Source organism: Polyodon spathula, chromosome 10 (genome assembly GCF_017654505.1).
Source record: "Polyodon spathula isolate WHYD16114869_AA chromosome 10, ASM1765450v1, whole genome shotgun sequence".
NCBI lineage: Eukaryota > Metazoa > Chordata > Actinopteri > Acipenseriformes > Polyodontidae > Polyodon > Polyodon spathula.
This window is the reverse complement of record NC_054543.1, coordinates 12,604,038-12,748,216: the sequence shown is the minus strand read 5'-3', so window position 1 is coordinate 12,748,216 and position 144,179 is coordinate 12,604,038. Positions and strand designations below refer to the sequence as shown.

Below are 144,179 nucleotides of genomic sequence, written 5' to 3'. Positions count from 1 at the left end.
ACTAATTATTCAATAGACACTTGTTATTTTCATAAAAAAAAAAAAATATTCAAGTTGCCGTTCCCTTTTTAACTGCTTTAAAATGTTGTCCATTATGTGATATTTTTTAAAACAACCAGAAGATATTTTACAAACATATGTTTAATAAAATACTATATTACTATATTTGTCATTCTCAATATTCATGAATGTGAGAAGTTGGGATTGGGGTGTGACTAAATTAATTCAGAGGCCAAAGGAAGCAACAGTTTTGAAATGCAGCAAGAAACCGAACTGGAATGCATGCCTCTATGACTGGATCATGTTATGCATCCATTAACCAAATGGATTAACCATAACAGAATTTTTTCAACCTACTTTACATAATCCTTATTATGAATGAGAAGACGGTAATTGCAATGTTATTTATTTCTGAGGTTATAGATATCAAATACATTAACATATTATTTCAGGGGTATGCAAGGATAGTTAATCCATTAAAAATAAATTATCCGCTAATGCACTCATAATACTAGTACTATACCTTTCATATTTTGTATTATCCTACTTCATTTAATCAGTTGGTTGCATAACAACACTGATGTGTACAAACAATTTGTGTAAAAAGAAAAACAGCCTTGAGCATTTTTACATTACATTTTAAAACCAGTAACAAAAGCACTGTTGAACCAAAATAAAATGACTCAAATAATGAGACCATATGCACTTCTAGTAAAATACCAGTAATACTTCACTCACATACAGCACAATACCTATAATATAAGTTTTATATTATTGGCGGTACATCATTTACATCATGATTGCCAGCATGTAATATTAAGAAGCTCGTTTTTCATCACAGCATTAATATAGTTTGTATGTTTGGTGGCCAATTAGGTTAACTTTAATCTATTAGTCGATAATAGTGTAATATATTTTTCTCCTAAAGTCTGCAATTGAGAAATACTTTAATTACCAGCTAATCTTAAGATTAAATGCATGTTGGTCCTTTTTTAACTTCCTCTGGCTAAACATAGCTTTGACCAGCTAGGATGATCCAATGTTCCATTGGTAACATCATTCAAACGTTTCATTACTTTGTGTTCTTCATCAAATGGTACCCTAAGCGCTTAATAACAGAGCCTGAAACTGTTTTACCTGATCAGAGTCATTGACGGTTATTTTTAACCCCCTCAGTATCTCTCCCTCAGGTGGATGTTCATACATGGTAAGTTCAAACTTGCTCTGAGGGCCATTTTCTCCATAGAATGTTGGGGGGTGGTTGTTCAAGTCCACAACTCGAATGGTTACGGTTGAAAATGCATGCGCAACCACATCGCCTTCTGGGCTTATTTCTGAAGCCTTTGAGAACCAAAAGAAAACACACACACACACACACATATATATTATCAATAAACAGCTCTTAATATTGATTTGTCATACTATAATTCTATACATCAACCTGCAACTGACTCCACAGGATATTTTAGTAACTATGTCTCTTTCAAATTAATATTATAAGAACTGTTGTTTTCTTTGCATGTTATTTAAATCAACGAAAAGTTGAATTATGCAGTGACTTAATCCCCAGTGATGCTATAATTACAGCATACTTTATGCATTGTATTATGTAAGTGTAAAAGCTTAAAACTGCATAGTATATCTCAGTTCATTACTTAATTGGACCTACCTGAATTTTAAGTTCATACAACACCTTCTTAAGATGGATTGGATAATCAAGAACCATTATTGATCCACTTGTGTTATTTATAATGAATGAACCATCACTTCCTGTTAAAGACAAACGTCAGAAAATAACATTGGATTTATAATTGGTTTATCATCATTATTACTCTATTGTAAATCTTTCTTATTTTTCCAATTAATACTATATCCCTTCTAGTCTGCATAAAGAGGGGACACACATCAAAGCCATGAAAGAAGTACTGATTATTAAACAGATGCATAAATATGCCATTATACTGTAAAGTTACTGATTTATTTCCATACCACTGACGATGGAATAATGGATAGCATTAGGGTTTCCACTGTCTCCATCATTGGCTACTACTGTAAAGACTTCCGATCCCTATGAAAAAGAAAGGATCTTGTCATTTTAAAGCCATGCACTATATAGAATAAACAATGCCAGGGAGTGTCTAAGTCCATTATACTTACTGATAATGTGTCCTCGTATACATATCCATAATAAGGCAAGCCTACAAAGGAAGGTGGAGTGTCCTGAACATCTACCACATTGATTGTTACAGTAGCTGAAGAAGACAGCACCTGATGTTTTCCCTTGAATTTTCCACCACCATCCTAAGGTATAATAAATATGTATTAGGTCAGAACTCACACAGCATTCAGACTAGTAAGTGTACAGTACAATATAGAGAGTGGAATCATCCTCCTAAAGTAAGTGTATAGACACTCGAGGAAATTTTACAACAAGTCATGAACCCCATTTACAAATGTATAAATAATTAAAAGGTGATATTTTTGTGCAGTTATATATTCGACCAAATTTACTATGGAATTTCATATGTTCCTGTTGGGTCTGTGGACCCCAGAACCCCACATTAGAAATATCCCTGGTTGCTATTACTGAACTATCTAGGTTTAGGATTGCTGAGAGCCTGCTCTTCTTTTGTAGTTGGTATAGACTTCCATTGAAAGGCATGTTTCCAGAATATTTGGTTTACCTTGGCTACTACTGTAACAAAATGCATTCTTGATTTTTCATAATCTAGTGCTGCTCCTGGTTTAATGCGAAGCACTCCACTGTGTCTGTCAATGGCAAATTTGGTATTATGGGTATTCTGAAAGAAACAAACAAAAGTGTTAAATACAGTTACATGCCCTGATTGAGGTGTTCATAAATATATACAGCTTATACATGCATGGTTTTTGAAAATGAAGTATAAGAACACTGTTTGAAATAAAGCATTTTGATGTATTAAATTATTAACAGGCATAATTGTATTAAGGAATTTGTATGTTCAAACTTAAGTGTTAGCAAGTCAAATAATAAGTCCCCATACCTGTAGATAATATGTGACACTTCCTCCAGAACCATTGTCTCGATCCACTGCCTGAGTTTGAAATATACTTCTTCCTGACGGTGTATCCTTGCAATCAGATAGAGCAATATTAAAGTTACGTTTTAAGGGAACTACTGTTTCTGTCTTTAAACACAATAGTGCAATTATTATTTTCACATACCAATGTTGGTATTAAACAAGGTCATATTCTAACCTATTTTGACCAGTTCTGCTTGAAGCAACATACAACATTATTGATACACTTGTACGATAATTATGAGCTTTGTTAATATAACTATAGTGTACTCATTCAGCCAGACTTTCATCTGAATTGTGCCTAATTAATTGTGCCTTTCACACAATACAACTTACCTCAGGGACATTGACAATAAAGGGCATGTTGCCAAACTCTGGTCTTTCATCATTGGCATCTGTCACTAATATTCTTACTTTTTCAACCACCTGAAATAAAATAGTCTTGAATAAGTTACTTTTGTTTGGCCCTGTGGTTCTGAATGTGCGTTACCATGACCTGACAATAGAACTATACTGTATCAGAGAATTCAAAAGTGTACTGTCTCTAAATTGTTAAAACACTTATATAAAGGCCCTAAACTTATATAATGTATATTATGTTTAACACAGATTAATGGATGGATTAATCTGTGAAAAAATCTACTTTTTGGGAACACTTTACATTGTGTGTCTAACTAAACAGTAATTACACTGCAGTAACACAGTGAGTGCACATATGGTTGTGTAGTTACAATGTAACATGTTTAATTACAAAATGAAAAACATTGGCAATGCTAGTGGGTTTTTTTTTGTATTTATATGGCATTGATAGTGTAGGGAGGATTGCAAAACTCCTAAAAACATTTGTGACTAAACACTAAGTAGTCCTAAAAATATTATTTGTTGGCTTAAAGCACAGCACACATTTTGGTACACGGAAACAGTGTGAAGAAAACTTTCACATGTCATGTTAAAAAGACCCCTCACAGTTGTATAGTATAAAACAGCTTGGATTTAGCAACAAGGCTTCAGTAATTATATATTCCATTATCGCTTGAGTAATAAATTTATATTCAAATTCCCAATCCTCTGTTTTAATTTATCCCAAGAAGACAATGATTTCTCTCCTGGCTTTGCCACCTGGGATGAATCATCCATTCATTTTTTGAACATGTTAAACGTAAATACTAAAAATGAGGACTAATTGTGTAATTGGATACAGCATGTCTCCGTCATCTGTGATTTGCGTTTTCTGATACATGGTCTAATATTTTCATCAACACCATTAGCTTCTATTATAATGATACCAAATGTCCAAATAAAACTGTAGGTACCTAGTGCTAGACTACTGGACCTAAGATTAGGGGTGTGCTGAATTGAAATGTGGGGAAAACGTCTTAAAAACACTTACCTTATTCTGACCATCTGAAATACTGATGAGAGCCTCCACTTCATCCAGCTCCTACCAGAGGAAACAAAAAACTCCTGTTGTAATGTTAGACAAGGACGTGTTTGGAAACATGCTAACTGTATCTTTCCATTTCCCGCTTAGTATGAATACCAGATCTAGACAATGTTGAATAATGCAATCATTTCTATATTGCATCAATCTGTAAATTAGAGAACGCACATTCTATGTTGTATAGTCTTCCAGTAAATGTGGCATTTTCTCGTTTCCTAAATATCCTCTGTAGAGATAGGCAAGTCTCAAATTTATATGGTCTGCAGCACTATAGAACAGAGTGTATCTGCAGTTTTTTGCAAACTTTAGTCGATAATTTTTATGTTGTTATTTGTTATTTATATCTCATTGTCCATGGTTTTATTGAAATGATTGCGCGTTCACTTCACGTGGATAACAGGTAACTGTGATCTAGAAATGTAACCGTGTTATAATGGTTAATTGGAGTAGTGGATGTTGGGGGAGTGGAAAAGCGTTCACAAATATTCAAGTTGATTTACTTACTTCTCTGTCGAGTTCTTCTATTAAAGTTACAATTCCAGTTTGAGAATCCACTTTAAAGTAATTTTTGAACCCTGGTTCAAAGGCTATGCCAAAAGTCACTGGATCCCCTTCTGGATCAGTTCCATTTAGAACATACACTTGCATGCCTGTGAAATACAAGCATACAGCAAGCATTAAGTATTATAAAGTAAAATCTTTGCAACAGAGTACAGCTGGTTCAATGTACAGTACATTTAAGAGCATGATGCTATTGTCTTTATTGTCACAGAATAAAATGGGTTTACTGTATATTCATTTATTTTAATGTTAAAAATGTTATTTTAAAGCTTTTTTCCTACAAAGCAATGGCTACTTAAGAACTACTTAACATAAACAATTTTTCTTTACATGGTGGAATTAGTCCTGCTAAGATCTGGTATTCTAAATCATTTTGTTTTTCAAATATGTTTCAAAGTTGGTTATTATTACAATTATTATTTTTTTTTTAATGAAAAAAATTGAATTATTTTTTATGAAAAAAAAGAAAAAAGAATTACATTTTAATTGAACTGGTCATTATGTTAATTAAGTATGATTGTATACCAGTACTAAAAAACTCAGATGATGTTTTTATTTCTGCACATACTGTATTACAAAGCAAACATGCTGTACATTTTTGTTGACATCTACATGACTGGTGTTTATGCCATTCCCTGTACTGTGACTGCCAGTGATGGTCAGGTGACGTTTACGTAAGCTGCTTTGTGTATATTTTCCTCAGAATATGCATTGCATTACTTAAATAGGAGGCTGTGTGGTCCAGTGGTTAAAGTCCAGGGCTTGTAACCAAAACTTCACTGGTCAAATCCCACCTCTGCCACTGACTGACTCACTGTGACCCTGAGCAAGTCACTTAATCTCCTTGTGCTCCATTCTGTGGATGAGATGTTAAATCAATGTCCTATTGTAAGTGACTCTGCATATAATACACAGTTCACAGCCTACCTCTGTAAAAGTGCTTTGTGATGGTGGTCCACTAGGAAAGGTGCTATATATAGATATTATTATAAAAGGCACACTGCTGTGAATTCTTACCAATTTCTGTGTCTTCTGAAAGGCTGAATAATGCCATATTCCCATTCTTACTAGTGGGTCCATTATTGAAAAAATAAGGGGCATAGTCTGCTTGAGCTAAAAAACAAACAAAAAAAAACACATATATATATATATATATATATATATATATATATATATATATATATATATATATATATATATATATGGTGTTAGCAACTATAAGAATTTATTATATAAAAAATCAAATATCTTTTTTTTTTTAGTAACGGGTATAATGATTATTTCAATAACGTCAAATGATTAAAGTAATAATATGTTAGGTGCAGTTTACTAATTGAATTTAGACTTCCAATCAAGTTAAAATGATAAACAAGCCATATTTTACTATTAATATATACATAACATGAATTATTTAAACATCATATGTATATATATAGCTATATATAATAGTATTATCGATATATATATATATATATATCTAATACACACACACACACAACACACACACACATCAAACTGTTCAAGTGTCTGATATCTTTAATCTATCCAATCCATATTAGCAAAATACAGACACAAATCTTTATGTATAAAACTGAAATTACTCACTTGCTAAGTACAGAAAGGTAGGCAGTGGTTTAACAAAAAAGAACATTAAACATTTAACATATCCCCTTGTATAGTAGTCGTATTGAACAGAGGATTAGCATACGGTATTTCTCTTTACATGGAATAATCATTTTAAAACGTACTTACCCAGACATACGTGCATTAAAGTGAGGAAGAGTGAAATATCAAAATTGCTTAGCTGCTTCATGCTAAAGAAATGCAATGAATAAGCTCTAAACGTAGGGCTGTTTCTAAGAGGGAGGGATTGAGGTACCTTTCTGGAGTGTGCTCGGCTGACTATAAGACGCGGTAGCAGATGTTGAGATGCTAATCCAATGACACGTCTTTATTCTGTTGGAATTGATAGCCACTTCAGCTACACACTAATTATAGCAATTAATTTCTGCGAAGCAGGGGACCTTTCTCTGAGACACCAGTGCTGGCAGAATGCATGCAACTTTAGGAATTCTAACATTATATTACTGTTAGGTACAATAATAATAATAATAATAATAATAATAATAATAATAATAATAATAATACATACATATACATACATACATACATACACACATACATAAATACATTATTATTATTATTATTATTATTATGATTTATTATTATTATTATTATTATTATTATTATTATTATTATTATTATGCAGAACAAAATAAATGAACAACAAGAAAGAAAATACATTCTGAGAGATAAGTACATTTAAAACCCTCAACTTACTGCAAATAATTATTCATTGTCAACATAATTAAGAAGAAGAAGAAGAAGAAGAAAAAAAAGAAAGAGAAAGAAGAAGAAGAAGAAGAAGAAGAAGAAGAAGAAGAAGAAGAAGAAGAAGCAGCAGCTATATACTTTAAAGAATGTGTATATCAATTTTTGTAATGTGCAGTTAATACACAGAGGCAAGAGATTATGTTGCATGATTAATTTAGAATTAATGAAGAAAACGAATTTGACAGTTAGATTTCTAAACAGCACCATAAGACAAAACAAAAATATATTCAACACCTCTCATGGCATGGATAAATAGGTGTGAAATCAGGCTTCTGAGAATTATTCTTCACACATTCACTTTTTTATAATAAAAGGTTGACAGTTTGGCATATCTGTGGATACATTATAATACAGTGTTATAACAAAATATTATTTTTATCATTAACAGTTAAACAGTGTAATAATTCATCTTCAAATATCACTTGAGCGGGAATTCATTCTTTATAATGTCAAATCTACCTTTTGCAATTTCAATACCTTTTATAAATAGCAAACATTTATAATTCATATTAACAAGAGCAGTAGGGCACATTGTTTTAAACATGTCTTTGTTTTTAAGAAAATGAAACATGATGGTTTAATACCACATTAGTTATTTGGTTGTGCAAAGAGATAGGTACAAATAAATAAGCTTACATTTATGTGGACATAGTCTATATCAGGGGTCTCCAACCCTGGTCATGCAGAGTCCCAAATCTTCAGGTTTTATAGGTGTCTATGTCTCCATGGCTAAAGATCTGGGGCCTGTTTCTATATACACATACAGATGCGTATCTGGCACGTATGATATCGTAAGCTTAAACTAGGAAAATAGTTGTGTTTCCATATACCAAAATTCACACCACTCGTTAGTCATCGTTTAAGTACGAATGATCAGTCTCACCCAGTTTTCTCGCGTTTCTTGGGTACAGTTGCTAAACAAATGGCGTCTCTGATGCATGCTGTACGACACAGAGCGAGAGAATTACAGACTTGGAACATCAGCACACACAAATTACAGTAACAGACAGGCAGGTAAAATCATTGAGAAGCTATCTAATGAGAAAATACTTGCAAAGTACCATTTAAAGAGGGAGGACACCCAAAAACTTTTTACCTTGCTTGAGCCGCATGTTAGCAGACAAACAAAGAGACATCATGCCATGTCTACAGAAGTGTAAGTGTTGGTAACACAACGTTTTCTTGCCAGCGGTTCCTTCCATAATGTATTGGGCGATACGCTGGCACTGAGCAAGGCATCCGTATGTTGTTCCATTACGTTACTGCTCTGACAAATTACACTTCTGACTACATTAGTTGGCCCACTGTACGGGAATTACAGTCAACCAAGGACAGTTTTCATTCCTTCTGTAGTTTCCCGGGACCTCTCGCACATAGCGCCAATACCGCTGTACAAAAGAGCCAGCTCCTTTGCAAGGGACATATATCGGGTTTATGTCTTTATATGTGATTACATCACCTACCAGCACTGCTGCTGCCTTCCCCAGTGCACGTTACACACACACATATTCAAATAAAAGTACCAAGTTTGGATGAATTTATATAGACAAACTGTGCTGCTAAAACCATTGGAGAGGAGGTGGTGCCTCCACCTGTTCTGTCGCTCTCACGTCACCACTGTATGTATTTTCTTCTCATGCAGCTGCTATAATCAGCCAATTTTTAGCCTGTTCTCAGGATATGGCCCCCCAGTCACTCATAGCACACATTTTAGAAGCAATTTCAGTCCATTGAACCGTCTTTGCAGCAGACTTTACACGGCTGCCAAGTTTTGCAAAAAGTAGATCCTTGTGGTGTTCCACTTCTTTGAGTAAAGCAAATAAACTTGTTTGCCATAGTGCTTTCTCTTAGACAACGCTTTAGCCATTGTTCACCAACAGTTAGAACCACCGATTCTCCTACTTCAACCCACAATGGCCCTTAATTATTGGCATCCTCATATAATGTCTTACAAAATGTGTTGGGGGTGTCCAGGTTGTTGTCCATTCATTGATAGTTTAATTAATAAATAGTATTAAGTTTAGCAATCTATAAAAAGAAACACTCTACTCAAGTAATCGACCTTTACTATACCTTTGGCAAAACTCTACTATGTGAATTATAAATGATTTGTATTCAAAATGCAATTCAAATTGTTCAAATGGTTTTGTTGCTGTTAAGTGCAATTATAATAATGAAAAGGTAATTAAGCAATTTCCTATACAATGCCTTTTACAGTATTTTCTCACAATTTTGCCCATTCAGTTTCACGTATAGAATAAGCGAAGTATCCGAGGCTACCTTTCTTATTTCAATTTGAAAGCAAATTTGATTCGTATGGAATATAACAATGCGTGATAACTTGTCGTGAGACCTTTCCTATTTCCACTTACGCATTCGGGATATAGAAACAGGCAGCAGGAACACCTGTTAATCTTGACTAGTTAACTGAAACAAAAACCAGAAGACCCAGTAGCGCTCCAGGACCAGGGTTGGAAACCCCTGGTCTGTATTGTTGTCTTCTCAAACACATAGCATGTCAAGTATAGAGGATATGCTGGAAACATTCCATTTATTTGACGAGTTATCCTTGGCCTTCACAAGTGAGTACATCTTAAACTGACATACAGTAAAATGAGATTTTCCAAAGCAGTAAAATAGATTTCTATCATGAGGAGCCCACTAATGGGCACAACTTGGAAATAACCAGTTATACTGAAGTTGAACGTGACAGAAGCACCTGTTGATCATCAGACCTGTTGATAGGTACGTAGGCTGCGGCAGTGAAGTGACCTTCACAATTTGTTTTAGCAGAGACATTTGTTCGGTATTTATAGTTTGCCTTTTGGAGGAGGACACCCCAGGCATCCTAAATTATAAACAATAAGGGATTTTAAGATGACATTTTGCACATTATTGTTCTAATCACATATTTAATTAAAACAACATCTTCTGTGGTTGTACACAGAGCACAGATTGATTTGACACAGAATGACCCATGTATATTTCACTTTAAATGATTCACATGCATCATATAAGTACATTTCACCATTCAATGAAATATTCTATGGTTAAAGTAAAATACATACTTTTGACTCTCTTCATATAACACAACAGATATGTAGCACACACTCTATGTAAATTACATACTTGATATGTAACCAGTGATATATAAAAGCTGCATCTCTCTGTTGCAAGTCAGAGTGAGTCAAGATGAGCAAGACATCAGAATTGCATCAATGTATTCTTTGTCATTTCAAAAACAAAACAAAAAAAATGAAATCACTACCCTCCACTCAATGTTGTAAATCACATTAAATGAATTAGAGATCACATTATATTGATCTTAATGATATGTCAACATACATTTAAATTGATGCATATCTGAGTGACAATGAATGTAGGCGGACAATAGTCTCCCTGGAATCATATTGGTTCTAATTGGCAAGTTGGAGGAAGCCAATGAAATGGCAGATTAGCTACTCACTTGCGTTTGCATTCAAGTTATTTTAAGCAACAGATGAAGCTAAGCTGCTTGCCAGAAAATCCTATTTGATTTTATTGGTTGCCCTTAGGTATGCCATTAACTCATATTGAACAGCAATATACAATGGCCCCAACCATTATTCAGTTACCGTAAGTTTCAATAGTTACAGTCAAAAGTGTGACAGATAATAGCAACATTATTGAGTAAGGTTATTTAATTCCAATTTCATTTGACAATTAAACCTACCTGTAATTTATATCAAAATTTGTATTAATAGCTACTGTCTGAATAATTGTTGGTGTCGCTGTACCCAAGCAAGAACCTTTTAAGTTATACAATAAAAAGGTCCCAGATATAAATTCGGTAAGGATAGGGTTCTCAAAACAATGTACTTTAAATAAATAAAATAAAATAAAAAAACACACAAAATGACCAAGAAGAAACAACTTTCTAAATTAAAAGTATAAGCAATTTAATTTTCAGTTCAGGGTTTCCTACTAAAAATAACATTTATTATGGTGATTTGGAGTAAAGATTTTTGAGAGTCTAACCGCATGTCCTTTTTCAGTTTGGAATGGTGTTACATAAGTTATATGAGGCCGGAATTCAATCTAGGTTGATTTCAATCTGTACTGCTTGCATTGTTTACAGGGCTGTGTGAATCCTTCCCTTTAATGATTGTGTTATTTCCCTGTTCTATGGCAACACACAATGTAACTTTCTAGATTTGTGGTAAATATGCTTGTGTGTGTTTTAAGTGTTTAGCATGTTAAAGTACCCTTTTGCTGTGTTACAGTGGAAACAAGGAAACAGGCCTTACCAAGCATTGTCTCGGATTGTCTAAATTTACTTTGTTATGGACCATTCAGATTGGCTTTACAATCTTTAATATACATGTGAATGTTTAAACAATATGCATTGTTTTATGGAGGATTGCATAATATATATTGCTCGCATGACAGATTTACAGCCTGGAAATTATTATTAATGCATTCCTTCACACAACATGCACAAATGAGATTCTGCATCTAACTGATTATGGAGACTTGCTTGTTTCCAGTTTTACAATATGCAGGTTGCACAGTCAAATAATTTGCTCAGGGTCATGCATTAAACCTGTGTCTTGGATTAGACCCATCTTCTAGTCCAGTGGTACTCAACTCTAGCCCTCGAGATCCAATCAAGTCCAGGTTTTTACTCCAAGCAGGTTCTAATGTAGTTAATTGAAGCTGTTAAGAGGCAATTAACTAATTTAGGCACTGGAAATTGAGGGCCAGAGTTGAGTATCACTGCTCTAGTCCTTAACTACAACCACAATGTGATATATGTGATCCATGGTATGGACAGTCATTGCATTAAATTGAGGTGCTTCCTTGGCAGCAAAAAGGCAGTAACAGCACAAAGCATTTCTTCCCTTGAAGTAACAGAGTGTGGAAGTCATTGCTACTAGGAAAATTGTTAACAAAACTAAGGTATATCTCAGCTGTTGAGTAAGTTACAAAATAAAAAACAAAGAAATTAAAAACAGTAAAAAGTCAGCAGGTCCTTCCTTATCAGGGAAATTACTCCATTTGATCATTATAAAGTAAAACTTGAAAATGGAATAATGTATGGATCACAAGCTGTTGTTATACAATACAATACAGTATAAGTTTGTTTAAGACAGGGTAAGGCTTTTTTTTCATATTTGCTTGTACTGATTATCGAAATGGCTGTTGTTTGTTCTAAGTTTGACCATATAACCATGGTAACAGAGATAGATGGTAAACGTTTTCGGTTTGTGCTATCATTTGTGTAATCAAGGCAAAGCATTATTTGAAAGGGAATTTGGTAATCAGTAAGCTGGCTGTAGAGAAACATCAGCCTTTTTAAATGTGAAAATGAGTGCTGCCGTGCCTTGACGATTCAAACAAGGACCATTTGGAAATGCATGTGTTCACCAGACACTGAAGGGTCCTCCTGACCTTGGCTAGCTGAAAAGATGCAGACAGCCTCTGCAATGAGTGATCCTTGTGTTTCGAAAGCTCTCTGCAGTTTTCTCTTCACATGCTGAGTGCTGTTGACTGCTCCAGCTGATGCTGCAGAGACAGAAGTTGATTAGTGTAATGTAGTCACCTCAACATAAGGGGCAGTGCTTTGTTCAACACTAGCATATCACAATGTCCTTTTTTATTATAAAACAATATACTCATATTTAGAATATACATATATACAGTAGAATATAATATAAGGGTTCTGTAAAATACAAGCTTTCAGGTTCCTCTGATCTTGAATGAGGTGAAAATCACCAGGTATCTTACTATATTGTTAAAAATATATAGTTACATAAGAATAATTAAACAGCTGTAGCTAAATTTATTTTTGTATTCTTTAATTATTTCTTTTATAAATATTTTATTAAATGTAGAGTGTTGATGAGTAGACCAAACTTGTTTGGTTCAGTGTTTTGTGTTTGTCTATTTTGGCCACTGTGCCATTGTGTTTTGTAAAAGTCTTTTGTTTTGTTCAGTCTTTTTATTTATTATTGAAACGCGCAACTGCACTTCATCCTTCCCAGTACTTTGTGTGTCTCCTTCCTGGTCTTACATCACCCACAACATCCATGACAGGTACTTAAAATACTCATTTATCTGGCTTTTTACATATCCTCCCTGTCACAGATGGTTCTGGCACGTCCTTTTGTGCTATAAGTCATTAGATCCTTTTGCATGGAAGGCCTCGGTTGCAAGGGTGTGCGATTCTTTGATGGACCCAGATTCAGTAAAATGTGTTTGCCCACTGATGATGGGAATGAGAACGTAAAGACGGGAAACCAGCTAACAAGATTTAAGTTTGTGCAGGCTTTTAAGACTGTCACCGGCACCTGTGAGCAGAATCTGACTCACTGAGAGCAGAAACTGACCCAAGACTGTCACAGCTACTGGAAGCAGGCTGTTTTCTAAGAACACCCAGTTTAAATTGTGACCCGTCTTAACTGTAGGTGTTATTATTAATAATACAAGTATATCACCTAAAACAACACATGATACAACTTGTCTCACTCACAAATTTGACCATGCTTTAGTGTCCAGGAAATCAGCTTAGTATCATTTTATTCAAAGGAAAAACACATTTAGTCCTCGAATATCTAAGAGTAAAACAGCCATTGCTTGTATGCCCAACATGTGTGTATGTGTTCAGTGCTGCCCACAGAGGGGGACAACTGGGAATTTTGTCCCAGGTCCAGGCATTCCAGGGGGGCACAGCTGTGGGGACCGAAAATGAACGTGGACGGAACTGTATGAATTCTTCGATAGCGTTGTTCTGGATTCTAGCTGGACAGCTCATGACTACCTCCTCACATAGCAGTTCAAGCACACTTGGAGACTTTTTTGAGAGGCTAATGTCATCTCACAGGCCAAAAATTATTTAAAAAAAAAACAAAACAAGCTGAATCCTTCACAACAATGTCAGTCACCTCTCAGGGGACAATGGCAAATTGTTCTACTGTGACTGACTCAATAGGCAGTTTGCTATCACACCTATCAACACACATTTCTCTTGAGGTTATTAAAAGAGATCTTGTTCCTGAATGGATTTTCATCAAAGCATGTGAATAATAGACATTCCACACATCAAACCAGAGCAAACTTTGAGCAGGTAGGCGAGAATAGACCTGTGGCTAAAATGTCCACCAATGGGATGCAATGGTTGCTTTTTGTATGCGCACCTTAACCCTTTCAGTCCTGAATTATTTTTGACATCCCTTTTTAACTGTCAATCCAGCCTTGCTGCTCTTTGTAATACTGTTTTTCAGGCACCTCATTTCTTATTTGTTTTCTTTTTTAACACTTCCCCTGTTATTGTTGTTGTTTTTTTTTTCATTTTAGGGGGATAATAACACACTCTCCCCACTTGATTCACCAACATGAAGAGTGCTTAACTTACCTGTTATCACCAACCTTTATACCACACTAACTATTGTAACTCTAACCCTTCCCTAAAGCAACAACTAATTATGAAGACCAATACAATGAATGCTGGTAGCAGCTGTAGAAACCAAACTTCAATATCTTCGTTCTGGGACGAGCATATAAGACATTTACAGCTTTCACTGCATTTTATATTAAAAATGTTTATGCTGATTTCAAATGTAAGTATCAAACACATAAAACAAATACTAGACAAGGCATTTTAAATATTGTACAGATGATCAGTACTCCGAAAAAAACAAAAAACAAACAAAAAAAAACAACAACTGGTTTGTATTAGCAAGAGCCAACTGTACATGAGGTAGGGTTGATAAGAATACCCCTCTCAACGGTAAAGAGATGATGCCAAATCATTGCAGAAAATTGTACTTTGATACCCTGGCACCATTAAATTAAGGTAGAAAGCAATCCTATTTGTAATAACTGAAGTCCATATTTGAATAGAGATGGGGGACAGAACTGAATTTGGCACCAAGTATTTTTGTTATTAAAATACATACATTTCCAAAAATAAGAATAATCCCTGAGATAGGCATGGGTTTGACTACTATATAAAATAATTCAATAAATAGCAGTTTCAGAGTAGTACGTCATATCTTTAATTGGATTAGAGCAGTAATGAAGAGCAAGAAGTTAATTACAAGACAAAAAAAAAAAAAAAAAAAAAAAAAAAAGATACATATATTATGAGTAGTAGGATATATTTCTTTTAAAAAAGCATTTTTTTTTTTTATGCTAGTGGTTCCTATTAGTATTGCAGCATTTCATCACGAAAACAAATCATTAAGAGAAAATACAGGAGACAAGTCGTTGATGGAAACAATGTACTATTTGATATAGTTTATTAGGTTTTATAATTGAAACGGTAACATAATAAAATGATTTCCAGTGTGTATTCTTAGGACAGAATGAATCCTGTTTCTACCACTGAATGTAAATACCACTTTGTAAGCACAGGTTGTTTTTTTTTTTTTTTTCTTTCAATGATTTGGTACTTTGTATGAACCTGGTTGTTTCTGAGCTCTTTTCCTTGGTTAGGTGAATGCCCATTCTTTATTTTGAAAGCATTTCTCGGCTGTAGTTCTTGTACTGAGAAAAATAAAACATCACTCAGGATACAAGGATATATTACATTTTAATTATAGTGTTCCCTTTCCAAGATTCCATCTCAACTTAGATTTTTACTTTTTAAACACACAAAATGAAAGCAAATTAAGCTGTATAATGTTTAATGTATATGATTTATGGCAATGCATGTGATATGCGCTCATTATATGCTATAAAAAATATTATATTGCATGTTTTTAGCCAGTTAGGCTGCATGCAAAACACACAAACTAGCTAGGTGCTTTTGGTTATTCCATTATAAAAAAGAAAAAGTGTATCTATTTGCAAAATAGTAGATTTTCAAGTTAAAAGATATAAAGTGTGCTTTATTTTAGCCATTAGTGAGGGAGCGGTAAGTCCGGCCGCTGGACTCGACACATCCTGCAACGCTGCTGTTTCAAATTCTTGGATTTGTCAACCTCTGTGGAAAGGAAACAAGTATGTTTTGAGTTTGTCTTTAGTGGCATCAGCTGTTTAGTATCATGAACTAGTATTTTCAGACATATGCTAATTAACTTACTACAGGAATCTAATAAACTATCTAGAAGACCATCCAGCGTTAATCACATGAGAGAGAGAGAGCGACAGAGAGAGAGAGAGAGAGAGAGAGGACAGATATATTTATATATGCTCAGTAAATTTCTAATATACAATACTGTATATTAATGTTCCTTTAATGGTGTACTCAATTATTCTTAGGAACAATGCCAGTTAAAAGAAAAGGGTGTGCACTTAAACTGGCACTCATATAATAAGTTATACTGGATACACTTTTCTTTATATGTAGAATATAAAATTTCCATCATGGGGAAAATCCAGAGTGTGTTTTACTTCACATGCTTTTGTATTTAACAATGAATGCAAGAAATGTGAATACATTCAAAAGCCTGGGAAAAGCAAACAAACATTTCAGTATTTGGTTTAGACTAATACATTACATTCTACAGTACTACATATTGTGGAGATTGCTGTAAGCATGCTGTTTATTTTCACCTACATCTTGTTGGTTTGGTATTATTGAGCTCTTGGCTGGCTTACAAAAGGGAGTTGCGTGACGGCAGCAGTCATCAATCTGATAAACTATTCCTGAGCCATTTATATTAATTAATTAAATTAAGAAATATATCACAATATAGCTTTGTGTGCATGTGGCATTATGGGTGCAAAAGCACCTACTTTAAAAATGTAGAGACCTGAAACTGGTCCAGATTTTCCAGTCATAAAACCTGTGGCACTGCTCTTAATTTGTAACTGCCTGTCATTTTATATATATATATATATATATATATATATATATATATATATATATATATATATATATATACACACACACACACACACACACACACACACACGTACACACAGTAGGCTAGATCTGCCAGTGTTTTTTCTATGACAAATAGGCAGATCTGCCACTTTGGATGAATTTTCCTTTTCTACTTACCTGCGTTTTTGTTTGAAGAATTCCTCAGGGTGTATACACCTGAAAAATAAAAGGGTACAGTGCTAATCTGTGACATAATAGTGAATGAGTGCAGACATTAATTCAATATAAAAGGAGATAAACGTACCACTGTAAAAGGATAATGCTTTTGTTTGTGTGTGTTGCAGGGGGTGGCTAAAATTGCATTGAACATGTTGAAATCACTTACTCTTAAACTACTAGTGCATTGTTGGCTGAAATTATATTTGCTGTACATGAATGTCACTTTGAATTGTGTTAATTATTAACTGGAAGGTTTAATTTGAAAACTGGAAACATTTCAAGGAAATGGACTTGGACAAACATCCAAATTAATGTAATTGTATGTAGTTTTGTTGTCTGAATACCACGCAATGTGACAAATTTGAGAAAGCGACAGGGTTTTGTTTCAATGTCTGTGAAGATGCCAGTATAAATAAAAAGCAGGACAACCAATACAAATAAAAAATAGTGAGAATGTCAAAGAAAAATAAATTTATATCATACCTTTGTTAAGTTGTTGATTATGTTTGTATTTTATACAGCATCTTCTGTGTTTTCTTATCTTTCCTTAAAAATAGAAACATGTTTATTGCATACCAAGTGTCTTTAATTGATTAATTAAATAATTACAATGTAGTTAGACAGAGCTCAATGTTAAGTGTTAGCCACTTACTCTGTACATAAAGTTTAATTTCTAGAGTTCATGTGGAGTCTATTGTATATCACAATAAAGTAATTTTACTGTTGGTCTTTCATCATAGTATTGATATCTAATTGTGATTTTTCATAAGTTGTGCAGTGTTAACAGTATTGAAACTTTATGTCATCTGTAAAACAAAACAAAAAAAAGTTACATTTTTAGTTCTATAAACATCAATAATTACTGATCATCTGCCATGAATGAAGTGCAAAGCTAATAGTCTAACCTTAACATGGAAAATTATTCAGAAGCACGCCTGTACAAGACACCAAAATAATGTTCACTCAACTGCAGTGGCACTGCACTTTGTGTGTCTGTGTGTGTATCGTACCAACACACAATTGTAACATTTAGTTGAGGAATCTGCCATTAGTGTTTATACCCATGTATGAATTGTGTCTTAGTATATGTTATTGTGAAAAAACATATCTGACATTTATTGTCATTCAGTGTTATTGTTTCTAATATACATATATATATATATATATATATATATATATATATATATATATATATATATATAATATATATAACTGTTAATAACATGCTTCTAAATCATCAGCAGTATATCAAGTCTACACTGTAAAATTCAGAGAGGACCACATTAAATTAAGAAAATGTATATGAAGACATGTCGGGTATCTTAAATATTGACGACCAATCTGCTGGTGAGAAAGATTATATCTTATATATATATACTATATATATATATATATATATATATATATATATATATATATATATATATATATATAAAAGAACATAAGAAAGTTTACAAACGAGAGGAGGCCATTCGGCCCATCTTGCTCGTTTGGTTGTTAGTAGCTTATTGATCCCAAAATCTCATCAAGCAGCTTCTTGAAGGATCCCAGGGTGTCAGCTTCAACAACATTACTGGGGAGTTGATTCCAGACCCTCACAATTCTCTGTGTAAAAAAGTGTCTCCTATTTTCTGTTCTGAATGCCCCTTTGTCTAAACTCCATTTGTGACCCCTGGTCCTTGTTTCTTTTTTCAGGCTGAAAAAGTCCCTTGGGTCGACACTGTCAATACCTTTTAGAATTTTGAATGCTTGAATTAGGTCGCCACGTAGTCTTCTTTGTTCAAGACTGAACAGATTCAATTCTTTTAGCCTGTCTGCATATGACATGCCTTTTAAGCCCGGAATAATTCTGGTCGCTCTTCTTTGCACTCTTTCTAGAGCAGCAATATCTTTTTTATAGCGAGGTGACCAGAACTGCACACAATATTCAAGATGAGGTCTTACTAGTGCATTGTACAGTTTTAACATTACTTCCCTTGATTTAAATTCAACACTTTTCACAATGTATCCGAGCATCTTGTTAGCCTTTTTTATAGCTTCCCCACATTGTCTAGATGAAGACATTTCTGAGTCAACAAAAACTCCTAGGTCTTTTTCATAGATTCCTTCTTCAATTTCAGTATCTCCCATATGATATTTATAATGTACATTTTTATTTCCTGCGTGCAGTACCTTACACTTTTCTCTATTAAATGTCATTTACCATGTGTCTGCCCAGTTCTGAATCTTGTCTAGATCATTTTGAATGACCTTTGCTGCTGCAACAGTGTTTGCCACTCCTCCTACTTTTGTGTCGTCTGCAAATTTAACAAGTTTGCTTACTATACCAGAATCTAAATCATTAATGTAGATTAGGAATAGCAGAGGACCTAATACTGATCCCTGTGGTACACCGCTGGTTACCACACTCCATTCTGAGGTTTTTCCTCTAATCAGTACTTTCTGTTTTCTACATGTTAACCACTCCCTAATCCATGTACATGTGTTTCCTTGAATCCCAACTGCGTTCAGTTTGAGAATTAATCTTTTGTGCGGGACTTTGTCAAAAGCTTTCTGGAAATCTAAATAAACCATGTCATATGCTTTGCAATTATCCATTATCGATGTTGCATCCTCAAAAAAATCAAGCAAGTTAGTTAGACACGATCTCCCTTTCCTAAAACCATGTTGACTGTCTCCCAGGACCCTGTTACCATATAGGTAATTTTCCATTTTGGATCTTTGGATTATATATATATATATATATATATATATATATATATATATATATATATATATATATATATATACACACACACTAACCACAATAAGATAAATTGAGATTAAACATATAATTTGAAATGTCATTATGCAATTTGTCATTGCATTTGATACAGTTCAGAACAGGTCCTACTTAGGTAGAAAACATACTTGTCTCATTTGTAACGAAAGAACATCACAATACATTTTATTGTGTATTGACAAATCTCACTTGACTCATTTGACCTTGGCATCTCATTGGCAGGTTATTACTAAATCTGTTATTAGCCGCAGATATATTTTCAAGGCTTTGGAAGACCGCATTGATATAACATTATGAAATGCTGCTATTTTGTTGTGAAACATACAGTACATTTATTTTCAAATCAATACAACAACCAGCTCAAGAGTCTTTCATTAAAAAGTGAAACATTCATACAAGAACATGCATAAAAACCTGTGTGCTTGCATACCAATGTATTACTACAATGTGGTTATCCCAATACAGTCCTTAGTTGTAATATATACTGTAACATGCAACACTTTACTATGAGAAAGATGTTTTTGGACAAGGGCAATCGTTTAGTGTAACCCCCCCAAAAAAAAAAAAAAAAGTGGAAAAAGTGCCTTTTCTCTTAAATAGACCTGTGGTTCAACATACACGCATAATTGTCTAATTGTGAAGCTAAATGTATAATTAAAGGCTTGTCACTTATATACAATATACTGCCAATATATGAATTTATAGTCTCAGTACTTTTGATTTTATCATAATGTTGTAGGTTATATCTTAATTTAAAAAAAAAAAAAGGTAAATCAATTCTAATGTTCTTACCTTCAGTGGAAAGTACAGAGAAACAAAGCATTAACACAAGCACCAAGCCCACAATAGTCAACTTCCTCATATCGCAACTGGTATGTTTGATACTGAAAAATAGAACCTGTGTGCCACCTTTTACTTAAGCTATATAAAGGTTTCTTAAGACCCAACCCTCTTGTACCCTTCACTGATGACTCACAATACATACAGTGCAGATTGCCAGCTTACACTGTTACCGAAGACACTTCCCTGATAATATTAATTTTAAAAGAACCAGTGAGTTTCTTAGTTTCCTGAACTTGTATTTTAGATAACAATGGTGCAGACTGTGCTCTGGAACTAGTTTACTAAATGTCACCATTAAATGGACTTCACAAGAGCAACTGTTAAATGTGTATCTTGTTATACTGCTTCTGTAATGTTTGTATTGCTGTTCTGTCAACTTGCCCTATCTTATATTCACTACTTTCCCTCCCTAGGTCAACAATCAAATATCCAAATGCCAAGGACTAATGTATTTAATTTGGCTTTACTCTGTACTGTATGTATTCCAGTTTAACCATGTGGACTGGACTAAAGTTGGGGATTGGCTGATTGAGAACTTGTCCCTGTATTCTTTCATTAGAACTGGTAAAGATATTAGTTGATTAAATAAGGTGTTGCAAATGACCAATAATGACTAACACACTTTAAGCTTTACAAGCGCTTTAATAGAAGGTCAGAGTTGTTCATTTTTTGTTTGCTAACTTCATTGGGTGCTTTTTCGATTAAGGATTTGGATTAAATAAGGGCTTTGCAAATCTAGTCTGATGGGCCACTTTGGTGAACACACTTCTCTGAAGATGACCCTCTTTTTTTCCTGAATGTATTAAAGGTAGCAAATGAGGAAGCCTATCTTGTACAATGTAAATCACTTGCAGACTTGTCACAAACAATCAGTGCCTTCCAGGCTGTGTGTTCAGTGGACCTTAAATCTGTTATAATTAGGCTGTAAATGCAGTGATAAAGACACTAGCTGAAACATTTGTCTACTTAACTGTTCTAGTTTCTGATAAGTTTCACCTTGGGATCTGTGTTTTGTTACGAAGTCATGGGTGCTGTAAGTATCGAGCTATGACAATCAAGTTGCACAGATGTCACTTCAATAATAAGTGTTTACAAGTACCCAAACCTGTTTTAGGCAATTACTGGTTTACCTGTGCAGTGGATTTCTTTTAAAGGGCTTTTTTTTTTTTTTTTTTTTTTTAAATGCCAAATCAGATCTTATAGTCCAACAACAAATGTTAATTACATAGTTTTGAGCTGTTTTCCAGCAGTTACAATACTAATGTAATGGGAAATATGTAAAAATGGCCTGGCAAAACACACAACAGCACACTGGTAATTATATTGTACTAATTTGTAAATGGGTTTAACACAGATTCTATTGGTTTGTCAATATTACCCATGTGCTGCCATTGTCCCTGAGCACAGAACCAACGCATTGCTGCTGAAGATCATTTGGTTTTTATTAAGATGTGGTTTTTGCAGGAACAAGTTTAGGGGCTAGGCAACAGATTAGTAAAAGAAAGAAAAAATTCCAACAACTGGACCTGGTTTCTCAGAAGAAAAAAAATCAAACACGTTTAGGCATGTGAACATGGTTTATTCTAACACCATGTCTCTCATCCATTCCATCACACTCTGCATGCATTCTGTGTCTTATTTGTGCCCTGAAGTATTTCTCCAGTGGGAAGTGAATTTTGGACCTGCACCTCAAGCATGGGGCCAAAACTGTTAGAGCATTTCACACATAACAAAGTGTTCATTTGGAGATATGACGTAAAAAAAATGTGAGTAATCTTGTAGGGGAATAACTGCATAGAACCATTCCTGTACATGTTTGCTGCTACTCTGTACTACCATTATTCAGAGTTATATGCTTTAAAACAATTTGAGTTTATGAAATGTAAATTGCAGGTACATGTCACTGAAAACCAAACTGTGGATGGTGTGACAACTGAGCTGGCTCCAGCTTATCTATTAATTACCCCGAGCTGCTGGTTCCAGCTTATCGGTTGATCTTTATTTACCTCGTAAATACCTGTCCCCCCTGTTGTTGTTCCCCCAACTGAGCTGGCTCCAGCTTAATGGTTGAAAGGGAAACTACCCTGTCTCTCTGTAAAGGTATAATTACTGTATGCTACCTCTGTATGGCAGAACACTGCTCGGGCTTCCTAACACTGATGTGTTGAGCTGTTCTCGTTTGCGCAAACTAATAAAGCTTTATATCTCCGAACACCTGGTGCAGTTGGCTCCTTAAAGTTGCGGACCTGAAAAGTTCCACGACAATCTTCAACAACATTATATACAAATTAACCAGAAGGCTAAATATTAGATTTACAGACAATGTAGGTCAAATACAAAGACCTAACATGGTGCACTCTTGATAATTTATTTAGACTTTTCATCAAAATGGAAACCACCAGTAGCTTATAACTATTGTTCATCATATCGTTGAGTTTACACAACCCCACTGTAGTACCAAAACCCACAACACCCCTTCCTTCTTGGTATTTACCTTGTTGTTACTGGCAACTGTCCACTTCAACAAGGTCAGGAGCAGGAAAAGGGGATTTACATTAAATTCTGAAACAAAAGGGCCAGATTTGTAAAGCATTTGAGAGGGTATGGAACATCCCTTTCCCTTTGAAAAACAAAAACTAGCCAGTTATTCAGTGGAAATGTGATTTTTCCAATGACCTAATCTTGAGATTGAAGGCATCCTATCAAGAACATGAGAAAACACAGATAGCAATACCAGGAAGGGTATATTATATTACATTAAATCAACAACAGTAACAAAAAACAACATGAATCTTTTTGATTGATGTTGGTTCTTGGCCTGCTAACAAATTAGAAAACTAAACTTCGGCAAGAAAAAAAAAAATATATATATATACATATATTTATATTTGATTACAGTCATCTGAAGTTTTAGGGCAGTCATTTTAAAACATCTGCTATAATCCTGCTCAGCAATGCAAAGCCCAATAAAAATCAGTAACTATTAAAAAATAAATAAATAAAAAACAAACAACATTTTAAGATTTAGGAACTTTAGGTTCTCCCACTATTAACTGAAGTAAAAAAACAAACAAAAAAAAAAAAAAAAAAAAAAAAAAGGAGCATACTAGGCTTGCCATGGAATTTGAACATTGTGCCACAACACTGAAAACCCCCTTCAATTCTAAACACATTTTTAATATTAGTAAAAGCATACAAGATTGATAGGCCAGTAATCAAAATTTGCTCTACTAACTCACTGTCACAATTGTCATGCTTAAACATTTGCAAAACAAAAACATATTGTACACACTTCCTGGGCTAAAACGCAAAACTCAAAGGTTTCACCAAGAAAGTAATGACAATGTGTTTATAGTTTAATAACTGCAATTAACAAGAATTAATTCTAGTTTGAATTACAAGACCTAATCATCAGGTTGCATCAACAGGTTGCGTCGTACTAAAGACTTTGCTTTAGTGCATGCTTCCCATTAGGGGCGGCATCCTAGTGATAAACCAGAAACGGGAGTTTATACAAACAGTTAACAGCAGATGAAGATATACTTAAAACAGCAAAAGGGAGGATAATACATATTTTATTACCCTGTATTTCTAAGAAAAAGTTACAAAGCTAAAAATCTGTCTTCCAACTGCATGCGATCATTCCAGTAAGATGTTACAGCACACTTTCCATGAATTAGCCACCCCCCCCAAAAAAAGTCACATGGTTTTATTTCCGTTTGCTGCCACCACCATTTGCAAGAATGGTGACCACTCTGATGAAGATGTTCAGTGTGTCAGTGTATATTCCCAGACATCTATTTAAATAAAAAAAAAAAAAACCACTTATGAAATAACAATCACAAAAGTGCATAATATAGCTCTAATTCTGTTATCTACAAAATAGAACCAGTGCATGCGTTTTGTGTAGGGTGTCTCGTATTGTATACAAGACGAAGTGAAGCAGGGCTCTGGCTTCAAGCAATGCAAAATGATGTACTATATACAAGCCCCTTTTAAAATCCCTTTTTTTGATGATTTAAACCAAGTATGCATTTTATGAAACCCTTTTCATCTGTTTCAGGTGGTAAAAACTTTTCTGTTTTAAACAGTTTTTAAGGTGTAATTTGTCTCTGTCATTAGCAGTTTGAGACATTTTTAACTGAGCCAGAAGCTATGCTCTTATACTTACGAATTGATGGGATCGTATTTCTGTACTCCGTAGACAGGATAAGATTCGGCACGTTTGATTACTTTCTGTGTGTCGTACAACAGAAACATGCCAAACAGGATCAGACCACCATAAATAGCAACAGAGTAGAGACCTGCTCCAAAAGCTGAAGTAGGAGGCAGGAACATTGATCCTAAGGAAACAGTCAAACAAAGATTTTTATAAGATGACTATTTTATTTGAAATCAATTTTTACAATAAACGTCTTGGTTCTTTTTCTGGACATTCTATAACTTGTTTCAGCATCCTGCATTCCTCCAGATGGCAATGTCAAACTGACGTTAGAATGAAATACGTTCTTTTTAAGCTTTAAGTTTCACTTAAAGAAAAAAGGAGATGGGCATGACTGAAAGCTTAAACTGCCAAATCATTTTAGCCCTTTGTGACATTTTAATAATAGAAAGTTTCTCTTACGCAGCAAAAACAGAATGTCGACAGAGAAATGTTCCAAAGAAAAAAAAAAATTCTAAATTACATGAAGTGTGTGGACTGGAAACCAATCATAATTTGAAATCTGATTTAAATTAATTTGTAACCAATGGTGACCAACTCATTTCTGGCTCTGGGTCAACTATACTGCAATTTTTCTAATGCTATCTATGCTAACTACTAGTTTTGTAGTATCTGCTGGCAAAATAACCTCTTCCTCATAGCTGCAAACACTGCTTTGCCATTTTCATTAGGAATTCTCCAACAGTTTACTGCTTTGTCAAGAAAACTGGGTGGTAGGAAAAAACAAGTTCCAAACCATCATTCATAAAGCATTTTCCACTTGAAATCTGAAATACCATTGTATACTAATAAAGAAAATAATCTACTCACCAATTGATGAAGCAAAAACCAGCCCCAAGCCCACAGCCAATGGACCTCCCATGTTCAGGAACTTCTCACTAGGGGCACACATTGCCACAGTTGAAAGACCTCCCACAATACCAGCGGTGTACCAGGCAGCACGGATCAGCAGAGGACCTCCAAGAAGAGTCACTGGAGCCACCACGGCACCCATTACACCTTCATTTAAAAAAAAAAAAAAAAAAAAAAAAAAAAAATACAAAATGATCTCATATTTCCCCCGTGCACTTAATTAGAACACCTACTGGTGGATTACTTTATCTAAGGTACCATTTGGACAACTAAAATGACATTTTCAGTAATGCAATTGTTTTTATTTATTTTTTTGTTTAAACCAAACTATCCTTCCACAAGTACAACCAAGGTATGCAACAAAACACTGAGAATTTATTTAAACAATTTTAGCTTTCCATTTATCTTCCCTTACTTAATGGTTGGTGTGGCTGCCCTCTTGTGGTACAGTAAGAAGGTACAACTGGTATTCAAGACATGAACAATAAAATAATAACTGGTTTACAAAATGTAGTCAGAATAGATTTTTTTTTTTTCTTTTAACAAACATGGAACATGTTAGGTTGTATGTTGCCTATCATTCTTTTTGTGGGTAGAGCTCTTATTTGTACATTCATTATTTTAACTGCTTCATACAAAGACAAATTACCTGAGAAATGAAACTTTGTACGCATAAAAAAAAAAAAAAAAAAATGAGAGCAGACTTTTCAATTCGGTGTAATACACCTAAACTTTATTACAGGATTCAGGAAGCTCAGACACAGTATTAACACTTCTTTTTTTTTTTTAAATTAAGGACCACTTTTGCAAAAGCCTTTTCTGGGGGTCAGTGGTTACACTTCTGATTAGCAGAATACAATACACTCCTTGAGTCTAAGGCACATACCTGGGATGGCTTTAATTAATTTTGACTAATGCGAGGCAAAAGCTGAGGGATCCCACACAATCAGAACTAATTAATAATTAATAAGCAGAAATGAAAGTGAAGAGAAGTAAAATAAAAAAAAAATACAAAGCTGAAAAAAGTGGCAGGAATCTTGGATCCACTGCCATGTTGGATTTTTTGCTCACAAACCCAAACTGAATGAAGTTAAGATTCAGATTACACCTGAAATTAGAATGTATATCAAATAATAAGTGAATTTTAACTGCTGGTTACAGAAACCCATTGATGCCAAAACTTGAGTGAACAAAACAGCATGTCTTTTCTTTAATGTTCTTGTTCATTTGGATCTCAAATGCAGCTTGTCTACATCAGAAAGTCATTCCCTTTTAATTGTTAAAGGTCAAAAAAGAACTATGTACACTTTCAATTGTTCTTGTTAATTTCTATTTTCGTGGCACCTTCCTTTGCATCCTCTTTTTTGAGCTTTAATAATAATAATAATAATAATAATAATAATAATAATAATAATATTGTTGTTATTATTAACACCTAAACATTGAACCTACAAAAGAAGCCACACAAAATACTTTCAGTGCGGGCACACAAGGCAAGAGCTCTTGAACTTGAGCTAATCATCCACTAGTTTGCGCTTATTTGCAATACTAAGCATTTAATATTGTAAATGTTTATTTTAAAAGCACAAAGTTGACATTTTATGTTACCATGGAAAAAAAGTAAGAAAATAGTGCTTATAAAAACACACACTAATTGCTTATCATGTAAGTTTAATAAAAATAATGTTTAAACTTTAAAAAGGGTCCTTGCACAACTAAGTATTTATTATGTCAACATGTTTTCTGCAGAGAATATGGCTTTCCAACACCTTGTACCCTCTTGATCCATAATCAGGGGTTCACATACAGTGCCTACAGAAAGTCTACACCCCCTTTCAAAAGTTTCACCTTTTGTTGCCTTATAACCTGGAATTAAAATGCATTAAAATAATTGTTGTTTTCATTTATCTACACATTCTACTCCACAACTTCCAAGTGAAAAAAATATTCTAGAAATTTGTAAAAAAACAAAAACTGAAATAGCTTGGTTGGATAAGTGCCCACCCCCTTTGTAATAGCAATCCTAAATTAGCTTAGTTGTAACCAATCGCCTTCAAAGAAAAGTTGTAACCAATCGCCTACAAGAAGGAAGACATTACTCAAGAAAGCCCACCTTGAATCCTGTTTGAAGTATGCAAAAAAAAAAAAAAAAAAAAAAACCTCAGGAGATTCTGTAGCCACCTGGCAAAAAGTTTTGAGGTTTGACGAAACTAAAATAGAACTTTTTGGCCTAAATGCAAAGCATTTAGTGTTTGGTGCAAACCGAACGCAGCCATCACCCAAACAACACCATCCCTACTGTGAAGCATGGTGGTGGCAGCATCATGTTATATTAATGTTTCTCATCAGCAGGGACTGGGACACTTGTCAGGCTAGAAGGGAAAATGAATGGAGCAAAGTACAGAAAAGTCCTTTAGGAAAACCTGCTGCATTCTGCAAGAAAGCTGAAACTGGGACGGAAGTTCACCTTTCAGCATGACAACGACCCAAAGCACACAGCCAAAGCTACACTGGAGTGGCTAAGGAACAAAAAGGTTAATGTCCTCGAGTGGCCCAGTCATAGGCCCGACCTAAATCCAATCGAAAATTTGTGGCATGACTTGAAGATTACTGTCCATCAACGCTCCCCAAGGAACTTGACAGAGCTTGAACAGTTTTGTAATGAAGAATGGTCAAATATTGCCATATCTACGTGTGCAAAGTTGGTAGCCGTCTGCAAGCACTAATGGGGTTCGTAATGTAAAAACAACTGTTAATGAAACTGGGCCTTTTTTAAAAAAAAAAAACAAACAAAAAAACCCCATAAAAATACAAACCTCACCAACTGTCACACGTGTTAGCCTAACTGCTTAAAAAAATGAAAAAAAAAAGACACACACCACCACACATTGGGAACATTCCCCTTCCCCCAGATCTGCAATGATCACATCAACAGCCAATCAGCAGAGATTCTCTGAATAAGAGAAACTCTGATGTGCTCAGTTAGATGAATGCTCAAGTTTTATGGGACTAAGACATAAAAGGGGCTTATGTAAGGATATGCATAGTACAGACAATTGCGGCTACAAAATCCAAATTGCCTAGCGGTCAGGCAATTATTTTTCACTGAGGCCTATGTATGCTTAAGAACAATGTAAAATTACCCAATAGGCACAAATAATGAGCTCTTAATTACTCCCTTCTACAATGGTCTGCACCTTGTAAGAGGAGATGCAATGTTCTGGAGGGTCAGCAATTGCCAAAGTGCAAGGCAAAATCCTCCTTGCATATCAGTATGCTTGCGCCCACTTAGTATTCCAGATCCCCGCCCAATTTCCTGCTCTTTTCTTCAACTGAATACATTTCAATCTAACTTAAATTGATTAATGATGGCAAAGTGCTAATTTGATAGCTGGTGCAGAATGCTTGGTGAAAACCATTCTTTACATACGCTGCTAAAGTCCCACTGATTCTGGCCGCAACATGGGTGTTTTGCACCTGCAAATCACTTTGCACGTATCCTTACATCAGCCCCAAAGATTTTAATAATCTAAAAATATACCTGCATACAACATCCAGGCAAGGTGTTTGGGAACTGGGCTCTGGTCATAGGATATTGACCTGACTAACATTCCTGCTCCTATCATGGCTGCAAATGTTGCACCTATAGCCTAGAAAAAGAAAAAAAAATGAAAAAGAAGAGTTTACATTCTGGCACAGACATGCAATACATAATTATATGACATGTTATTCCTCAGGAACACTGAACTACCACAACAGCGGACATTTTAAAGCATTTAATAAATATTGAAGTCCAAGAAACACACATTTAGATTAAGATATTAACACTTGCAAATAGTAAGAAAAAGCTAACAGATTTGAATTCTAAGCCCAACTCACAGTTCAAATGTTCTATATGGTTTGAACATGTAATGTCAAAAATCAGTGAATTGCACTACTAATATTTCAATTTACATTGAATATAATCATTCAATCCCCTGCAACTAAAACAGCAGATTTACTGTTTTATTGTTATTTTGATTAACTATTTGGTATAGTCAAATGTGCATACAAGATAAAACACAATTCCTAAATGTGCAGTACAAATTAAGATGAAACCGACAGTAAATCATGTATTCAGTAGATGGCATGATCTACTCCAGAAGTAGAATGGCTATTACAGTTTTAAGTTCCGGCAATCTGGTCTTATCTCCATTTCAGAACACTTGCATGTTTTATTTAAACTGTAGAAAGTGCAGAGGTGTTTTAAAAAGCACCTTTTTGTGGCAAAAAATCTGAACTGCTTAATCAAATTGTCAATGTTCCCAATAAGACTTTCATTTAGTTAGCTACTGTGGCTAAAGTAACTTAACATTTTTTAGCCACACTGAAAAAACTTAGGCCACTTAACAATACTACAAACAAGTGATAAACATACTGCTTCAGCAAGGCAAAAAGATGTGTACTTTATTTGAAAACACATAGATATTTAAATGTAAAACACTAACATTTACTATACACATAAATATTATATTTAATTTGCACTATAACTGATTCCCATTTAATAAATGCCAAACTTAGTCCCACGTGAAAAATGTCATTACAGATTTCCTAAATTCTGAATAATTTATTTATTTCTTTAGTTATTTAGTTCTTTCACCTGGGGCTACTGACAGTAATATTGCACCGATTATGACATTAAAAGTCAATAAATCATAATGAGACGAATCTTCCTTTTTAAAATAATAAATGTGTTTATTATTTTATTAAATTGTTCCCCTTTCAAATCTACTCTGCTACTATTTCCAAAATATATTTCTGCACATTTTGAAGAGACAGCAAAAAAAAAAAAAAAAAAAAAAAAAATAGCTGTGATCGATATTGAGCAAACACATTTTAACTGAATCTGCGTCCATCAAAGAACTACACACCCTTGCAACCTAGGCCTTCCATGTAAAAGGATCTAATGACTTCTAGCACAAAAGGGGCGTGCCAGAACCATGTGCGAGTTTGTTTATTATTTAAAGCAGAAGATTAGTTCAGAGACTGTAGACCCCACCAAACATTTCGTATGTGTTGTATGTGATCCATGTGCAACCACTGCTGGCAGTGTCATGTGAGCTGTTCAGTGTGTTGATATCTAAATAAATCTTGTTTGCCTGCGGGGCGTATCAACTTCAACCTCCGTCTTGATCTCTTGCCTGTTACTCAGCAGCGAATACACACACCCAGACTGCGACCTTGTCACATGCATTAATACCCTGTATCTCTCTAAACAAGGGATTAAGGGGAGCTCCCTAATAAAAGCTGAATCTTAAAACAATAATTTTGTGAATATAGCAATTGTTGCAGCTGTATATCATGGTATTTAAAACAGAATTCAATTTATCTGACTTTTCACATATCTGCACTTACTTTGGTCGCACCATTCGGATACGCCACGGACTGCTGTATCTGAAGAAATCAATTTATTTCTATTTATTTTTTACAGAATGAATGCAACGAATAGCCTTGCCTCATTCATATGGGTAAAAGATTACACTGTGTGGCAGAATGTTCTTACCAGCCAAGAGCCCCTCATCATCAGGTTCATAAGCATTGGCGATCTGCTGACTGCTACAGCAGACAATGCTGTCATCCCTACACTTCCTGCAAAGTACATGTATGTAGAGTGGATTCTGTCTTTCACATACTGAGGCCAGATACTATTTGGGGGGGAAAAAAAGGAGAAAATTAACTAATGAAACAGTGAACTACCTATAACAAGTTATCATGCAAGTCATGTTTGTAGTACTTGCTAAACCATTTACATTCTGATCAAACACCACAAATGTTCCCTGATGCATTGTTTTTTCTTTCTTTCTAATATTTCAGGTATTTAGTTAGGAGCACATGCAGCCTCTTTATCTGCAGCTTATCCGCAATCAAAATACCTTCTGTTTTGTAGTGGTTGCTGTGGTTCAAAGACAATTTGGTCTCCGTTAATGGGATTATATTTACTTTACTTACACAGCTTTTTCAATGGCACCAATTTCATTTGACATCCCCAATCCATAGTAACATAAAGCACCAAGACCAATTACAGCTCCTCCAGCAAGGGCCATTCTTCCCATATTATCAACTAAAAGAAAGAAAAAAAAAAAAAGATGTGTTTGAAATATATTACATGTACCTTAATATTATTGAAACGACCAGAGGTTAAAATAATGTGGAATTGAACTGGTTAATTTTTACAAAACAACAAATAAAGTTTTTGTGAGAGTCAGACACCAACTAAAAGCATACATCTGTATCACTGATATAGGCAGAGTTTTAAAATATGGAATACAAATAGTGTACCAAATATGAAAAAAAGACTAAAGAATGTGGTCTGTATCATCTGTATGGCAGAACCTGAAACACTGCTATTGGAATTTAACTGAGCAATTCATAAAATATAGCTGTGTACCAAATGTGAAGACAATAACTCAAAGTGCACTTTCAATGTCATGTCAAGGTGACATTTGACACACAAATTACATTAATATATAACCTTTTCTTTTGTAAAATGGCTGCCACAAGAGTACAGTTTCTTGTATGAGGCCCACTGGACTCACGGATCACAGTTGTGTATAGGATTATGAAACCAATATGTTAGTGTTAAACTAGGTCTTAATCTGGAAACCAAAAAGTAACAAAAACCACAATATAGCAGCCAAATTAAGTCACACATCAAAATGAACGGCACTGAGCAAAACACACAATAAGTAAAGTAAAATAAACAAACATACATACATATAACAATCATTGAAAACTAGGGGAAAAAAGAAGCAAACACTAGCGCATTTACATTAAACCAGGATAAATACTAAATGGGACACACACATACAGAGTGATATTATGCAAACCAAAGATCTTACATTTAATTGCAGTTTCCATTGCTGGCTTAAAAGCTGCCTCTTTGATTCCTTCTTTAGCTGTTTTACCATGCCGGAAACCAAATCGAGCTTTGGTGGCATATCCCTGGAAGAGAAACCTCTTAGACATAAATCCTAGGGAAGTTTTTTGCCTGGTAGCTTCTCATTAAGTTTGGTATGGTGATTCAAATTTAACATATTGAGATGTAGTGATGGCTTGCATACTGCAGAATTGCAAAGCATTTGCCTATTTGGGCTGTCCAGCCAAGTTATTTTATCCTTGTGTATTGTGCCGTATGTTTTTTAATCCAATGTGATGGTTAAAAAAAGAAAAAAAAAAAGAAGTGTCAATGCTCTGAACTTAGTTTGTCACTGATTTCTAAGTATTAAATCTGTGTTTAAAAAAAAAAAAAAAAGCCTTAAAAAGCCTTAGTGAATTAAAATAAGCATTTACACACCTGGTTGAACTGCTGTAATGGCTGACTGGTCTTCAAGCCGAAATTTCTTAGAGCTGAGGATTCCTGGATGAATGCAGAGCGCAGACCAAGGGCTGGTAGACTGCGCAAACATGACAGCCTTGTCACCAACATTATGGCAAAACTAATTAAAAATGACGCTCTCTGTAAAAGAAGCAAAAGTAAAAACGAGTCAAACTGACGAAGCTTCTTTTTTAGATAGCATGAAATCACAAACCATCTCCTGAACTCCATCTCCAACTATAACTTTATAAAACTAGTGACGCACAAAGTGATCAGTTGCAAATTCTGATACAGTTACCAACAAGAGCTGGGGTATTTACATATTACTAAACATCCAGCATGTAAAGGTGCACAGCTTTATAGTAATTCGTCTTATTTAGGACTGAAGAAAACAATTAAGTTTTTTTTTATTTTTTTTTTTATATATAATCTAATTTATACCAGTGTACAAGTTTCACTTTCCACGGTTTCTCAAAGTCTTTTTTTAAGTTGGGGGGTGGGGTGTATTTTGTTGCCTGAACGTCTTAGATTGTGCTAGATAAATTCAGCTGGGAGTTTTTGGGCCTGCTCAGTTAAGAAATACTAATCACTTTTTTATTTTTCCCCCCCTCTTTGAGCTGTGGCCTGGCAAAGGTCAACCTAAAGTATAAAAGTGACCCCGAGCAGAAAAATCCCCCGGGGCTCAACTTAGATGCTACCGTTATGTGTAGCACCTCATTCGACTCCTAATGAATAGAGCTTTCGAGAAAAAAATACCAGCAGCACCTAACTCACGTTTGGCAAGCTGCCAGACGGAGGGCAAGTGACGAGTTTTATTCAAAATTTAGCCCAACCCTTTACTCTGTAGGGGATCCTTAGGGACCACTCTTCCAAATGTTGTTAAACACTTTTGGTTTCAAGTCCCTTCATTGCTCATTAACCCCCTCTGCAATTAGAATTTTTGGTATTTCTATCAAGTTTAGGCTAAAATATCTCGCATGGGGGGGGGGGGGTTCCTCCAACAATCACCCAAATATATTTTTGGATAGATGTTGATGAAATCTACAAGAATCAAGCAAAACATTTTGGTATCTGTGGACTTTGGATTTTTGAAGTTGCATTTGTCATGCATTCGAGCACTGCTTATGGACACTTTTGTGAGGTTAAAGTACTACATAGTCCTAACCGAACTGGTGTTATTCTACAATTTTGCATTGTCTGGGGTTAGATCTAGAGTAAAAAGTGACATGGTGTGCTTCCAATGGCATTAGCTTGGTTCTGAGGGGATATGAACTTGCATGTGGAACTTATAGATTTATTTGTTACAGTGACACATTTGAAACTGATAGAAAACACAAAAAATAGAGTAAAAGTTGCATGCAGAACGTGGTTGGTTAAGAACTGCTATAGAAACCACACATCACAAAGTTCAGCTAGTGCCACTGGAAGCACACCATGTCACTTTTTAGTCCAGATTTAACCCCAGACAATGCAAAATTGAAGAATAACACCAGTTCGGTTAGGACTATGTGGTACTTTAGCCTCACCAAAGTGGCCATAGGCAATGCTCAAATGCAACTTCAAAAATCTGCCATAAATAAAACTCGTCACTTACCCCTTGTCGGTAACTTGCCAAAAGTGAGTTTTGTGCTTCTGGTATTTGTTTCTCGAAAGCCCTATTGATTTCGAGTCAAACGAGGGGCTACACATGAAGTTGAGCCCTGGGTAGTTTCTCTGGTCAGGGTTAGTTTTTCACTTTGGGTTGACGTTTCCCAGGTCACAGCTCGATGGAGAAAGAAAATTAATAAATAAATAAAAATAATGATTAGCTTTTCTGAACTCAGCGAAAACCCTCAGGTGAATTATTCTAGCAAAATCTGAGACGGTCAGGCAGAGGCTCTGGTTCAGCTGGTATGGAATGACCCGGATACCGTGATTTTTTAAATTCTAAATATGCGTTGAATCACAAGTGTCGGTAAATACAGCCATATTTACAAATCAATATTTTGTAAAACACCGTCGAATGAGTTTTAACGCAGATTAATTAATTACGCATATTGCATATGTAACGATTTAACGCAGCCATGTTATATGGGGCCGACACTGTGAATCTCACAGAAAATGTGGCCATTTTCTGTCTAACCAATTTCATGGTTTATGTTCCTTGAGGTTTCGTTGAGAACTCTAAACAAAACTAGTACAATACAAAACAAGTAGCTACCCCTCAGAAATGCAAGGTATACACAGTACTTTTGCTTTGCTGATATCTGTTTATTCCAATAACACATATGTAATGCATTTAGTAAATAACAACCCATACCTTTTAGCTAATGTGCGTGTTGTTTTGTCGTTTTGACAAAAAAAATCACCTTTCTTGCGCACTCTGGTGTAACTGACAGCAACCTTCCTGAAACTTCTGGGCTATTACGTCAGAGAGAACGCGCCACCGTATTGAATTGTGGGATTTGAAGTTTTCTTTTTCCGTTAAGATTTCTATAGCTTCCAAAATCTTTAAAGCAAGAGTCTCATTTATACCATCCTCTGATTTATTTTATTATTGCCCTTAAGTGGCATTACTTAGTTCCCATCAGATCCAATTCAATTTATCACTATATAAACCATTATTTATGAATAGTCCAGTTATCATTTGAAAATTAGAAACTGAAATTCATTTTTTGGATCTTATTATTATTATAAAATATAAGCGCCTACACGAATGCTATATATATAGGAGTATATATATATATTATATTATATATTCCATATATTACTTAAGTTCCCATCAAGATCTTATATAAACTATATATAGAAACTGAAAAATTCAATTTTTTGGGATTTTTATTATTATAAATATAAGCGGGCCTATATAATATATATTATTTATTATATACTAATAATATATCATAAAATACTTCTCACTGATAGTTTTTATGCACACGTATGCACATGCGCTAATACTCGCATAGGCGATTGTATATTTTATTGTTAGGGCCAAAGCTCTTCTGTATACACAAAATGGTCAACTCCATCGATTTAGCATTGCAATTTCCGTCCCAGCCGAAGCGGTGCAGATGGCGAGTTTTCGCCTACCTCTATAATGTAAAGTCTGCCTTACTTAGAGACTTTACATTCTAGATATACAGATTAACATTCATGAGAGCAGACAATTTCTGACAGCACTGTAGCGATAAAAAGCTCTTCTCAGGCAAATTGAAAACATCGATCGTAGAAATAATAACACATATGTGTTAAGGTGGGTATCTCTAAATAAATCCAGATGAATCTTGCTAAAAAATGCAATCGTTTTCAAAATAGAGAGCTTGGAATAGGTAATGATGCAGGCTTTACATTATAGAGATAGGAGAAAACTCGCAACTAGAACTCTATGGATTCCCAGGATGCACCGCTTCGTCTGGGACGGGAGTTGACCATCGTGTGTATATAGAAGATCTTTGATAGGGCCCAACCAAATTCACAATTCAACATTTTGTGTACTTTTATCCTATACTAAAATCCAATCCAGTTATATGTACCGTTACAGTTTCCTGATGCGATTGTTAGCTTGCTTCAATTTAAAAAATAAAGTTTATGTTGCACAGGACAGGATTTATTGGTTGACATTTTGCTCCACTCACTGATTGGAAGACACGGCATCCGGGGCGGGTTTAGTATGAACTACAGTCAGCTCTGTCGGTTAAACTAAATTGTCCTGTCAGGACACTATTCTCTGATTGGCTATCATATTATTGTTAACTAAACAATGAGTGATCCTCTCCCTACACCAAAACCCTAACCTTGAGATCAGTGTCCTATACTGCAGTCATTATACATCTAAAGTGGTTCATGTTTGGCAATGAATAATAGTTTTTGTTACTTTAAAATAAAGTGACTGGAGGTGCTGACTTCCACAGTTGTCATGGCAGGAACATTTCGTGGTACCTTTGTAAGCACTGCTACGGATCTCAACTGGTACCGCCAGTCGAGTCAAATCAGACGTAAATTTTTAAATGAGTGCCCAAAACAAATCAAGAAGGGCTACAATCATTACAGCAGCGGATCATGTAAGTAATTTGTATCAAATATATACCAAGTAGTAGTATGAGCAGAAAAATACATAAAAAAAAAACACAGGACAAAATAAATAAATAAAACAAATAGGTTTTGTAATTTCAGAGACGTAACCTTTATATATTTTTATTTTTTTTTCTGGATATATTGTCTAGCTAGACCCCTCCGTAGCTCGGCGCTGTCTGTCCAACAAACTCAGGATGCCGATTGAGCTGTGTCTAGGTACAGGTATTTACACCGCAGACAGAAATGAAGAAAAACAACGTTTCAGAATAGTTTTTGAGTTACTGTTGCATACAATGTAAAAACAGTTTTAAAATAATAACAACAGAAACGGAACAATCACAGAGCGATCCACTGGATTTCAGTTTTCTTTTGGCGTTTCTACGTGCTTTTGTTAACTTCAAGATTTTAAATGTTTGTATTTTGCCGTTTTGAACTGCATGGTCACACTATACACCAACGTGAAATTTAAGATTCAAAATGCTGAAACCGTGACATGTAAGATTTTTAAATTGCTATAACCGTTACATTTACGAAAATGTACAGTGGATTTTAAGGCCTGTTTATTGGTAATGTTGTATTTAATGCTACACGATTTTTGCTTTGAGGTGTTCTGATTTTACAGCCCCTCACACACGCATTCAAAGGCTAATAAAATCGCTTCTTGTAAACTGATTACACTGTGTAACAAAAAAAAAAAAAAAAAAAAAAAAAAAAAAAAAAAAAATGTTCCTGGGTAGTAAGTGTTATTTCCTAATTGCTTATGCCTCAAAAGTATAGAACATGGTAGTTTTTCGAGATTTACGATTATACTGTAAATTTAGAAGTGAGTAGTTTTTCGAGATTTACGATTATACTGTAAATACAGTATAATTGTAAATCTCGAAAAACTACTCACTTCTAAATCTTTTGTGGTCATCTTTGTATTACTTTAGTATAAATACATGTTAATTTGGATTCATATGTTGTTTTTTTCTGACTTTATGTGAACGAAAAGACACACATTTGCCCATTTTCCCATTGGAAATAGTGATATTTTGAAATATCACTGTCCTGGTCACAAAAGCAAAGTCTGTGGGGAATAATAGCCATTTGCTATACATTTGAGGCATAAGCAATTAGGAAATAACACTTACTACCCAGGAACAAAAATTGTGTTACATAGTGTTATTCCACTAGTGAGTTTCAGTTGCACGTTAGTTATGTATGTGTTTTACCTGGTGATATTCATGCCCAGGACGTGTTAGCATGGAGTTTATTTTCCCTCTCTGGGGATTCAAATCCCAATGGAGGAATTTAGTCAAGGAATATGTCTGTATGTACTGTGTCACACTTCAGTCTTTCATATATACAGAACTGCTTGTCAAATTGTACAAATCATAAATTCAACTATCTGTCTGTCTCTGATAATAAAATACAATTCTGAATTTAAAGACTGGGTCATATTTTTTCTTGTAAAACACAAACATGCAAACTATTGTCCCACAGCTTCATACTACAGTACAATCTACTGCTCTATACAGCAACCAACAGATGGCGATATCATAACACCTTTTTTATTTTATTTTTCTAGAAGAAAATTCTAGAAGACCTCCACATGAGCAGAATACCCTTAATGTGCGTCCTGCTAAACAAAGCAACATGGACCAACAAGAGGTTATTTTTATAACAATAGTGGACAGACCAGTTTTTGTGAGACAGCAGCCCTCATTTTTGCAATAAGCCAATGCCTACCTCTGGTAGAGATGTAAAATAAACGTTTCAGTAAGGCTATTGTAAAGTAAGAAGACTGCAGTGTGTCCTCTGGGTAATTCATGCCTATTGTAGGGACTAAATTTTAAATAAAGATTCTCTGAGAGCCAATGAGAAGCAACACGTTTTATTAAGCAGAATTCTGGAGAGAATTAAAGCAGGCGGTCTACAGTTAGTTCTCTGACACGTAATCACAAGTAACAACCTTTTATACAAGTGCACAGAGAAGATAATGACCAGTGCACAGACAAGATGATGATCAAAAAAGCAGACTTGTTTTGTGTACGTAAAAGATAACAATCAACAGAGAAGAATGATCAAAGAAGCAGGCCTGTTGTCTTGATCATGCAGTAGAACATTTACTCGTGTTCAAAGGGAACTATAAATCACAAGCTGATTTGTGGGGGTAGATATGGTATTGTCTCTGTTACATTTATTGAGACAGATGTTACATTAAACAAAATGCTGATTCACCTATCCTAGTTCAACTCTATGTTAAACGCACATATTCTTAGAGAAAGACTACATTATAATTCATTCAACCCCTTCAGTCCCCACTTTTGGCCCATGGCCAAGAGATGCCCACGAGGCCAACCAGGAAATCTTCTGTGCCCGAGAGACAGAGGTTACTAGCACTAATCATTTGGGTGTCTAGAACTTTCATAATCTTCTGTATTTCGTTCAGGAGGGACGAATGGTTCATGGTCTCTAAGAATCCAGAGGGCCCATCCTGTCCAATCTTAACATATAACCGGGGCAGAGCATGAACAGTCTTAGAACCTGAAGTGTTGTATGAAAAGGTGAGTGCGATTAGAAGTAATCCACCAATGAGTATCGTTCTGCTGCATGATCTGCTCAAAGCCTTTAAGCATCCTAACAATAGCATGCAGTTGTAAATTCCAAGTATTAATTTTCCCATAACATGTATATACAATTTAATTAATTTGAACACAACAATCAACAGAGTACATAGTTTCATTGCTTACCAAACCTACAGTAGCTAATGTATATACATGATCACTAACGGAGGGACGGACAGCCGGCAGTCAACACCTTTGGTTGTATAGGATCCCCAGAGGGGATCAGGATTTGATAAGAAATATTAGGAATATCATGGGGTCCTCGGAATGGGCGGGTGAGTATGGCATCCCATACCTCAGCAGCCCATTCTACCCCCAACCCGCCAGCTATATTAGCCCATAATTGAGATCTATGTCGTCCAGACAACAAATCAGTAATATCCCTTTCTAATTGGTACCACATAACAGTTTCCATCCTGTAACATCTTTCTTCATGCTGGGTAACATTAACATCATTCATAAGGGCAGTTATTAATGCACTCACAAATCCTAAGGTTATGTTTTTAGCGTCTGTATTTTTGTGCGTAGCCATAGCAGATTCTGTTAACCCTTTTGCTGCATACATATGTGTTGCATCATCACATTGACGTTGAAACTCCTCATTTTAGGTGTTTACCTCTGAGTCAACAGCCCCAAACCAGTCTGTGATTTCAGATAACACTTCTCGTTTGTGTCTACTGTAGGGGTTGTCACCTGAGGTAACCTTACTCTGTGTTACATAACACTGCACTGCATCTCTGACTTAGCTCATAAACAGTGTAGAGAAAGTAGAACAATTATTACTAAATAAGTCTACAAAACAGGTTCCACCTCTGTGCCGGCCCAGCAGTCACTGGAACTCACCCTGGTGGAAACAAAAAGAGTTAAGTACACCTTCATCTCTTGCTGCTCCTCCTGCAATGAGACAACACATATTACATTATTGTTTGTACAGTCTAGTCTGTGTCTTGTGAACCCACTGTCCTCGGTTTCCCTTTTGTAAACAAACACTGGTAGGGGAATTACACTCTCACTATCCCTTGCTGAAGCAGATCCTGTATGATTCCTCATACAGCTTCTACTACTTCAACTTTGACTGGACACTGGTAGTCATTGCTGTGGCAAGTCCATACACGTGGATACTTTTCAGCTACCTGTTGTACTTCCGCACTATATGCCCCTGTGTCAATCCTAATTTAGACATTATATCCAATCCTAAAATACTTTATTCATGTGTTTTGACATAAAACAATTCTACCGAATTACATAGTTCTCCAATTTTCAGCTGCACTGGTTTCGTTTTATATGCAACTTGCGTTCCTTCTCCAACGCCTTCAATAATCACAGTCTGGTAAAAGGAACCTGTATATCAGTGATGGATACACTATATATTTATCAGAATTTCACATTGTTGGCCTCCTAAAACGCACAGGTAAACATGTGGCCATCACCTCCATTACTAACACTGCTGACTTTACATGAGGCCTGATCCTGTCAGTCCCGTTAGCCCAGAATACTGGACGTAATGTCTCGTAACATTTTCATACACTCCACATACCCCGCGGCTTGTCCCCTGGTGGGATAAATGGTTGGACTCGGGTGCTTAGTCTCAGTCCTTTCCTCTCTGCTCCTCCACCCTTTCCCCAACATGTTTCCTTTAAATGCCCAGCACACCCACAATTGGAGCATTGCATGCCCTTATTTTGGTTATATCGGGACTGTGCACTTTTGTTGCCCATACCTCTGGAACGGCACTCACAGGAAAGGTGTCCTGTTATACCTCCGCCACTTGTCAGCACTGCGGCTACATCAAATGCAGCAATCTCCATAGCTGTCAGTGTCATGTGTTCTCTGCGGTCAATGGCAATTCCCCAATTAACTGCATTAGGGGAGAATAATTGTAACATTTTTTACCTTTCTCTGCATTATGCACAAATGATTTGAGCCAGTTTGACCAGACTTTGATACAAACATCTTACACATTTAATTTAACTCAAGAATGGAATGTTTTACTGAATAAGATCAACTTCTACATGAAGCAAATATGTTTGTTTTTATTTAACTCAATCTTTATTGAAAACTAAAAATGTTCACATAAGGCAGTTACAGGCCTTATCAAGCAACAATATGTCACTCTGAGTGGCAGTTGTGATATATGAACATTTTGTTTCCTTAGTGCAAGATTAATGTGACCAAATATAGTTCAGCTAATGGTGTATGGGTTTGATTTTAATACATGTCACAACTGGCCCCAACTCAGGCAGCCATTACTAAACCTCCTGTTCCAGCAAGAAACAACAAAACTAAGAGCAATCAATTCTGTCATTGATAAGTACAGAGAACAGGGATGAACATGCTAAAAGCCTGGATCCATAAACTGGCTAACAGGTATATATCACAAAAAGAAAATTGGGGAAACAATGTACTCTACTAGGTCAAAAATCGATTTTTGTAGATAAAATCTCAGGGCTCTGCACAGACAGCTCCTTTTTCACAGGCAGACTGAAACTTTAACTGACCATGTGCCCAGAGAGTGATGGCACTCTAGCTTGCTTGTGATTGGAGAAATTAAAGGTGTTACAACCGTCCCGTGTTACAACTGTCCCCGGTCTCCCCTATCACACCTGGCACCAGGGTCTACCCCAGTATCCATAATTTTCTGAAACTTGGGGCTCAAACCAGCCTTTAAGATGCCTGTAAAGACATCAGCTTCTTTGTTCACTTCTCTGGTGCATTGCCGATAGTTAAACCACTCCCTTCTCTAAATATATTCCATTTATGAGCTGTGTATTCAGCAGTCAACTTATTTTTACCTTGCACTATTCCTACCACAGAGGGTTCCCTGCTGCTGTTACAACAGCATTCTTCAGATCCACTATGAGCTGTACATGCATACCATCTCCTTTATCTATGCATTCTCTCTCTGCATATATATGCTCATGCTTGCTTTTTTCTTTACTTCCTTAATCTGCAAACCAGTGGGACAGACACAGACCCTCTGTACAATGTTTAACCCAATATTATTATAGTCCACTCCATTATATTAATTCCTGAACCAAAACTGGCTTCCATTCTCAAACTGTAACAGATCCTGTCTCGATCTCAAAGTTGCCAAACACTGCTAACTCGTGAACACAGTTTACATTCCCCACTCATACACCTACTTAAAATTCACACAGTTAAACACCCCAAGACAAGCACAGACAACTGCATACTGCCACATAAACCAGTCCAATACTAGTAACATAACTCGATACTTTATAGCACTAACTTTCTGTTCCAGTATCATTTTTTAATTATTTGTTTTCCATTCAAAGACATGCTATCTCCCTGCTCAGCTCCTCCATGAACTAAACAATCACTTAAACTCAAATTCTCAATGTTACCTAGTTTTGTTTTCTTTTTTCAAGATGATGCTTTATCTCCTTGCTTAAGAAAAAACAGACTAACCCAAACAATCATTAATAAACAACTTCTTGAAATGACCATTCTAAAATGTGACTTTGTTTTGACTCTGTGCTTTTGGAAACTACATATTATAGTTCACAACATGCAGCCTTCATTATTGATATAGGATCTTTACCAATCCAGTATTTTGTGGTCAAGTCTACCAGTCTTGCTTTGTCATCCTTCTAACACTTTCCATTTGATTTTCGATGTTACATATGGTTCAGTTATCACATCAATCTACTTATCATCACCTCTTCTGTGTATGCTGATACTGTGTTTGGTCAACTTAAAAAGCAAGCTCACAAGAAGCTCCCTAAAACATGAACTTTGATAAACAGAACACATTATATCTTAATGTGCCAAGGGATCTAATACCAACATGTATATCCCAATACTTCAATAACTCTTTCATCAATGTATCTGCTCTACATACCTCCATAGCACATGCCTTGTCCAATTTATACTTTTTCTGTTTACTAAACCAGTCTCTTTGAGTCACATGACCATTCATCTTGTTCCATTCTATATTTTCAACCAAGTATAATTGTATACCCCCAATGCGTTCCTTCATTGTGCATTTGAAGTGATTATAGTCTTATAGGTGCGTAATAATCCTCGCGGTTTACACTGTAAACCGCTACTTGCTATTTTCCTCAGGGCATTTGGCGCTACCAAAATGTGACAATAGACATGCTGTTATCCTCACAGCAACATGGTTTCTGCTACCAAAATATGATGATAGTCTTACACTTGCTATTATCTTCACAACAACACCGTTGTTGCTACCACACAAAACGACAAATAAATGATATGAGCTACTACACACCACTCTGGGAAAATCCCTTTATGAACCCAATTGGTATGAACCCAGTTGGCATTTATAGATGCCAAATAGTGTCACTACCAAATAGCGTCACCAGACTGGAGACACTATTTTGCAGTGATGCTAAAAATCAACCTTTCACAGATTACATACCCACAATATACTGTGAAACACGTAGGGCATTATAATGTAAGTACTAACGTACATGCACATCATATTAGAATATATATATATAATATATATATATATATATATATATATATATATATATATATATATATATATATATATATATATATGCTCTCGTTACAGTACTAGTAGTCTGTTTTAAGTTAAACCAAGTAAATAATGTACTCCATAAACCTACCTTTTATGCATGGAAAAAACTATTCCATTTGGTTGCATCTTTACGCCCTAATTAATAAGAAAGTTTACAAACTATATTCGTCTATACAAGTTGGAACACGTCTGTCGCACAACATGTAACTCATTACGTTTGACAGCTACAATAAGCTCTGCTTTACTTATTTAAAACAGGACCATGCAGTCTTGAAATGTCAAAATACACAGCTGGATTAAGTATCCCTAAAGGTAAGTTGACAGCATATTTCCAAACATCTCTAAGTTACTCAGTTTCACGGCAGATTTCCAAGCTTCTCTACTCAGTTACCTACATAAAGATGTTTTTAATAAGTTTACGTTCTAAAGTGAAGTTTTCCGAGTACCGGCTTCTAGTTTTTATTAATTTACCCTCAAATAAAATAATAAATAAAAACATTTTCTAATGCAACAGGTTCTTTCATTTTTAAAGACTGACACTATTTGGCAATGAAAATGATAACTTTACAGTAGGCATGCGCAGATGAATTCGGATGCGCACAAACTACAGAAATGACATTTTTCTGTCGATGACACTTTGGCATACCGGACTGAATCCAACATAACATTCAATAAGAGTCTATTCAATGAATGTTTATTTGGTTCGGTAAATGTGCCATTCAGCCAAGTAACGTTACCAAACATTGATCTCCTAGATTTTTAGATAAAACACAAACATTCAGAGTATATTCAATTAATGTTTAATTTGTTCGGTAAATATGCCATTCAGCAGAGTACGTTACCAGTACATTGACCTAATTAGACTATTGATTCATATACAACCTGCAAGCTACCATAGACTAATGACACACACGATTTCACATAAGTACTTAGTTCAGTGGTCAACCTCAGTCTCTCTATATGACTTAACTAAGCACTCACTCGTCTTAACTGGTTGTCAGCACGTCGCAGACAACACACATCAACAGATAATATTAGTATTCCCGCTACAAATATCTTCACAACAGCGGCGCTGTGGGTGACCCTGCACAATCATCAAGACTTCGAATGCTTCCCAACAAACTATGCTAAGGATATTCTGTCGGCCGACCCTAACCGGGAAAAATCTCGGGAAAGTACCACCGTACCTGTGACACCGCCAAAAGACACTTTCTTTTTAGTAACAAAATCGCTATCACTCACCCCTGTATCACTGTGCCAATGCACACCGCAAACACCAGAAACATATCAGACAGCAACACAGTATACTGCCGACAACGCCAAATTTTAAATAAAGATTCTCTGAGCCGATGAGAAGCAACACATTTTTATTAAGTAGAATTCTGGAGAGAAGTAAAGCAGGCGGTCTACAGTTAGTTCTCTGACAAGTAATCACAAGTAACAACCTGTTATACAAGTGCACAGAGAAGATGATGATCAAAGAAGCAGACTTGTTTTGTGTAGCTATGTACAAGATCAAGACAGAAGAATGATCAAAGCAGCATACCTGTTGTCTTGATCGTGCAGTAAAACATTTACTCGTGTTCAAAGGGAACTATAAATCACAAGCTGATTTGTGGGGGTAGATATGGTATTGTCTCTGTTACATTTATTGAGACAGATGTTACATTAAACAAAACGCTGATTCACCTATCCTAGTTCCACCCTGTGTTAAACGCACATATTCTTAGATAATGATTGCACTATAATTCATTCAACCTCTTCATTATTGCCTTTTTGGAGAAAAAAACAAACAAAACTTTACAAGTTAAACACAAACATGTATTCTTCAATAATTCTAACGAAACTATCTTTCTCAGAATTTAGAAATCTTTTATTGCACATTTTGCATAAGATAACATCCCTGCAGAGTTATCAAAGTACACAGAACTGCTTGTTAACCTGTTTATAAACCCGTTTCTCTCTGTACTGATCTTCAAGTGTGATGTTATTTCATATTTTTATTTAAAAAATGTAATTTAAAAATAAAATGATTTAAACAGAACCCCTATGGGATTCTGTAGTTCAGAAATTAATACGGTGACCTACACACCCAGATACGTTTTGAAATTACACATTTATAGTGACATACTGTTTGGTCTGCAAAGATTTCATTGTGATAGGTTGAGGTACCTAGTGTTACACTATTATTGTTTTACTGTTTTATTTTGTTGTAGTTTGGCAGGGATAGGGAAAAACTTCCACCCTGTCACAACCATATTCCAAAAGCTTTAACAGATGAGTTATTTAAGTCAGCATGTATGAATAAAACACATATTCATTAAACTGTTTTATACTTTTATTAGAGAATGCACCAACATTTTCAGAAATACTTGTATTTTAGTCAAAAAATAACTAAAGCTATGGAGAATTTTAAAATATGATCTTCAACTGTGCAGCCATGTTAATGAACAGTATTGTACTGTATCTATAATGTGGTAACTAATGCACTGTGTCCTCTGACCCAAAGACAGGTTTGGAATGGTACTGGTGGAAAGGGAAGGACGATAATGCCCTATAAATGCAGAAATATGATAACAATCAATATTAATCTTCTCAAAATGCAAGAAGGGAACATGTGTGTGTGTGTGTGTGTGTGTGTGTGTTTGTGTGTGTGTGTGTGCGTATGTGTGTAATCTATTTGGTTTTTTCAATTAAGTATATTACACTTAATTCAAAATGCATTAATGCATGCATGTTCAATAACAGAATATACACATCTGTACCCATAGCAAGGCATATCTTAGTTTCCTGTGACTCTAGCGTTGCAGCTATGTCACTGTCTTATAGGGCTGGGAGGGATATCTATTACATTTTAACATTAATTTGCCATTTTTAGTAAAACAAAAATGAAGTAAATACCTGATGGCTATTAGCGTGCTATTTTAAAGTACGATTTACAGTTTATTTATTTTTAATTAATTGTTTTAGTTGTCAGGATAACATAACCACAAATAGAATCATATGGTGTTACAGTAAAATAAATACTGGGCAAAGTTTATACGATGTTATTATTTCGTACCCTGTTTTGGACTATTTAAGGGAATCCTGCTATGAGTTTCTCAGGGCAGAGAGCGTGGGTAATTTGCAGTAAACTTGCAGTAAACTTGAGGTAAGTATTTACCTTCTAATACGCTATTTGGAAAAGGGTCACAGACGACTACGCTGAAAGGATAGAAAACGTTTTTGGTGATTCAAATTCAGACCGAAAATTACATTAATTTGACCCTCAAACCGCGAAAAAGTTTCCATTTAGACCCGATGCAGGGCTCTAACCCCAGCCGCTCTTGAACGACTAGTTGAATTCGCGAGTGATCTGGCATGCTCTTGACGTGTTCGTGGATGTTGTAATGCCCGTGGGAACGTAGACATAATTTAGCAAGGGCTGCTTTTCAGAGGATAGTTAATTGTAGTCGGCTCGTTGCAACAAACTTTCACATAAGCAAATGAGTGCAATTTCTTTCGAACCTCTCGCGGACCACTATGTTTTTGAGCTTTTACTTGCATTGCAATCCTAAGTCAAATAAAACATCACACTAATTTTGCTAATTTACTTTCTGAAAGGTTCCGGGTTGATTTGTTTTATTTCTCTTTGAAAATGTCTTTTACTTGCTTCAGAGTGGTTTTAAAATATTTATTTTAATACATTCCCATGTATATGTGTAGGCACTAATTACTTTTTTTCGTATGTTTTTTTTTATTTACCAAAAACGATATGAGCCTTACAGACTCAGTATTGTTATAATACTAAATGTGCTCACGTATGGACTGTTTTCTTCAAGACACACACACAGGCACGCACACACAAACACACACACACAAACACACACACACACACACACACACACACCCACAGAGTCATATCTTGTTTTACTTTTCATGACAATGTATTAATATAAACTTATATCGTTATGGGTAGTGACGTGGTGTTAATCATATCATCATATCAGTGTAAAAACACAGCCTGGGCACGAGTTTTGACCATGTATTTTTCAGGGTCTGGAGACTGAATAGAAATGTCATGATTTTAAATATGTAAATTTACTGAACTTCTTAAAAGTAAATAATTAACATTGTCGATTATAAAGAATCTCTTTTGTTGAAACAATTTGATTTATCAAGACCATAATTTATTTTGATTTGTTCATCATAATTTGTGTATGCCTATCGAGATATTAAAAATATTAAACTGGTTATCAAGTTGTGCTAATATTATGCTTAACACATGTGCACATACTGTACATGTTTAAAACTGACCAAAAAAAAACAAAAAAAACAAGCAAAACAAAAATAAAACATAGCAATATTTGGTTGCATGGCTATTTTGTTAACAGTTATAACGCAAATGATACTTCTACTTTTTTAATGCAGATAACACTATATTTGGTAAATTGCTAAATACCATTCAATGTGTTAGAGTAAGTTATTTTTCTGTTAACCAAATCATCTTATCCCCGCTTGATATCCACAAAAAAGTCTTGGAATGGAGGTTTGTCTAAATTAAATCCGTTTTAATTTCTTAATAATCTCTTATCACATGCAATGTCCGTTCCAGCACTACATCTGAAACCCTTTCAAGTCCTAGTGTAAATTAACTTTAAAACCAGTCAGTTCTTGGGGGAGATCAGTGATCCTATTTCAATTTCTTATTAGTTTACTTTGGGTGTTAGAAGCTGGCATGCAAGTAGCTCTTCTCTCTGGGTTCAGTGTGTTTGTCTTCAGGGAGCCTGGATGCCCTTTTGATCATTTCAATCTCCCTTTGGTATTTTATTCCTGATTGGTCGAAAGAGTTCGAAGGGGAAAATTTTTAATTAAGAAGATTATCTCTTCCTGGGATGAGAGGAGCTCCATTTCAGAACCCCCCCTCGCTCTCACAGGAGACCTTCAATATTGGAAGCAAGACTTCTTGGCATATCTCTCTGCAAGAACACCAACACAAATGCATTTGTATTGTTGTCTATAAAACACTGAGATTCGTTTATAAGAAGGATGATGCTTTCTCTGGAATCGTGTTTTTTATTATTTCTAATACTGACCCAACTGCAATTATGTTGTACCTGGTAAGTTTGGAAGGTTCTTACCCTGTAACATGCATTTCGTTTTACCCGGTTGGCATTTCCTAAAACTTTACGTTCTTGAATGCATATGGAAAATTGGTCCTGAAATATTTTCTTCTACCTTTCTATTTGTTATATTATAAAATTGTTATATTTTAAGTTGTAGCAATGTGTTTTTACGTCAAAAATGTTTTTTTTTTTTTTATGTTTAGATTTGTGTTTGTTTTTTTCCCGTTTGCTTTTCAAGTTGCGGGCTGAATGCATGCCATTTTCTTAAATTGCGTAATGATTACTAATTTTAATAAATATGTTTGAAACATACTTTTATGAAATTAATTATATATATATATATATATTTATATATATTAATATATATATATTATATATATATATATATATAAATATTCATACAAAGTATTTTAAAATAATTTTCTCAAAAGATATATATATATAATATATATATATATATATATATATATATATATATATATATATATATATATATATATATATATATATATATATTAATTTTTTTGTCATTATATCAATTGTATGTTGGTTCATTGATCATCAAAAAGCCAAAAAATTCTCGGACCACTGAAAATAGTTCCAATTTATTTGAAAATCTGTTCTTGTTGGATATCTGTAGGCCTATACTAGAATGAAAATCAACACCAAACCAATCGCATTGAAAGTTTACGTTTTCTTAGAGGATAGGGTGAGCATAACATCTGTTTAACGAATATGAATAATCAACTTTATATAGGCTAAGGTTGAACATAAGATGACCAGCGGGGGCTGGTTTCTACACTTAAGCTGTCGTATCAGGCCCTTACGACGCCGGGAACAGAATACATGATAAGCGTAGAGTTTCTAGATAACGTTGATCACACGATTCGGTCGTATTATCTGTCGTATTACCTGGTGTATAAATACGACAGTGGATCACAATCACTTCCTGCGTTGAATTTTGAGAAACCTGGCTGCTCTAATGCATGCTGTGCAGATAAGACATAGACAGAGACAATTGCATCGACAGAGAGAATCTGCTCAAGATGTGTGTACAGCATCTTTGATATGCTTTCTAATAGGGAAATGATGTTGAAATACCGCTTGAAGAGGGAGGATATCCAACAGATGTTTAAGTTTTGTGATCCCTTCGCTAGCAGCATTCATTTTGTTTGCAATGCTTGTCCATATCTTCTTCTTTGACAAAGCGGTTATACCGGTGTTAAATTTAGAAAACAACACATCCGTTTTCCCTTCTGCTTCTTGCAGCAGGATATTTAATCTACTTCTACTAGAATGTTTTCTTTTTGCATCTACTAAACCATCATATTTTTATAGTATATATCATATATATATATATATATATATATATATATATATATATATATATATATATATATATATATATATATATTTCTGTGTCTCACCTGTAGTGACAGATTTATTAATTATTTAGAACAACATTTATCTAGCCTTGTTAAAGAATGCGGTTATTTGCAAATATACACATTAATTGGAGATATATACAGTCACGCATAGGGTAGAGATTGGGTGTTAGGTCGTTAAACAGTAGTTTCCTTCTCACATGAATATTGATTACAAAAACGTGATTTCCTAACCAATCAAAATACATGTTCCCTCTGTACTGCGCGATTCATCTAGTTTCAGGTAGTGCGATATTGCCAGCCGACCTGTTGTATTGAAACACTGCACCGACAAGTAGTCGACTCGAATTTAGAAACAGGTGATCATAATAATAACCTATATTTTTATATAGCGCCTTTCATAGTGGATCACCATCACAAGGCGCTTTGCAGGATAGGAGACTAGGGTGTGTGAACAGTGCATCAGCTGCAGTTAGTCAAAACAACGTCTCATCCAAAAAAGGACGTTAAATGACTTGATCAGGAGCACAAAACGAGTCAATAGTTGAGCTGGGATTTGAACCGGGGACATCTTAGTTACAAGCCCGTTTTTTTAAACGCTGGATCACACAACCTCCTTGAAAATTGGCCGACTTTGCAAGAATAATCTATCGTATTTCGACTCACGATGTAAACCGAGCACCAGTTCTGTTATAGTCGATAAAAAGTATTTAGAGTATTTAAAGACATATCAGCCTCTCATTCATTTAAATATTATAATACATCGTGACATTGTATTACTACACTAAAACCTAGCACTTTAAACAACTTGAATTATTATTGTTTCTATTGTACGATTTAACTTTTATTAAATAGTTTGAACTGCAACATATTGCAGCGATCTCGGTTCACACAAGTAGACGCCTCACACAGAGCGAGGCAATCCACACACAAACGGAGGGCGGACACGATCCCGACACTTCTCGCACTGTACTAAAGAGTCGGCTCCCTTGCAAGAAGCGTATATCAGGCATATGTCTTTGTATGTGAGTATGTCACCTACCAGTCCTGATGCTGCCTTCCCCCGTGCACGTTACAATATTTATTGATCCGGTAAGGGTCTTTAAAACATCCAGATTCACACCGCTGTGTTGCAAAATGCTACATTTGAATCTTATTACAGATTGAAAGTTACTTAGTTTGTTTGCGTATAATTTTACATCTTCAATAGAAGGATCTACAATTGTTAACCGTATTTATAGTGATCAATAACTAAGTTGCTGGCTGAGGTGTAATCTAACTTCCAGTTCTCTAACCATTAGGCTGCACAGTTTGGTTAAATATTTTGTTGTAATTCTTTCATCCAATTTCTATCAATTGCTTAATTGATTTTCAAATTAAATTGTTTTAATTTGCCATTGAATTTGCAGAAATACATTTTTTAGACCCCCCCCCCCCCCCCCCCCCCAAGATCTTGGTCTAGTAGGTTTTCTAAGAAAAAGCAAAATAGTCAGATCACAAATGCCAAAGCAGCGTTTTATTTCTCTAATTTAATGGTGTGCCCTCTCTGTCTTCCAGGTCCGTGAATAATTTTCTGATGACTGGCCCGAAGGTAAGAACATTTCTGTTGATAATAATCTTTTAAAAATCACAGAGATGTCCATGCTACCAAAAGCATGGGAAAAGGAAGTTATTCATTAAGGATACAGGCAGATGTACATTAAGTCCAATTACAATAGATAAATGTTTCACTTAGATTGTTGTGAAATGTTCAGAACCGTAAACAATATCAATATTACCCTCTTTGAGCTGACAAAGCAAGAGAAATTTGTAGACTGCATTTAAAAAAAAATAGGACAGTGTTTGTAAGATTTCAGTTCAATGACTTCTGTGGGGGTTTTTTTTGCAATGACTATAAATTCAAATGATTGCGATGTTCAGACTGAGCTGTATCTGGTGGTTTCGAAGGCAGAAAAATGTGCCTCACACCTAGCTTAGGGTGGAATGAACCTCCCACTCAGGGCAAGGCACTCCAGATAATTCCAGTCCCCTTGATAAGGCTGTCTTGGTGGGCCAATTACCAGTAGATGAGAGGGGGAGCCTGTAGATAAATGGATGTGTGTGGGTTTGGGAGAGTTGCACACTAGAAGAGAAAAATGGAGAGTGGGTTATGAAATTAATTTTAAAATGTACTTCCTTAGAAGTTTTAGTCGAAACCCACTCCATAGTTTCTCATGAGTGACAAACAGTGGCACACACTTTAATCCTTATTAATATTAATGACATGCTGATGTGATTTGAAACACACCCTTAAAAAAAAAAATCTTTTTTTTAAAATGTGCATTTAACATAAATTTACGGTTTATATGGGATAGGAACTCTTGTTAAACTGAAAGTAACATTGTGGTTGGGGGGTGGGGGGGGGGGGGGGGGGGGGGGGGGGGGTGCTGGTGGGGGTGCGGGGGGGTGAGCCCAGAGGTCTCTTTAGCAAGAAACATTAGCAAATCAGTCACCATATTACTGGGGAGAGAGGGTCTTTGAGAGAACTGGTAACATTCTCATTTCTTCTACTTACAGCTCCAAGAAGTTTTTTTAAGGCTTGGCTATTTAAAAAGGTGTAGATCATGTAGGTCCTGATTGTGAACTTAGACAACAAGCAATGAGCTAAATCTACCCCTGGCCACCAGCTGAAGTACTAATTAGGTTTCACTATTCTGCTGGTGACATGTGATAATGTTTTAATGGAGATAAATGGTGCCTGATTTCCAAGGCGTAGAGATTACATTACACCATGTGCATTTACACTAATGTCAGGCAGGACAGAGCATGCATACAAACTCGAGTATGTATTCCATCTTCTGTTTTGTGTGTTTAAATATAAATCGATGACCATTCCCCACAAGCTGCCAGCAATGTGATATGCATTGTTTCTATATTGGGCTGTGACTGCAATATTTAGCTTTTTTTGCATTATAAAGTCCTTGTGAATGGCTAATTTAAGGTGAGAGACATTGGTATTGGCTGCAGCCAGGCCGGTGCCGGCAGGTGCTATGAAGGATTCCATTTACAACACCAATCCTGGCCTGAGTCCCATCCCCCCCAACACTTTGTGCTGACCCTCACTCAGGATATCAGTTGTATTGAACTGTGCCAGTTTGTGTGCTGGTTCACTGAGGGTTGAGACCACCAAACTCACAGGCTCTAGAACTGAGGCTAAATCTAAATGTTACAATTGTATTTTCTGAATAAGCACGCACTAAAGTAACACTAGCTATCTCCTAGAAGTAACAACAGTAACCCTAACTGTGGTGTAATTGATTTGCAGGCCTATCTGATCTACTCCAGCAGCGTGGCTGCAGGTGCACAAAGCGGTATTGAGGAGTGCAAATATCAGTTTACCTGGGACCGCTGGAACTGTCCAGAGAGGGCGCTGCAGCTCTCCACGCACAGTGGACTCAGAAGTGGTAAGAATTGATTTTCCTTTTTTAAACTGAACCTTAGACTGGGCTTATTTCTATATACATGCATGTGCCTGCATATGCCTCAGTTAAATCTTTTCTTTTTAAACTTGATTTGCAATGTGACTGGTTATAAAGAAAATATTTAGGTCACTATGTATATTGATTGATGCATATTAGATTCACTGCAGCTGCTGCCTTCCAGTATATGTGACAATTGTCATTCTTGACTTACCGCTGTCGTTGCAGTGGGGGCTACAAATGTTCTGACTATCATGCCCCTTTCCTAACTTCTACCAATATAATCTGTCAACGAGTTCCAGGTCTTATGTATAGTATTACAGCACAGTTGATTGAGAGTTCTTTCAAATTACATACATCTATGTACTGTGAAAGACAGATAGATAGATAGATAGATAGATAGATAGATAGATAGATAGATAGATAGATAGATAGATAGATAGATATCCACACCAGGAGGACACATATTTCACATTATGAATAGAAATAATTGTGGTAATAACCACAATGTGATTTGTAAATTAATTTGTTTATTGATGTTTTAACCAGGCTTAAGGCTAACTGTAGTCATAGTACTACAAACAGTACACAAGATGGCTACAATCATGCAATTAACTCTGGCAAATCAGACATACTGTATTTATAAGTAGATACAAGCTTTGAGACTAATTGCTTTGTAAATGTGGACTAACTTTTGATCAGAACCAAAAGCTTGCATCCCTTTACAGATTGTGAGTGACAAGGTGTGATTCTCTTTGTTATGAAAAGCCTGCCACTTAGAGGATCATTAAATGAGTGAAGCTGAAGTCTCAATTATATCCACTGATGCAGGAATCTGTCCAGAGTTAAAAACAAATGGTGTAATCCAATTGGGATCAACATCTAGTGGCTTCTTGGGCCTTTATGTGCTCACAATTACATGGCTTCCTAGACAATTACAGCTGTCGCTCAATTAAAGGAAAGAATAGACACATTAGGGATATTTTAAAGATGAAAGGAGAAAGGGAACATTTTTTTTTTTTTGAGATGAAGGTTTTATCAAAAGTGGTCAACAATCCAGCACTTTCCATTTGTATTACATACTTGAAATCCCAACAAGGGATGAGCGAATTATCCAGAGTCCCAGACAGTGTGACTTTGAAACCCGTAAGACAGGACCTGCCTGGGTTTCTATACAGTACTGCATGTCTTTTCTAAATCATATTATGTTAGACACCACAGGGATTAATATAGATCTGCTATTAAAGCAAACCCAGCTATCTTAGTAAATTCAGTAACATTAACATAACTACACAGATGCTTATCTGTCACATAAAAGCTTTTTACTAACTGAACAACTGGAGTTAGTAAATTAGCATGGTAGTAGCCTGTTTATCTTGCTTCCAATTACTTAATACTGTGTAATATTCTTGCTGAAGTTAAATTTTTTTCTTTTTTTTTTTTTTAAGCAAACAGAGAGACAGCATTTGTTCACGCTATCAGCTCTGCTGGTGTCATGTACACTCTGACCAGGAACTGCAGTTTAGGAGATTTTGATAACTGTGGCTGTGACGAAACTAGAAATGGGCAACTTGGTATGTAAAACCATTTTTCCTGCTATTCCACTTTTACAAAGTCCTTATTTAGCTTAGAAATTAACTGCATCTCTGTATTGAACTCAGCTAAAGGCCTGCATGAACCTGAATGAATAAAAAGCAGTGCTCCAACACCACAATTCTTATGAATCCAGACCAGAGTCTTATTTCTAACATCAGTATATTGCCCCATTCATTTCCTAATGTGCCTTTGCTTTGGTCTCTGCAGGAGGGCAGGGCTGGCTCTGGGGTGGCTGCAGTGATAACGTTGGCTTCGGTGAGGTCATCTCTAAGCAATTTGTTGACGCCTTGGAGACTGGACAAGATGCAAGGGCTGCCATGAATCTCCACAACAATGAAGCACTTCGTCCGTCTTTCAGATGTACATGGGCGCGTTAGTTTGTATTTAAAAAAAAAAAAAAAAAAAAAAAAAAACATTAAAAAAAAAAAAAAAGAAGATTGTGGGTGAGGTGCCAGTAATACTTATTTAAATATCAATTTCCTAGAATGCATTATAAAACTGTGTATGTTCCACTTGTAAATGCTAGTGGGCTGCTGGTTACAATGCAACCTCATGCACTCAAGGAATCCAGTACAGACCACACAAATTCATTAGCCCTCCAATAGGGCCCCTGAGGAGAATGAGAAACAGATTTTTTAAAATATGTTTTAGAAAACACTCTCTGCCACCCAGGCATCCTATTCACGCCCTCATTGGTAAGGTGCCACTCTAACCCATAACACTGTGTGCGCTGTAGCAAACTGAATCCCCAGAAGGGCCTATTACCAGATTTGAATGTCTTTTATATCACCGATTTCAACCACAGATTCTTGGGACCAATGGTACAAGTCTTAATTAGAAGACCAGGGGTGTTTAGTTTAGTTTTATTCTTGCTCTAGATATCTTACATTTTGGTCTTTGTGACACTTGGGAAACCCATGGTGATCACTGCTATGCTGTTTAAGTACTCTTTTTCAGTGCCAGTACTCATTCCGCATGTTTTGTTTGATTCTTATGGCACCTGGAGCATCATTGTAACAGAATATGGGCCAAAGAAACCCCTTTTCACTTTCCATTGAAAGGAACTTCTATTTGGTGTTCTTATAGCAGCAAGAAGAAAACATAGCGACAATAGCCATGCTAAATAAATTCTCCTTTTTTCACAAGCAGAACAATCTTTCTCAATGTGAACCCTTTCCTCCTCTTAGAAAGTGCTGCAACAAAAAGAGACGACCCTTTTGAAATAACAGATGTTTGTTTCTGGCAAAGTCAAGAGATATTGAAAGAAGATTCAAATAGATCTTGTTGAACCCCAGTTCTTTTTTATTTAATTAAATGCATTATCCCTTTTTGGAGCATATGGATGGAACAATGTGCCATGTGGTAGACTGCATTCCACTGACACTCAGATATTTACTGCACAAGTGCAGTACTTAATAGATTATTTGAATTAGATGGTTTTAAAAAAAGAAACATTGCTTCATGCATAAGAGTGAAGTACTCATTTGCTGCTAAAAATATAGTTTGGTCATTAGACTTGTATGTCTAGTAATAAAAGAACTGATTAATGCAACTGTTCAAATTTCCACCACAAGGCACTAATAGTCTGTACTGTACTTTGTCCATAAATAAGTTAATAAATTTAATTATATGTTGATAAACACATTCATAAAAAAGTAGATCTTTCCAACCCAGTATTGTTTAAGCCTAGTATTGATAAATAAGTCTAAAGTATGTCTAAAATAACTACTGGTTTGTGTACAGGAACCTATCAAATAAAATACACCCTTCTCTCGACAGGCAGTGAAAGGCACCATGAAAAAGACATGTAAATGCCATGGGGTATCCGGTAGCTGCACCACACAGACTTGCTGGCTGCAGCTGCCTGAGTTCAGAGAAGTTGGCAACTACCTGAAGGAGAAGTATCACAAAGCCCTCAAAGTGGACCTCCTCAAGGGAGCAGGCAACAGTGCAGCCAGCCGAGGGGCCATCGCGGAGACCTTCAGCACCATCTCCAAGAAGGAGCTAGTTCACCTGGAGGACTCCCCTGACTACTGCCTGGAGAACAAGACGCTGGGCCTGCAGGGCACTGAGGGCCGTGAGTGCATCAAGAAGGGCAAGAACCTGAGCAAGTGGGAGAAGCGGAGCTGCAAAAGGCTCTGCGGGGAGTGTGGGCTGGCTGTAGAGGAAAGGAAGGCAGACCTGGTGTCTAGCTGCAACTGCAAGTTCCACTGGTGCTGCGCGGTTAAGTGCGAGCAGTGCCGGAAAACCATAACCAAGTACTTCTGTGTGAAGGAGAGGAGGGGCACAAATGAAAGCACCAGCAGGCGGAAGAAACTGAGACTAAAGAAAGCGCAGTAAACACCCCCCCACCCCCTCCAAAAAAATAAATAAAATAATAACTAAAAAATAAATAAATAACCTGGCCTCCTTGACAGCCTGGATATTTAACACATTATCTCATAAACGGTTGCAAAAGAAAGATTTCTTGGAAATACCAGCAAATACCTGCTTTGAAGAGTTGACATATTCTGTAATTGGATCTCCATTGTAGGTCATCAACAGTAAAGTCTGGTGCAATAGTAAGAAATGGAGAGGAGAAAAATGCTGTACGGGAAATACAGTACTGTATGTCGGAAACTCCAAAAAGGCAGACAGTACAGCAAACCCTTCTAATGCATGGTCTATTTAGATTTCATATTTAACAACATTATTGGTGAAGGAACCACATTTGATTTCAAATGCATAACTTAGAAAATACCGATTTTCCTATAAGCTAACAGTTACTATTGTTCAACAATAGTGACATTTCACTTGCATTCAGTGTAAGCTTATTGATTTCAAAACAACTAGGACAGTATGACTTTATATAGTTTTTTGTTTGGAGGAATAATAAGGGCTGATTGTAAAACCATTAAGTTACAGGAGAGCTGACACCCATAAAATTGGAGGCGTTATATCAAAACAAAGTGAGTGAACAGACAATTACATGTTTCTGAACAAGTTTCTATACACTTACATGGAATTGTTGCAATTCCCACGTAAAAAAATAAAATAAAAATGAACATTCCTTCTAAAATTACAGAGAATTCCTTCTAAAAATGCTGTTTCAATCTTTAAAAGCAAATCTTTTACCCACATCCATATGACATTTTTGTAAAGATTCCTATCGTGTTAATAATCTGGGCATCTCATGTCACATGGGTATGTCAACATGTCCTGAAAATACCTGCTAACTTCAGATTATCATTTGAACTAAATGAAATGTAACAGGGTAGCAACTGGTCCAATACTAATCCCTGAAAACTGGGTTCAATCTTACTGGAGTATTTAATTGTACATAAAATGAAGCACTTTGTACATTGTTAATTTATTGCAGTTATAAAAGATTATGTGCTTATGTTTTTTTGTTTATTATTTCAGAATTAGTTTTTTTTATTATGTTTTTGTGTTAATTGTATACTATAAAACTGTAAAAAAAAAAAAAGGTTTAACATTAAATGTACATCTGTACAGTGATGTGTTTCTGAATAGCATTTTTTGTTGATTGTATACTTTTTCAATGTTTTGCATTTACTGGGAAGCTATTTGACTGAATGAGACTTTTTTTTTTTAATAAACGAGAGTACATTTTTCTAAACAATGTCTGATTGTGTGGGAATGTCCAATTGCTGGTAAACAGCAACGTGAGGTTAACAAGGGAATAATTATATATTATATTAATATATATATATATATATATATATATATATATATAATATATATATATATATATATATATATAGCCATGCTGGTTGAGCTTGCCATGGACTTGGTAAAGATCACCAACTCTGTAACCAGCAAAGCAACCCCAGATCATGACACTGCCTCCTCCATGCTTGACAATGAGAACCACATGCAGAACTCATGCACTCACCTTCTCTGCGTCTTACAAATACTTGGACCGAAATATTTCAAATTTTGACTCATCGGTCCATAAGACCGACTTCCACTCCTTTAATGTCCAGTTTCTGTGTTTTTTGGCCCAGGAAAGTCTCTTCCTCTTATTCTGCACTCTTAACAATGGTTTCTTTGCAGCAATTCTTCCAGTTAGGCCAGCTTCACACAATCTCCTCTGAACAGTTGTTGTTGAAACATCTGTACTTTAATAGCATTTAACTGAGCTTGTATTTTAGGGGCAGTTAATCGCCAGTTTCGCAGACTTGTGACTCGAATGAACTTGTTCTCTGATTCTGAGGTCACCATTGGCCTGCCTGACCTTGTTCGGTCCTCATGAGTGCCAGTTTCTTCAAATCGTTTGATGATCTTGGCCACAGCAGTTACAGACACTTGCAAAGTTCTTGAGATTTGTCTTAAAGATTGACCTTCATTTCTTAAAGTAATTACAGACTATCTTTTCTTTGCTTAACTGAGTGTATTTTGCCATTTTCTGCTCCCTTACATTCAGGAATGACAAACTTGTGCCTATGCTACTTATATTTATAGTAATCATGGACCTTCACCTGTTAACAGTAATTGGTGACAAAAGGTTAATTAGGTAACATGCTAGTTAACTCTGAGAACATCTAACAAAGACACTTTTATACTTAGGCCAGTGTTCTAACACTGTGTTAAACACATTTCAGACTTTTAACTGACTTGGGCTTCAGACTGAAAGCCCCTTGCTTTGGGTGACCATTTCATTGAAATTGCCAAGATTTACATTTTCATTTAAAAATGTAATTTTTGAATGTAATTCATTTATGATTATCAGCTTATATAAGTACATGTATCATATAATGAAATATTAAGTGTTTATAGACAAGTTTATACAGTTAAAAGCATAGATAATCATGAGAAACCTGGTATCAAGCATGTGTATTCAAACTTTTGACTGGTACTGTGTGTGTGTGTGTAATTTTATATATATATATATATATATATATATATATATATATATATATATATATATATATATATATTACACACATACTTTTGTTTTATACTTTAAAATATTTCTTATTGTAGAACATAAGTTGACAACACTTACTATAAAGCCATATACAAAAACAGTAGTAATATTAGGAGAGATGTTGAAGTCTTTATCAATACATTCATATGTTACACCATAAATACATTTTAAAAACATATAAAACAATATCAAAACAAAATAAATGCAACATCTTTTCAGTTTATATGTAGGCTGTAAAAAGTTTAATGTGCTTTTTCAACATTGAAATTCAAAATGCTGCAATAGCCACAATAATGTATGCTTAAGCATCCATGAATGAAAATGCAGCTTCTGTAACCGATTAAAACAAATTGGTGTCCCTCTACCCATTTATAATGTAACTTTAAATCAAGCAACTACACACGAATGATCTTGGTTTAAATACATTCATTCTGTGCTTCATGAATGATGTAGACCTTTACAAGATTAAAGCTCTTAAGCTGGACTCAATTAACACAATAGCCTGTTGTCTGAAAGAGCCGTTTGTTGTTTTTCTAGAAATCTGTAGTTGTGGTAACAAAAAAAAAAAGGACACCAATGACATCTGACTCTGCTCCAGTGCTTCCTAGTCATCTCTTTACACAGCAATGCAGTGTGCCTGTTAACTATTTAATCAGTATCAGAAAAAAAAGAAAAAATAATCTGGCACGGACAGGCTTTACCATGGGTGATCGCAGTACTCAAATTCAAAATTAACTTCTGATAGACCTATGCAGTTAAATAGCAAAGTTAACGATACTGAATTGTACAAGTAAAACCTTTGACGCAATTAAACAGCAACATGATAAAGCTGTACTGCAGCTGTTTTGTGACAAATACACTCATTAGTGTGAAAATGTGTTTTACCATTCCCCCCCCCCCCCCCCATAACTGTACGATGCTTACGATCTAGACCATCACATCTTTTTGTGGCACAGCTAAGACAAGCAGCCGAGGTTATTGAACAGTGAACACTAATTACACCGTGTAACAATTTTTTTGTTTTTTTGTTCCTGGGTAGTAAGTGTTATTTCCTAATTGCTTATGCCTCAAAAGTATAGAAAATGGCTATTATTCCCCACAAACTTTGCTTTTGTGACCAGGACAGTGATATTTCAAAATATCACTATTTCCAATGGGAGAAAGGGCAAATGTGTGTCTTTTCGTTCACAGTCAGAAAAAAAACATATATGAATCCAAATTAACATGTATTTATACTATAGTAAAACAAAAAGGACTACAAAATATTTAGAAGTGAGCAGTTTTGAGATTTACGATTATACTGTATTTACAATCTCGAATAACACTTACTACCCAGGAACAAAAATTGTGTTACATAGCGTTATGTATGATTGTTCCAATGCTACCACATCTCATAGCTCCCAGTCTACAGCAGGTGATTAATTTCAGGCACCGGGGCCCTAAACCAGATTTTAGTTGTGGTTTTGGAGAGACTGCAAGTAGAGCTTTTGACACTAGAGGTTTGTTTAAAAATAAATGTGTGCGCCAGATAAAAATATTATATTATTTGATTGATTCTACAGAGATCTACAAAAATGTACACTTGGTGTGTGGAGAGAAAACATTTAATCATAACCAAAACCAACAAATCAGCTTTATCCCTGGCAGTTAAAGCAAATAAATGTTTCCTGTAGGAATTGATTCTCTTTGTAACCAAAAACACAAACAATCGAAGACAATCCAGGTTCAACAATGTGTATTTTTCAAATCTGACAATGATTTTCAATAACAAGATAAGACATTGGTAGAGATATTGGGAGAGAAAGTTTTATATTGAGAAATAGATCACCATATATATATATATATATATATATATATATATATATATATATATATATATATATGAACATTACACTTTGAAAAGTTACTTTCTGTTAAATAAGTTCAAGATAAAGCAACAACAGTTTAGTTATGGTTTTCATTCCTTTGTGCCTTTCTCAATTTCAACTATACAAATTCCTCTTTTTTTTTATCCCATTGTAGTAATCCTCAAAGAGAATCCCAAACGCCCTGCCGAATGGAAGTTCCCTTACTGTATAAGTTTAATTAACTTTGTTGGGATAGAGAAAGGATTTGAAGAAAAAACATTAAACAAGTTGCCCCTCGAACCCTACTGCCTCTTCATTTTCTATGCTAATCTCCTTTTTCACACCACCTTCTAAAAAAAAAAAAAAAAAAAAAAAAATGTTGGGAAAACTTTGTTGTCTGCATAGGGCTTCCTGTGGATTTTTTATTTTTGGCCCACCTATTTGGCTCTTTTCACTCCTCCAGGGCAGCCCTTTGCTCGATTTAACAGTGAATGGCGAGCTAATCAGCCCCCTCTGAAATCTGTGGCTGCTGAACAAGCTAATCCCCTCTCCCCTCCTCCCTCAATGGCCTGTTGTCTTCAAAAGGACTTTGGGAAAAGGCTTTGCACAGATTCACACTGTTTCGTGAATAGAAGTTAGTTCAAGTATTGTACCCAAACAAGTGGGTTTAATAAACAAATACTTGCCAACAACCACCCCACCTGCAAAACCTTCAACTCCACAGCAACACAAAACACGAGGGCCCTCCAAATACGACGGGGTCTGAAAAGGGATTACATTCCATTGGTTCTGTGGATTTCATGACAACCTTACTCCCCACAATAAAGGAATAAGGAAGCATCTTATTGACATCTTATTTACAAAATGCATTACAAATCTAAACTTCCCATTTCAAACAGCAGCTACTACTGCTAAGATCCATTTCAAAGCTTCAGGTTGCCCTCAAATGCTCAACACTTCAGTAGGAGAATTGCATTGGGGGTGACCACAAGGAATGACTGTATCAACTGTTTAATAATAGCTTGGCTATAAATAACGCTTCCAAACTAAATTGACTGCTGCTATAACTGAGAAAGTCGAATTTATGAATGCTTCTCTCTTAAACCAATACTTTTTTTTTTTTCTTTAATTTAGTCATCACCAAATGTTTTTTTTACCCCTGGTTTCTCCCCAATTTGAAATCCCCAATTATGTTTATCCCAGTTCACCGCTGCAACCCCCTGGTGACTCAGGAAACTGAGACTGAAACGTGCGTCCCCCGAAACACGTTCCTGCCAATCTGCCATCTTTTGCACTCTGGATCCACAGCGAAGCCACCAGACCTATAGTGCCGGAGGATAACACAGATCTCAATGGCTCCACTGCAGACCCGCAGGCACCCAACCAACCACAGGGGTTACTGGTGCGCGGTGAACCATGGATTGCCCTGCCGACCTAAGCCCTCCCTACCTGGGCCACCCCCTAGGAACCCCCAGTCACGGTCGGCAATGACATAGCATGGATTGGATCTTGCGATCTCCAGGCTATAGGGTACATCCTGCACTCCATGAGGAGCACCTCTACTGGATGCTCCACTCAGGAGCTACAAGACGCCAAGATGCTTGTTTAATGCAGTACTTCTTTCACATGTTAAGAACCACCTCTGAAAATGTCATTACACAAATAACTTGTTTTGTTATCCCTGGGCATGTACAATTTCACTACATCCAGTACACACACAGGTATGCCAGTGGTCGAACAGGAACGACTCTTTCTGTTTAAAGTTCAGGTTCAACGACTTAAGAGAATGAACTTATTTATCTGGCAGTTTAATTTAAAAAAATAAATAAATAATGAACCATTCAATTAATGTGCTTGCCCACACATTGTAAAACTCTGCTAAGCAAGGCTGAATCAATTCTTTTTCAGAAACACATTGCAGTAAAAGTGGACTAAACGATTAGTTCCTGTAGTTAAAGACTATGTCACTGGTTCACAAAATGAAATTACCACAAAACATCACCCTGTCCCCCAAAATCTTTTTACACCTACTGCTCGTTTTGAAACATGAGGTAGGATATATTTTTATATAATATATATAAAAAAAACAGAAGACAACATATTTGAAAAAAATTTAATAAACTCTGCTTAATGAAAAAAAATTGTGGCAAATGGTTCTTATAAATGTTCAAAAAATGGAGCACCGAGACACTTCAATGAAATGCCTTTAATGGACTGTAACCTGTCTTCCTATAACATTCGTTCCTTGCAAATTTGTACGGTCTACATCATTAAAACGGATTAGTTATTCTTTAAATGCAAGATATTTTACCAACCTTTACTTAAACATCTTTTAAAACTAATACATAACAACCCAAACAGTCAACCTGGGAGATGTGGGCACAGGAGAGTTCATTGAATAATTGATAGAACAATTAAATATAAGCCAACCAAAAGGATGCAATAATTTCCAGAAAAAACTAAAACAAACAAACAAAAAAAACACTACAGTAAAATTAAGATTTTATTGACAGCATCCAAAGCAAAGATTGCATATGTCACAGGACTTTGCTAAGAAGTGCTAGTTTCGGTGCAACAAGCAAATATAAATGTGCTTTGTAGCAATTAGGGTCACTAATATTAGTCTCCTCGTTGTATGTAGTATTTTCCACTTACCGCTATTGAACAGTTTTTTTTTTTTTAATAGATTGTGACAGCAGAGAACAACAGAAACATAGAAAAAAAAGTTATGCAGGAAGCAAAAACAAGAACAGTTGGAACGTCCAAAAAGCAGTATCACACAGTGATGTAGCGAAACCCTCACGGCAATATCTAGTGAGTGACGTTCATTGTTAAGTGATACTCTGAATAACCCTTGCTATTATCTATAGTGGCTACTGAAGAAAGACTGGAACCTACTGAAACAACTGTGTTCAACACTGCTGCTCAGGTTTAATTTAGACTGCTATGTTTTGAATTTTATTATTAACAGCACATTCACACAACAAACTGAGGCAAACAAGGCACAGTTTAATGCCAAACAGGAATGCAGTTAAAAATAAATAAAAGGAAACCAAATAAAGATTTCCTTTCCATAGACAAATCTGACTTACTGTTATCAAGAGCTGGGTACAGCATTCAATTAGTATTAAACCACAGCAAAGAAAACAGTAAAATTTGCACTCCAAGTCATAAGATGCTTGAATGCAAGTGTAGAATAGTATATCCCAACTAATGCCTCCTAATTAAGCCATTTTATTAAATGTTGTGTGCATCATTTAAAAAACCATACACCTTACAGCTGTTTGCTACAGGTTTAGTATGCAACCCATTTTGAGTAGTTTTATCATATTTAATGTGCAAAGGGTGTTCCATTTAGAAGCTGACACTTATTTTACAATACAAACTGAATGTTTGCTGTAATTACAGTAGTTCATTCATTTCTATAATAACTTCAACAGCACAAATTTTAAGTAACCATATACAACCATCAAATATGTAAAGCTTTGTAACGCTGAAATACTGCAAGGACGTTACAGATGTTTGCACTGTTTTATTTTGCTTCCTTATTCTCATATACTGAGCTTATTAGCAATTGTCATTACCACTTTAAGGATGGGCATGAACGCAGATATGTCACTGAAATTGCTGCTGCTAACAATTTGAGTGTGGACTGCAAGTGCTTGTTGGTAGTTTCGACCCTCAATGCAGCGTCCAATCTCGTGCAGTCCCCCGAGGATGTTAGGAGTAAGCTATGGGGGTGAAAGAGAAAGGACAGACACAGATGAAAGTGTGACTGAAATGTATAAATCCATTATGCACTACAAAAAAAAAAAACAGAAACTGTGTCTCAAAGGTTCTCAACAAGAATGAGACCCAATTAAAAAAGAACAGCTGTCCCTGTAAACATCGCCATTTTAGAAAACTGATCATATTATTTAATAAAAATGTTTAATAATATTTCACCGGGCATTTGCCAGGACTATAGGGTAAGACAGAGAAGGAAGAATGTGCTGTTAGGTGAAACGGGCGGAGAGAGCGCGATTCAGAGAAGTGGGCTGCTAGCTCTGACTTTGAACAGGCTGCGGCCTGGACAGAAAAAAAAAACCCAGACTTTGGGTGACGCCTGATAGAAGGGGCTGTTTAAATCACAGGCTGCTTGTCGATATAGGAAAGACTGGGATGGTTTCGCTTAGCATTCTCAATCTATGAAGACACTTTTGCATATTCTTTATATATTTATTAACGTAGGTTCATGAGACATGCCTGCAGTTTGATTTAAATATCACAAATTCGGTGACTTGAACTTCCCCTCTCCAGTTGTGAAAGCGCAGCTGGAGAACTATAGTACTGAGGCACAGAGCTCAGTGCCTCATGAAGCTGCCTGGCTACCAAGGCAACTAACACTCACAGCAGTCGCTCCATGAGGGCGTTGCCGTAGTAACCAGTGAAAAAGTTGCAGCACAGCAGTGTAGTTAGAGTTTAGGCAGTCGACAGTTTGTTTGTTTTGGAAGTGACATTATGCGAGTAGACTTCACGTAATACAATAGAAAGCACGAAACTAGAATGAGAAAAAAAGTTGGAATTCCCATGTTGAAATGAGAATTGAAACCAAACTAATGTCCTTACCCATTATGATTTTCTGACTCTGAAAGTAGCAAGTTGTTAAACCAGGAACCCACATGAGGAACAGACGCAAGCGAGATGATTGGCGGACCTACAGCGGAGGAAGGAGCAGAGGCTGCAATGGTGTCTGCAGCGCTATGAGAGAGAGTAACAGAATTGTGCGATTCTGTTACTGAATGACCAGATGGGGAGGGACACTATTGTTGCTTTAACTCTGAACTGCTACAGAGGAGCAAATGCCTTTACAAGAATAACTGTGAATCTTGTGGATGCAATAGTCTTTAAAAGAAAGTTCGCACTGGAAGTGCGTCCAAGGAAGATTCTGTTTAGATCTAGCTGTGTGGAACGCGGGAGGGACGTCTGCTCGTAGTTGCTTGCAGGCAGGCTTTTGAAAGTTTGGCGAAGGGCCGATCTTATAAAGGAGATGCAGCGGAAGACGCAGCAGAGGTTGATTAATGGAGTTGCGCTGAAGACAGCTGAAGGACGAGAAATCTTCAGAACAGGTAGGAAATTCTCTAAATCGGACACGAGAGCGAGAAGACAAAGTTTAGACAAAGAGAGACCGTTTAAGCACATTTTGACGGGGTCTGAGAGTTGCTATAAAACAAAAAACAGTAGACAGGGGAGAGGTGTGCGATCAGGGCTTAAATTGGAAATTGGTAATGACAGATGGCAATTAAAAGCGCCGGCTCACACCCCTAAGTCTCGCCACAAGGCTAATGTGTGCTGCCTTTCTTTAAAATCAACTTCGATTGCATTTTGTATTTTTCTTTAAAAACCAAAAGGTAAAAAGACAAAAAGGTGAGTATCAAGAGAACAGATACTGGCAAAAAACACATACCGCTTGCTCTCTCAGCTTGTCGTAGAGGTATTCCAGCCGCTTGGAAGCATCATCAAGTTTTCTCTTCGTTTGCTAAAATATAGGCATTGTGTTAAAAACATGTATTTAATTTTAAAATAACACAACATTGTCTGATTAGTACCCATTTCAGGCGCAGTTTTTTTATTAACCCCTTCTTACATACCAAACAACAACTTGGACACTATAAAAAGGATGCAGCTGAAAGAAAATTTGGGAAGTACCGCATAACCATGGATACAGGAACAAAGAACAGCTACTGATGCAAGTGAAAGGGCAAAGGGATGGGGAATGAAAGAGGGCCAAGGCTTATAACTAATGGTCCTCTTTCCTTTAGTATCTATAATGTTAGGGGAAAAAAAAACAGTTTATGATAAACTAAAAATGAAAAAAGGAAGTGATAAGCAAAGACGTCATCCACAACATTTGATCATAAATTCCGAGGCAAAGTCACTTCAGTTTTGGCAAATGCTTTCAGTCAGTTCCACCTCAGTAGGCAACTCCTCCCCCACCTCCAAACTGGATGGAATTTCTTTTTACTGTGTTTTCTAAACTGACACATGCACAATGCTTCTGCATTATCTGGGTTTATATGATTTCATTTAGCATCATAAGCAAATCCAATGACAGTGGGATAAAACTCAGCTCCGCTCTGATTAACCCTTTAAGGACTGGGATTGTGCCAACACAATCATACTGAAGTGGGCTTCTAAGACCTTGACTGTGTAAACAAGATAAAAATGCACTTTTTTGATGACTTACAGGGCCACCGTACATTGCAGTACAGGACTGAAACACGTATCACTGGATACGGGAGGGAATGATGTTCACTAACTGGTAGTTTTCGTTTGACGTCATTGAGAGGGGCATTTAATCTAAAGGGCGGAGAAAGTTTTGTAGCTCTGAGAGAAAAGACATCAAAGCCTGCTTCAGAGAAACTTGTAAGAAAGGTAAGAAACATGGAAAAACGCTGTAAATCCGATGTATTTAACATAGTTATATTAGAACATTTATTCTGTCTCAGGTTTTTTTATATACATATATATATACATATATATATATATATATATATATATATATTTTTTTTTTTTACAACATTTATAAATGTCGAGAAACTAGATGATATAAACAGATGCTATTTCATGAACTAAAGTTATCAGGTAAATGTTTTCCTTATTACTGATAACGGAATAAATAACTATTTATAAATATTTATTTTGAGAAAATAGAAAAGTAGTGTCCATTATTACTTAAAGACCCTGAGAATAAACGTATATTATGTCATTGCAATCACTTATTGCAAGGTCACTCAGGTCATTGAATAACACGTTTTTATACATGTACCTCTAAGAAGAATACACAGTAATAAACACTTTACATTTAAAAAAAAAAAAAAAAGTCTGTAAGGTTTCTGAAGTACTTTATAATGTTCCCCAGAATTTCATTTTTATTTTTAAGAACAAAGGACACAATTTCCAAGATGCTACTGTAAAAAAACTGATTTTTAGATATTTTTTTATAGGAAGAGAGTCACATACAGCCAACCAAAAACATCTGGTCCTGGGGAAGCATCCCACTGAAAAAAATGCTTGGTCCTGAAAAGGTTAAATGTTAAATTATAAGAAAATTAGACCGCCAGGCAAATGCATTGAGTGTGACACAATCAAACCTGCACTGGGGGAGTTTGATTATTTTATAGTCTCTATGGTAAAGCCATGCTGACAATCCAAGTAAAAGATTTGACAGCTTATCCATGTTTACAGCTGAACTGTTTTTTTGTTGTTTGTTTGGATTTATGTTTTTCCACTTCAAAATGAAGGTTTTCTTGTTAATTGAGTTGTACCCATTTACTTTTCTCACACTTGCTTAGTTCTGTTCGGGTTGACATACCGGGTCACCAGCAGCTAGGAGGCAGCGCTGCACCAGTCCATCAAAGGCTGTCTTCAACACCAGATGCTCATGTGGAATCTCCTTCTTTTCAATCTTCTCTGCTGGTAGTTGATGAAGGGTCTAATCAATTACATAAGAGGAATAAAACAATTCAGCCTTAACACTTTATAAAAATCACTGTTGTCCTATTTAGATGCTGGATGTTGGCAGCATAAATTGAAATCCTCAAGATACCACAGCGACATGACTGGTGACAAACAATCTGCCTGGACCCCCCCTATTATATTTATCTAAAACAGACAAAACACAATCGCTTCACCTTACCTGGATACTGGCTTCTATAGGTGCCCCTGGTGGTACCTGAATAGTTTCCTGAGTTAGAGAGGACTGAGGTTGGAGTACATTGTGTTCCATAGAGAAGTTCATGACAGGCGCTGTGATGGGGGCTGGTGGGGTGTAGGTCTCATGAAACTGTGCAAAAAGAAAGAAATGCAACAGTTCTTTAATTATACATGAGGGGTAACACTGTAATCCGGAAGGGTAAATATTTAGCTTCCATCGGTGCAGGGTCACAAGTGAAAAGTTTTCAATAGCCGTGCCTCCTTCTAACTGAGATTCAATAGTAAAAACCAGAGAATATAGAAATACAGTACTTTGATGATTGAACTGGATTAGAAGTACTAAATCCATCATTTTAGTATCATGACAAAGATGATACGAAATGTAAACGACACTAATTCACCGAAGTGATGATGCAAGTCCCCAAAAAAACGAAAATTGCAGTGAATGGTTCCAAGAATCCCTGACTAATAGGATTTGTGGCTTAACCCTTCTGGACACACTACATCAACAGGGGGTCTGGTTAACTGCAATGTGAAATCAGATTGGACAGATAAGCTGGCAAAGTGGTGGTTACAATTCCTTCACACATTCAATTTTGTTTTAAATGTATTTTAGTTTCTCTTTGTACTTTTACTACATATTTGCATTTTGGGATGGTGTAACATGTCTCTTTTCTAAAACACAGCTTTTCTGAATACATTTTTATAAAGTCAAGCAACATTTTTTATAATTAGTTTTCTGCTTTTGATTTAACAATCCAAATTCAAGTATGGTCACTGAAATTAATTCATGGTCAGCAAAAACAAAAACTAGTTATTAGTGTTGTTACCTTTTTCTTCCTTGGCCCCCCTCGCACGTTGGGAGGATCATTCCATCCTTCTTGAGAGCCTGGAAATGAATGAAAAAGAATCTCTAAAATATACACACGCAGGGAATGAATTAGTTCCACAACTCTCTCACAGTATAAGCCCAAACAGCCCAAGCTACACATGTGTATATATTCTCAGACACTTTGCTGCATTAATGCATACAGATCTGTAAGGTCTGCTACTGTTTCAGCGAGGAAACAGGTTGGTGTAAAGACAGGCCTATTTTTCCATTTTACATGTTAGCTTTGCATTTTTTTTTCTACGAAATTGAGCCTCACAGCTTCTCTAATTGTGCAAGATTAGGAAAATCAAGACAGCATGAATAAATGATAAATAGTATCTAAAAACTTTAAAATGTGAGTTTTTAGTGAATGAATAAATTAAATGTCATCATGTTTGTACCTACGATTGCTAGTGTTACTGTATTTTGTATACACTATACATCATGAAAGCTATTTACTTTGTATAAATTGATATTTATTTTATGATCTGAATTAAAGCTAGGATTTAAAATGTGGATCACACAAAACAAGCAGAGCTTACTTTTAGTGCGAAGCACTGCTAAACAACACAATAGTTATTCACAACGTGAACGGTTGCATTTATGTGAATTACAAAACATTACAGAACCATTTGAAAAACAATCAAGCTGCTGATAAATAAGATGCCAAAATCAAAGGCCTTGATGCAAAAGAAAATTATTGCAACACATTCTGGTATTAATGTAAAAGGTTGCCTTGAGTTGCCCAACAAGAAGATTTGTATGTAGAAATTCCATTGCCTGCATTGTCAAAATGTGACATCTTCATAAAGTAATATTTTGAAATGTGTTTCTCAAACCACAGAAAATGCACCTGACATGTTTTTGCATACATTACATTATGATACATTATACTGACTTAAGAGAAACATTAAGTGGTTGCTGCATGAAAACAATATTTTTGTTTGCAGAAATTTTAAAAACATTTCTAAATTATTAGATAATTTAACAGTATTCTAAATTAAGAACATGCATTTAACAGTTACATCCAAAAAGGTAACGTTTGGTATGTGCATTAAGTGTTAGTTAAAGACAAGCTAATTATAAAAAAGGCAGTTTTCTCCACTTTGGCAGACTTCAGGAAACTTTTGAAATATTTATGATTTTGTTTATACAAGTAGATGTGGTTGGATACAATAACCTTGCAGAAGTAAATATTTCCCAGCTTTATTTATTTAGCATTAATATTAATAGTTCCCTTTAAGAAATAAAGGCACCTGCCAAATAAATAACAACTTGGTTTGGCATCTTTTCAAATGATAAACCTTTTCTTTCATAATAATACACAATGCCAAAAACATTTGTTATTACCATGACATGACTCCACCACAATCACATACTATATCAGAGTTAGCACAATATGTCTTTGGATATATGCTTTAGTGGTATAATTTGCATTTAACTTTAGCTCTTATAATGTCTGGGTTCTGAACTCCATTACATTGCCTAATCATTTTCAAGTATGAGCACATATGAGCTATATATCAAATGTATGGGGATTTTAAAATGGATGCCAACAATAGTATTTGTATAAAATGTCTGTACATCTCTACCAAAAAAACAAAACATAGGGCTGAAGTTTTTATCCTGCAGAAGCATGTTGCCCAAAACGTGGAGAAAGCTACATGGGTTAGCAGAAAAATCTGTGGAAAGAAGTCAAGCCCTATATAAAACAAAAAAAAAACAGGTCTAGCTCTTTCTCAAAATGCTGTGACAATCTCTAAAGCCAAGTCCTAGCTCTGCTGTTATTCTGTCACCTTCATCATCACAACGATTTTCCAGCCAGGGAAAGTATCCTGAAAATCAAACAGGGAGATCTGAACAACAGCTCAGATATACACAACAATCAAGACACTTAGGAAAACCTGCTACTCTTTCTTCATTATTGCTTATTGTAGCACTAAATAAATGTAAGCCATTAGATTAAATTAACCCCACTTCTGCTCTAATCTGTTATTTACTCTTAAATAACATTTTCATATTCCTTTTCACTAAACTGGTCAATATACCCTTAATAAAGAGGATTTTCAACACAACATAATAAGAGACTATGCGTTTACTTGTACAAGGGTATGCACAAATAGGTTTTTCACTTATGCCATCCTATGAGTAACAATAGTAAATAAACCAGATGTTTACTTTTACATTAAACATTTCTGGGATTACTATACACATTTGACAGCACTTGACTGAACAGTTCCCAGATCAATTTAACTTTTTGTAAAATACTGAAAAACATAAATCACAATTTACTTGGAATAAGTTAATTTAATACAGTCAGAGCTGCAAAAAAAAAAGGATCAAAGTAACTAGTATATTGAAAATAGAATCATTTTGTGCTGTAATTAGCTGGACTTTAAAACCATAAATATAGACATGCCGTTTTTATTAATTTCATTCTTTATTGCTTATTTTTTGCTATTTTTGAGTTATATGTAAATCGTTTTATTTTCATGGCTTTCACTTTTTATATACTGTATGAATGGTGTTTTTGGGGACTCGTTTTTTTCAGTCACTTTTCAGTTCAGTACTTACACACTTCATTTGTACCTTCTTTCCTTTGCTGTCTTCCGCAACAAAAGCCTTATAATCATGGGCATATTCTGGGGTTTTTGTGTTTAGGCATTTGTTTACATTTTGCAATGCTGTTTTAAATTCAACGAGCGTGTAAATACTCCCTATCTAACTAAAATATAGCTTTAAATATCACAAGCAAGAACAATCCTCCTTTTCTTGTAATGTCGTTTTAAATCACGCAAGCACGTTATAATCCTCCAATAGAAATATAGGGATTAGCTGCCACTCAGAAGTTGGGGTGAGATTAAAGTTCAAAACGAATCAATGCGGATACAAGTCAGTCACGCACTGTCCAACTGCACTGGGAAACAACTTTTTTTTTTTTTTTTTAAAAAGGCATTTAATTAAATTTGTTTTCATGGGGAAAGGGGTAGAGTCAACATTAACTGAGTAACCATTTCCAGTTAACCCAGAAGCCCTAAACATACTGTACATGACTGTAGCAAATTGTGTGTGTCCAGAACAACACAGGCATTGTCCAAAAGAATACAAGCAGTTTTAAGCAAAAGACAGACCAACCATGTTTGGCCAGGCTGGTGCAAAAGGAATTGAACCCTGTACCTTCTGAAGGGCAGTGCACATTAACTTATTGCAGACTACTGAACTACTGGAAACAAATGCGCATGACTAAAGGAAACTACTACCCCGTTAAACATTTAAACCCAGCTTTTCTGTTTCGCATACAGGCGTAGAGATAACTGATTAAAACTCCTCAAATTTCTTCTCAATTATACTGGTGGCTCTGCAGTACCTGTTGGAGGGGGAGGAAGAGAAGCAGCAGCGAAGGTCTTGGCGGCAGGAGCTCCTGGGCCACCCGGTGGGTACCCTGCTCCCAGTTGGTAGGTAGTGGGAGGCTGTGAGGCTGGCATGGAGGTCGGAATGCGAGCACCACCTAGGAACATTGGTTGAAGACCAGCAGCCTGGGAGGATGGCGGGAGAGGACCAGAGGGCTGGTAAGAGGGAACAGAGGCAGGCCTAAAGGTAGGCCCCGACATAGTGGGACCAGGCATCGACGGTAGGCCACTGGGCTGTGCTGCAAGCGGCTCAGGTCCCGAAAGACTGGAAGCTAGGAAGGGAGGATGGGCAGGAAAAGCTGCTTGTCCACTTGGAGGCCCTCCTGGCTGGCTGAAAGGTTGAGAGAATGCTGGAAAAGAGATTTGGCAGCCATTAATAAAATTAAGCATGTGGCTGTGTCTGTGCACACAAACAACCAAACTGTTTGAGCTATATATAATTTATGGGTATTTTAAAATGGATGCCAATATTAATATTAATATTTGTATAACATGTCTATACATCTCACTACTAAAAAAAAAATAGGGCTATATCATGAAGTTTTTATCATGCAAAAGCATCTTTTCATTGAAAGACATCAAGCCCAATATAAAACAAAAAATAGGGCAAGCTCGTTCTCAAAATGCAGTAACACCCTCTAAAGCCAAGTCCTAGCTTTGCTGTTACTCTGTTATACACAAACAACCAAACCTGTTTTAGAAATACTTCTGCAACACACAATTTCTATATTAAACAGACAGACCATTAGATTTAAAAAGTGTGATCCGATAGTTTTATCTTGATTCAATCTGTAATAAGTCAGTTAACCACATAACATCATATTCTAGTCAACAGGTTAATATAAAATCACAAGATGTAATTTTATTTTGAAGACAAAAGCAGCACAGAGATATGCATTTTCCTTTCTTACTAGACACACAGATATGTTATCAAACACAAGCATACAGTTTTAAAGACATGGTTACCTGAAGCAGTGGTTGGGTGTTGAATGTACGGTGGTCTGGAGAATATGCCAGCTGGAGGTCCATGGGAAATGGCTGGCATACCTGAGTGTGGCACTGAGTCTGTCGATTTTGGCTGTGGAGTGAAAACTGAATGCTGCCCTGAAGGTTGCACCTGAGGATGAAATGCAGGCTGGTATGGGCCCTACAAAAGACAGTTTTTGTAAAAAAATAAATAAAATAACCAACCTGTAGTTCAGGGTACATGCAAATCCCTGGCAAATAAAATAAATAAATAAATAAATAAATAAAAATATCTAAATTGAGCTACAGCATCTACACCAATCTGCTACACAAACAAAACAAAAAAGCTGCAGCCCATTTTAACTACAATATATATCCATCTATTACAAAAATTATTATTATTTAAAAATTGAACAACCACTGCAAAAAATATAACCACATTGGCAATAAAATTACAGTGCTTTCCTTTTATGCTTGGTGCCACAAGACTGAGAATGGATATTACAGAGCTGGAATATTGCACTATTTTCTCCTAATGTGCAATACAGCCACCTTCTGGTGGCTTTTGGTCTCACACCATAACTTTTACACAGTCCTCTCATACCTGCTGCTGGGTTCTGTGGCCCAGTTGGTGGGCTGGAACTGCAGTAGAAGCAGGATGGGCACCTCCCATCACCTGGACTCTGTTGTAAGGGAAGGGAGGAGGTTGCTGACCTGCAACAGCCTCTCCCTGAGCATGAAACAGCCTGTCCCGCAACTACATGATTAAAGCCCAAAAGGAAGAAAAATAAATAAAAGTATTTTAGAAGACAACAACTCTTTCTCAAAACATTAATTTCAGATCTTTATAGTCATTTGTATTTAGTAATAAAGTCATACACGCATACATTTTTTAAAAAGATACTATCTGTAAAATAAGGACCTACAGGGGCTTAACAAAAACATCTGCAATAAGGTTCTGCCAATAGGGAGACATTCATGGGCAGCCAGACTTTAATCAATTTGATGTGCCCATTTACAAAATAAGTGCATGCCATATACTACCGCTGTTGCTATATTGTTGTGCCCTGCTGCTCCCTGTGATCAACTTACCTCCATTTTTCAAACAGGTTCCTGATCTCACCTACCTGACTGCTGCTTGCAGGCACATAGCTCATGGCTGCAGCAAGACTCCCCTGAGCTGCCAACAGGCTGGCATACTGAGTCAGTTTCTCTTCCAGGACAGTGCTCCGAGTTACCACATCGCCACCACGAAGCTGTTCAATCGATTTGCGTAAAATCATCACCTTCTCTACCAGATCCTACAAGTCAGAGAACAGAAATGTACTTTCCACAATTTCCACATATTTTAAAGCATTTGCTCCTGTCTTTAAAAAAAAAAAATTTTAAAAGGAAAACATATATACATTAACAAAAAGACAATTAAACCACTAAGCAATTGAATCCATGGTCTCCAAGTTATTGGTGAATACTTACTCAATGGTGAACCCAACCTAAAAAATCTGTGGAGTACTAATTTACAAAACAGAGAGCACAAAAAGTCAGCTGCATCATGTCAGCCTATTAAAGGAACATTAAATAAACCCTCATCTTTCAGAGGACCATTTTTAAGATTGAGCTTAACAATGTTCTTTGTGTGCTTACTTCTAAAGCCAAAGGTGATGAGGTTTCATTTTTCAGTACCCAACATTCAACCAGTTTCTCAACGTTCCCGGAACAGATGTAACACAGACAGGCCCGAAGACACATCCTCTCTTCTCCTTCATGCTCCAGACGAGTCCCCAGAATATCTAATTAAATCAAATATATATAAACACTGACAATTGGCATCAAACCTACAAGGGATCTCATTATCAGCTGTTCCCTACATTTGCAGTCACTAAACATCTGAAGACTGGGTCTTTGATCAAGCCACCTATACAAAATTGGGCAACACTTGGGCAGTCATGCAGAGGAAAGCCTTGGTTGAATCTTGTTCAAGGCACACAGTCTGCTTGAGAGAAGCTAAAGACTAGGGGTGTTCAAAGAACCAGTTCACCAATGGACTAACTTGGCCAAGTACACTTCCATGTGTCCCAATCCAAAAATAATAATAATAATAAATTAGAAAACATTCCTACAATATGCCTTTACTATTTCCTTTTGCTAATTAACATAGACAACAACCCAAACAGCTCTTACCACACAGCTCCAAGAATTCCTCAGGACGTGCATAAGTCAGGAGGGCAGCTAAGGCTTCCTTCCAGTTTTTTAATTCACATGACTGTACAATATCTGTCCAGTTCCGGTTAACTATGGAGGACACAAGCTGAAGATCCACGTAATGTACATTAGTCGGTCTTTTATTCTAAACACAATACACATTTACAGATGTATTGATTCAAAGCTGTTTTATTTACCATCGAAATGCCAGTTTTCTGCGTTGCTAGATATCTCAGCTGGGTTTTCTTCAACAGCTCCTCTCCACCACTAATAGCCAGGATGATAGCATCAGCAAAGCGGGCATCATTAAGACAGAGATCGACAGCCCCTTCAAAGTTACCTACTAGGAGTGCTTGGCTGATTAGACCATCGGTATCTGAAAAATGAAAAATAAATAAAAATAAACACACACACACACACACTCGAGAAAACCACACCTCAAGCAGGTCATGAGGGATTCTGCTAGTACTGTGACAAGAAACAGATGTGTTACAGTGGATCACATCACAGAAACCTTCAACAAGACACACCTATTTCCACTCTAACAATGTGCTGGGAGCTTTTGATCCTAGCCACTTCAAGCCATTCTGTACTCGCTTGGCCAATCAGTACACTCAAATAAATTGTGTAAGTGAAGGAACTGGGTTATTAGCTCCATTATAAATATGTACCACACTGATTTGGAGACAAACCATGGTATTGGTTCAATCTAAATGAGCACTGGTTGTTAGCACCTCTAACAAGAACATTTTTAAAACACCAGTAGATACAAATGAACTTACTTGTGGTCGTAGAAATCTGAAATTTGGGCTTGTCATTGGGAAGACTGCTGAAAAAGTCGGACACTGTTGAGGATGTGGGGGACGATGAAGTATCTCCTGCGGCACTGGATTCGTCCGATCTCTGTGCATGGATAACTGATGTGTTAGTGGTCACACAGACGGCCACAATGTCAGACTATTAATGCACTATTAATACACATTTTTTTTCTCCAAACCAGTGCAAAACTTACAATACATTGACATGATTCGCTGTAGTTTAAGACGAGCCAAATATACATACCTGAGCAGATAAAATTTGCATTTTTTCTGCAAGATCATTAGCATCAACCCCATAACCATTAGGCTGTAGACACTTTCCTAAGCAAGAGGCAATCTAGGATGGAAAGGATATTTAATTGAAGACAAACTGCTTTGATTAATAAAGAATTAAGAATTGGAAACTTGTTGTCCTTCTGAAAGGAGACTCCACCCATCAAACTCATACGTTACCAATTAAATAGGTCTGTCTGCCCACAAACCCCTGTCGTTTCTTTGTTTGGTCCTCCTCCTCCCTGTTTCCACCCTGCAGTGTGCCTTGTCTAGGGGGAAGGTGGCTCCAAGTGCCACTTGTCCTGCCCGCTGGCCGAGCCATTCTTAATCACTGTATTGCATCCATCGTAGCACGGCCAGCATAGGGATGGCTATCAAGCTCCAAATGGATAAGGCCATGGGCCAAATTGTAATGTGAATGTATTATGTATCTGTCGGTTATCATGTTCATGTCGGGCATAAATGTCTATCAATTGTTCATGTGCCATCAGGCATATTTTTCGCAACCAATAAAACTGCTAACAATAACTGCATGTCTTCTTTCTGAAAAGGATATTGCATTCAAATGCCAGTTTATATGTGTGTGTGAGTGTGTGTGTGTATATATATATATATATATATATATATATATATATATATATATATATATATATATATATATATATATATATCTTTATCTTTAGTCTTGTTTTTTTCTGTATCAGGAAACCTGAGAGTGAAAACCCATGACTGAGACAGCCACAACAGGGACCCCATGGTCTATAGGGAACAAGTCACATTAATACATTTTCACATTATTTACCTTTTTCTCCAGTTCTTCTTTATTGTATCCCAGAAGTCTTAAGAATTTGCTGCGAGCATCATCTTCAAAGTTAACCTACAAGTAAAATGAACCAGAATAAAATGTAGCCTTAAACTAAACATTACAGGCATCCAGCACTCCTAACTGCAGACATCTTTCTGATCTGAGGCAGTCACTGAATTCATTCCTTGCTGGGGAGACAGTGAACCCTTGTGGTAAGAAATTATACTGGCAACCATGACCTCAGATCTCAGCTGACTTCATTGTGCGGTCTTGGGCAACTCATTTTACAGTACCCATTTCACACAACTGTTTTTTTTGTTCACTTTATAGTATAATACGATATCACACAAAGGTGTAGGACAATTAATTTATACCTTTAAGAAGCTCCAGATGTTCTCTTCCGAATCTGTTGCTGCCTTCTGAATCTTGGCTTGGCAGTAGCTGGAGAAACTTCCAGAGTTCAGTGCTGACTGGAGCTCGCTGGAGCGCTGGAGGAACTCTGTTTCTGTGATAACCTGGCTGATGAACACATGACGTGGAATGGGCTGCGGCACTTGCTGTTGTGTTGGTTTGGGATTTTCAAAGGTTATCAGCTTCCCTCCGAACTGAATAGGAACAGGATCAAGGTAAGTTCTTAAGTGGCCAGATTAGTGTAAACACCAATCGACTTTTCTGCATGTTAACACTGCATTTAGTTGTGCGAGGATTCATTCTGCATTTAGATCCACTGAATCTGATTTGCTCCAAAACATCTCTCTATTTTGTGCAAGACAACTGAAGAGTTTACATACACAAAGTATTGATGTTAGTAAGTAGTAACTTAACAGTTCTACAGTAAAACTTAAAAAGAACACAGCGTATATTTGCTTACTTACTGCAAATGATGCCCCCACAGGTCTCCTGATCCATTTAGGAGGCTTTTTAAGTGGAAGAATGACTTTCGTCTGGGCCACTTTCTGAGGAACCTGCAGAGGAGGGAGGGACTGCCCAGTTCCAAAAGGGTCCATGGCATCAAACGAGGAAGAGACCTGCACACATTAATTAAGTGAAAGTATAGCAATGTGTGCAACCAACTATCAATGGACAATGGAATATGATTTTTTTTTTTCATGAATATGAATTTCTTTTTTTTCATACCATGCTCCACAAGGAAAGTGAATGCGCATTGGCTACACAGGTTTAATTAAATACTTCAGAAACCATATCAGTTTAAGAACTGTAATTCATTCTTTAAAATGTTCAGGAGATTAATTACTGGGGAGAAAAAAAAATGTTAACAAATGACCATTTATTTTAAACTCCATAGCAGGCAGATGTTTAGGGTCTCGTTCATTCTTTTATCCAAAGCTTTGCCAAATGAACATACACCCACCCCTTGTTATACTGCCCCTCGCTACACTGCGGATTCAGATATATCGTAGTTCTGGAGCTGGCTCTCCATTTTTACCTGCCTTAGCAGCACGATAAGTAGGCAATTTCACTTAGAATTACTGTTTATTTTGTACTGCACATCACAAACTAAAATATACTGAACAATTAGAAACAAAGCGTTAAAATCGTACTGCTATCATATACGCACGTATTGCACAATAACACAAAGCAAATTAAACATCTACTTGCTGAAGCATTTTTTTAAGCAAGCAAAACAAAAAATCACAGGGCAGTGATGTTGTCTCCCTGGCAACAAGCCTCCTATGTTGTGAATGGATTCTTTCAATGCAGCGGTATGGGCATTTGAGAAAGGAGAGGAAGATTCATGTAATTAATTGGAGACTGAAGTTGATGAGAAGCAGTTACCCTCCACAGTATGAATTAAAATGGTGTGCTGCTTTTTATATGAAAAACGAGGAAGCGTGTTGCGTAGAGGATTTATATCTGACCCTGATACCCCTGATAAAATGAGGGAGTGGTTGTACAGTATTTGTTATTAGCCTATTTATTTTTCTATGGGTCTCTTGCTATATTGCAGCCCTCGACATATAGCAGACTGGTATTGGACCCCGACAACCGCGACCTATCAAGTGGGTAGTGTATTACACTACTAGAAATGAGTCTCATGTTCACTACAAAGAGTGATTTTGACCAACAGCCCTGCCTTGTGTCTCTGTTGGTAACGAACTGAAAAAAAGAAGAATAAAAGCAGTACTATCATGAAATCTGAGACACTTTACCTAAACCATTTGCAAATCAAACTATGCTCAAAAGATTCAGGGAAGGTTATGGGAATCCAAATAATGTAAACAATCACAAAAACATATACTGTAGTCAAGGTTACTTCTGTTATTACATTCAGCATTCTCATCTGTCAAAACTGCAACTGCACACAGGTAATGACTTGTGTGCGGAAAAGGTACTGACAAAAATAGTCTGTGCAAAATTTTACAGGGATGTAAATAAGACTCCAATTGCATAGCAATTTGATCTATTCCTGGTTTTAATAAAAGGTTTTAGACACATCTGAGCTTGTTACCTATACACTATGACTAATCAAGCACATATTAAAACCTGGAATGGGAGAAACTGCTTTGCAATAGGAGTGTTATTTCCATGATTTATCATAAGCCCAAATCTGTAAATGGGAGCTTAAACCAAAGCATGTCATTGACTCATTGAAAAATACAACAACAAAAAAAAACAATCCTGTGACGCATACTTTATCAACATGGCCTTGTCCTTGAGCATCTAGGCTTCCTCCCATTACTGAGTAAATGCTTATCCAACCGTCAAATGAAGCAGCAGAGAGAATGGCGGGATTCCTGGGACACCACTGCACATCGAAACACCACTGGCTGCTTGTTGGCAACTCATAAATCACCTGAAAAAAATGACATGATAGTAAACAATAGGACTTCAATCGAAAAAAGCAACTGGCACTAAATAATAGCAAATAACTTCAGAAAATGTGCTTACAAAAAACAAATGATACAACATTCAAAACTAAATGTAACCGTCAAGAAAACTGAGTTTTCAACCATCAACTGACCCACCTCTCCTGTTCCTGGGTTCCAGCACAAAATCCTGTTGTCTTTAGCACTACTGAGCAGCAGTTCTGGGTCAGCCTGGCTCCAGGAAATAGACAGAATCCCTCTGAAAAGATACAAAACTAGAGTGTCATATGCTTTACTTTTCCCTGCTCAGCAGTGTTTAGATTGGAGTTAAGCATTTTTTTATGAGCATTGTTAGCCCTTTTGCAATACATGTCATTGTTAATAATGTATATGGGTTAACTACGTGCCCTTTACCTTGTGTGGTTCTCCAGAATTTTTAGAGGGGAAGATGCAAACCGCAGGTCCCACATCTGGATTACTGGCAGACGATCATCTTCTGATGCCAGCACCAGCTGAGTGGCCACTTCAGGGTGCCACAACATCCCAGAGCAATGCATCTGCAGACAAGCATGGATGAAACTCAAACAAATTGGAAGCACCATCATACAACTAACAATCTTCTTTCTCTACCAACCCATGACATGGTTCAAGGCAAAGTAGCTCCACACCTGCATGGTGTTTCATTTGCCATATATAAGATTCCAGAGCCAATTCGCAATCCTCAAACAGAGTTATGTGCTTGTTGTCACCATATGGCACTGATTACGAGATGAAGCAACATAAAATCCAGAAAAGTAAACAGTAAACTTCTGTTTCATCCAGAATTTGTTGCCAGATTCTGGTTCTAACAGACAATGTCAAAACAATAGCACCATCACCTTCACAAAACTTAAATCAATAAAAATTAGCATGGACTCTAACCCATGTATCAAGTGGACTTACTCTGTTACTGTGATCACTGATTTTAATGATGGGTTCATTTTTTCTCAGGTCCCACACAACTGCCTTACCACTGGGGTGAGCCGAAGCAAGGATGTGCTGCACCTGCCTATTCCAGGCAACAACACTGACGTCTTCAAGAGGCTACAAAGGAGATAAAATAACCATTACAAGCATATGCTGGATTTACTATCTCGTCTCATTTGAAGACCAGGCAAAAAGAACATTGATTGTGTGAGTGTATACACACAGTGGCTCTCAAAAGTATTCACCCCCTTTGGACTTCTCCACATCTTATTGTGTAACAACATGGAATCAAAATGGATTTAATTAGAAGTTTTTGCCACTGATCAATACAAAAAATCAACAATGTCAAAGTGAAAAATAAAATCTATAAATTGTTCTAAATTAATTACAAATACAAAACAGAAAATAATTGATTGCATAAGTATTCACCCCCTTGACTCAATATCTGGTAGAGGCACCTTTGACAGCAATTACAGCCATGAGTCTGTTTGGATAAGTCTCTACCAGCTTTACACCACTGGGCCACTCCAGGACATTGACCTTTTTGTTTTTAGCCACTCCAGTGTGGCTTTGGCTGTATGTTTGGGGTCATTGTCCTGTTGGAAGATGAATCTTCTCCCAAGTCCTAGGTCTCTTGCAGACTTCAGCAGGTTTCCTCCAGGATTTCTCTGTACTATGCTGCATCCATTTTGCCCTCTATCTTTACAAGCTTTCCAGGCCCTGACACAGAGAAGCATCCCCCAAGCACGATGCTGCCACCACCATGCTTCACATTCAGGATGATGTGCAGTGTTAGGCTTGTGCCAAACATAGTGCTTAGCATTGAAGCTAAAAACTCTATTTTAGTCTCATCAGACCATAGAGTCTTCTTCCACTTGGTCTCAGAGTCTCCCACATGCCTTCTGGCAAACCCTAGCTGAGATTTGATGCAAGTTTTTTTTTTCCAACAATGGCTTTCTTTTTGCCACTCTCCCATAAAGGCCAGTTTTGTGAAGCCCCCAGGGCTACTGTTGCCGTATGCCAAGTGTCTCCCAGCTCAGCCGTGGAAGACTGTAACTCCTTTAGAGTTGCCATAGGCCTCTTGGTGGGTTCACCGACTAGTGCTCTTCTCACCCGCATACTCAGTTTTTGAGGACGGCCTGTTCTAGACAGATTCATAGTTGTGCCATATTCTCTCCATTTCTTAATAATGGACTTTACTGTTCTCCAGGGGATATTCAATGCCTTGGAAATGTTCTTATATTCTACCCCTGATTGGTACTTTTGAAGAATCTTATTCCGGATTTGCTTTGAATGTTCCTTTGTCTTCATGATGTAGTTTTTGTTAGGAAATGTACTAACCAACTGTGGGACCTCCCAGAGACAGGTGTATTTAACCTTAAATCATGTGAAACACCTTAATTGTACACAGGTGGACTCCATTCAACTAATTATGTGACTTCTAAAGACACTTGGTTGCACTAGAGCTTATTTAGGTGTGTCATAGCAAAGGGGGTGAATACTTATGCAATCATTAAATTCTCTTTTATATTTGTAATTAATTTAGAACAATTTGTAGATTTTATTTTTCACTTTGACATTATGGACATTTTTTGTGTTGATCAGTGGCAAAAATTAAATCCATTTTGATTCAAAGTTGTAACACAATAAAATGTGGAAAAGTCCAAGGGGGGGGATGAATAATTTTGAGAGCCACTGTGTGTGTGTGTGTGTGTGTGTGTGTGTGTGTGTGTGGTGTGTGTGTGTATATATATATATATATATATATATATATATATATATTCTCCTGAAATTATGTGATTTTACCCACTGCTGTCATTTTTGTAAAATCTAATACAGAATTTAATGCCAAAAACTGGTTAGGCAGATTTGCTCTCCTGCTGAATTGTGGCAGGGCCTTTCTGTCTGTTTGTATGCAACACATTTAATCTCTAGAAAAACGTACCCATTTATTTTTACTTAACAGGATAATGTGGTTTGGTTTGGCCCCCAACAGGCTACTAGTGTACTGTTTACACATCTAATCAGTCTTACATAAAATTCATCAAGCTCTAAACAGGTTTTTTCCCCCCTACTTTCCTAATATTTGCATACTATCATAATACATGTTTACATAGTGTAATTATTATTCTCAGATTGTAATTATTAATATCTGATTGATTATCTGATTACAAATTATCTGATTGATTTGGAACTTGACAACAACACTGCACTCTAACAGTGACTTGGTGGGGCTCAGAGTACTTACTTGTGACTTTGTCCCTGGTGTCATTGGATTACTAAAGTTATTTAAGTCCCAGATATATATCTCTGAATCATTGGCTCCAGAGGCCAAAAGGTTACTCTGGGGGGAAAAAAAAAAAAAAAAAGGCAAAAACATTAATGACCGGTTCTACAATAGTTCTAACAATGTTATACGTTAGTATTCTGTTTTCTCTTATGACATTGCACTGTCAACTCATTAAAAGCGGTTTATTCAAACAAATAAGGTTTTATATAATAGGCTTATGAAAAAACACTTTTTTTTAATTAGGGTAAGAAAGGCTACAGCTTTGTGATAATTGTGAGCTACAACATTCGTGTGTATGCTTTTAGGGGGTGGGGGGTATTAGACATGAGACAAACCAGGCAAAGAGCTCAGCTGTAGTCACACCTTAAAGGGGTTGAAGTCAAGGGTCCGGACAGGGCCTGTATGTTTCTCACATTGTCCAACGATGGCCTCTTTTTCCGAAACCAGTATCTGTGTTGGGTTGTAGAGAGAGACAGCTCCATTGTCACCCCCACCCACAAGCATCCCTGAGGATCCTGCTGTGGCTGTTCCGAAATCCACCCAGATCAGGCTGTGAAACCTATCGTGGAGAAATACAAAATTACCAGGGTTTCTAGTTTTCTGTGATAAAAAAAATCAAAATTCTGATAAAAAACTGAAAATCTGTGTTTTACAGCGATTTAAAATACAAGGTTAAAATTAAGTATTCCTAACCAGAACATACACAAACACAATATATTGAGTTAAACAAAATTCAAACGTTAACCATTTTAAATCAAGGTCGGAGCCCATAGAGACCCATCATTAGCCTAATTAAAAAAAAAAAAAAAAAAAATTAAAAAGCCATGTTTTATGTACAAACAGAAAAACACACAAAAAGTGAAAATGGCATTTACAGTTCATCCTTACTTTAGAACAGTTTCGTAGCATGCGGCGTTGCAGTAGTTTTAAACGCATTTTGATAATGAAAAAGACAGCTGCGGTAGTTCTAGTGTTAACCTCTAAACCAAAAAATAAAAAATAAAAAAAACCTGCCTTTATTAAAAGCACACAGAGTGCTAGTTTGATTGTTTTTTAAGCTGCCTGGATCCAGTGTATAAATTAAAAATATCATATTGACTATTTTTCTGTGAAAATGGTACATTTATTACACCAATAAGTCACCGATATTAGACACAAAAAAAGTTGCTGTGGTCGGTCTATCCTGATATACATGGATGGTTATTAAACACATACTTACATATTTGTATTGATGACACTAACGTAAAAAACATCACATTTTCATATAATGGCCCATGATGAGAAAAATTGTTTTGTATATACATTTTTAAAACTGCAGTAACAGACTGAAATATGACAATATACACCTTGAGATTGCAAAAACTTCAGTTTTTATATTTTACACCACCCTCCTTTTCAGTGCTTTAGCTGGTACCCAAATACAGAAAGTATTTGCTCTAAAAAAAAAACTACTAACCTGTTTGTGGTTGAAAGGGAACCTCTTAACTTCATGTCTAGTGAAGGATCTGAGAAATCCAGTTCAAAAATCTCCAGGGCTGAACTTGTACTAAAAGATGCATCTAGCTGTTGGGCAGATGTACCTTGAAGAATGTAACAAATTAAAATACAACACAAAAAAACCGAACAACGTTTTATATTTGATAATGTTGTATGTCTTGCTTTCTTTTTTAATACCTGTTGCTAAGTAGGTAGGATGTCGGGATGCAGGGCTCCATGCCTGATTGGCTGTTCTCTGAATTTCTTTTAGCTTCATTGTGGATGTGCTGAAAACGCAGCCGTGAGCTGAGAAATGCAAGATGTACAACACAAGATTTTAAATGTTCTGCTGACATAAGAATTCCAACAACTGAAATACCTCTCTCATACAGTTTGGTCCTGTGTCACTGCTACCTAATTTTAGTATTTGGCTCGAGTGTGACCTTATCAACATCTAATTTCGTTTGTTAATTAACTACTTCTGTTTACTGGAATACCTAGCTCATGTCACTCCTCTCTCTACTAGCGCGTACACAGCATTTCAATAAAACTATAGCCTACTACGACTCATTACAGTACTTTAAGTTAAACGCAGTAGTATGGCATCAGAAATCGCCATGACATAACATATATAGACAAAAGTCGGCATTTTATAAATTATTCACATACACGTTCTGATCTTGTAAAGCGTGTTTTGTCAGTGACTTCACGACTTAAACTTAAGTGTATTTATTTAATACTCAACGTAGTAATAATTTAATTATGACTGCATAAAATGCAAAATAAAACGTGTTATTAAAGGCCCGAAACAGCTGCTTTGGACACATTGTTGCAGTGAATTATTAATATTTGTTTTGCATAATTACTGCATTAAAAATTACTATTCTTATCATAAACAATTCCAATAAAACATACTTATTTCTCAGAATACATTATATATATATATATATATATATATATATATATATATATATATATATAAAGTTTAAGTATACAACAGGCCTGATGATATTCTGTTTTTCCGATGACACTTGTTTTCGATGTCATACGTCTCTATGTATCGTTTGAATATTATTTTCTCAATTCACTGTGTAGTCAACAAAGTCTCTACCAATAATGAAACACTTACCGTTGTATTCGGCGTACTCTGTATCTCCAGTTCTGCTTATCTTCTGCATAAAAATGTTAATATTACAACCCTACACTCCCTCTGTTTGAGATGGGATGTGTAGTCTTTCACCACTACGGCGGCCGACGTGGCGAAAAAAACAAACACACATTCGAACAGGATCACAGTGAGACAACCTATCTGCCGGAATCAGAACAAGGGAGCAAAAAAAAAAAATAAATAAAATAAAATACTTGACATGTCTGGTAATAAGAAACTGATTGATAAGCATTTTGAGACAATTTGAAGCCATAATTTGCGAAATGTGCTTACTTTTGTACCATGCAAGAGATTAACAACTCAGAATGACCATTTTAATTTGTAATTATTTTAAAAACAAAATAAAAATAAATAAATCAGCATGATATTTTTGAATGCAATTTTTCTAAGCAATGGCACTAATACTGTGAGCCCAAACCTTCATGCCAAAATCAGGTGTGTGTGTGTATGTGTATATATAAGCTATTTATCAAAACAGCAAGTTTTCAGCTAACCAATCACTATTCTTTCTCATTAAGTATTTCTAGTGATTAATGACTACGCTGTTGGATCTTGATTTCCCTTGGATATATAGCTACTTGCTGTTTTTGAACTCTCTCTCCATATAGATATCCTATAATTTGATTGTTTCCTCATGACTCAAATATATAGAAGACAATAAAGGCTAAAACCTACAGAATTAGCCAAACTGAACCACACACTATAACCAATCTGCGAAGATGAGGCTTCTCACCCCTGGATTAATGTTTTAACCAATTGAATACATTTTCCAAATGATCCACCTATCTCATAGTATGACTCAGACAATTTGCAGTTCAAGTGTCTATATCCAATACAAGTATTACCCAATAAAACTAACTGATATTGGCTGTTATAAATTATTGCATGTGATGCCAAACAACAATCCCCAATTAAACAGCAAGATAGTTATGGTCATTTGACCAGATAATTAATCATCAAAACATGTATTGTTTCTTCACATCCATCACATACTGGCGCACTTGAATCTAGGAAACACTCAAATAACCCTTATTGTGAACAATATGAAAATATGAATTCATGAGATAAACAGAAGGGATGTGTAACATTCATTTATATGAACAAAAAAGCATTTTAAATCAGTTACAGTTTTAGGATGTCACAGTACTGATTCCAGCTTGGAAAAAAGAACAGCAAAGGTGAACCAGAAGCTACTGTTGCTAATTTGGCTCTTTGGTTTATTTAGAAACATAAACAGCTATTGGAAACATTAATAAGGAGGGTAAGGGTGAGGCATGTTATTCTTTATGGTGTCTTGTGTAACATTTATTTTGTAACTTGGCCCTTTTTGAAAATATCAAAAATAAACAATTGTACGCAATATGCTTAGGTGATTTGGAAATCTGCAAATGATTTGCTGGTGGCAATGACAGACAGCAGAGAAACCAAGAATCTATAAAGAATTACAGTAGCTCGTTGTCCAAGTAACATTTTTATTAGAATTCTGGGACTTCTGAATATAGACAACACAACAAAACTAAGCATCACAATTGCTCAGTTAAATACAACTGTTAGATTTCATAATGTTTCTCTTCTTCAGGCTGTTTGTTGGGGTCACCTCCTCTTTCGAGATGCAGATTATTATAGGGATACTGTTTGGGAGCCTGTCAAAGAAAAACATTTTTAATTCTTAGCATGTTCATACATTTGCAATTTAAATTGGTATATGTCTGAAACACCAGTTATCTTAATATACCAGTGATTCACTGTAAATCATTTTTTGTTTCGGTCAAAAGTTTAAGGCACCCTGTGGTCTAAATAAGCTCTCAGAAAAATGTGTATCCTTCAAGTATTATACGTCTGTTACACCATTAACCTGCCCCCCTGAAACACTATTCCCCACGAGTGGTATTTCTAGTAAGAAATACCACATTTGCTCTTTACTGGTATTTTTTACTGATGTATTTCTTATGTCCAATAACAGATGCCAAGTAAATGTAAACAGAAGAATATAGTTAGGATAACATTTAATGTTCATACTTTAAACGTGCCATTCTGTACCAACCCTACTGTCTTAACTACAAAGAAAGCATCATCTTAGCACAACTCTCTCAATATTAGTTTTTGAGGTTTTAATTTTGTACACTAATATTTTCCCTCAGGATTAAAAGGAACAGTAAATGTATACAATAATAAATCTTCATTTTAAGAAACAGTGATCTAAATATTTTTATTAAAAAAAAGGAATACATTCTGATTCTCAAGGAAACAGTTGGAAAATGAGCATAAACTGTGTCCTTAAGAAAATAAATTTCCTTTCAAACTTACCACAGGCTGGTAGGCTGGGAATGTTTCCCCAAGCCAGAACATTAAGAGCATAACGCCAACAAACCCAAACAAGTGTTTGCACATTGTATTCCAAGGGACCGGGCTGGGAGATGTATCCACTCGGTTCCTGATGAACATGTCGAAATCCCAATGCATCTAGGAGGAAAGCCAACATTAACCCCAAGCACATTAAGTGACCAGTTGTTTCTATAATCAAACTAGTTTACTAAAGAATATCAAACATTATAATTTTGTTTCCCTCAGTAAATATTCTTTTTTTTCCAAGTTACCACACGAGTCTAAACTAAAACCATAAATCTTCAAGTCATTGTAAATGTAAAAAAAAAAAAAAAAAAGACACATTCATTAGGAGTCCAGTAATACAAACAGGGATATTTAATGGCTAACACAAGGGTTGAACTGCTTAAGATGCCATGCAGTGAAATAAAAGATGCTATTTCATACCGGCTCTCCCCAGTTCTTCCTCAGGTCTGGGTGGTCCCAGGAATACCAGGGGTCTCTCTCATGTTGTGACTTATCTGGGAGCATTGGGTAGTCACCATAACTGTAGAATAATATGATTAACTATTTACTGTGGTTCATGATATAATCACAAATACTGCTTTCCAACAAATATCAGGCAATGCCAATACAGCATGTGGCAGCTCCTCCAGCTAGTGGGTCATGGTGTCTGGTGTCTGGTGTAAGTGGGTAAAGGCTTTCCAAGATATACCTTAAACCTGTACTAGGTATAGTAATGACAATAGAGGCAGCAGCTAAAGTAGTACTCCTTCACATGAATAGTTAGTGTTCTATTACTCTCATCCCACAGCTTCATCTTTACAACATGTTTTAAATGGTTCTCAAAAGAGCATACCCCCTTCCGTCATCAGGGTATGGTTCGTAGTCCTCCACCCTCATATTGTACTTCTTGGCAGCGGCTGCTCTTTCTTCAGGTGTCTTTGGATACGGTCCTGGTAGCATGTCCTTAGAAATTCCAGAGGCTAAAAGTTAAAATGACAGAATACAGATGGTGTTTATTTTCTTGTACCTGAAATTGGACGGCCAGATTAACACAACTAATAAACCACACATTTTGAGACCGTTTACATAATGTCTGTCTCTGTCTGGTACTTCTAAAAATTGAATGCTTATTTTTTTTCTTAATAGTTATTTTTCAGAAGATTTAGTTTGGTAAAATATATACTGTTAAAATGAATTAGGTTGCTGTTGTTCTTAAGCGTCCCAAGGTTACTGCTTGGCAGATACTGAGTAAGTAGTTCTATGTGACCTATTGGGTTTCTATACGTTTGCACAGAAAAAACATACCAACATTTAACATAAATGATGTGACTGCAATTAAAAAAAAAACTGACCTGCCCTAGTCCCCGACATAAAGGCTGTAACGCCCGTCCCTTTCCCCTTGGAAAGAGCCCTGACCCACCGGCCACCAAGCGCAGCCATATTGACTCTTCTCTCACAGCTAAAGCCGCGTACAAAATACGCAATATGCGTGCGCCGCTGGCGAAGAGCAGATGATTCAAACACATTTTTTCTGTGACATGATTGTATTTAGACTGAGGGAAGCGCAGGATAATATAATGTGTATGCCATGGTGTTGCTGTCCTTAGCAATTGTTAAATAATTTAGCAATTATACAATAATAATTATTAATAATATATATATATATATATATATATATATATATATATATATATATATATATATATATATATATATATATATATATATTTTGTTAAAAACACTATAGTATATTAAGTGGTATTCTGACACCGTAACAATACAGTCAAACATTCATAAATACACTAAAGCTATTTTTTAACCCAAGGGCATTCACAATAATTAAACAAAGCTAAGCGTGTACCATCAATACAAAATTAGAAATAAAAGGGGTTTATTTACAAACTACGTAATCGGAGTCTATACACCTTTACAATGTGAATTTTTTACATGCAATTATTCCGTCGCAACTCTTGGTGTCACTATACTGTTAACTTGTGTTGCCCGACAACGCTACTGTGCGTTTTCTTTAAACTTGTAGGTGCTCTCTCATCAGTTAGGTTTTGCGTGTTTACAGTTTTCGGTTGTCATTTTGAGGCTGCAGCGGTTGTAACGTGTTCTGCACTGTCAGACAGAAACAGCTATTGGTATGTTTCACATAACTGTAACGTAACATCAGTGTAAAAAAAACAAACAAACAAAACAAAAAAACAAAAAAACAAAAAAACACACACACACCTACTTGCCAGATTATAGAACGGGTTCAGTTTAAAAGAATCATACCGTGTGCATGGTGTTGCAGCAGCAATTGCGATGGCTGAAGGAGAACCATCGTGTACCGAGGAGTGCACCGCATTTTCAGAGGTCCAGTGTCCGGGTTGGAGCGAGTCTCAGCTCCGCAAGTACCCTTTCCAGACCCGGCCAATACCCAGGCTCTCCCATACCGACCCCAGGGTTGAGATGCTTATAGACAATGAGGTATTTTAGCATATGTACTGTTTTGGAAGTATGGTTTGTGCTACTCTTCTGTTTAACGCAATGACTGTGTTATGACTGCATGTCTAGAAAACATATTTGCCATTAATGAAAGCATGTACCATTTTTCAGTGTCCGTTATTTAAATTAATAAAATAGAAACTGTTTAGGCTTGTTTACAGAGTCTCGCTATACTGTACCACACATGAGCAGCCTACTGCATTTTGATGCATAGCGTGCTGTTGGGGTACATTTAACTGATTGAAAAGTGAAGATTTCGTTATTCCTAATCCACAGTAATATTTAACGGGGGTTGATAGTTGTTCACTATTTTGAATACATTTTTAAAGACCTCTTATTGATATTCAGACATGAATTTAGACAAGGGGAATTCTGTAGTTCCCTTCAACTTCCTGATAGAGGTTCGGGCAATGCCTTTAAACTGAATGTCTCTCTATCCAAAGGAACACTTTGTCTTATAATTCCTTAGTGAGGGAAGAGAAATAAGACATATTTACATATCTGGTGGATCCATTTCAGTTTTTGTTATGGTTATAGTTATTTTTTAACCACGTTATAGGCAGGTCTTATTATACTCAAAGGAAATCCTTAAAATGATTAGACTACAGTTCAATGATATGCTTCCTTTTTTTATTATAAATCCTATCAAGTCACTGTGGCTTGACAGATGAAGAATGTACTTCTCATCACAAGTGAAGCCTCTTGGAATTGACAAATGTATTTGAGCCTTGTGGGCCAAATGAGCCACTTTGACAGAGCTGACTGCTCTTCATTTCCAGCTGCTTCCTGTCATGTATTTTATTGGAGTTGTAATTTTGGATAAATACAATTAATCATGTTGTTTTTTTGATGTTCACTCAAGGTGTTAGATTTGTGTGAGTTAAATGAGGCGACGTGTGATATATGGGAGCAGTTGAATGTAGTACCAGACAGGTGAAAAACACAGGTAGCAGAAATCTTTATCTTTGTATACATCATCCAGACAGGAATTCAGATATTCATAACCTTGCTTGGCACACGAGGGTCTTATCTTTATTACTGGTAAGCAGTGGTGATATTTAGAATGGCTGCAGTTCAGATTCATTTAATACATTCTAGTGGTAGGGTACTGGAGTGCAATGCTAGAGCTGCTGTTCAGTTCTGTTTATTTCATGTAAGTTTGCTTCAGTCTTTTCATAGTTTAACCTTTTGTGCACTCAAATACACCAGAAGCAGCAGGACAGTTTAGGATGTCAACTGCAACATGTTTTATAATCGAGTCCTTATAGCTCCTATAATATATATATATATATATATATATATATATATATATATATATATAATGATATATATATAACTTTTTGAAAAAGGACAAGGTTACTATTGATAGTGTGATAATGGATAGCATATGATAATTTGTAAAATCTTACATGTTTTAATTGCTGCAGTATTTTATTTGATGATTCAACTTTTGAAAGCTGAACTACTGTAATATGGACTGTAAATGCTAGACAATTTAAAATTTTTAGACACCAGAGACTTCTTGCTCAATATATTTAATAAGCAAGGGGGATAGTAGGATACAACAGCATTAAAATCATGCAATTATGTTTTCACCTGATCCAGTTCTTGTTGGTTGATTCATTTCTTTGCTGCTTTCAATTGCTGTGTCAAGTAGGCTACTTACCAACATTTTAACTTGGCTGCAGTTGATGACTTATTAAAAAAGAACTATGAAATACTGTGCAATCAACTGAAATAAGGTGGAATGAAATCAATTGCAAGAAATAATTACTGGAGACAACACACCCTTCACCCACACAACTGTTTGGTGTCTTCGGTGCTGTACAGCTATGGCCAACAGTTTTGCATCAACCACCTAACATTGTAGGATTGAGATATTCATTAAAAAACAAACAAACAAACAAACAAACAAACAAAAAAAACTATATGAACATAATGTAATCAAAGAAACTACAAAATGGTATCGCAAAAGTCAACTGTAAGCCATAATAGTAGTACGGTATTTCATGTTTGATTTCGAAATGTCACATTTTTCAGTTTTTGTAAGTTTCTTGTAAGGTATATTGAAAACTACAAAGCGGTATGTAATTCAATATGCCAACATAACATTATTCATCAGGCTTCATTTGACTTTATGAAGCAAAATTAGTTAACTCTATGGAGTGATGTAAAATTTAAGAGCTGATATTTTTGGCATGAACTTTAACATTCTTATGAAATGATTAATAATACAAATTTTTCAAACTGCTTTAATAGAAACTTGACTTATTATTGTGAAGAAGAAGAAGAAGAAGAAGAAGAAGAAGAAGAAGAAGAAGAAGAAGAAGACATTCCTACAATACGTCTTTACTATTTTTACTATTTCCTTTTGCTGGTTAACATAGACAACAAAATAGTTGTTTGGTAAAGTTTTTCGAGATTTTATATTAAAAATGAAATATAACTAGAGTTATTCCATTAAATGTATTTGAATTTCCATATTGCGTTTAGGTAATGGGACATAGTTTAATGCACTTTAATTTGCACGTATCTGCTCCCTGTTTTACTGTATTCAATCCTGCACTTAACCCGATCTGTACTTTATATTTCACTTCCCCTTGCACTGATATATCTATAAATACTTATCTGCTCTTGAACTACCTGATATCAAATTCCACTGTGTTTTGTAATACCACGATCAGATTAGTACTGCTTGTTAACTTGTAATATTGCCATAGCAGGTACTGCAGTAGTGTTTTTGCAAATAATATGGGTTTAGCTGGAAGACATAACATACGTACGTTTCCAAGCATTCTACTGCACTTGGAGTTCATCATCATTATTTTTGTATTCTATTAGAATACAAATAATGCACTTGGGAAAGTAAAGGGTGATTACATATATAAAAAAGGGTAATTTTAGCTTAAAAGTTAATTTTGAAAGCAGTGTAGCCTGTTTTGTTAGCCTTCTTTAACAGATACAAATAGCGCATCATTCTTCATTTGCTGTGGATTTAAGGGGATAAAGTTATGCGCAAACAAATGGGCTTAGCATTCTTTTTTTTTATTCTAGGAACCGGTTGTGTTAACAGACACCAACCTCGTCTATCCAGCACTCAAATGGGACATAGACTTCTTGCAGGAAAGCATAGGAGATGGAGACTTTTCAGTGTACATTGCCCAAACTCACAAGTTCTTGTACTATGATGAAAAAAAAATGGCAAACGTTGAAAACTTTACACCAATGTCAAGGCGAGTGGAAATGAAATTCAGTGAATTTGTGGACAAGATGCACCAGACTGAAGAAACTGGTGGAGAGGAAAGGTACAAATCTGAAGATTTGGTACTGACTTGCAGTAGAACAGCAGATGTTAAATTTGATAAAACGTGGAAGTGAAATGAAGTGTACAAGTGTCTTAGAAAAAAAGAATATTGCTATATTTTAAGAACCATAGTCTATGATTACTGACTTTCAGTACTTGCAAATACATGTGCATTTCATGATATGGCAATAATATGCCTACAATTTTGGAAGATATTGCCTGTTTACTTCCAGCAATGTATGCATAGGTACATTCACTCACTGACACCCTTTATTAGGACCACTCTATTTGCATATTAACTCTAGGCTGAGTCTGTTGTCCATGATGGTGTTCAAGGCTTATAAGACCTTCCTCAGTCAAGACCTTTACCAGAGTGCAGCATTTGAGATTGAAATCCACTGCCAGTTTGACCCAGTTGTAGGTCCACAATTCCACAAGGCACTTTAGGCATCCTCTAATATCTGTCCCACTCCAGGCTGCAGGTGTGTTTGTGTGTGTGTGTACGTGTACGTTTACAATAGACTTGCTAAAATGCATTGTTTAGCCTTGAATAGATTTTTTAAGAGATATTTTATTTAATTTGTTTTGTTTTGTTTTTTACTTCAAGATTTACTTTATAATGCTGATGTACAACATGTTGTAGGCCTACCTCATCGTTGGCCTACCTCATTCATTAGTTTCTTTAAGAATTAATTAAGACAGTCAAAGATCAGCCAAAAAAGTTTCAGTCCAATTCAGACTTTACACAATTTGTAAAGGTCTGGATTTTTTTTTTTTAATTGTTGATGCAATGTTTTAAAAAGAATATGAATAACTGACTTTTAAACAATTTCAGGTTATATTTGCAGCAAACACTGAACGACACTGTAGGCAGGAAAATTGTGGTGGATTTTCTGGGATTTAACTGGAACTGGATTAACAAACAGCAAGCCAAACGGAACTGGGGACAGCTGACATCCAACCTGCTTCTCATTGGAATGGAAGGTACTGGATTGATTCCATTATGGTGCTATGCTTGCTGGTTCGCCAAGAAACTCTCCAGTTTATCTGGACAATTTGTTATTCACAGTAAAATGTAGTTGGGATTAGAGCATTTCAACAACAGGTTTTTCCGCACAATTCAGAAACAAACTCACTAAATAAATTACTTTTTTTTTTTAAATGTTATTTTTAAGGAGCACTACATTTAGCTGTTTTATTAATATTTATAATTATTTGTTTTTATTTTGGGTGGTTATGTTAAAATATAAATTCTTAACTTTTTGTAAATTGTGTTTTCGATAATGTGATTTGAATTGATTGATCCCATTTTTCTCGCAGGGAATGTGACCCCAGCACACTACGATGAACAACAGAACTTTTTTGCTCAAATAAAAGGTTACAAACGATGTGTACTCTTTCCACCAGATCAGTTTGAATGTCTATATCCATTCCCAGTGCATCATCCATGTGATCGACAAAGTCAGGTGAGGGGGGATCTCAGTTTGGTAGTTGGTTTCCACACTGACTGGTCATAAAACATGGAATGTAATTAAAATGAAAAAATGCTCTAGTCTGTAATGTATGAGAATGTATTTGGCAATGTGATCTAAATCATGGTAAAACAGAGGGATCGCATCTCGACATATCAGAGTAGTTCCAGTGTGTTCCTGGAATTGTAACACATGCAGAAAACCACAACTATGTGGTCACCAGTGGGTCGACACTTTTAACACAGAAACTTTTAACAATGGACAAGATGCATAGAGCTGCTGTTAAGGCCACTCTGTCATTTTTTTTTGGATAGCCAGCCAGACTTAAGCCCTGAAAGAAAGTCCAGAAGGCATATATGAAAGCTAAAGAACATATTGCCAAAGGAGAATATAATGTCTATAGAGTATGACAAGGCCTAAGGACAATATATATTTTCATATATGTTTTGATTAACTGGCCTTTTTACTAATCACTGTCATTTTTAGGTTGATTTTGAAAATCCTGACTATCAAAAGTTTCCTAATTTCAAACATGTCATGGGCTATGAAACAGTGGTGGGTCCAGGAGATGTGCTTTACATCCCAATGTACTGGTAAGGGGCATTTATTAATATTATTTACAAGTCGTCTGGTGTCATCCCCACATCTGCAGCAAAATTACCAAAAGATGTTTTAATCAAAAAACTGAAATCTTAAGACTGCCTGCTGTGCTGCATTGCATTGAACAGCTGATTTTCTTTTCTTTAATTTAAGAAATCTTCCCTGTCTGCCTTCTTGAAATTAGTATAATTCAATCTTTTAACTGTATTAACTTGTGAGTGGACGTGAATTACAGCCAAAGGGCTCCCTAATAACTCCACCATGTACTCGATAAGTTATTGCTAAATGAACTTCCTGTAATGTGTTTTTAAGCTTTAAATATTGTTTGACGTTTTGTTTTACCTTAATCTTTGCTCCACCTGGTGGTCAAATATTGTAATTGTAGATTTTTTTTGGAAAAAAGAGTTTAATCTGAGTGAAACTAAAACTGGTCTGGCAATGGTCATTTTAACATTGCGTCCGTTAGTTATTTTAAATGCTTTGAAACGGTAACATACTGTATGGCCTTCTGGTGGTAGCATCTGGTACTGTAGGTATCAGTTGAAACTAAATATTCCCAAAAATACAAAGAACCAGAGTGTATAAGGCAGTACTAGGTGATCAGTCTTGCACTCTAGATGATACTGGCTTAGATGTCAGATCTCCAGAGCGTGTCATTTACAAAGTTATCAAGCATCAGTGGGTAACTTACAGATAATACCAGCATGATGGAAAGGAGCAAATTTAGCTCAGTATGGAGGACAGCAGAGGCTGATAATTAACACTCTTCAGCAAGTTACAGGCTCTGTGTGAAAGGCAGTAATTTGCAGCATGTTGCTGCTGCAAAGAGATAAGGAGCTCTTCCAGCTGAAGCTGCTTTTACTGTAATGGATCAGAACCCTTACTGCTTTAAAATACCTGTTACACTCCCAAGTGCTTTTTATTATCATAATTAAACCCCTTTATCCTGGATGCAGCTGAAGTTTATGCCTTGTACATAAAAAAAAAAAAAAGGTTTTGTGAATAAGGAACAATAGAAAGGGAATCAGAAATCTTACAAACAAAATGCAAATGTCTTCAAGTTCTGTTTTTAAGGTGATTTTCAGTTTGTTGTGAATGACGTGACTAAGAATGTGTTATTGCTTTTTGCTTTGCAGTTATATCACTTATGTACTGTTTTTGCTGTTTCAGGTGGCATCACATTGAATCCTTACTGAATGGAGGAATTACTATCACAGTTAACTTTTGGTACAAGGTAGGATCTTTCAGTCTTTTCTATGAAAACCTGGCCATAATTGGGAGGTGGGAGGTGGGGGTCTAAGTATTTTCTGACTAACATGCAGTTAGTACCCGCAAAGTTAAAAAAAATCATCTCTTAACTACCTGAGCATTTGGTGTCAGTGACTCAATGGCACCACCTTTGAGAGGGAAAAAAAAAAAAAAAACTGCCCATGCACCATTCTCTCAACCTAGAAACTAGAGTAAACTAGGACCATTATCCTAGAATGTTCAGGAAATATGGAATCAGATTGCTGGCTATAGCAGACAACTTGCAGGTGCTCCTTCCAAAACTAACTCAGAGTTTCTGGATCTGTAGTTTACACTGTGGTAGTCACTCATTCAGAGGGGATTAGTACATTTCCAATTCGTTATGCAGTGAACTCAGTCTTTTAAATACTCTATATACAGAATAGTCTGGAATTAATAAGTATTAATAGTTTAATGAAAATTAGATAAGTAGTATTTAAGACCCACATGTCATTAGGTAAGCTGATGAGGTGTGGGTATCATGGTAAAGCAGATTAAAGTGACTTCTTGTTTTCTCAAGATAAGCAGTTTTCCAGATATATACACATACCATAATGTCATCCCCTGCGGGTGATAATAAACACCTGATTCCACAGTTATGATTATTGGGAGGAAATATTGTACAGATCATTTGTTTTAGTTGCTGTCAGTAGTGGCACCCTGTTGAGTTTCAAATAAAGAACACATGCAAACCCTGTAGGCTTAAAATACTCCTAATATTCAGATTAAGTGGCTTAGGTTTACACTTTGTGCATTGTACGTTTGTACATATGTATGTATGCCTGTACATTTTGCTGTCTGCTTTGTGCATATATATATATATATATATATATATATATATATATATATATATAAATATATATATATTATATATCATTATATATATAAAAGATGGTCCTTATATGGTCATTTAAATTATGATGATGTTAATAATTGACACCCGCATCTACCATGAAATCTGTTCTCCCAGAAACGCTACAGTAAATTTAACTGTTAAATACTGAATTAACTGTGCGGTTTATTGGCACTATTCTGGCAGCTTGATGGACCTCCAAGTTCATATGCGTTCCTTGTTGTAATCAGTTTCTCTAACCCCACCCCCAGGGAGCACCCACCCCAAAGAGGATAGAGTACCCTCTGAAAGCTCATCAAAAGGTGGCTATCATGAGGAATATAGAGAAGATGCTGGGAGAAGCTCTTGGGGAGCCACAAGAGGTATTTATGTCAAATGTTTCAGGATGCTTATTTTTATGACTATTGTCTTACTTATCCTTGAAAGTTTTTAAAAACAAATCTTTTTACAAAACCATTTCATCACAAAACATTCATAAACTGTCTTGCTCTACTCATGGTGGCGTTTCTTCCTTTTCTACAGGTGGGTCCTTTACTAAACATGATGGTAAAAGGGCGGTATGACCAGGCCTTCAGTTAGTGCTTACTGGAAGACACTTTGACAATGTGTAGCTGCTGGAGGGAAAGCAGCCAGCAGCACACGTGTGCGCAAACTGTAAGCTAGTTCTGCACGGCAGCACTGAAACACCTACTGTAGGAAAGCACCTTCCACTTTGCTTTGTCCATCTGCCAGTAATGTTACTGTGGATCCAACCTGTATCTGTGTCTACACAAAAACAAAATAGCTGTCATCAGGGAGATTTCTTAGGTGAACATTGATATACTTCAGTGTTGAAATTTGTAGTTGCCTGGTAACCAATGTTGCTGAACTTGGAATTGGACTGGTGGCCTATGGGATTGTCTCAAAGCGGTTGCTTTGTGCAGAAGCTCAGCTTGTTGTGCGAAAACAATATGTAAAGTAATGCTTTTGTTTTTGATGAGGGATACATTTTAATATAGGTTACGTGATCCATATGCATAATTAGCCAAACAACATAGATCGAAGGAAAGAAAGGCTGTTTCTACCCTTGGTTATTGGAGCTGGTGTGGCAGAAACCTATTTTCAGGCTGGGTTTTATTCATTAGCTAGGTATACAAGCACTTCAAGCCAAGTTAAACACTTGGCAGATGTTGCACCAATTGCCTCAAAGAGCAAAAATAAATCCAGGGCCATGTTGTGGGGAGGAGAACTGTGGTGGGAAGGTTAATGTGATTTAGATACCATACCAAATCCTGTTAGTTTTTATCAGTTTTTCAGACAACATGCTGAAAGTAAATTCTTGTAGAGATTTTTCATCTGTTATATGAATCTGGTTTAATTATTAAGACACTTTTAAAATCTTGTAGTGCGTATATTTGCTGAGACAGCTTCATTTTGTATTGCAACTTTGTGTCTGGACTTCCTTTGCTTAGCATTGTTACCCGCACTTACGTGTACTTCTCAACACCCTACTAGCACCAAAGCTTAAACAAGCACTTAAATAATCACTTGTGTACATGAGACCATCCTGCACAACATTTAAAAATGATAAAACTGTATTTCTGACAACATAGACAACTTTTTTTTTTGAAAGTGGACCTGTGTAGGACTAACTTAGAAACAGTATCCTCTTTTAATGAGAAAAAAGTTTCCAAACCAAATACAGGATAACTATGGTTTAATACAAATTACGGTGCATTTTGTTAGATACTATCAGTTCAGTTATTGGCAACATTTCCAGCTTAAGGCTGTAATGCATGCAAAACTTCAGTTGGTTTGAACAGCTGTTTGTTCCATTCTTCTCTACAGCATGATCTCTGTGTTTTCCAACCACTGTATACTATGATGATCGTAGATTTATAAGTGGTGAACACACCAGCCATAACTCAAACCCACATTTCAAGCACTTGCCAGTTGGATATAAGGTTATATGATTTAAAAATAGTGACTTTATAATAAATCTGGTGTTAGGTAAACTACTGGGGCTGGCCGAGGAAGGTTTGAAGAAATATTACAATATGTTTGAGTTAAACCAAGATATGGGAATTGTACATATTTTATTTTCATGTGTAACTGTGTCAAATACAGTATTTGAGAAATTAACAAAGCAGCATTTGCGTGTTCGAAGATTGAAGGAACAGACTGCTAACTTTTTTTTTCATATTTAAGATGTATACAATTGCTGATTAATAAACCTTTGATTTTTATTTATTTTTTTGTAACTTTGATACACTGTCATAATGCATACTGCTAATGCATTGTGTTGTGCATTGGCTCGACCTGACGAGAGATGATAGTTTGTTTTTTTAATGAAAACTGTTGTGTTGTTTCTTAGTCACTATATAGGCCCACTTAAAATATGATGTGAATGTGAGTATTAAAGTTACAGTTTAGTTTTAACACTCATATTTGATACAATTCAAGCCTGGCGAGTTTTCATGTTGTAATTTCAATTTTAAAACTAATCAGAATGAATAATAAAATGTAAAACTTGCAGGATTTGCTTACAAACTCAAGTGTCACAGGCCTATTCAACTGTTAACACTCTATTCGCATTTGTATGCTGTATTTACATATTAGTCTCTTGTCATCCTTGCAGTGCCCAAAAACTGCTTCTATTTGAATGTTTCCATGGCTACCAAAGTAAATTATCCAATTACAGTCATCGTAATATACTCCCTTTTAAGTGTTTCCAAGCCGAAAGGGAGATGATTAAACTTCCAAGCAAGAAAACAGGATAATGTAAGGGACCCCTCCAGGTTCAAATACAAATAATAAGCATCTAAAAAAATAAGCATCTAACCAAAAATTAATTTAATACCACTCCATCCCTTAAACAACGACTGACATATTACAGATACTGTATTAATTTAAACGCATGTTATCACAGTCTTGCTTTTTAAGGTTGTCCAATGTCAGGAAATCCCATGTCTCATCTTAATAAAGCAATACAGTAAGACTATTATTATTATTATTATTATTATTATTATTATTATTTAAAATACCAAAAATGCAATATGGTCTTTTCTCTGATGTTAGGTGTCTGTGATTGTCAAGTTAATGGTTAGGAAACCTGCCCCATTCTAATTTATTATTGGTTATGTTGACAAATTTTTTCCTGTATAATGTTTTGATACTGCACACAATTTTACTGGTTTTGCCATTTTAAACCTGTTTAATAGGAGATAGGTAGTTTGGAAATTAGTGGTTGTAGTGTGATACACATTTTTAGATATCACTACTTATCGTATTAACATCTAAGTTGTTTCTTCCTAGCTTTTATTTATTTTTTTGTTTTAGAAAAAATAAAGCAAACTGCCTTTTTAGTCTTGTTCCCCTTTCTTAACGGAGGTATTCTTACTGCAACACATCCTTTAAGTCCTGATTTCAAGAGTGACATTTGTACTGTTTGACAATGACACCTGTGCCTTCTGCCAGTCCTGTTGTCAATTCAACGCTTGTCTTCTTTCTATTCCTTAAGGATCTTATCTTCAAGTATTGCTCATCCTTGTTAGACAGCTTTTTCGTTCTTCCAGCCCTGGGTTTGTCAATTACAGATGATGTTTATAATGTTATAAACATATATGTTTATATATGTTATAATCTTGTTGATTATACTTCAGATACTACACCTTAAAAATCAAGTGATGCAAGCTATTTCAATGTTTTTCAAGTCAAGGTTGTTGTAATAGTAGAAAACACTAGTGGAGGCTTTGAGTAAATTGTTGATGCTCATAATGCATCGGAGTAGAAAAATGTCTAAGGCTTTTGCACAGCAATGTACAAATAGCAAGTTTGAGCCTTTTTCAGTCTTAGCCAGCTCATTTTCTTAAATGAATTTAAAAGCTTTTGTAATTCTTATCTTCATGCTGTATTGTGCACCGATTGAAAACATGTTTGTGAATTGTACATATAGTTCTTAAATACAATGTTTGAAATGATTTGAATGCTTTATTGTAATATAATTCCACTAGTAATCTGCTGGTACTGCAATGGAAATCCATTCTTTGTATGTGAGATGGTTCAGATTTTAGGGTGTTGAATATGTAAAAAATATAATAAAAAAATAAAAAAAAAGCATAACTGAAAAGCTTAATCACTAAACAAAAAAAATCAAGAATGTTTCATTTTTGTGACTGCTTTATTACTATGTTAGACTATCCTGTGGATCAAATAAAGCCAACCAACAATTGAATAGAGACAGATGGGACTGAATGCTCTGACTGAATGCGCTAAACACAGAGTATTCTCTCCCACCACATCAGACACTGATCAGCTGCTTGTCAGCATTTACTGAACGTTCTTCATTCCGTCTCCAATGTTTCAATGTGCAGGCTTTCCTGTATCCATTCAAAGGTACTGGTAATCCCACTAGTTCAACCTGGGTGTAGACATTTCTTTCAGAAGAGTTTCAATGTCACTTTTCACCTCTTTAAAAGGAACAGTTAAGTCATACCTAAGAAAAAGGAACATGATTATTGCATTTCATCTCCATTTCTAGGGGTAACATTATTTGGTGATTAGCTACAATTACAATTACATATATTTCTTGTTGACTGATTAGCACCAATCTTGGTTGCCCGAAATGGGGAAATTGGAAAATACAATGGCTTCAGAGAGACCTTACTGAGAGCCAGTGTGATCATAACCAGGTCCACACACCTGTGCATGAGGTTAGGACTGCAGCTACCAAAACAGCTGTGTAGAAAAGAACTCTGCAAATTAAAATTTGGGACTGTCTCTATGTATTGTGTCTGTGCAGCTGGGTACTGGTCACTGGTGTGTTCTATTAAACATATGTCTGTATCTCCCGCTACCAGTTTCTGCTTAGTTTTCTAGTATAGAGCATTTGACATGGTATGCTGTTTACTATGCTCCCACAGTCAGACTTGGAGCAAGGTATTTTATTTGAACCTAACAACACAGTAGCTTTGTGTGAAACTAAAATATGTCAATCCATGTATCTCAACTCTTCAAGTAATCAATGCCTTACTAATTTGACCAATCTGTTAAATAACTTGGTGTCTATTCAATTGATCTAAATAGTACATATTAAAGTGAAAGGCTATATAATATTTATATTTTTACTTAATCGTAATCTGTTACATTACATATCATAATACTGCTATTATTTAAATTAGTAAGGTAGGATCCTCCTGGCATTTACATATTTGTTACACATCGAAATACACAAAAGAGACTTGTGTACTGCCAGATATCTGGTGCACAAAGAGGCCTATTTAGTCATCTGAACAGTGGCAGTGTTAAGCTCTACCACAGCTGAAGTCAATGAGATAAACACCATTATATTTTACTTGTCAGCCGCACTATACTGAATAAATGATGCTCTTAAGCGAGACCAGTTTTGTTATGTATTTAAAAAATACTTGCCTCTTAATCGGCACTCCTTTGGCATTGATGAGAAAATGTTCAAAGTTCCAGCGTATGTCATTGACTTTCATTGGGGACCAATAGAGTCTCTTTGGATCTCCAATCAGGGGGTTGACAAATGGGCAGTATTCCTGCAGCGCAGCGAAATCAAAATGTTAAAACAACTCACAACTTTACAAGCCATTCAACTACTGCTTAAGGTGTCATTCAGTTTCTTTCACAAGGTTTTCATCCCTGATCATGCAGGGATCTACTATGGGAAAATGCACTGAGGTACCATTGTACTGTACCAATATAAACCTTAGCAGATGCACAATAGATCTGAAACAGATTTCTTTTTGAGAATGTTAGTACAACAATAATATCTATGTAATTGCACAATACCTAATGTGAATTCACTGCCACTTAATAGGAAGAATCAATGTATTTTATAAACCAGGCATAAGATCAAAATCACTTACAAAGCACTTGCCTTTAAAAAAGTGTAGAGTGGGTCTTCCTTAGCCCCGTTCACTTCAATCTTTCCAAATACCTGGAACTTTGGGATAAATCCTCCTCCTGGCCTTACATACTTAAGGACGTTTAATGTCTCATAATTTTCCTCTGTTAAATTTGAAATAATACAATTTAGTAAATGGAATATTGCATCTTCTTAAAGAAATGCTACCAACAGTTCCTAACCTGTCATTTTACTTCATGACTAGCAACTATAGCTTAAATATTTATTTATTTGTCACCTGTTTTTTATGTTATTTTGGCTGTCAAAATGAACCACGCTACAGTATAACTACCCATTTTCTTGTAGTTCAAATGACCTGCAGAATAACTTTTCATAATGCTTTTTCATAAAAGACGATCTAGAAGTCCATTTATTTCACCAAAGCAGTTAAATTAGTAAATAGGGGCTGTTTTACATTCGTATTTGTATCCTGTTAGATTGAAATGACAGTCTGCAGATGGTATGGAAAAACACAACCCTTACCAGGTTCCTGAAGGCCAAACTGGTTACAGGGGAAGGCGAGAACAGTGAAGGGGGTCCCAGCTAACTTTTCCATTAGTGCATTCAGTTCATAGTACTGCAGTTGAGGGGGGGGGGGGGGATTAATATTGGACGCACGTTAAAATAAGAACATGGAGAATTTTATTGTATATCACTTCAAACACACAGACATTCATTCTAAGGTATAAGCAGGCAACAGTTTTGACAATTGTCTAAAAGAAATTAGCCTAAAATGTTGGTATATTACTATGGTAGAAAGATAATTATATACAACTTGTAATTGTAATTGACAAAACATTTTAGGAAATACCAGTTTATGCAATTAACAACGTGAATAAGAAACAATGTTAATGCTGATTTGATCAACATCTGATAATTAATCAAAATCCTCTATCACAAAATAATATACATGTAAGGAAGGCTCCCAATCAACCGATACACAATGGTCTAGATTCTCAAAGGCCTTTACTCCAAATTGTCATTAGCAAGATTTATCCAAAAAGAAAAACACCCAATTAACCAACCTAGAATAAACTACACAGATGCTTTTAAGAATTGCATCCAATGTATTATTTCATACCTATATATACAATTATAGTAATTCTACAGCTCACTGGTTTGTTTAAAAATAATGCCAGTGTAAGCCTATTATGGTACAGTGTTTCAAGTTATGGTTGACATTCTGATGAATGTACAAAAGACAAACATGATTACCTGCTTGACTGTGGACCCTCAAAAGGTTGCCACATTGCTGATGAGCAGAACCTTGTCTCTGAAGTGATCCAGTGAAACATCATCACCTTGCAGGGTCTGAACTGTGAAATCATAGACAGTCTTCCCTGACGGCACAGAGCACCAGGACTGAGCCTGAGCTGCTGGTGACAGAGCCATCGTGAACAACAGAACCACATACTCAATGCCCCAGTGTGCGCCCCTCTTCATGTTTAGGTTTGTATCACTTTGGTCAGCAATTGTTCAGCCTCACTGCTTCTATTGTCCAGCTAGACAGAAGTAAAATGTCTGGGCAGTTATTTGTTAAAGCATTTGCAGGGGTATGCAAATCCCATGTGTCACGTGTTCCAATCAGACTGTTCTTGATGAATAGATATGACATATAACACTGTTTTCCTTCTTTCAAAATAGCACTTTCCTCCTTTCAAGATACTGTACACAAACCGTGGGTGCTATGATTAACTCCTATGATAATCACAACACCTAGCAATAGTCGCTATCTATTGTGTGCACTGAAAAGACCATTGTTTGGTAACTTCCTGAGCTGAACCATCTGGAGTACATTATACAGGTTTTACTGGAACGTTTGTCTGACTTAATAAATGTCAGTATTTAAAATGTAGTTATGTGTGAACTAACACTCTTCTTTTTTTTGAACGTGGAATATTGTTGGCTAAGTTTGAAGTATAAAATCTGGACAGGCTGACACGTATCTAGATGGGAAAGACCATCTTACCATCTTCAAGTATAGTCTTGGTTTAAGTTGTATATCTAAAATAAAGAGGTATGCCACACAGACAGGTAAGCTACCTACAGAAAACATTATAATGGGTGAAGATGTAAAAATAAATGAATTGTTTCATATTTCAAAGCCACATAGGTTCACTTTCCAGTAAGGCCATTTTGTCTTATATTACATTTTTTTATTTAAGTAAATTATATTGTATCTTTACCCTTATTTAGAATGCTACAAATGTGCACAATCATTTTACAGTTCACCATGCTCTTATCATTCTCCCCTTATGCATTTACCATAGTTTTTTTTTTTAACCATGTTTTACCATAATTCAATGTACTATCTCATGCTTGCCTATACACTTTGCCATGTTTTATGCAGTAACCCTGAAAACAGTTAATCCCCAGTTAATAGGACTACAACACTTTTAGTTTGTTGCAATTCGGTGAGTAGGAACTGTCACCCAGAAAGCAGCAGGTTCTCCAACTATTGGGAACCAAAATAGAGATGCACGCAAATCCGGAAAGCAGTGCTTATATTTTTTACTTGTGTTACAGTACAAAATCCAATCCATCGGTGGTCTGTTAGCTGAGATGGAAGGAAGCGCGAGCTGCAGACATGGCGCAAGATGGCAGACATGCGATAGAAAGGTTACTGGATCAGTGCACTTACAGATGCGTAGCCCAAAAAACACAAGTACATAATCTACTTGTTAATACGTATTGATTTAATAAGTATGTTACATTGTATTAATTAATGCACGTGACATGTTGCGAAATGATTATCTTGTGAGCCCTGTACTTGTACAAGCAGCATTTTGGGGGAAAAAAAAAGTTTTATGGTAAAATAATAAAAACCTGCAGTCTCCTGGTAAAGCAATAACACATTCTGTTTTTGAATGATATGTCATTCTACGTTACATAAATTTGGTTGTGGTTGAAAAAAAAAAAACATAATAATGAAAGTACCATCTTAACCTGGCTGATCTTTGAGTAACTATGGCTTCTTATCAAGGCCAATGTCTGAGCTGAGCATCTACTTGGGAAACCATCATTTTTGCTGTTGCTAGGAGAGTTGAAATGTATCATTGCTTGATAGTACACCATTATCGCCACCTTAGATCTCATCTGTTGCTGCAGGTATCAGCTCTTGGACTTGCCATGGGAGGATGTTCTGGTGCGACATGTGCTCTGCTTCTTAACAATACGCCACCTAGTGAGCTTACAGAGAGTTGGCAAGCAGTTTCAAGCCCTCACCCAGGTCTGCTTGGCCAACTGCCGCTCTTTTGATCTCTCTCAGGCAACAGACTTTTTACTGGAATACATAACTTTGTTAAACACTTAGTCTATGCTGTTATTTTATATACAGTATGCGCCCTCTGACATACTTGATTCATGAACTATTGCCACGTCCTTTTAATTCAACCCTTACTGAAAATACATGTCTTAGACCAGCATGCAAAACTCCTTAAGCAAGGACTACTATGTCTCTTCAGCACAATAGAAGCACGTAATTGTTCAAGGGTTCTTAATTACAAAGCTGTTTCTCTGTGCCCTCTCCCTGCACTGTAACACGTTTAAATCAATACTAATTGTAGACTGATGTTTCCAGGTTGGTCCTTGCATACCCAGGCAGGCATTTTGCAAAATGCTGAGGGGCAGCAAAGTACTCCAGAACCTGACACTCCAGAACTGTTCTGATTGGGTGACAGATAAATAGCTGCTTCCTGTGATTGGTCAGAATCACCACCTGCAGTGGATTGACATGAACGGATGTGCCAGGCTGTGCCACCAGTCCCTGGTGGCCCTGTCTCTATGTTGTGCCCACCTAAAGCACCTTTCCCTAGCACACTGTGAGTGGGTTGACAGCCTGTCTCTCCGCAGCCTGGCAGACCACTGCGTCGGGTTGGAGTCCATCAACCTGACTGCCCGTCGGCAGCTCAAAGATGAGGCCGCCTGCTACCTGGCCAAGAAGTGCCTCAAGCTGAAGTCGTTGTCAGTGGCAGTCAACGCAAATATCAGCGATGTCTCTGTAGAGAAGGTGGCCAAGAACTGTCCTCAAATGGAGCACCTGGATCTCACTGGATGCCTTAGGGTCAGGAATGAATCCATCAGGTATTAGCATATAGTATGTGTGTTGAGAGAAGTGCATGTTGTATATAACCATAAAGCCTCCATCTTATAACGCAACTACAGGTTCATTTTGATGCAGTGGTTCTATTGCTACAATTTATTTTTGTTGACTACTCGTACTGTATTGTGATGATGTTTCTGTCTCCTGCTTGCAGTATGGGTTAACAAAGATTCTAAATATGTTTTAATGGACAATGCAGAGAAAAAAAAAAACAAAAAACAATTGTCTTTTATAAATAATACATACTGCAATACAAGAAATCCTGAAAAGAAAAACTGAAAGAAATCTAGTGTTTTATCAGTTTTATACCACTTATACCATTTGTAGGATAGCATTAAAAAAACAACCAAAAAAAGCAAAAAAAAAAAAAAAAAAAAAACCAAGGAATGATGCATGTGATGTATCAAACATGAACAATATAATTTTACCAACAGTTTTGACTGGATTTTTAGTACGTTGTATGGTTTAGTGTTTAACTACAACACATTGCTTTATGGTTTACAGTATCTATAAGGTTATTTTATAACTGATAAAGTAAATGGTTGTGAATGCTAACATATCAGACTAACAAAACTCTCACATTCACAGCTTAAAATACTATAATGGAAATTAATTAGTTACACTAAACAAAAAAAGCCCGAACTAATTACTTCAACAGCAATAATAGAGCTTAGAAATCACAATATGAAGAAAGCCTCCCACAGATGATATCACAGAGTTTCCAAACAGTATTCCACAAACCTCAATAGAGACATAGTATTTCTGTATTGTGCTGTATGTGGTTATACATAGAGAGTGAGCATACTTGGAAACATTATTACATGGAGTTACAGTATATAGGCTTTCTTTTGTATCTTTCTCCATTTTTGAGTCTGTATCTGTTCTTCTCCCAGGACTGTAGTGGAGTACTGTACTAAGCTTCAATCTCTAAAGGTGAACCATTGCCACAATATCACAGAGACCACTTTAGGTTTGCTCTGGAAGAGAGGTGTGGAGCCTCCTCTACAGCAAGCACTGGTTTTGCTGTAGGATGTTGTTGGATTTTCTACCTTCATAAACCTCCAGATCTAACCAGAACTCTCTAGGTAATTTCTGCTTTGTATCTAACCCATTTAACAGATTCCCTGTAACCATCTGAGACAGAACCACAGTTTAAAAGGATATTTGTTTATGTTCCCTGCAAGAAATAGAGAGTGGCATGAGCAGTGGCACAGAACAGCTGGATGAAAGTTTGTAATTGCTAATCAAAGAAAGAACTGTATCTTTCAATAGAAATCTGATACACTTCTAATAAAACTGAATGCAGCCGAACTGAATTTGCATAATTACATTTTTAGCTCATACCCCAGCCTTGACTGAAAAAAGGTCATTATGGAAGTTCAAAATGAAACCTTAAGGTTACAAGCATTTTCTTTGTAAACAAGATAGTTTAAACTAAATAATACCCACTAGGTGCCATTCCAGATCCCAAGCATTGAGCTACAAAGCCAGTCAAAAGACAAGGCTAATCTGAAGCAACAATGTACATAAACTTCTATAGTTAAACATTGGTCATACACTTTTCTAAAGGGTTACATTTTGTAAACCATTACAAGCCCCCCCCCCCCCAAACTGTATTTAAACTTGAATAAAAATGTAGAATTTAAATAAATAAAACAAGAAATAATAATAATGATTTTCAAACAGCATTTTCAGTGCATTATCTGAACATGTAAAGGTAACCTAAATCTCTGTCAATCACATACATATAGGGTCTGCTGAAGAAGATTTAGCTAAAGCACAGATCGAACACAATGCTACTGTTTATACAGATATGTAAAATATCCACTGTGGCTTCTGGCTCCCTTTCACCTGTGCTCACACAAGGGGAGGCTCAATCATAGGACACATTGAGTGAATGTCGTGGAAATTCTAATACGAAGAGTTCCAAACACACAAGCCTTTATTTCTTAAGTTTGCAAACTGAGAACACTCTCAGCACATAGGGTGCTAGATAATCATCGAGTAGTGTTTCAACATAGAGTTAGATCAGTTTCTTATATACCTTAAAACTGTCAGCAAGGCAGAGGGTTAGCCAGTGATGATTCAGATATTAGCATATAAGGGAAACAATTTATAACTATGCATACGTGGCATATAGCTAAGCAAGCAGATAACAGAATGGCTGCTTTGGGTGTATGTGCAAAGAGACATGTCTGACTCGTCCTATTATCCATTGTCTCACAGCTGCTGCTGCAGTGTAGGCAAAACTTTATCTTAAGCAAAGCATACAAGGTTATGTGAGCAAGGTTATAGGAGTGCAAGATGCCAGTACTTTTCCATGCTGAGCCAATCCTATTTTCTATAACATTTCTATTACATGAACAAAACATCTTCACCTTCAAGAAGGGTCAGTGATATCTGTACTTTCTAGCAGGTTTCAGATTCACGTAGGTTTTCTTCATTTCCTCATGTTCTTTCTTGACCTGCTTATAGCGCTCTCCTTTAGTGCTCACCACTTGATTTTTGACATAAACAAGCTTTTTCAGAGCCTATAAACAGGATACAAATGTGAATCTAAGAAACTTAGTACTATTTTTACAGATAATAATAATGCTGTAGTGTTATCAATATACACATTTCCTAGGATAATATTGGGTATACAGTAAATGGACATAACAAAAACAAACATGCCGATGTGTAGCGGCATAACTAGCCTTCATCAGGGTATAGTCTCAACTGCAACACAGCAATACACAAGCAATCCGATTCAATCAATTAACACTCAATTATTGACATGAATTAAATTAGTTACACAAGAACACTAATTAAACATAGCTTAATCAAAGAATTAATGTAACATCAATCAAAAGAATAAGTATTGAAAAAGATTATATCAAAAATTCAAAAAGAGCCTATAAGAAAATAACATTCTGTTCATAGGCAGGGTCTATAGTCTAACTCTTCATTCAACCCTGGAAATTCAGTAGCTTTTAATTGAAATATCCAAAATGTTTCGCGTTGTAAAAGAGATTGGAGTCTGTCACCTCCCCTTATTGATTTATTAACCATTTCAATCCCTAACACTCTTAAGCAACTTTATAGTGTTTGGCCGTGGGACATTCTAAGTTTCCAGTTCTAATCGCGTATTTATGTTCCGCTACCCTTTCTTTTAGTTTTCTTTTAGTTCTCCCTACATAAAAACAACCACAAGGGCATTCCAAATGATAAATCATGTAAGCGGTGTTGCAGTTAATGAAGTAATTGATCTCATATGATCTATTTGTCTTAACATCACTAAATTGTCTATCTTGCACAACATTTTTACATGATGGCAAAACCCACATCTGAATGTCCCTTTTAATTTTCTAGGAAGCCAGGAACTCCAGTTCTTATTCCCTGGTAGATAACTATGAACAAATTTGTCACCGATAATTGGAACATGTCTAAAACTTATCGCGGGGGATCTGTGAACACCTCTCAAAGTTGGATCACTCTTTATTAATTCCCAGTTTGTTTGTATAATTCTACGCAATTTTGGTGCTTCTGTACTAAATCGCGCGACAAAATACATTATTTGTTTATTTATTCCTTGTTGTTTTTTATACAGCAAATCTGTTCTGCTCAGTGGTTTTGCTTTATTACAAGCTTTATCAGTTATTCTATGTCTACATCCCCTCTGATGAAATCTTTTTTTGCATAACTTGATTGTATATCAAATTCAGATTCTTGATCGCAAATGCATCTTAATCGATAAAACTGACGAAAAGGAATATTATTTAACCAATTAGGATGAAAAGTCTCAGCTCTTAATAAACTGCTATATATACAGAAGTGTGCAGGAATCCTTCACTATCTTTTGAAATTGTTAGATCCAAAAAATTAACATGCTCTTTACTACATGTAATGCATAATTTGAGATTATTTTTAGTACTATTAATATATTCATGAAATAACAAAAGTTCACTTTCTGTACCTGATGAGACAAGAAGAATATAATCAGTATAATGCCTCCACCACTGGATTTTCTCCAAAAAAACATTAGAGGATTTGTATATATTCATTCTCCCAAAAGTCCAAAAATAAATTGGCATAATTATTAGCAAAACAAATGCCCATTGCTGTACCCTTAGTTTGTCTAATACAATTTTTCTTGAAACAAAAACATTATTTTTTAAAGTCCATTCAGTCAAATTAACAATAAAGTAATTGTGAGGCATACTATCTGTAGGTATTTCTTCCAAATAATATTTTAAATCTGACAAACTTTCATTGTGATCATTGTTAGTTTAAAGAGATTAAACACCCAAAGTAACCAAAAAATAAGGTCCCACATGTCCCTTAATTTTATTTAAAACATGTGTTGTATCTTGAATATATGAAGGTAAGGAGGGCACAAACAGCTTAACAGAAAAATCAATAGACTGCGAAGCTGGTTCAGCAATGAATCCATTGCCCGATACAATAGGTCTTCCAGGTAGATTTTGGAGATCTTTATGTACTTTAGGGAGCTTATAAAAAGATGGAAGTCTGGGATGTGCACACCATAAGAAACCATATTCTCTTTCTCAGTGATCCATCTTTAGCATTTAACAACATTTCTTTAATTCCATTTTTCATGTTATCCAAAGTGTTTGGTAGTATTCTGAATGGTCAACTTGTCAAAAGGCTTCTTTACCATACATTTCTTTATCCCATATAACCCCAGCGCCACGTATATTTATTGATGCACAAACACATTTAATACAGGTTCGTCTTCAGTTTAAAATTAAATTGCTGAGATGTTTTAATTTCACAGTTCACTTCTGTATATAACAACTAAATTGATAAATAATCAGACAATCGAGTTTCATAATCCAAAATGTTTCAATGTAATTCCAAAAAAAGAACCTCCATATATTCTGGCAAATGACCTGATGAAACTAGTTATTTTATAAACTTGCATTAATCTATGAAAGAGTCAACAGAAACTGTTCTATGCGTCTATTACTCACTTCTCAAGAATGCTTGCTTTCAGCTTCATGTCAGTTGTTGTCTTCAAACTGTTTTTTTCTAAAATACAAAGCAGTTATTTAGCGCTATCAGCATTGTATCAAAGCTAAATCTTTGATTACTTACATTAAAATAAAAAAAAAAGAATCAGAATATTAAAAAAAGGTTATTTGTCAGTATTTTTACTACTTAAAACTGCCAATTGCTTTTTCACAATAATATCTATTTGCAAAAATGTATTTTACGTATTGGTACATGCTCTAATTCCCCCATCGTAGTTAATGTAACACCATGAACTAAACACAATCTGACCTTTTATTATTTTTCAAGTTTTGTTAGCTGTTTTTATGAGTGCCTTTGATTTTTATATTCCTTTCTTTTGCAGATTATCAAATGAAGTACAGCAACTGAAGATTCATTCGTTTCAAAAGATGAAATTTATATATTTGTGCTGGCACATGAGTAAAAAATATTGTGACTTGTTAAAAATGCAGTCTCATTAGTAAATATAGTACACATGCACAGATGAGTTACTCCAGCACAGGCAGGCGTTACGCTGTACAGGTTGTTTAATTATATCTTACATTACCAGCATTTGACTTTGTGAGTTGTGGTTTCACCAATAAAAACAAAACATTAAGTTGAAGGTATCTAAAACATCATTAAACAATGCATCATTAAAGTACCTCAAGGCTTAATTCAATATTATTCAGTAGTTCTACTGTATATGTATATAGATTACTTTGGGAACTCTACGGTAATTTAAAGAAAGGTGAGATATTTGTACACCAGATTATTTTAATACCTTGGCAAGTCTCAGTGCAACCAATTTACCTTAGGTGGGAGGCTTTGGTTCAACTTCACATCACCCTCAATTATAAGCTGGACAACTTCTTGAACGTTCCATTTGATATGGAAAGAACACTTCTGGCCTCTGTTATAAAGATGCAACTCAACTAAGCTTCTAGTATCATCAATTTGCATATATAGTTAAACTAATTCTCTCTATTACCTTTGCTGTAGCTCCCTCTGGCTGTGCTGAAGTGTAGTTCTTTTCATTTCTAAAGGACCAATCTGTATTGGAATCACATTTGTTAAGCACGTGTCTGGGGTGATACGTTCTGTCGCCCCCCCTCCCCCCCCCCCGAGTAAATGTTTCACATTGAAACATTTACTTCAGTTTTTGTAGCTACATGCATCTCTTAGTATATTGACCTTTTTTTGGTATAACGAATTGAGAGGCGTGTACAATTCTAAAGGCTCAAGTATGTAGCCACAGAAGATGCATTTCATACAGATCCTCATACACTTGTGTTTTATAGACTAAATATAAACTGCATTCTTGGAATGCTTATCTTTAACATGCTTTACTTGTTATGTCAGTGTGACGTTTTCTGCAATGCCTTATTAACTGTTTCTAGAGTAGCTTTGAAGCACAGATTATGTAATTATTGCAGCTGTGCACTAGGTGGTGCTTCTCCAAAGACACTGGCTGATCTAGCCTGGCTACATGTGTCTATGGCAAGTAAATAGACAAAGGGACAGCCTAATTTTAAGGTACTTAGGATGACAACATTTTTTGTCATACAGGACAACATAGAAGCAGTACAATGTCTGCTCATATTCTCGAAGAAGGTTTAAAATTAGGATTACTGAGTGCTTTATTTTTATTAAAATTACCAAAATGGACTTATGCAACGTGTGCATGTCATTGTAACTACTCTGCACACTGTTTGATGGTTTAATTACTAGAAAAACAATTCTAATAGCTGTACACTGTATCTTGTGCAGAACAAAACAAATTGCAGTGTCACTGCCTTTTAAAGGACTACATTTTTGGTAAGAAAGAAAATATGTTTTTGTAGTAACTCTTAGTCAGTTTACCCTGTTGTTCCTTACCTTTGTTCTGGGCTTTAGTTAGTGCCACTGCTAGATTAAACATCATCTAACATACTTTGACACTAGAAAAGTAATATAATTACTTAAATAACACAATAGTAGCATTATTATATTCTTGATTTAATAATATAAAGAACAAAACACATATATGAATCAGGCCATATTCCTGCATACAAATGCAGTTCTGACACTTAAATATTATTATAAAATAAAATATGATTGTATTCAATGACTAACCATACATCATGTAAAAACCCAATATGCATTCAAACTATTGCTTAGCTGTATGAACTATTCCAGCTTAACTAGACCTTTTGTATCCGTAACTTACAATTAAAGCTCTCTGGAAAACCAGTAATGCAATTTTTCCCTACCCGTCAGTTCCAACAAATCCAGAGACATAAGCCTCCAACATTTCTATAAACATCTCAACATCAACATTTTCCTCCACAGTCCTGAGATACAAGGTCCTCCAAAACATCAGTGATGTATGACACTTCTAGTGTACTGCCGGGGAAAAAAAAAACAGAATTAAACATATGATGGAAAACAGAATTAAACATATACTTGTCATAGGCCTACATGTTATCTTTAATTGGGTGTCATTTCACCTAAACAGAGAGGGATCAAACTGTCCCCTGCTGAATGACGAGCTTTGTGTTCCAAACATTGCATAATGAGAACGGAACCTCAGCGAATTCAAGTCTTACCTAATATCAGCATCTGGGATATGGGGTCAGATTAATTTATACAGTGCCTCTTGGATTATTTTGTTTAGATCCATTGTATGCTCTTGGGAGAAAAATAAAATTTTAAAAATGCATAAACTGGCATATCAGATGTTGTAGAATTGGAGTGGGTGGGGATTTAGAATAGGAGCAGACAGTTAGATCCATTTACAGAGGAAAGGCAGCCATTGGAGCACACTTTGGATTAACTGCCATTAAAGCAGATTCTTTTTTTAACAATCTTGAAGCAATGCAAGAAATAAATGGCAGTCAACTGGACCAACCCAATGTACCCCAACAATGTCAATCTGTGTCTGGCCTACTTAACTGGATTCTGAGGCTCCTTTGTTCACCGTATGGAGTTTGCATTATTCCCATTTTCTGAAAAAGTGAGTCAATACCTTGTGGCAATTTACTACAACTGAACAGTATAGGTGTAAAATGAATTACCAGTATTTCTGAGATTTTATTAAATGTGGGTACCTATGTTTTAAATTAAGGATTTATTCCCTGCATTTCTTACTAAAGCACACTAATCTAGGTCTTTAAAGGATTACATCAGGCCAGTGAATAAAGGAACAATGAAATCGTTCTTTAGATTTTTAGCCTTAAAAATGTCTTTCTGGCCCATTCAATTAACTTCTGATGCACCTTTGTTCACTTTATGGAGTTCTGCATTAATCCAATCTTTCAGAAAACTTGAGCTGCTACTGCCTGTCTGAGATTGTTTATTTAAAGTGCCTTTTATATGAGACTGGGTGGCACAACTTTACAAAACAAAGACCTTGTCTTTCACCATTGCAGTCCACATTTCAATATGTGACAAGCCAAACAAGTCTGGTGGCCTCAGTTCACATTCCCCTGGGGACTGTTCTGTTTTCCATTACAGAACAGAACAAAACAACTCTTTGTTAAAAAGGTAGGATTATTTTACCAAAGTAAATGGAACTTTCAACATTATAAGGTTAGGGTATTTTAATAAAGCAGATGAAAACTTTAAACTTGGCCATGTTACAATGGTTCACCATTTTAAAGACTCCAGACATCCAAGAGCCGTCCCAATTCTTGGACTAAATACACAGACAACAGCATCAATAATAATACGATAATAAAAATAATGATTCTTCGAGAACCTCTTGAAGCGCATGCATAAAGGCCTCCATGTAAATGGTTTTTGTCGAAGTTCATTCATTTGAGATATCAAATTACAGCTGTTGGTCATTTAGGAATACTATACTAATAATAGCCTAATTAATAAGGTAACAAAAAAAACAAACAAATCTAAACACCATCACTGCCAACTCGACATAGCAAAAACAGTAATCGACTGACACAGCTTTATGAGGGACATATCTGCTCATGGAAGCTGATGCAAGACCCCATGCTGCTCGGTGGCCCAGGTTATGTGGTTCAGATTGATGAGAGTGTCAATAGTCCAGGCGAAATATAGACGTGGTTGCAACCTGGGAAAGCCTGATAGGTAGGTATTTGGCATTTACCAACCAGATATCCAGCTTGGGTACCTTCCCTTTGTTGAGCGGCGAGAAGCTTTAACACTCCTACCGATTATCATGGTAGTGAGACTGGGGACTGAAATAAACAGTGATCAGTGGCCAGTATACATAAAACCATCAACAACTCTGAAAATTTCAGACACGGACACAGGAGTCCACACCAACATAGAGAATTGCTGGACCCGTGCTAAAAAAACTACACCCACCCCTCGTTATATCACCCCACGCTATACTGTGGATTTGGATATATCGCAGTTCTGGAGTTGGCTCCCCATTTTTATTGTCTAACTGTGTATGCCTTAGCTTCAATATACATAGGCACTTAGAATTACTGTTCATTTTATTTCATACTGCACATCACAAACAACAATAAACAAAACACTTAAAAACAAAGCATTAATATCGTACTGTTATCATATATACACACATTGCACAATAACACAAAGCAAATTAAATAACTACTTGTTGAAACAGTTGTTATTGAGCCAATGAGGTGTTCACACTACAAAAGTCATAAGGCAGTGACGTCAGCTCCCTAGCTATGTTGTTGTTCGAATGGATTATTTCAATGCAGCGGGTTTGTGCATTTCAGAAATGAGAGGAAGACTCATGAAATTAACTGGAGACTGAAGTTGATGAGAAGCAATTATTCTCCGTTGTACAAAATAAAACGGTGTGCTGCTTTTTATCTAAAAAATGAGAAAAAGCAGGTTGCATAGACTAGAGGATTTATACTGGACCCTGACGCCCCCGATAACAAGGGAGTGGTTGTACAGTATTTGTTAGCCTATTTGTTTTTGTGTGGGTCTCTCACTGTATCGCGGCCCTTGATATATAGCGGAATTATATTGGACCCCGACTCCTGTGATATATCGAGTGGGTGGTGTATTTAAAACTATGCAGGGCATGGCAGAAACGATGATACCATCGTACCTGGGTGAATTCATGTGGAGAGAAAGGCACAGCAGGAATTTCTGCATTTCTAAATATTCTGCATCATATAGGAGATCACACCGCTGTGTATCTGTTATGAATGGGTCCCTTTATCATTTTCTTGGCCCCTTAATCTCTACCTATGTAAATACTTCCATGCGACCAAAACAAGAGTTGTATGTGTTTTCAGCATTTTTCAAACAAACATGGTTTACATTAGCATAAATCTCGCATTCTTACCAAAACTAATTAAACACAGTGTTATGTAGTTTGGGTCCGGAAATAAGTGAGCCCAGACAAGGAGAACTGTACAAAATCAAACGTTGTTTATTAGGCAGTTACACACAGAACACCCAACACAGAACCTCAAGAACCCCCTTTTATACCCTCCTAACATGCGACCCTACACTTGTTGAGATACATTCAGCAAACACGTGGCCTTACACATGCTGATATACATGGTAACAATTTCTCACGTGCTGTGCACGTAAACAACGCTCTGCACCCGCAGAGTAATACATAACACACAGTAACCTAGTTTACAGTACTAGGCAGAAAAATGAATCGTCATTTGTATCTTCTAAACTACAATGAAGCAAATCTGTTACACAACGCAACCAAAATACATTATTACAAATGTTAAAATGCAATGTCATAAACAAACAATTAACATCAAACAGAAACAACAGCGGTTACCTTTACATCTAATAATTTTGTGCAAATGCAAATGAAAATGAAACCTTATCAAAATTATCTTTGTTACCCACGAAGGTGACTAATCACAGAAACCCTGTATAGTAACTGCTGGGTAAATCATTAGACCCGTGGCGCCATTGTATCACTGCGCCTATTGAAATAACCGCAATAAAAAAATTAAAAAACACCTGTTAAAATACCTAGCAGTCATGGAATATACCACTGAAGGCTTCACTTTTGAACTGTTTGCACCGATAACAAACAGTAAATGGGTAGAAATAGAAGCTGTATCAGCTCATATTTGCAAGTCCCCCGAAAGCGAAGAAAAGAACAAGTTAAATCCAGGGGTGTCGAATCCTGGTCCTAGAGGCCCAGTGTCCCTCCTGGTTTTTGTTCCAACTGTGTCCTAAATTACTTAATTGGACCAATTATAGATCTAATTAAGTAATTTATGGCACAGTTGGAACAAAAACCAGGAGGGACACCAGCCCTCCAAGTCCAGGATTGGCCACCCGAGTTAAACGGTCACACTGAGGTACAGAGCTCTAACACTGATGTGTTAGAAAAAAACTAGAAATGAAATGAATACCACCAAACAAACCAATTGGGCTGACAGAGATCGAATGATTCTTGGTGTTAGATCTCCCTCCGGACCTGTGAGGGTACTATGTAAAAGGAACAGAGTACCCTTAACTAAATGGCACAAAAATGTATTCCTTAGGGTAGGTGGAAGTCAGTCATTTAGGAAGGGGGCAAAGCTCCAGCACCCAAGTTCAATGACTTGGACGGGAGATGGCGTGGCGTCCGAGGATTGGAGGAGGGGATGCACTCGTTAACCTAGGGGTCATAAGCGAGGGTATAAATAGGGGGCATAGTGAAATTGATCTTTTCCTTTGTATATTGTTTGTATATGGCAAAGCAACCTAGGACCGTGAGTACCGTGAACTGTGAAAGTAACCGTGAGTGTTTGTAGTTTGTCTTGTGTTTTGTGTGGTGAAAAAGAACGGGACTTTTGGTTGCAGGTCAAACCCGTGGGATTTAAAAAAAACAGAAGTGATACACGCTGCTGTTCCACTTCCATCATCATTATTATTTACAGGTTTTTCCATAAAGCTCTGGACATTATAATCATTAATAAACACCCTTGCACCTGTGAATCATTGTCTGTGTGATTAATCCACTCTGCACTGCACTCACCTGCACTTACTCACCACTTTGCCACACTCTTTTACATGCTTTGACTGGCTATCTGAAAAAAACATTACATACTGAATTCACACAACTAATAAAAGAAGAGCTAAATAATATCCGTAGAGATTTTCGTGGCACAGTCTGAAACTGTAGAGGCGAGCAATACAGAACCAGCAGCTATGTTGAGCTCCGTGCTGGATTGAACAGACATTAAATGACCCCCCCCGTTAATTTTATCCTGCTGTCTAATAAGCGACACAGAATTCACAAGTTCAAACAATGTGTTTGTGGGTACAATTAAAAAAAAAACTTAGACGAGAAGGCCGGGATAAAACACAACATCATCATGCAATAACTGAGATTTTCAAATAATCGAACATTCTGAAGCCCTGAACCTTTAGCACAGCTGTTGTTGGTCTTGTGAGTAAAGTTTGGTTTAATGTCCAGTTACATTTTGGACGCAGGGGGAAAGAAGGAAACAGACAACTACTAGCAAACTATTTTCTTGTAAAAACAGATGAACACGGAATTAAGTATGCTACCATGACCTTTAACGAAAGTACAAAAAATCCCTCGTACCTAGTGACAATATCCACGTTAACCCGCTTTAATAACCAACCTTTGAATTCCAACAACGTCTTCAGAAAATAAAAATAACACAAAAACGAAAAATAAATATCACAAAAATCCTTTCTTTAAACAAAAAATGTATCTTTCTTGCAATAGCTGGATTGTTTACATCGCAACAGCAGCCTGCCGTCGCCAGGCCAGTGTTTAAAACCTGTGACGTCATTTCCCAAATACATTCCCACAGACAACCGAGAAGAGAATTGGCTCCTTATGTCTAAGTAAACTACTTGTTAAATGTCCACTGTACTATTGTATTTAATTGTATTTCCCCCAATACAATCCCCCCAATAAACACAGCCCAATTGTATAGTCACTAGCTGGACCATCATCATATTTTCTATATTGATTAGCAAAATAAACATGGCCAGCCTTTCTGTTGTTGACTAGACTAGTCATTTTGACTGCGTACCATAACTTTGTGTATCACAGCTGAGCCATACCATTTATATGTCTTCTTGCTTACAGCTCCAATACAAACTGTTACATAAACAATACACATCTGTCAGAACAAGTAACTCCAATTCACCAAATACTTAAACTTAAATTTAGAAATGGGATACATCATTTGGTACATTTCTGGCAAGGGGCTACCATAGCTTTGCAGTTCACAAACAGGAAACAACAAGAAACAGATTCGACAGCATAGTACGGTTTTAAACAGACTTCTTAAAAATCATGACTCTAAAATTCTGATTGCATTACTATTATATAAGTTCTGAAACCACGTATTATCAAAGAATTACCAGGTAATGTATGTGTCTTTTCATTGAATTACCCGACAAGGACACAAGACTGGAAATTGACTGTCTATTTTAAACTCTTGGCAACACTGCCTTATAAATTCTTCTCATTCAAATATTTATAACGGGCTGGATTGTCATACAGATAAGATAGATCCAGTATCATTTACGTGCTGTGTTTTGTGACATAATCTAATACGGAAAAAATACCACTGATAAGACTAGATTAGACTTTAGACTTGAATTTCATTGATTTGAGATTTGATTCTTGGATCATTTGCTCATTATGTATTATCTTACAGTTAATGTTTTTGATGTACAAAGGCAAGGGCAGTCTAGTTATATCAGTCATGGCTTTTCTTAATTGGAACTCTATCGATTAAGTGTTTATTTTATACTGCCTAATCTTGCATACATATTACCCTGTTTCAACAGCCTCTTAATAGGTTCTATTGCAGATAAATTCTTCAAATGGTCCTCTTCATTTCGACAATCAAGGCCCCTGTTAATTCAATGTTGTTAATTATGCAGAAGAAAAGAGTACATCTTGATTCATTTGGATTCTTTTTTAAGACTCCACAGGGATATCGTTCTTACTGCCTGATACAGTTTTAAAAATACATTTTACATTTCAGATATTCATCTTATAAACAATGTAGGAAATAACAGCTCTATACTGGTTTCCTGATCCTTGTGTCTTGGAGGAAAGAGTTCCACTGAACACGCAGCCAAGGTGAAGTAAAATACTGGTTCCAAATACATAAAACTAAACAAATTAGGCTTTTGCCTTTATATCTAACAGTACTTGCAATTCGTTGTCATAACAGATTGTGATCTTCAACAGTCCGGTCCCCTTGCCTGGGTCCTGCTGTCCTACCTGGCTTCCTCTCTGTATTATATAGACTGACTATGCAGCTTTTACTCTCTTTAGATCTTATACAGATGTAACAGAATTTCCAGAAGCCATGTGCTAAAGATTACAATGGAATCTCTAGAAGTCACATTTTGCTGACGTACTAAAGAATACATTATAATGTGTCCAAATAAGGTAAAAACTTAGACAGTGTAGTTTCTGCAGCCTTCAACTACTAGGTCTATTACTTAAGAATTCTGTAACATTCTAATTCTAAATAAGAGCAATACCAATTGGGTAATACATTATACCTAGAATGTGTTATTACCATTACATTAAATAACATATTATAGATTAAATGCATTAACCTAATGTACCTTAATTCCATATTTCCTATGAGTTGACCCTTGGTTCCTTAAAAAAGCTCAAATCTAGGATGAATCCTGACTATTCTAACAGTCAAACCTAAAAGACACAAGCGACAGTTTAATCATGTATAGATCACCTTTGTTTCTTTGCTTGTTGTCTAATTCTAGTTGCTTAGTCTTCAATAAGAGTTTGTCAGTCACGGTCTAATTAGCAAATGCTCTGTTACAGAAGAATCAGAAGTGTGATTTTTTTTTTTTTTTTAACAGATGCCACTTTCTTTAGAACAAATAGTGGCTTATCAATTAGGTTGGCTAGACAGGTGAAAAGATTCAAATATGGTTTTCAGCAACTGCACACTCAGATCTCATTGACCTAGACATTTGAAGTGTACAAGCAGTTTTCACAACTTTTCCATCTAGTCAACTTCATTGACAAAGTACTCAATACTGCTCAGACCTATCAGGCAGAGTACTGGTTTTAGTAGGTCAGGAGGAAAAAAATCTTTAGAGAGCTGTTATGTGATGTTCTTACTTGTCTGCTTTGTATCCCTGGCAATGGGGCTGTGCCAAATGACAGTATAATATCCCAGGCTGAAGAAAGATAAAAACCTCCTATAAAAAACTTGTGTTTAACACACAATATTTCTGTTAAAGCCTCTCAGAAGACTAAAAGCAATCCATACATTCAAACTGTACTGGATCTCAATGCATCTCAGAGCTTATAAAGATTTCCAATGGCCCTATAATCTTATTGTTTAAGTCTTTAGTTCTCTGTTTCCATGAATGGAAATGCACCACAAGTAAGATTTATTTGTTAGCTAAAAACACTAAAAGTTGCAGTCTATCCGTCTTTCTGGGCACTTTTTATTTGTCCTGTAGAGGGCTTCCATCTTTGTGACAACATTAAAAAAGGACAAATCTGGCATTTTAACAGAGACTCTCACAATGGAGTCTAGCCAAGTAGCTTTATTGACAAAGATGGAGACTGCAACTTTCTGAAGCAGAGACCCAACAGCACATTACTGTTGTGAGCCACATGGTTACACTTTGATATATGGTCTAGTGATTTTTAATGACCCTGGAGTCACACAAGTTATAAAGAGGGGTCAGTAAACAAGAGCAGCAGGTTCCTAAACTCACGCAGACACCTTATTGTGGTAGCCAGTGGTTCCCTGATGGCAAGTATCCAAGGCTTGGGACCTGCAAGAGGGAGGGTGGAAAATAAAGGGCTTTGGCAGCACACTGCTTGCTAAGTGAGGCAAGGCTTCATAAGAGGAAAATAAAACAATGCAAAATCCTCATAGGGAGAATTCTCAAACTGATTAGTGGAGCCAGCGCCCTGCAGGGGACTCTAATCCTTTTCCTTAGACACTGAATTACAACTCTGCTGGCATCCAGGTGGAAATCAACGGGTAAGCAAGTGGGACTCAGGCTGGCGGCACAAAAGATAAGAGACAGACACAGACATCCTTTAACTGGCCTGGCTGTAAAAGAATCATATTATCAGTACACTTTGAAAATATCAGTTCAGAATGTGTTTCCTGTAAAATGTGAAAAATAAATTAACACATTTCTGTTGTGCTATACTGGATCATAACTTAGAGATACAATTTTTAACCTCTTATTGCTGTAAGATTTATTTAACATACAGAGTGACGTAGTGGCAAGCAGTTTTCAAAATGGGGGAGCTTTTTGTCCATACAGCAAAAGCAGACGTTAAACAATGAGATGATTTTGTTTTATGTGTAAGATGTGATGCCGTGAAAATGTCATCATTATTTCTGGCAGACAATTTTTAATTTCTGTCACAGGTCATTTTTAAATATTTTTTATTGAAAATAAAATAAAATAAATAAATATAGAACACGAGTCACACATTTCAATGTACAGTCTCCCCCTCCGTTCATAAATCAATCCCTATTCACAGATATTAAAAAAATATACCATTGTAAATCAAGAAATGGAGGGAAATGTGATCAATATTAATGTTGTTGTTTACCGGTGTGTTTGGTTTACTTGGTTCTAAGTTTTAATTTTATTTAAATGTTTTCTTGCCATGGCATATTATCACCCAGTTATAACTTGATAAGAAATCAAAAGCACTAAAGATACATAATTTGCCCAGTAAGGGTAGCACATGCTTTCGGGAATGGAACATGTAGTAAGTATATTAACTTTCATACAAACTGAATTACAAATACAATTTACCAAATTACAGCTTCAGTTGACTTCATGCATTTTTATACAGGGCCGTAAGTGTTCAACACTTAAAAAAATATTTTAAAGCGCAGTAACGTCTCATTTAAAAAAAAAAAAAAAAGATCTGTAAAATGTGGCTACTTTTTACACTAAAATCTAAATTTGAAATATTTCATTTGTAATTGATGTTTTAAGTTCAACGCATATTATTATTAAATCAGTAAGGTATATTACTAAAGAGCTCCCTCATTATTATAAAGCAATGTCTCACAGTCTTCCATTTTGCCATTCCACCAGCACTTTTATTTTTCTTTCTGTTGGAACACAAAGAGCACACAACTATAGATCCAGACTACAGCATTTGCAATACTTATATTCACAAAGTGAGCTGGCACTGTAGCTCCTGCATGGTAATAATCAGTACCATTTTACAGTAACACACTCATAGTGATCTGTGAACTCTTCTTACTTTGGCATATTTATTGAGTAAACAGAAACCAATTCTGAGCAGCAAATAAGCAAAACATTTTAGACATCTTTTGTTTATATACATATACGTTTTATATTTCAGGTATCTGCTGTATTCTGACTTGCATGGTCTTAGTTTTAGATGATAATCAGAAGATACCAATGTGCAGAAAATTGGTTCCCCTGTTCAACATCACTGTGGTCACAGAACATTACTATAATCTTGTGTACTGGGAGAACACAGGTAGGCCTGGCATTTGTCATGCTTGGTGTTGTATTAGGCTATTAAAGGCAGAGAATAGTACAATATCATAAGGTATATTATTGACATGTTTGGCTCCCTATATACCATAGGAATAAAATCATGGTCTCTCCCAGATCGATAAGCAGGAAAGGGGAACTGGTTTCCAATATCAATCTAACATAAAGGTGAACAGAAATGATATGCCTAGAAAAGAGACCCCAATGACTGGTTGTTAAAAAAAACAAACATTTGGTCTGGTTCTTTTAGTGGAGGAGATAATGTTAAGATTATTGATAAGGGAAGGTAAATAACCTGCAGAAGTTGTATTTTGGAATTCATAGTAAGAAAATAAAAAAATGGAGCAACGTCTAGATGGTTAGTTTCTTTGCTTTACTTTGTTCAATCAAAAGTGTGTGCACATGAATTGTTTTTACTGTTTTCTATTTACCTATATTCATTATACATTTATTCAGTTCAACAAAAACATACATTTCTGTCATATTCAGGACATTTGTATTAATCTCTTGAACTTCACTTCTGTGCCTAATACATGTTTACTTGAAAAACTTCAGTTGACAACCAAATTTTTTATTTTTATTTATTTATTTTTATAATTTTGATGTTTATAACAAACAGATTTTGGGAAGTTGAAATGATTTTGTCCTGCAGAAATAATAGATTCCATGATGGACTGAGTTTTGTCATGGTATCTGACTTCATTTTATAATAATTTGTTGTAAGCATGAAAAGCAAAGGCAGCCTTTGTGAAGAGATTGCCATAAACACAATAAGAACCTGAAATACAAATGTTGTTTTCCTGGAGTTTCTTCACAGCAGTCCTGACAAATGTGACATCTTGCTAGAGTTCAGTCCCAGTACACTAACTTTGATTTATGAAACTGCGATATAAACTTTGATCGCTTAATGTAGGCAAAGAACAGAGTTTTACACAGTGACAGAACCCTAGTCTACACATTACAATTACATTGATAAATGAAACAGAGTTAGTTTGGCATTGACATTTTATTTAAAAATGTTGCTGTTATGTAAACAAGACAAGTAATTGAAAATAAACAGAAAAGCTCTTTCGAGAATATTACAAATGAGTTGTACAGTGATAGCTGTGTGTGTTTGATACGCATAGGAGTTAAAAAAAAATCAATACAATAATTGCGCTGAAGCATCACTAGATCAGACAGCTTAACAACATGTTGTGTAACATTTCATATAACTGTAGCCACATACTGTAACATTTCACACAAGGTTTGTGGGGAAGCCACATGTATTTGTGTTTTTTTTTGGTTACCCAACAATGACTGTGTTGAAATTTTGTGAGCTGGTTACAGCGTGGTGTACCAGCAGAAAGAACTGTTTAAGAGCTTTATAAATGCCACAGAGGTGCTTTAAAAAGGTCATATGTATTTATTTTTATTTTTGAAGGCCATATTCTGTCAGTACTTAATGATTGTATTCAGAAAGCATCCCAAAATAATTTCAGGGCTGTTTCCATTGAACAAAAAGAAACCATTTTGCTGTCCGTAACCAAAAATAATCTATTATTCAAGACACATTTTCAGAAATATCAAGAGAAGTTTATTATTGTCCTAATAAAATTGATGATGGGTCTTTACATAAAATATGAATCTGAATAAATGGTAACTAATTTCAAACTGACAGCACAATTAGTCTTTTAATATTAGAAACAGAACAATGACCAAAAAAAAAAAAAAAAAATCATATTTTCTGATTACACTATGAGAGTCATTTGTATCAACAATTTGTGATTTAACTATATATCAATGACCCCCCCCCCCCCCCCCCCCCCACCTGTGAATAACTGATCAGTTTTGTAATACGTTATTCTAGGATGTTAAAGATTTCTTTCTGTTATAAAAAGAATGTTGCTCAACTTATCCAAGCTGAACACTAGATGTCAGACTTGAGTTTTGATAGTTAGTAGGTGTTTTTTTTCTTGATACCAGTTGCCAGTTTATATTAATTTTGCCTCTTAAATCTGTCCACAAAGAAAACATGAGAAACATATTTTATTAAATTGAATACATTAAAAACATAATTCAAAATAATACAGCCAGCCACTGCTGAAATCATATGTCTAAAAAAAATGTGTAATCTTGCTACTGTATATGCAGCCATTGAAAGCTTTATTTAATTTGTTTGTTTTGTTTAATTAATTAATTTAATTTTAGTAAAATTAGTAGTACATTAACAAATAAACTTTACAAAAGGTTTTCAGTGAACATAAAATCCTCTCATATTTAAATACGTTAGCAGAAGAACTATGGACAACACAGACAAAGAGGTATGTTAAGAGGTGTATTAAAATACACTTTGGCTCTGGTATATATATTACTATAATCTATGAAAGAGCTGAAAATCTTGTTTACTGGACTCTCCTATTTGCTCTGTCAGTAGTAAGCAAGACTTCACATTTGTAAATTTGGCAGACAGTTCAGTCCTGCTTCAAGTCTTCTTCTATGCCATTACAAACACAGGAGATCTATTTTCCACTTCATGGCACTGTTTGCCCCCATCTGGCAGTGTGAAGGAGAGCAGAAACTCAAGGTGTACCAATTGGGATTTGAATATTGAGAAAGATGGCATTTAAATCCTGCTGTGCATATATGATGTCCAGAAAGAATTTGTAATAGATTAAACAGGTCTTTAGAATTTTTGAGCCCACTGGACCCAAATATACCAAGATTTATCCAGATTATGCAAGCTTATAAATAACATGAAATATTCACTAAAATTGCAAAAAGCATTAGAGAAGGCCAATTGTGAAAAAAAAGGCATGATTCGTGTTGTAAATGTAATAGAGGCTTGCCGTAGTTCTAGGAGCTGCGGCTCAGCTCGCTACACTAATCCTATTGGTTCCTCAACCTATATTCTGCATGCCTTTCTCCTCCACCTCCTTTGCAACTGTATCTCCCTTCTGGGGGTCACTGGTCCTCCATCACCCAGCCTTGGTGATCTCTAACTGGGACACTGGGTCCACACTACACTTCACATCTTACAATGCTGAGCTTCAATCTTTACCACCAATTAAATGTATTAATGTTATTTATTTTTGTTTTACCATGTATTTATATTTATATTGATGTTTATGTATATTTACATGTAGGTGTGTATGCATATATAAATACAGCTTCTATCAAACTGATAACCTTTTAATTTAATAATTAGCTACAACATTTTGGATCCACTTTCTTCAATTTGCATGGTAGAAATAGTCAGGTAGACTAATGTTATTTAAGTTTATATATAAATACATAAAACTCAATTAAATATACAGATGCAATTCTAAGACAATTGTGCATGTGAAAAGGAGAATGGCAAGAAGAAAACCCTAAGAGAATTTTAGATTTCCCTTGTCTGTCCCTCTCTCTCTCAGTACACTGCAGAAGATGAAGTCTCTGTCTACTTCTTATTGTTTCACCTCTGAATTACAATAGATGAAAACTAAATGAAGCACAAAAGAAAACTAAAGGACAGCCATGTGGTGAGTGTGAATCGGCTGACACTCTGTAGATGACCCAACCCCGTAATAATAAAGACAGGTGTGCTTTGTTTTGCTGGTTTTGTTTTTAGCTGTTCCTAACCTGCCTGCTCCCCACTAAAGTTTTCTTACTAATTATTCAGAAAATATTCCAGACCAGAAACATAAAGCAATGGGTAAATCATTTAAAGAGTTTAAATGACTTACTCTCCAGGTACCATATCCACATAAAGCAAGATGACAAAGCCAAGTATCCCTTTGATAGTTTCCCTCTCTTCCTCATGGCAGGGTTAAGACATAGCTTCCCCTCAGCAGGGAGATATACGGCAGGAATAATTGATTAAATCACATTATAGAAAATCTCATTTCTTCACTGAGCTAATAACCTCCTTGCTTACCCCATGTATGAATAGCCCATTTAAACTGGACCATTGATTACATTTATTTAAGGTTTCATTGCTTGGGCCTCTGTGGAGTTAACCTTACAGGTAATGCACGCAAGACAAGGATTCAAACCCATAAGAGGCTAATCCCCCTTGCCACATGTTATGTCCAGATGATTTTAAAATGAACTACTTAGATTATTTTAATACGAATGGTACTCCAGTGGCTTAGGCCTTTATTTTGTTGCATTGAGCAGATCTTTGAAATACGTATGTTTTCCATAGGTTATTATCTAAAGCAGAACAACTTCAACCCCTCCTCAACCTTCCCTCAAAAGGCATCATTTATATTTCAAAATTCATAATAGATTATGTAAGATACATTAATAAGGAATGCAGAGTAAGTTATAAACTACAGTAAGAACATTTATAAATAATTTAAAAGGTCATGTTTTTTTGTAGGATTACATCAATTGATAGATTACAAATACTTGCACTGCATTTGGGAATACTTTGTGTTTGATATAATACGTTACAGCACAAAATATGCTGGAATGTTACAAAATTTGTAGCTTCTTTTTTTTAAGGCTTTCTGTTACATGAAAAATAATATTTTAAAATGTATCTTAGAACATTATTAATAGTTTTATGCAAATTGTGTAAAAAGTACAATTAATAGGCCAATACTGTAAGGCATGCATCTAATGCGTAGAGACTGATTCTTGTTGACGCTGTAGTTTTACATTGCACTTAAAGGGTTAAACATGTTGCACACCACATCAATCTTCCGAGGCCTTCGTCACATTAGCATTGATCTACGGGGAAAATAAAGACCACGCTTGTGTTATTATATACAGCAGAGCAATTTCTGTTTCAGTGATTGAGTGTACACGCAGAATTTGTGAAACATGGACACTCTAACATATTTTGTCTTCCTGTCAATAACGTGGCACTTGTCCCAATTATGGATCAATAGCAGCTTATCTTTTTATGTTAAGCCATAATGAAGTTGGCTCTTTTTTTATTGGAGATGTAATTTTGCTCCTGGCGATTTAAATTTGCTTTTCTTGTTTTTAACTGACTAGGAAAGAACTTAATAAATAGTATTAGGACAAGGTGTGGATAGGATAGGTACATTTTAGGATATTCTAGCAAAAGCTGTAGTAAATAGTATGCTATTTGTTTTTCTGTTTGTGCACACTTGTAGAATGCAACATTGTATTTAAAGCTGGCCTATACGATTAACATTCATCTTACCTTGTAGTATACTGTATCATGGTGTAACGTGTAGCATACTCCAGTTGTAATATGACACTAGAGCAGAAATGCACTGCAGCGACTTTCATGCACTGTTAAGTGTTTTTATTTTCATAGCCTTTGTGCACACATTGTAAAAATTACAGTGATGGTGTGTTGCCAAAAATATCATGATAAAATAAATCCTACTATTGGGCTGCTCAGTGTGAACTAGTATGCAGGAGTTGAACAAACAACTGCAAGTGTAGCACACACATTTGTGTAAAGGTGCTGTCCTCACCTGACTTATTAATACAGTAGTCTCCAGCTAAGAGAACACCTCCCCCCCCCGGAAAGCATGCAAAGTGTTCTCTAAGCCGAAGTGTGCTCTAAAACGGAATGTATCAATAAATTAATAAATATGTATTACTTGTCACAAGTAAGAAAAAGCAATAGGCAAGTGTATGTTAATAAACTAGAATAATAAAGTAACAGAGAAACTAATGCTAATAAACAAACTGTCAAACTAAATTAACACAGCATGTTAAAAAAAATGCAGCTCTAGATTAATTATGAATACCTGTACAGGGGCAAATGCAGCTCTAGATTAATTCTGAATACATGTACAGGGGCAATATTCAACACACACACAACATTATTCAACAGAATGGTGAAGCAACTCACCAGAATGGGAAACATCAACTTCCTCAGCTCCTTGTGTCTGATTCAGGTTTTTTTCAAGACCTCGAACAACTTCCAATTTTTTTGCAGCAAGAGAAACAACAGCGCGCTTCGCGTTTGTTTACATGTCATTTCGGAGCGATGTTATCAATTTACAAAACAGCGCTGTATCAGTTGTAAATGAATTGCTAGCTGTGCCAAAAAGGTGTTCTTTTACATGAAGTTCCTGTTCTTTAGGCGGAGCATTTACAATGGGAAAAATCTGTTTCAACACAAGTGTTCTCTTAGGCGAAGTGTTGTCATAGGAAGTGTTCCCATACGCAGAGACTACTGTAAGAAAAGTAGAAGATGCAAGTCAGTTTCAGTCATGACAGGCAGCACAGCCTTGATGAAGGGCTTGTAGGAGGCTCTTTTAAGAGTGATGACAATATGGACCATTCTGCAAAACAGTCTTTGCAGCAGATATCCACTCTCAACTTTTCAACAGCATTCTCCCTGGGATGAAAATTTATTTTTGCTATCTTTTTAACAAGTACCAAATAACTGTGATAAAGACAAATGATTGGAATATAAGAATGGCAGCAACATTATTAAATGTAATCAAGGAACGGTCATTTATCCCTCTAGAACAATTACACTGTGCAATGGACTCACATCAGATTAGTGCTATCCTGGCTGCTATTAGTGACATTGCTCTCAGGATGGTATGCTGTTTTTTTTATTTTTTATGTTTATATATATTTTTAAAGTTGGAAAATAAAGAACATACCTGGATTTTTTAACTTCTGTGAGCTTTTTGACATCAGTCTGTGGTTTGTAGTCAGTAATGCATGGAGGTATTGTCACAAGATACACAGCAAATGTCTCTGGAGCAACTTTCTGCAGTGCCAAAAGGGCTCCTCACCTTCCTGCATCTTCAGGCCAGCTGCCATTTGTCTTCTGTCATAGAGCACCTCTGAGCAATTCTTCATCTACACAAGACATTAGTGTCCAGTCAAAACACGGGAACAGTATTGTCAATTCTACTTCAGGGAATCCATAAATAAGGCCATATCACTGTAGGCTAACAGACATCCAAAACACAAAACAATTCAATCTGTACATGCACTTAATACTTTAATGAAAGTTTCAAAATCTTTTTATTTTTTATTTTTTTTTGCAGAAAAATAAGCTTCGGGCAAATTGAGCAGGTTTAAAGTTAAAGCATCCCTTTATATGGTAAAGCTTCTCTGTCTAGACAGAGCTGTTGTACTGCATAGTGACAGATAGGCCTTTTTGGGAGTTTTGTGAATAGTATAGTGTTGTACAAATTCTAAACAGAGCAATGTTTACTATAGTGGTCTGCAAGGAATGTGTCTAAGCTGATAAAAACCAAATGAACAATTAATAGGAACATTCAAAAATGATAAAAACAGTCCTGTCCTTAATGGGTGTGACACCTACAGCTTCCATATTTTGTAATACATTATGAAATATTCTGTCCAGTAAAAGTGCCAGGCACTCACAGTTTGTATTTTGAAAAGGAGTAATTACAATACAGCCCAGACAAGATGAGATTAAAGAATAAGAAGCAGGGTTCTGAAAAATATTGTGGCAAACATCCTCACATGTTGCTACAACTGTTTAAATAACATCCTGTAATTTTTCTTTTCACTGTTAACATCCTGACAACTTCTGACACATAACTTTAAAGTCTGTTTTAAAGCTATTTTAAAAGTGGCTGCTCTAGTACACTGGGGTTTGAGATCTGCCCTCTAAATCACTGCTAGAAGAGCTTTTCTGTTCTGTACAACATCATGGATCGTTATTGCTGTGTTATCTGTTTGACATTGTCGGCAACAATCCTTACACTATCAGTGCACTAGAGTGGCCATCTATATAACATAAATAATTTTCTAATATTACGCAGCATATTTGTATTGTTCTATCTCTCTTTGCAGGTCACTTTTTTTAAATGAAATACATTACCTATGCTAACCAAGGCATGCCTGTGTGTATCCAGATTTAAACTTTTGACGAATTAGGGTAGTTTTTCATTGTTAAATGATCCATTAGGACTGGTAATTAATATGACTTAATCAATGTATACTGGCAGTAAAAACTACACCACAATGTACAATTGCAAAACTCCCAGCATTTTTTTAGTTTAGATTTTTTTTTTTTTAGTTAGATCTTTCAAAATGTTTCTCTGAATCTTTGAATAGGGTTTTTAATAGGTTTACCCCCCTGACCCCTCTAAAAAAAAACAAAAAAAAAACTGAAACTAATAACAGGTGCATAAGACCAAAAGACACTTTAATGCTGACCTAGGTGACTGCTCTATAAAGCTGTCAGTAGACATTATTGCAGGTGGATTGTTTAAGCCTGTCATAAGGTCTTGCCATTTGAACCGTTATACATTTTTTTTTTTTTTACTTTGAATGCCTTGATATTAATAAATCGGGGTTAGAATTTTCAGGCTGTATAAGACTCATTATTAATTAAATGGCTGCAAGTACATAACTAAAAGTGCATAACTGTTATGAATAACTGCATGAAACAAAGCATAAGCATATGCATTGTGAGCATTATTCGGTTTTGGGCATTAATGGGTTTTTAGTCCCTTAAGCCAGTATCTGCTCTTATCAGCCGCCATAGCAGTGGCTTTGTGGGAGGTTTCTATTGTGCCCTGTGTTACTGTAGTGTTTTTCATGAGCCAGCTGCCTACCTGCACCCACCAGGTCATTTGTGGGACATATTTGAGTGGAGGCCTCCAGCTGTATCTTGCACTGCCACCTGATATAGACACACACACACACACACACACACACACACACACACACACACACACACACACACACACACACACACACAAAAAAAATCTCGGTCTACCGGATGACCTATTATAATACAGTCACAGGGGAAAATGTAAGATGTTCCTACAATAGTATTGTCCATGCGAGTACTTTGTTGAAAATGAACACGTAGATGAGATTGGCATTTGGCGTTTTTGCTTGTACCATCTTTCAGGACATATTTAACTGTATTGTTAGAAACTTATTTATGAAATTAGACAATAAAAAAACAGATTTAGAACTGTGAAATGGCTCTGCACAAGAATTTGTTTAAGCAGGAGTAATTCTTGATGGCTGTCTTTTTTTGACTTTTTGAAAATCTGTATGTGTTTGAGTAGCAAGCTTGATTTGATGGTCCATTATAGTGACTTACTGGGACCAAGAGAGATAAGCTCCAGGCCATCATTAATCTACCTATTTCCTGGATCTGGTCTGTTCTTCCATTAGATTGACACCTAATAAACTCCCTGATTACATGTTCCTGTCCCTTATCTGACTCTCTGCTCTCCCACTAACCCAATTATCAGATCACATTTCCAGCTTCTTTCATGCAGGGACACACACCTGTGCTATAAAACCTATTGTTTTACTTTTAAAATGGTGGGCTTTAATTAAAGAGATAGTATTCCCTATTTTATGAGTTTATAAATACTGTTTCACAATTGTTTAGAAAGCCAGTTTACAGCTATTTCAGTGTCTTAAATTGGTAGGGAAAGCATGGGGGAGTAGGGTGCTCATACTATCTATGCAGTACTCAGTACTGTTACAGTTCCCTGTTCTCACCCATGAGGATCTGGCCTTTTACAATAAGGAATGTATGGCTTACTAGCTTGGGGGGTAGACATTGGCAAATGATATATTTCTTGTTGTTTACTTAATGCATTTTTTGACAATAGCAGATGAGGTTCTAGTGGTCTCGGCTCAGTTTGCTGAGAATAGATACCCATAACAGTACCTTCACTTTATTAACTGTTTCACAGACAAGAAGAGAGCAAAACTAAAAAGATCTTCTTGAAAACATGGTCAGTTAAATACATATATTATTTAAATGAAATACCTTTACAAATTAAGTACCGTATGTTGTATTACTGAAGGGTTAAAACGTACATTCAAACCAACCCCTGATTCCTCAACTTCCTGGTCTTCTTAACTCTCTGTCTCAAAGTGTCAAGACTGAATTATGACCCACTGTCAATGAGCTGTGATGCATTAGTTGACTGTTTTGGGGGAAACACATACTAAAGTAAACAAATAATATGCTGAATAGGTTTATATACCGAGGGCCACGATATAGCGAGAGACCCATAGAAAAACAAACAGGCTTACAAATAAATACTGTACAACCACTCCCTTGTTTTATCAGGTGCGTCAGAGTCCAGTATAAATCCTCTACACCACCTGCTTTTTCTCATTTTTCATATAAAAAGCAGCACACCATTTGAATTCATACTGTGGAGGGTAATTGCTTCTCATCAACTTAAGTCCCCAATTAATTACATGACTCTTCCTCTCCTTTCTCAAATGCCCATACTGCTGCATTGAAAGAATCCCATTCCAAACATAAGAGGTTTGTTGCTAGGAAGCTGACATCACTGCCTTTTGACTTTTGTTAGTGCTTTGCTGCCACACGTGAACACCTCATTGGCTAAAAAAAAAAAAAAAACTGCTTCAGCAAGTAGATATTTAATTTGTTTTGTGTTATTGTTCAATACATGTGTATATGATAACAGTATGATATTAATGCTTTGTTTTTAATTATTTTGTATATTGTTGTTTGTGATGTACAGTATGAAATAAAACGAACAGTAATTCTAAGTGCCTATGTCTTGCAGCTAAGACATAAGCAGTTAGACAGTAAAAATTGGGAGCCAACTCCAGGACCACGATATATCAGAATCTGCAATATAGCGAGGGCCGATATAACGAGTGGTGGGTGTATTTTATCCTTCTGTTTAAAGGTTTCCCTATACATATTAGCGAATGCTTGCACACCTCACATAACTGCACTTATTTGTAAAGCAAGTGTGTATATTTCACCTCTCTTTGCTACTCAGAACTCACTTGGAGGTTTAAACTATTTAAGATCAGTCTTCTAGCCACCAGAGAAGCATAACTAATGATGATATTAAAGTGGGTTTGTGCATGTGGTCTAACCAAGGAAGAAGTAATCTGGGAATTTTATATGCTGCATGGATAAACTTTTGTTATGTTTAGATATGTTAAGAACAGTTTTGGAACATTTTTTGTCAGTTTGTTCATGCGGTTGATAATTTGTCAGTTCTGTATTTGTTCGGGGTTAAATTATTAACATGCTTCAGACCTCTGTTCTGGACTTTCTTTATTTGCAAGCTCTCTCTTTGTGCAAATTCAAGACTTGCACTGTTTTTCTTCTCGTGCCCAAACAAGGCTTTATAGAATGAATAAGATCGAAACACAACACCTCTCCAGTATCCTGCTTCATTAAACTGACATACTGTGCTTTGGCTGGACACTAATAACCTTCAAAACCATTACGATCTTCCTAATTACTCTATTTAGAACAGAAGGAAAAGCCAGGCCTTGAAACACATGGGCAGCTAGCACCGGGGTAAGCCTGCTGGCATTTGGCCCCATAAGCTGGGCGCCACACAAAAGAAATTGTCCTGTAGGTTACCCATCTCTCTTCAGTGTGTTTTTTTTATGAATGAAACTTTATGACAGTTGGGGCTGACAGTCCCTATTCACTGACTGAGAGAATGTGTGAATGCAGGCTTTAATTAGAGAGAGGCCCATACGAGTCACCTGACTCATCATTAAGGTTGCTTCATAGTGGCCCCTTGTTTTAATACTCTGGTGGAAGGAACATCTTTTTGTTTCTGCGGCCCTTTCCAGTACCCCCCACAGAACTGCCCAGTGGGAGACTAATTAGGAGAAAGGTATTATCTGGGGTAACACAAGTTTAATTAGGTATTTAGGCTTTTTTTTTTTCAACATACCAGTGGGTTCTTTTTAGAGCAATTTGATGTGGAAAATGGTATTTATATATTATTGAATCAGAATTTTACCTGTTGGTTAAAATATATTTTAAAATTAAGAAAAAAAAGCTAAATGTTATTTAGGTATAGAAAATACACCAGTAGGAATGTTTGTAAATTTACTGTAGTCATAAGGATGATTGAATTTGCACTTGAACACACAAGCAAGCAAAGTATCACTTGTGAGATTAATGTGAGGTCTGGGCACAAATACTGAAGCCCCTTTTAAGCCCTCTGTTTTATATAGACAATTCAGCAAATGAATGTTAAGTGTAAAATAACTAAATATCTTTGCCAATTATAAAAAAACAAAACAAAACAAACAGACAAAAAATACACAGGACTATATTTTATTAAAGTGCAATTGTTTTAATTTTCTATTATTTGTGATGTCAATGTACACATGTATATTATTTTTACCACCAGGTCACTCTAGTAAAAAATATTGTAAATTGTTATGCATTTAAAATGTATCCATTAAGTATGTTTGCAAAGTTGTCCAAGAAGTTTTTGTATTTGTAAGAAATATAAATAACTCTTTTGAGCAACCAGTGAATATGATTTAGCGTTACACACTGTGTATAATACATACATTTTTATTATGTGTGTTCGTAACTAGTGCATCTTAGTGATGACAACCAAGTTATTATTTTCCAGAGATGACAAAGAAAAAAAGTGTCTTCATGAAGATACTGGAAATGAAATTGGAATTTAAATACATTCTGTAATTCCAACAAAAGTTTATTATTTGAAATCGGTTCTTTAAAAGATACAAAAAGTGCACTGTATTTTAATAGAATTACTTTTGTTGTACTTTATTCAATAGCGATTAGCACTCTACAGATTGAATTTTTTTTTTATCCTTTGTAGGAGCCCTGGTCTGTTGAACAAGACATGATTGGTGACTTGCTGTTGCCACGTTGGGAGTTTTAGTGTTTAATTAGATACTTTTTGTTTTCGCTTCAGCCACTTCATAAACACTTTGTTTTCTATTCCCTAGAGTGTAGTAAGACATCTAGTCAGAAGGTTTGTATCAAAAGGCAAACTTGAAATGTCTTTTATTTTGTGAATAGTTCACTTATTTAAAAATGTATGTATACAATTGCCACTTAGTTATTTAAAACATCTTTCTATGAAACCAAACAAATTGATGTCATCCTATTCAGCAAAAGTAGATTGAACACAACTTGGATTATCGCAACAAAATATATATCGCCAGAGGAAATAATATCTATTCAGTGGAGTTTTACTGACATTCTACAACGTACTAATGATTTGTAGTTAATATGATCCTATGAATGTGTTCTGTTTACATGTAGGCCAAGCAAATCAGTACAAAAATAAACGTACCATGGGATCATACAGTGTGTGGGGATTTCATCTAAAATCCCTTCCAAATGTCCCCTGTGCTTTTGACTGATGAAAATTAGAATAGGCAAGAGAATGTTGCTTTCCCTTTCTTTACTACTTCATAGCCCTATTTGAATGGAATATGCATTGAACTTGTATCCTCCAGCAAGCAAGATCAGAGTTCAGAAGCCAGATTCAATCAGAGAAGAGCTGATACTATGTTTGCAAATCTCTGGTGCTTCATATTTAGAACAAAAGCTTGATTTCTTGTCAGCAGTAAATTAATACATCGGTTTGTGATGTTTACTGGATCCAGCTATAATTAAAACTTTATCTGCTTTCTTCACAAACAAAAAAGCCCAAAACATTCCAGTTTGAACACCTTTAGTTGAATTGTAAATAATTCTTATCACATATCAAGAGATAGTGGTTTTATGGTACTAGCAGGATAATGGAGCATTATTGGTGGATAACCTGTGACTGGGGTTTAACTGTGATCCATATGTTATTCTGTGCACACCTACACTTCCCATGAACTGTATTGAGGCACTTTTTCCCCCCTAATCTTTTAATAACCATCGACATGTTACAGGAATAATCACCTGTAGAGACACCTTGCTTTCATTTGGTTTTCTCATTTCATGCTTGCTAAATCAAGTAAAATAAAATTAATGTTTTAGATGATGGAGAGGATGACAATTAGTTCCCAAGCTATACAGTGAATGAACCAAAGCTAAAGGAATAGGTCACTCAAACCATGAAAACTAGATCGACCCAGTGCGGGCATTTTTTCTAAGAATTGAATGAATCTAAACAGTTTCTGGGATTTTGCCTTAAAGCCAGCACAAACAGCCCAGTGTGTGTTTAGTACATGTCCTGGTCTGTAGATTAATGACATTAACGAAGTTTCCATTAGTACAACGATGGGGAGATAGAGGCGTCCATGCGGAAAGCCACATGACTTGAGCACTGATAAGAGAAAATGAAACACATCTCCATGGGCCAAGAGAGGCCAGGAAATGCCACTACAAATTAGCTGCAGGCCCACTTTGTTGTTACTTCATTAGCCCAACAGCCCCCGGGAAAATAAAGAGGAAGTTTGTGACCCCTCTTGTGTCCAAACTGGAGGCCCAGAGGAGTTGACTTCCAAACTCTGTTTTTGTGTTTGCTGACAGGTGGCTGGGTAGAGACGGGCCTGGCACAAAACCAGCCACGACAGGGACTTGAATACAGAGTGCATTTGTTTTGTTCTGAAGCAGAAGTGCAGGTGGTGGGTGGGAGGAGAGCCATCAGGTACTGAGCCCCTGCTGTCAAGGAATCTTGAGTATGTCAGTCCAGTGCCTTTATAGAGCAGTCAGACTTTCTGAATATATTTTACTTCAGACCATGACTTTTTTTTCTTTATTTTGTGCCGGCTAACATAAAAGTATGTACATGCTTGCCTGCAAACCTGTTTATCCTGTAGAATCTGAATCACATCTGTGCAGTTATTGTAGCTCTCTATCTTTGCAGCACAGGAAACTTGGCTGCTGTTTATACTGTAGCATGCACAAGGGTAGGGGTCAGGGCTGAAAGGTGACGCTATCTAATGATGACATAAGCCCGATATATGCTCCTGCAAGGGAGCCTGGCTCTTTTGTACAGAGGTATTGATGCTATGTTTCAAAATCGAGAGATTCCGGGTTTGCTTCTGACCACCAACCGTGAGAAGCCCCTGCTTGCGAGAATACAATATACAATGCTTGTTTCATAAAACTCAACAGAGCGACAAGTGTATTTTAATCATAAGCACATTATCAAAATGTTTTCAACTCATTTTGAATAAAATCTTCTTCTGTCGAAGGTCTCATCTAACTTGGTAATCCAGGCTGTGGCAGACTAATGCATTAAGATTTAATTGAAGTGATGAGGGTGCTTTATTATACTAACTGACGTGCACTGGCAGATATTGACCGGAAAAGCTAAATCTTGATTGGCTATGGCAATGTCCAGTTCATTAGGTTTATAATACAGTATATTTCTAAAGTAATTTATTCAAGGCATGTATGCATGTATACACGCTTGCCCTTCTATGCCACAGCTGGACAGCCTGTTGACAGCAATCAAGGTTTACAAATCTGTTACTTGAAGTTGTAATTATTGGATCAGTTCCAGTCATCTATAATTTATTGTCACAGCACTGCTATTTATTGTAGCAGGACTCCTTCAGAAAATGTACAGGGTGTCTAGCACCTAGAGATTGTAAGTATCTTGTAGCAGGTGAGAATCTATTGTGCAGCAACAACACCGTAAACCCTGTAATAGGCCCGGACTTTTGAAACACCCAGTATTACTGTTCTCTGACCTTTTTGTTTTCAGTGTTTTGTTTGTTAAAAGCTGTCATTTGTGCCTCCCTTTAATTTGCTGTATCAGACCCCTTCGTAGAAAGAAGCCTGAAGAATAATAAAGTCCTTGTTGTTGGTAATATGACTCGGATAGCAACCCCTTATTTGCTGTCAGTGGCTTTATTAAAGTCTACAGTTTCAGACCCTAGAACCTAAGCTATTGTGTCCTCACCCTA

At 36.0% G+C, this 144,179-nt stretch overlaps 7 protein-coding genes and 1 pseudogene across 10 annotated transcripts in view; 3 read left to right on the top strand and 5 right to left on the bottom strand.

The window, feature by feature from the left end:
* Nucleotides 1–6,947, bottom strand: part of LOC121322149 (cadherin-related family member 1-like) — a 15,905-nt gene extending 8,958 nt beyond the window's left edge. The window contains exons 1-11 of the mRNA XM_041261704.1: nucleotides 6,814–6,947; nucleotides 6,079–6,174; nucleotides 5,005–5,150; nucleotides 4,450–4,500; nucleotides 3,396–3,485; nucleotides 3,024–3,110; nucleotides 2,685–2,801; nucleotides 2,158–2,301; nucleotides 1,990–2,068; nucleotides 1,670–1,770; nucleotides 1,138–1,341 (exon numbers count right to left, since the gene is read on the bottom strand). Of these exons, the coding sequence (XP_041117638.1) occupies nucleotides 1,138–1,341; nucleotides 1,670–1,770; nucleotides 1,990–2,068; nucleotides 2,158–2,301; nucleotides 2,685–2,801; nucleotides 3,024–3,110; nucleotides 3,396–3,485; nucleotides 4,450–4,500; nucleotides 5,005–5,150; nucleotides 6,079–6,174; nucleotides 6,814–6,874 (1,176 nt within the window). The 5' untranslated portion in view covers nucleotides 6,875–6,947. The remainder of the gene's footprint in view (nucleotides 1–1,137; nucleotides 1,342–1,669; nucleotides 1,771–1,989; nucleotides 2,069–2,157; nucleotides 2,302–2,684; nucleotides 2,802–3,023; nucleotides 3,111–3,395; nucleotides 3,486–4,449; nucleotides 4,501–5,004; nucleotides 5,151–6,078; nucleotides 6,175–6,813) is intronic.
* Nucleotides 6,948–23,986: 17,039 nt separating this feature from the next.
* On the bottom strand, nucleotides 23,987–35,949 carry LOC121322081 (growth hormone-inducible transmembrane protein-like). 2 transcript variants are annotated; one of them, XM_041261585.1, is made up of 10 exons: nucleotides 35,838–35,949; nucleotides 35,133–35,300; nucleotides 33,518–33,679; nucleotides 33,063–33,165; nucleotides 32,173–32,284; nucleotides 31,727–31,868; nucleotides 29,726–29,834; nucleotides 26,143–26,331; nucleotides 25,282–25,453; nucleotides 23,987–24,907 (listed from the first exon to the last, which is right to left on the bottom strand). In XM_041261585.1, the coding sequence occupies exons 3-10, from the start codon at nucleotides 33,647–33,649 to the stop codon at nucleotides 24,820–24,822; spliced, it is 1,047 nt and encodes a 348-aa protein (XP_041117519.1). In that variant the 5' UTR covers nucleotides 33,650–33,679; nucleotides 35,133–35,300; nucleotides 35,838–35,949; the 3' UTR covers nucleotides 23,987–24,819. The 2 variants fall into 2 exon arrangements, with proteins under 2 accessions (XP_041117519.1, XP_041117518.1); XM_041261584.1 differs by lacking the exon at nucleotides 35,133–35,300.
* A 16,833-nt stretch (nucleotides 35,950–52,782) lies between these two features.
* Nucleotides 52,783–58,666, top strand: LOC121321844 (protein Wnt-8b-like). Its single transcript, XM_041261111.1, has 5 exons — nucleotides 52,783–52,812; nucleotides 54,526–54,664; nucleotides 56,128–56,253; nucleotides 56,483–56,635; nucleotides 58,065–58,666. The coding sequence occupies exons 1-5, from the start codon at nucleotides 52,798–52,800 to the stop codon at nucleotides 58,613–58,615; spliced, it is 984 nt and encodes a 327-aa protein (XP_041117045.1). The 5' UTR covers nucleotides 52,783–52,797; the 3' UTR covers nucleotides 58,616–58,666.
* Nucleotides 58,667–65,151: 6,485 nt separating this feature from the next.
* LOC121321842 (protein transport protein Sec31B-like) lies at nucleotides 65,152–88,914 on the bottom strand. 3 transcript variants are annotated; one of them, XM_041261108.1, is made up of 27 exons: nucleotides 88,782–88,914; nucleotides 87,851–87,958; nucleotides 87,633–87,756; nucleotides 86,540–86,735; nucleotides 86,135–86,230; nucleotides 83,863–84,003; nucleotides 83,335–83,477; nucleotides 83,080–83,179; nucleotides 82,746–82,907; nucleotides 80,968–81,120; nucleotides 80,467–80,697; nucleotides 80,090–80,164; nucleotides 79,259–79,351; nucleotides 78,979–79,099; nucleotides 78,394–78,572; nucleotides 78,176–78,302; nucleotides 77,639–77,784; nucleotides 77,122–77,295; nucleotides 76,599–76,751; nucleotides 75,995–76,175; nucleotides 74,986–75,378; nucleotides 73,415–73,453; nucleotides 71,578–71,636; nucleotides 70,731–70,877; nucleotides 70,407–70,526; nucleotides 68,499–68,570; nucleotides 65,152–66,783 (listed from the first exon to the last, which is right to left on the bottom strand). In XM_041261108.1, exons 1-27 carry the CDS (start codon nucleotides 88,828–88,830, stop codon nucleotides 66,604–66,606), a joined length of 3,762 nt encoding a protein of 1,253 aa, XP_041117042.1. In that variant the 5' UTR covers nucleotides 88,831–88,914; the 3' UTR covers nucleotides 65,152–66,603. The 3 variants fall into 3 exon arrangements, with proteins under 3 accessions (XP_041117042.1, XP_041117043.1, XP_041117044.1); XM_041261109.1 differs by having other exon boundaries at nucleotides 75,995–76,145; XM_041261110.1 differs by lacking the exon at nucleotides 73,415–73,453 and having other exon boundaries at nucleotides 88,782–88,913.
* Nucleotides 88,915–90,278: 1,364 nt separating this feature from the next.
* On the bottom strand, nucleotides 90,279–92,619 carry ndufb8 (NADH:ubiquinone oxidoreductase subunit B8). Its single transcript, XM_041260489.1, has 5 exons — nucleotides 92,504–92,619; nucleotides 92,005–92,131; nucleotides 91,593–91,692; nucleotides 91,128–91,283; nucleotides 90,279–90,463 (listed from the first exon to the last, which is right to left on the bottom strand). Exons 1-5 carry the CDS (start codon nucleotides 92,589–92,591, stop codon nucleotides 90,371–90,373), a joined length of 564 nt encoding a protein of 187 aa, XP_041116423.1. The 5' UTR covers nucleotides 92,592–92,619; the 3' UTR covers nucleotides 90,279–90,370.
* A 611-nt stretch (nucleotides 92,620–93,230) lies between these two features.
* hif1an (hypoxia inducible factor 1 subunit alpha inhibitor) lies at nucleotides 93,231–102,595 on the top strand. The gene is made up of 8 exons (XM_041260487.1): nucleotides 93,231–93,626; nucleotides 96,699–96,949; nucleotides 97,784–97,932; nucleotides 98,269–98,414; nucleotides 98,907–99,013; nucleotides 100,191–100,254; nucleotides 101,412–101,522; nucleotides 101,683–102,595. The coding sequence occupies exons 1-8, from the start codon at nucleotides 93,462–93,464 to the stop codon at nucleotides 101,737–101,739; spliced, it is 1,050 nt and encodes a 349-aa protein (XP_041116421.1). The 5' UTR covers nucleotides 93,231–93,461; the 3' UTR covers nucleotides 101,740–102,595.
* A 2,705-nt stretch (nucleotides 102,596–105,300) lies between these two features.
* On the bottom strand, nucleotides 105,301–108,596 carry gpx9 (glutathione peroxidase 9). Its single transcript, XM_041261370.1, has 5 exons — nucleotides 108,284–108,596; nucleotides 107,552–107,645; nucleotides 107,042–107,172; nucleotides 106,570–106,700; nucleotides 105,301–105,634 (listed from the first exon to the last, which is right to left on the bottom strand). Exons 1-5 carry the CDS (start codon nucleotides 108,509–108,511, stop codon nucleotides 105,550–105,552), a joined length of 669 nt encoding a protein of 222 aa, XP_041117304.1. The 5' UTR covers nucleotides 108,512–108,596; the 3' UTR covers nucleotides 105,301–105,549.
* A 491-nt stretch (nucleotides 108,597–109,087) lies between these two features.
* Nucleotides 109,088–112,500, top strand: LOC121321658 (annotated as a pseudogene).
* The last annotated feature ends 31,679 nt before the right edge of the window (nucleotides 112,501–144,179 follow it).

What these genes read in the sequence shown, in the direction of transcription:
- hif1an (XM_041260487.1), top strand. Translation starts at nt 93,462, where the DNA reads ATGGCTGAAGGAGAACCATCGTGTACCGAGGAGTGCACCGCATTTTCA. An exon ending in CATGTGATCGACAAAGTCAG is followed by an intron (nt 98,415 to 98,906) that starts GTGAGGGGGGAT and finishes TGTCATTTTTAG; the next exon opens with GTTGATTTTGAAAATCCTGA. An exon ending in CAGTTAACTTTTGGTACAAG is followed by an intron (nt 100,255 to 101,411) that starts GTAGGATCTTTC and finishes CCCCACCCCCAG; the next exon opens with GGAGCACCCACCCCAAAGAG.
- LOC121322081 (XM_041261585.1), bottom strand. Translation starts at nt 33,649, where the DNA reads ATGTTGGTGACAAGGCTGTCATGTTTGCGCAGTCTACCAGCCCTTGGT. An exon ending in TGATGAGGGGCTCTTGGCTG is followed by an intron (nt 29,835 to 31,726) that starts GTAAGAACATTC and finishes TTCTTTTTCTAG; the next exon opens with GCTATAGGTGCAACATTTGC. An exon ending in AAATACGATCCCATCAATTC is followed by an intron (nt 24,908 to 25,281) that starts GTAAGTATAAGA and finishes TTATTTAAATAG; the next exon opens with ATGTCTGGGAATATACACTG.
- LOC121321842 (XM_041261108.1), bottom strand. Translation starts at nt 88,830, where the DNA reads ATGCAGAAGATAAGCAGAACTGGAGATACAGAGTACGCCGAATACAAC. An exon ending in CTGTGGGGGCATCATTTGCA is followed by an intron (nt 80,698 to 80,967) that starts GTAAGTAAGCAA and finishes GTTCCTATTCAG; the next exon opens with TTCGGAGGGAAGCTGATAAC. An exon ending in TGCCTGCAAGCAGCAGTCAG is followed by an intron (nt 76,752 to 77,121) that starts GTAGGTGAGATC and finishes TTAATCATGTAG; the next exon opens with TTGCGGGACAGGCTGTTTCA.
- LOC121321844 (XM_041261111.1), top strand. An exon ending in GCACAGTGGACTCAGAAGTG is followed by an intron (nt 54,665 to 56,127) that starts GTAAGAATTGAT and finishes TTTTTTTTTAAG; the next exon opens with CAAACAGAGAGACAGCATTT. An exon ending in AACTAGAAATGGGCAACTTG is followed by an intron (nt 56,254 to 56,482) that starts GTATGTAAAACC and finishes TGGTCTCTGCAG; the next exon opens with GAGGGCAGGGCTGGCTCTGG.
- ndufb8 (XM_041260489.1), bottom strand. Translation starts at nt 92,591, where the DNA reads ATGGCTGCGCTTGGTGGCCGGTGGGTCAGGGCTCTTTCCAAGGGGAAA. An exon ending in TATGTCGGGGACTAGGGCAG is followed by an intron (nt 92,132 to 92,503) that starts GTCAGTTTTTTT and finishes TTTAACTTTTAG; the next exon opens with CCTCTGGAATTTCTAAGGAC. An exon ending in TCCCAGCCTACCAGCCTGTG is followed by an intron (nt 90,464 to 91,127) that starts GTAAGTTTGAAA and finishes TTTCTTTGACAG; the next exon opens with GCTCCCAAACAGTATCCCTA.